Below are 144,179 nucleotides of genomic sequence, written 5' to 3' on the forward strand. Positions count from 1 at the left end.
TAGACAATGTTGAGGTCAGTTTAACCCATTTCACTCTTTGCTAATTTTTATTCTTTTATCATTGTATTTTTATTCTATAAAATATTAAGACCAGACTATTCCTGTTTTTAATGTCATTTGCCGTTCTCCTTCCCCTTTCGGGGGTCTCAAATAAGCAATAAGTAAGAAAGAAAAGAGCAAAGGGGGAATATTAAGAAGGCGTCCATTTTTCCTATACCTATGTAAAAAAATGGGTATATAAGCAGTTCAAAGATTGAAATGCGAATCATTCATATACTTTCAAGGGCCAAGAGCCCAGTGTAGAATAAACCCTCTCTCTCGAAGTATATATTTTCAATATGAAGGTAAGAATATATCGAAAAAGATTCGACATTCCTTTCAACATAGTACTAATATATTATTCTCAATTTTCAGTCAGTCCAATTATTTGTTGCTCTAGTGAGTGTTGCCTTAACCGGATCAGTATTCGGAAGGTCTCAGGTAAATCCTTCGCTAATTTATAAGTCTAATTTGATTAACATCCCTTATATTATATTATTGCAGCCTGTTGCAATCCCAGAAAAGTGTGTTTTTTTAACAAATACCATAAATACGAATGGAGGAGAATACTCTTACATTGACCCTTTAGGATCCCTCGTTACCATTTCTTATGAAATTGGAGCCAATGGGCAATACACTGAAACACGTAAAGTAGTAAATGACTATGCCTCTGGTCATGGAGGATCCGGTTCTGCCTCCACTGATGTAAACGTTGTTATTAATCAAGTTATTCAAGAAATTGAAGTTCAAATTACAACCACCATTGAACAGGTCTTGATATCCACAAATGTCAATGCTCCTAACTTCCGTCCAAATAATCTTGTTGAAATTATTCTTAAGAAGCTTAGACCCATCATTACCACAACTGTTCGTAGAATCATCTCCAGCTCTGGATTGAATTTGAATATCAATGAAGTTGTTGAAAATGTTATTGCCCAAATCCAACCCTCTATCCTCCAGGGTGTTGAGTCTGCCATTAAAGGAAATTCTGATTTCAATAATGGAAAGAACAAGCCAGGAAAGAAACCAACCGGCAGTTTGTCTGGACAAGGAGAAAATTCTGCTTTATTAATTGATCAAATCATTGCTCAACTCAGACCATTCATCGTTCAAACAGTCAATCAACAAACCAAAATTCAATGCCAAAATCACGGAGGATCCTCAAGTGGTTTTGTTTCATCCACTGGAAGTTCTTTTGGATCCAGTCGACCCAGCAGACCTTCATCTGGCTCCAGCCGCCCATCCTCCGGATCAGCTAGACCAAGTTCAAGTGGTTCTGCTTCATCTTCTGGATTTGAATCTCGTCCATCTTCCGGCTCAAACAGGCCCTCATCTGGCTCCAGCCGTCCATCCTCTGGATCAAGCAGACCCTCATCTGGATCTAGCCGTCCATCCTCCGGATCAAGTAGACCCTCATCTGGCTCCAGCCGTCCATCCTCTGGATCAACTAGACCAAGCGTTCCCTTATCTAGTTCTAACCGTCCATCCTCAGGATCAAGCCGACCCTCATCTGGATCAAGCCGTCCATCCTCAGGATCAAGCAGACCCTCATCTGGATCAAGCCGTCCATCCTCAGGATCAAGTAGGCCCTCATCTGGCTCCAGCCGTCCATCCTCTGGATCAAGCAGACCCTCATCTGGATCAACTAGACCAAGCAGACCCTCATCTGGATCAACTAGACCAAGCAGACCCTCATATGGTTCCAACCGTCCATCATCTGGATCGAGCAGACCATCATCTGGATCCAGCCGTCCGTCTTCTGGATCAAGCAGACCTAATATACCATCTATTGGATCTACAAGGCCAAGCCGTCCTTCTTCTGGCTCTAGTCGTCCATCAAGTGTGCCCACAGGAAATATCAACAAGTTAACTGATGAATTGGTTGAAATTATTGTTGAAATGTTGAAGAGTGATATTCAATCTGCAGTTCTTTCTGAAATCAGCGCTCATTCTCAAAATGATGAAAATGTTTTAGCAGATGCTATTTTAACAACTCTAAGACCATCAATCGTTAAAGTCATCACAAATACTGTCAACAGCAACTCTAAATTTGCAGGGTTCAAATCTGATATTGAATCTCTTACCACCAAAATCTTGGCCAAACTTAGACCTATTATTATTGCTTCTATCAAATCTGGATTACAAAAAGTGAGAGAAGAACAAGCTAAACAAGCAGCTGTAGCTGAGGGTCAACTTATTCAAGCTGTTGTTTCACAAGTGGAAGGAAAAATTGAAGGAGAAGTCAATGCTGAACTTCAGGGATACTCTGGATCTTTGGCCAATGCAAACAAACAATCTTTGGTCAATGCAATCATTAACCGGATTAGACCCATCATTCTCTCAGCTTTGAAGAATTTACAAAGGTCTGACTCTCGTTTCTCGTCCCTTTCCTCATCCCGATTCGATGCATTGGTTGAGCAAATTGTATCTCGTCTTCGGCCACTCATTCTTCAGTTTATTGAAAATGCATTGAATAGCGTAATTCTAGAAGGTAAACTTATTGATGCTGTTGTTTCACAAGTAGAAGGACAAATTGAAGGAGAAGTTAATGCTGAACTTCAGGGATACTCTGGATCTTTGGCCAATGCAAACAAACAATCTTTGGTCAATGCAATCATTAAACGAATTAGACCCATCATTCTCTCAGCTTTGAAGAATTTACAAAGGTCTGACTCTCGTTTCTCGTCCCTTTCCTCATCCCGATTCGATGCATTGGTTGAGCAAATTGTATCTCGTCTTCGGCCACTCATTCTTCAGTTTATTGAAAATGCATTGAATAGCGTAGTTCTAGAAGGAAAACTTATTGATGCTGTTGTTTCACAAGTAGAAGGACAAATTGAAGGAGAAGTCAATGCTGAACTTCAGGGATACTCTGGATCTTTGGCCAATGCAAACAAACAATCTTTGGTCAATGCAATCATTAACCGGATTAGACCCATCATTCTCTCAGCTTTGAAGAATTTACAAAGGTCTGACTCTCGTTTCTCGTCTCTTTCCTCATCCCGATTCGATAAATTGGTTGAGCAAATTGTATCTCGTCTTCGGCCACTCATTCTTCAGTTTATTGAAAATGCATTGAATAGCATAGTTCTAGAAGGAAAACTTATTGATGCTGTTGTTTCACAAGTAGAAGGACAAATTGAAGGAGAAGTTAGTGCTGAACTTCAGGGATACTCTGGATCTTTGGCCAATGCAAACAAACAATCTTTGGTCAATGCAATCATTACCCGGATTAGACCCATCATTCTTTCAGCTTTGAAGAATTTACAAAGGTCTGACTCTCGTTTCTCGTCCCTTTCCTCATCCCGATTCGATGAATTGGTTGAGCAAATTGTATCTCGTCTTCGGCCACTCATTCTTCAGTTTATTGAAAATGCATTGAATAGCGTAATTCTAGAAGGTAAACTTATTGATGCTGTTGTTTCACAAGTAGAAGGACAAATTGAAGGAGAAGTTAATGCTGAACTTCAGGGATACTCTGGATCTTTGGCCAATGCAAACAAACAATCTTTGGTCAATGCAATCATCCAACGACTTAAACCTATTATTCTTTCTGCATTAAAAAACTTGCAAAGATCTGATTCACGTTATTCCTCAATTTCCTCATCTAAATTTAACTCCCTTTCTGATCAAATTGTTGATCGTTTGAGACCCATCATCCTTCAATTAATTGAAAATGCTATTCAACAATTTTCTTTCCAAGAATCTCTTATTGAAGAACTGATCTCTCTTGTTCTCGGACAATTGGATGGAGAAATTCAAAATTTTGTTACTATTGAATTAAATGGTCTCAGCAACTTGAACAACGTAAATGAACAAAGCATTTTCAGAGCAGTTATTAATAAAATGACTCCTCTCATTCGTCAAACTGTTCAAACAGTTATCCGGTCTCAATCTAGTTTTTCTAATCTCTCTGGTCGAATTGACTTCATCGTTGAAAGAATCATTGAGGCTCTCCAACCCATTATCCTTGATGCTATTCAATTCAACTTGGATGTACTTAGAGAGGAAGCTGCCGCTGCAGCTGCTGCTGCCGCACAAAAGCCAGCTCCACCCAAACAAGACAAAATCACCAGTCTTTTTGGAATTTCTGGTGAAAATAATGTTAAGGTTGAAACACCTTCATTCAACTATCAATACGCAATTGATTTTGCTAAAAGAAGATAATTTATCTGACTCATAGTTGTAACTATAAATAATTGGTTTTAAGAAAAAAGTAAAGAATATAATGTTTACTGTTATTTTGATGATTTAGTAAATTTTGATATTTTACATTTTATAAATCTTAACCAATTTTGATAAAATATAATTATATTTAGAGGGTAAAAAGTATTTTATTTGAAGTTTTTAATTTAAAGATACATTCTTTTTTATATTTAGTGTTACCATCAAAAAATAGAATTTAATATTTATTTATTTTTATTAACATGAATTCAGGGAGCTCTTTGCAACAAATGAATTGTTGTTGAACAAACCCTTTTTCTTGCATAGTGAAAACTTATAACCACAAAGTTAACAATATAATTGAATTACATGATTCAAATGATTGAGGGAAAATCAACCACTTTTGTCAAATTTTTAATGTTTGATACTTTTTGGATCAAGTAATAAAAATATATTGATTGGTTATTTAAAAAAAAGCTCCTATGGCTATCAAATTTAAAGAGATTCTAGTATAGAGATAGATGTACCATTGAGTGGAAAAATAACCAATTGGTGTTTTCTTTTAACGATTAGAAGGAGCTTACAATGTTAGATCAGGGGCTATGCAACAAGGAAAAGGAAGGGATAGCCCTCCACTTTTTGCTAATTGATAATTATACCATAGTAGCAAAAAGTGCCTCCTATTCCAAAGACACAGGGTCACACAAATTCTTAAAAAAAGGGTTTGTTCCAAGATTCTTACGAATAATATTCATGGTAGTTCTATAATCGTAAGTGGGAGTCGGTTTCCAAAGAACCCTTTGTGTTGCAGTAAGCAAAGGGGCAAACTCTTTCATATATACATTTATTAGATCTGTTCCAAGTCCATAATATATTCATATTATGTCTATATTCTTACCCTGCTTGACTATTCAAATCAATCCATATAAATTGCTTTAAACAAAATAGTGATTTCGGAGGTTACATTTACACAGAGTTCTTACAATGGAGCACTTAAGATTTAACTACAAGTCGCGTTGTGTTATTCCATATGTATGCGGTCTAGTCTAGTCCAGTCTTAGGACCGGTCCTTACACTGTCGGACTGTCAGTACTAGAACTGATAAAAGAAAGAATAAATAAAGTTGAGTGACGTCATCAAGGACCGAACTTTATAAATTTTAGTACTAAACTGGACTGGATTGAAGCTGAACTAGAAGGGGCTGCAGTCTTCAGTCCTAAATAAGAACTGACGCAACGATAATTTAATTACATGGCAGTTTTTGACACAATTTAAACTGTGTAATTAAATATAGCTATAATTCAAAAATATTTATTATTGCTACTTGCTACAATATAAAGAACTATGACAACTAGGGTTGTGTTGTGTTGGTCCTTATTTAAGACTGAAGGCTACAGTCAGGTCCAATTCAGTCCTTCATATCAATCCTAAAACTTATAAATTTCTTGCCTTGATGATATCACTCACCTTCTTTTTTCTTTCTTTTTTAATCAGTTCTAGTACTGACAGTACCAAGAACCAACTGTTTTAAGGACCAGTCCAAAGACTGGAATAGGCCAAATAAATCAAGACTGACACAAACTACTTACAACTATAACTTCAATGACAAAAAGTTTCCTTTTAAGCCTTCTGCATAAGGTAGGCTAATTGAGATTGGTAATATCGTAAGAACCTATTATATGCTCAAGTATTTCAATTCCCCCAAAAAATATTTAAAACATTTTTTTTTTAAATTAACCCAAAACTGAGGAGTATATATGAATTTGCCAAGGTCGACCTCCTTGGCAAACTCATATCTACTCCTCAGTCTTCAAATTAAAAAAAAACTAAAATATATATTGTGTTCAAATTGAGATTTTTAATTACAAATTTTACAAAATTTAAAATCAACCTGTTGGTTTCTAAATATACACAATAGACTCATATTACCAAACAATTCATAAATATTATTTATCCTTTATGGGTAATTAAAATAGTGTTTTTTTACATTCTCATTCATTGTTAAATTAAGATTTCAAGTTAATGTACTTTATTGACTTGTTCCAGGTACAAGTTTCCACGTGTACCTACATGAACTTAATTAGTACTTAAATTTGAGGTAATCCCCAAAAGGGAGAAATAACATAAAAATCTTAATATCTTACAACAATGTAGAGGGAAAATAGTAATTGACAAAAATAAAGAACCCTTCTCAGTCCAAAACATCAGTAAAATGGTGTTATTTTATGGAGAATAAAAAAGCAAAATAAAATAACATATTATGAGTAATGTATCATTGTGATGGGGATGTTAAACTACAGGCTAGTAAGTAGATATGTAACTTGGATATGGGTATAGTCAATCTATTAGATTGATTACATTTAATAGTGTAATTCATGTTTTAAAAAAAAATTATTTTATTACTTTAACTTTCATACAAAACAGTCACCTAGATTGCACTCAAACCCACGTCAGAAAGTGAGTTTTCAATTATGAATGTACATCCAATATAAATTCAAAATTTTAGTCCTTTGTTTTTTTAATATATTAAAAAACCGTCAATTTGTTATTTCTTAAAATAATAATATACAATAATCCTTAGATTCAAAATGGAATCCACTTCTCGCTTTAATACCATCAATTTTGTGAAGGGCTTGATTTGTGTAAATGTTTTTTGCCTTTTAACTTGTATTATAATTGGCACATATATGGTTTTACTTGGGCACCACAATGCATCTATATGGGCACTAGGAGAAGCTGCAAAAGATCCGAATATAGAATATCCAGCGCTCTCAAAATCCGTATTTTTTGCTGCTACATTGAAGACTTACTTCACCATCCCAGGATCTATACTCTTCATAGCCTCATTTATCCTTCTCTACAATGTGATCATGCTAACAAAAGCAATGAGGATAAAATATGATTACTAAAAAAGTAGTCTAGTTTGGTTTTAACGTGATTCTTTAGACAATTATATTTTTGTACGCTGAAAAAGTATTCATTAACTTTTTGTATTTTTGTACGCTTTATGATCTAAATGAAATATATCCTAATTCGTATTAAATTGTTTATTAGAGACTTTATTAGAAGGTTATTCTTTGAAGAACATAGAAATAAGACTGTTGAAAAGGTCAAAATAATTAATTTATCTTTACCAAAGCAAGTGAAACCAAAAAATAACTATACATAACCTTTAAAAATACGATGTTAGATTAAAACTATATTTAAAAGAGCTCAATATGCGAAATAGTTCCCTATAGAAGCAAGAAGAAGGATTCTTCCACATAAAGCACCGCCCAATAATATGGGACAAAGTAATTAAACACTTATATTTTTAACTATACGCTACAAAACTTGCTTTATTGCTTCTATTACATGATATCAATGACTACTTTTTATATATAAGACGACAACGTTCAATACATATTAATGAGAAAATACAAATATATGTGGGGGTACACAAAAGAGAAGAGCATAATAAATAATAGACTCGGCTTACTACAAAATGATGTTGGGCCTATTTTCTGTTTGTTTTTGGAGAAAAGCTTGCGTGATACAGCAAAAGTAACAACGTGAGGGTTTTAATTGGAAGATGGGATAAGTCCCAGTCTCCGGGTACGTGATTCATATCGTCATCCCAAGTAAAATTCTTCTTTTTTACATAGGTTATTTCATGGAAATTATTTATTTACAAGACCCACTTAGCGAGGTTGCGTGTTCAGTGTATATCCAGACGTTAAGTAATCTATGATCTAAGTTAGGTCTCATAGACAAATTTGTAATTCTTTTTCAAGAATCTGTTGAACAATTTTAAAAAAATAGTTCAATCCGAGCTATAGTCACAAAAACGAAATTCGATATGGTAAGTTTGGAGTTGTTCCTGTTCGTGTAATTAAAATACTTTTTTTACATTCTCATAGTCTATTGATTTGGTTAAAAAAACTTAATTAAATATGTATAAAAACTATCAATTTGTTATTTCTTAAAATAATAATAAACAATAATCCTTAGATTCAAAATGGAATCCACTTCTCGCTTTAATACCATCAATTTTGTGAAGGGCTTGATTTGTGTAAATGTTTTTTGCCTTTTAACTTGTATTATAATTGGCACATATATGGTTTTACTTGGGCACCACAATGCATCTATATGGGCACTAGGAGAAGCTGCAAAAGATCCGAATATAGAATATCCAGCGCTCTCAAAATCCGTATTTTTTGCTGCTACATTGAAGACTTACTTCACCATCCCAGGATCTATACTCTTCATAGCCTCACTTATCCTTCTCTACAATGTGATCATGCTAACAAAAGCGTTGAAAATAAAACAAGATTACTAGGATTATCTTTTTTGTTTTATTCTACTTTAATTTTAATGTGATTCTTTAGATAATTCTATTGATGTATGCTGAAAAGTAATCTGTAATTCTTTGTACTTATGTATGCTTTTATGAACTAAAAAAATATATCCCTAAATTTTATTTGAGACCTTATGAAAAAGTTATTATTTAAAAAAATAATAAAAGTTGTGGATTTCTGAATTTTTCTTCCAAAAAAATGTAATACTTGAAATTTTTACTCGATCAATCTATGTAGAGTCATTCACCTATAAAGACACATGTTAGAATAAACTTATAGTTTTTTGTTCAGTTCTATTATTATTTGAAATTCCTATCATGTATTGCTCAGAAATAAATGATATTTTGTTATTTGAAATTATTTGAGCTAGATTGGTAAAGAGTTTGATTGAAGTTTTTATTCTAATAATTGCATGTTGTTAGGTAACGTCTTCATACTTAGTATTCAAACAACTAGGTAAATTTAAAACTTCGCTACATGTATTTATTTGCTCTGCAACCACCACATGAATTATTTCATTGATTAAAATCTTATTAGTAATATTCCACATTTGACATTTTAAGTCTCCAAACACTAAATTTAATAACTGAACACCATAAAATGAATTAATATTAGTTGTCAATGATTAATTAAGAATATTGTTATTAAATAAAAATTAATTATTTTCTCAAAAGAGAGTTTTTGATTTCACTAATTTTGTGTATTGTACAAAATATCTGAATGGGATTTTGTTATGTGCAGAAATTGAACTTCATCTTTGATCCAATCTATTCTTATTTTTGTAGGTTCACAATTGAAATCTTATTTTTGTTTGAGCTCCGACAAATTTGAAATATCCTCTTCTCTGAAAAATTTTAACGCCCTTAATTATATTTCTTCACTTTTCCGTTTACGCCTCACCTCAGCCATTGATATCATACTAGTACTTTGTTTAATTGAACACTTTTCTTTAATCCTAAAGATGGTATAACACTTTTTCTTAAGATACGTCTTTTCAGTACTCCATTTATCCATTACGTTTCTGTTTCAAAAATTTCATACTAAAAATGAAGAGAGCAAACAACTTTTTTAGAGCTATCAACGATTTACCATTTATATAAACAATAATAATTCTATATAAACACACATCAGATATCACTAAGATAAATATATAGTATTTTTTACCAGGTAATTTATTGGTATAGCTGATTTCTATTTATAAAGAATTTCCATGTTAGATGTAGGGAATTTATGCAGAGACGTTCTTATTTTATTATCATTGAGCTTACGACAAGTTGTTTTGCCAGTGTGGTAACAAGGGACCCCACAATTTTAAGACATATTTCACGTCTAAGAAGAATAATCCCTTTCTATGTAAAATAATATTTATATATATCTAATTGATGATAAAAGAATATATTTATATAACTTATTGAATCTAAACAATAGTAGTTATAATAAAGAGGTTATGTGATTTTAAAAGTGAATAGTTTATCCTATGTTCAATAATTCATGATTTAAGTAGGGAGGAATCATATCCTAAAGTTGCACTAATAACCAAGGTTGTGCCCTTATCAGTCCAGCAGTACAGTTGTATCTGCGTTCCAAATAGCTAAGAGCTTCTTATGGATATGGAAAAGTGGTTTTAGGCACCAGACGGTGTAAATAAAAGAGGGAAGGGTTGGGGTAGATTATTAATCCAGCTCCACTACTAAGCTTGTTGGTCCCCTATAATATTTCTTAAGCTAGGGTTTCCCAAACTTTACTATGCCATAACCCCCTTCACGAATACATTTTCAGCTGGGGCCCCCTTTATACGAAACATGGGTAACAAAGACTGGAAACGAGGCCGAAACCATTGAAATGAAGGAACCGATACCGGAACGACAGAACCACTGATCTTGAACCGGCCAGAACCTTGCTAATAACTGTTTCAAATTATTTTAAAATCAATTTTTGAATCGGTAAAAAATATAACTTAATAAGTATAGTTGCTATCCACAAATATTTACTTCTCTCATTCAAAATCTTTAATTATAAACTTTATACTTGACTTAAGAAATTGTAATTTAAATCAATATAAAATATCAAATTTCCAACTCTCTTACTTAATAAATAACACAGGGAAACATTTTTTTTTTTGGTGTGTGGGTATTTTGTATAAATGAATTGAAGACAATAATCGAGTTTATCTTTGAGTGTAGAATCTAAAACAGATCTCTGTTTTTTCTCTCAGTCAATTGAATTTTGAAATATATGGAATTATAGTAATTCGGGACTGTTATCGTTCAGTCATTTTTTAACCTTCTTTTTGTTTCACTCACAACATCTTTAAATTTGTATGTGTGGTCTTACCAGGAGATGTTGTTCCTAATAGTCGATGTGGCCACTTTGAAACAATCCCCAAATTATAATTAAGATTAATATAACTTATGTAAAAGTGTTTTGAAGTGTTTTTATTGATTCTGTGTCTTGTTCTCGACTCGATATATTTCCATTTTTAGGCTGAAAAATGATGAAAAACGACACTCTTCTTTAGACCCTTATAATTAATTTTCTTTAGTTTTCTCAAGTTATTTAGAAAAACATCAAAGATTCCAAAGTTATTAAAAGGATGGGGTAACAGTCCCCTTTATAAACTAAAATATAAAATATGTGCTGTTTAAAAGTCCATTGTTTCAATATATCTTGCGATTGTTTTGTTTAGACCATTCGAAAGACTTTAAAATCATTCTTTCCTCTCAATTTAAGTGCAATGAGCCAGTCTGACGCCTTTAGAGTTATGTTCAACCTATCGATAATTCTACTCTCCACCATCAACAATAGAGGTCTCACTCTATCACAGAAATAAAATAGGTGAAACAAGGATTCTACTGCTTCTTTACAGAAAAAAACATCCACGTTCCGTTTTATTTGACTTGCTGGTGTATATCGAGGATGTCACCAGCCTGTACCGAACCCACTTCTGTGGCCATGTAGTAACGGGGCTTTAGTGTATTATTTTTGGGATTGCTTGCTTCTTCTTCCATATTAAGTGTCTTCCAGCGTTTTAACCACTAACTAGCATTGTTGGGATTTATTTTTAATTCGGTCAGGATTTTTTTTCCTTTCCACTGAACCAATTCCTATAAAGAAGGGGATTGACGAACCTTGTAAGAAATTAGCATCACGAGTCATGTAACTGTGGCCTGCATGAAGAATTCAGTTTGCAGTATTCAAATATCAAATCATCTTCCTAATTGGAAACCTACTGACCATTATGTATGTGAAAATCATTTTGAATCATAATTTCCTTCCCATAGCACTGGCCAACACACCTTGCCCTATACATATTATATCCATAGAGGAAAACCTTATGTGCACAATTTTTTGTGCAAGTAATATTATTATTTCCATTTATGTCATAAAAGTCTATTTATTTTACATATTTAACGCCATATAATTAATAGTGTCATAATTAGTGCGACAAATAGTAAATTTTTTGGATTATACAATTGTATATGTTATGTGTTAATTTCACTATTTTAAGAAATGTATAACTACACTTCAATTTAAATTATAATCTCTAAGAAAAATATATTCATTCAGTTTTAATTATTAAGGTTTAAAAAAAGTCAATAATTAACTTGAAACTCTTTCTCACATGAAGAATAGTAGAACTACAAAATAGAGAAATGATATTTTTAGAAACTCTTTATTTGATTATATTTTATAATTAAACAGTTTTTAAAAGTCATGCTATAAAAAAAATATATATTTATATTATGGAATGGGTTCTATTCCATATTTATCCCATAAAAAAGTCGCCCGTTACTTCGTCTGAAAAATAAAATAATATTGATAGAATTAAAAGAATTTAATTAATAATATTGATTCTAATTAAATCTATTCATACGGAAATTAAATATATATGATTGATTTAAAAACTCAAATAGCTAATAAATAGCTATAGGAGTCTGCTGTCTGTACATACATGTTAGGACTAGTGGTACACAAAAAAAATATGTTCGGCACTGAGAGTTAACAGTACGATACGGTATAAATTCAATGGTGCTTTTGTAATTGGTGATATCAAAAAATAAAGTGATTTTATTTTCTGTAAAAAAAATTAGTAGGCAAATGGTATCAATGGGGAATGAGCATTATTTACTTATATACAGCATTTTCACTGACGTCATAGATGACGACATAATTGAAGGAGACCCAAAGATGATATTTTTACTAGATGAAATGGACCAAGTTCCAATAAATCTTCATAAAGTTCATCAAATGACTTTAAAATTAAAAAAGACTTAATATTTGCGTTGAATACTACTTGATACCAGTGATAAATTGTAATATTTGAATATAATTAAAGTAATATGTACTTAAAATGGCTAGATTTACAGATTTTTTTACTTTTTTTTTTTGATAAATTATCCTACGAGAAAAGTAGGATAATTAGAGAAAAATATCTTATTTTTTCCATTCTAATAATTAATTTTTATCGACACTATGGAAAAAAGATTGTTTAATAAAAAATACTCACATAGAGAGCGTTTTAAAAATTATTATCAGTAAGTGACCTTTTTTTTTTTACACAACAGACTATATAAATAAATATACATTTTATACATAATTTGCTCATGCTCTATTAAAAATTAACTAATAACTCTTTTGACTGAAACGTGATAGTCGTATCTTATCAGATCACAGTTCGATATTATACTTTCTCATCCCCAGTACATGTATGTAATCATTATTTTAATAGACAATATATGTATTTAATATAATGATCAAGGATCTTTGTATTAGTAGATCAAACTTACTACTTCCTACTACGACTTTGTTCCCTTTCGAAGATCCAACAAATTCTACAAGAGCGAGAATGATTTTAAACAGTCAAGTTATTTATGCATAGATACAGGACTTACTATATTTCAACTTCAAGGAAGGCTTTGGCATTTTCCCTCCCAAGTGGATACCTTTGACAAATAAAATTAATGACTAATCAACTTATCAATAAATGTAGTTATGAGTCAAGTTAAGTTAACACATTGATGAAACCAGCGGTTCTCAAACTATTTACCGTGACTGAGAAAATATCAAGATATAATATTATGATCAAACGGAGTATACAATAGACGAGATATAACTTATTTATGACTAAAGATGGGATTTGTGTAAGAGTGTGAGGAGAAAACGTTATATGTTACATGAGCTTAGGGGAGGGGGAGAAAATAAATTATTGCTATAAAGAAGATAACCTTCTACATTTAAAATAGTAGTATTAGTGCAGTTAAAATGTTCTGATCATATTTAAATTCATATATGTGTATAAATTTTATTATACATTTTTAAATCTATTAACACCAAAGATGGGCGATAATTCTTCTTATAGAAGGAGATGTTAACACCAAGACGGCCTATTAAATAATGAACAAAAAAGAAGAAAGACACACCAACCGTTTTTCCTTTTCTAATTTACTACACTTGGTTTTTTCGCTACACGGATCCTTTCTTTATTTATGACGTTCTACCATGCAGAGCAGCCACTAAGATTTTTCTTTGGGAGCGGGTTACTTTTTGATAAAATTCGTATTTTTTCCCTCTGTCTTGCTCTGCTGCTGAGCCCCAGCCTTCATATGTTGTTTTAGCTACACTCTCGTCCTGTACTCAGTCTCTACTACTGATGAAAATCGGGTTTATTTTTTGCTTGCACATTTTTTTAGAGTTGGTAAACTGAGGAATTAATTTTCTTTTCCTAGGGTGTTGTCATTATTATTTAATTCCTGAGGAGTGAACATCCTTTTCTACTATATTAAATTATATTCAAACCCTAATTGAACATTTGTGTTTGCCCATAAAAAATATTAAGTAACATTGAGGATTTGTTGTGGAGTTATAATTATAAGTCCTTGGGACTTGGAGTAGACTTGAGGATTGAAATTGGAGTAATTCGTGGCTTTGCCCTTGTTTATTTCTTTTGCCACCTCCCCCTCTTCACAGCTGCTTGTAGATGATCTAATAAACCGTCATAACATTATCCTTCTCTCTTCTAAAAGATTAGCATTTTGATTATCGGGTTTTTAACATGCCCAAAATGATCTCAGTTATTATCTCTAGTCTATACGTACCACTAAAAGGGCTCGTATACAACAGTTTGAGAACCATTGGATTAAATCCTATATGCAAGTTTAAATGATTTAATCTTTAAAATACTCTACCGAAAGACATTTTTCCTAATGGCGTATCCAACTGTCCTGACATGATATTTGGACCCTCTGAGAAATATTTTTTTTTTATATTAGAGATTACATAATACAATAAGAACACATAATTTACTTGGCTTTCCGTTCTGAGAACTTGGCCCTAGTAAATTAAAATAAGAAAGTTATATGAGCTTGATCATGGCTAGATAAGCTTCTTTAGTCATTGGCTTACATGAACCCGTTTTTGTAAAAAGTTTGAGTAGGTCTACTTCTAAATCCACATTCTTCACCGAAGCTAATGATTATAAAACATAGTTAACGTACATCAAAAATAAAAAAAATCACTTTTTAGCCCATATTTATAATTTGATTCAGATTTGAGTCTGAATATACATTTATAAGAACTCACCTCCATTGCTTCCCTCGAGTTTGCCCATCCAATCTGGAGACCCAGAGATACTAGGGCGGCTAGTTAGAAGTCCAAAACCTTGAGTCATATTAATTGATAATGTTAATTAAATCATGGATATGCATTTATTTCAAGTGAAAAGCAGTCAGTCGCAAGAACTGACTATGTACTAAGGATGTCATTTCTGTAAAGAAAAAAATGAGTGCGGGGAGAGAGCAGGAGTGAGGCATATGGTATTCCTGAATAAAGACACTTGTTACAATCAGCAGTCTGTTATATAATTTTGGAAGGAGAAAATGAATTACTTCCCATAAAGAAGACCCTTCTACATTTAAATTAAATATAGTCGAGGGAAAATATTGTAGTTATATTTTGTAATGCATTTTTTTTAAGTACACAAAAGATACTCGTAAATACTTACTTCAGAGGGAGAAGGTAAGACTATGAAGATCGATTAGATTATTTAAAAAAAGAAAAAGAAGGAAGAGCACTCGCAACAACCGGTTTTTTTTTTCTTTTTTAATGTTTAAATAAATTTTTTCATTACAAAAATGGCATCCTTACTTATACCCAGGGTCAGTTTCATGGGAGGCCTAGGGAACACATTGTATTATTTTTTTTTAATAAACCTTTTTTTTAAAAGAAAGCTCATCTAAAAATGAATAGTCTTATCAAATAACTAAATTATGTTATTTATACATTCTATATGTAAGTAGGTTTACTGATTACTGTTTGACCAAATTATATAATTTAGTTATTTTAAAAAAGTTCAAATATTATGTAATTGACTTACCTTTCGGGGTTTTGCCTTTGAATAAGGACACTGAAAAGATAAGAAATATATTTAAAAAATATCAGATAGATTGAATGTCCATAGTAAACATTTTAAAGCATTAATGTTGTTTGATAAAAATGGCAGTTTATAGTCTAGAGCAATGATTCTCAAATATATATTCTTTATCCATAAGATATTAGTCCAGTGCACCAGAAATTATATATAGTATTGTAAAAGTTTGAGAACCATTGGTCTTGAGGCTTCACGTTTAGTTAGAATGATTCATAAGACAAAAACTTGACAAGATATTTATAAAAACAACGTTCCATTGAAATTCATCATTGACATTTAATGTCGTAAAAAACAAGGTCAATAGGTTGTAGAGATGTAAAATAATTGAAAATAAAATACACAGAACCAGTGGCATTTTTCAATCAACAACCATCATAAAAGAAGGATATTCAAAAATATTTATCTATTATTCAATACTATAAATATTTATATATTCCCAATAAAAAGGACAATCGAAATGAAACCTTTTCCTCATAGGCCATATGATAATCCAAAGAGTCTCTAAGACATTGATTCTTCCCTTTGTTGGTGAACATCCTTTTGACGTAGATAGTGAACTGGAGTTAAAAATTACTCCAAATCTTAAGTGAATTTTATTAATTAAAACACAGTTGACATAGACTCAAAATTAAGTTATTTAATTTTGTAATTTGAGATACCAAAAATGCACTTAATAGTTTTGATGAGGTTGAGTGTGATCTATTACATTAGTAGCAACACGTATACTTTTAATTGAATAAATGAAAACAGGAAAAGAATGACTTAAAAGTGAAAATATTAATCTAATTCACCAAACCTTTATTAAAAATTACAAAATGTAGTAATGATTCCATGAAAAAACATTTTTAATAAAATGAAAAGTTGAATATATTTCCGAAGCATACTAAAATTTCCCCACTTAAAATCTTTTATAAAGAGATTTGAAGTAATATATTAAACTTTAGGATACAGAAAATTCCAGTTAACTAACGAAGGGCTCGCCAAGGGAGATTCCCCATAGTATGCGTCTGGGGAGAGGGGGATATAAGTCTTGTCTAAATATAAAAAAATTGCAGTAATATCGAATTTTATAAAATAAAGTTTCACTCCTGAGAATTTATAATACATCAGGAATCAATTTAAAAGGATGTCCCATTAAGTATTTGAGTATTGAGTGAGTTGGTAATATTTAACTGACTTGAGTTAAATATCTTTACTTCCACAAACAAAAAATATATTCTTAATGGTCGCGAAAAAGTATTTAAAAAGTAACATAGATTCAACTGAAGAACCATCTAGCAAGTAAAAAATAATGTATGTTTAAATGAAAATATATCATATTCATGTATACCAAGGTTAATAGAAATACAAGGTTAGACCATCATATAACCGGACTTGCTAGAATTTTCAATTTGAGGATCGTACTGACTGCTAGGGAAGTCAGGCAGATTTTGATAAAACACGCTACAAATCATAGTTATGACGTCATATTGCTCGAATTTTCAATTTGACATATTGTACCGACTGCTGGGTAAGAAAGACAGATTTTGACTAAACACGCAACCACTCATAAACTATGCCATCAATATTAAAAAGCGTGATGGAAGTCAAGCATCAGTAGTACACGCGTTATGGTATAATCTTTTATTTCTATTAAAAGTATGTATATTTCAAGAAATATACATACTTTTCATCTTAGACATAACAATGTAGGCATATTAATGAAATCTCGCAGGCGTAAAGCAACGAGCGTGTGTACCTTAGGCTAATCCGGGTATCGATATAGAGACTAAAACACTCCATGGCATCACGTTATATTAATTCAAAAATTCAAGTTGATCCTCTTTTACCCAACTGATATACTTGTCGCCTCTTTTGTTCTTAGAGTTTCAACTGTGTATTATTTTTAAATAGTAGTAGACTTACTTTTTATATTACTGCCATCTTTTGTAGTTTTTTGTAGGTATTTAGTAAAGCCTATCTTACTTGGTCCTTTTGTGAAAATAAATCCTGAGCCAATATTCTTCTTGGTAGTTTTTACTAGAAAAATAATAATATTGAAATCAGAGTTTGATTACATTACAGAATTGCTCCATGTTTGACTTACATAATTGTGATTATAGTTATAAGAATAAAAAAATGATGGATACGCTTCACAATTTGGCTTCTATCTCATATTTCCTCTTTTCATCTCGAAATTGGAGAGAGCCAAAGTGGAAAGTTGAAACTTTATCATTTCAGCCTTTTAATAATAAGGAAAAACATTCTCTATGCAAAGCGAATTATATAGTATTGGATTACCACTTGGTAAGATCTTGAAAGTAGTTGGAAGGTATCATAATATGGAGAAAGTTAATTTTGTCTATTATAGAGTATCGTTGAGGAGGAGATTTGTACCCAGAGTGGAACTGTGGACTGTAGAATAAGGCAAGAGGAGATTACATCTTCGGTTTTTTCTTGTATCTACCGTGAAATACCTCATGTTGTTTTTTTCGGCCTCCTTGTTCTCAACTCATTTCCCAGTCCACGGTTCGACACCGTTCACAAACCCTTTCCTACCGATACTTCACATGAGAGGAACTTGCAACATAATGAGCCCTTCCAATTACAATTAAAATTCTCCAAAGTGCTACTTGTACGAATTAATCGAAAGAGTCGAGATCCCTCTCCTCCTACTCAAATCGTAATAAATAATTCGCTTCGCTTTCCTGATTATTAAAAGACTGGGATAATTGAATTTCAACTTCTTGCTTACAATGTCAACAATTTCGAGATAAAAAGAGAAAATATAACGAGCAGGCAAACTTCTACTTGTCTCTCATAATATCTGAGACCGAAAAAAAATCGGTCCATAAGGGGAGATCAAAAAATGTTGGTCCACGGTCTGGACCTAAAAATCAGTCTAGAAAAATTCCTTAAGACCTAACCCAAAATGATATAGGTACTGGACTGAGTCTCAACACATATTGGATGTGGAAGTTTTTCAAAAACTTGAACTCGACGGAACTCAAAAATTGGTATATTGTCCCAACACGAACTCCATTCTGTCGAACTCAATATTTTTTACTCAAATCACACACTACCCTATATCAAAAGTCGAATGACTACAAATACTAAATAATTAATTACTTAAAGGCAATCACATGTGCGAGGGCTTTTAATAGATACAAATATGAATTCAGACTTACTGGGAAATGGTGTCTTGCCTTTGCTATCCCAACCAATCACTGATCAAATAATACAATAATATCTCAATCAATTTTTATATATAAATCAATATATTTTTAACTTACAAGACCAAAGTCTGGACTGATACATGTCGTTTTCAGTTGGTACTTCAGCATCCACTATAAGTTAAGTCAGAAATATTGTTAATGAACATTAAATATTAAGCGTATATTTTTAAACCTCACAATTTAAAAAGAATATTAAAACTTAAGACAACAAACAAAATATGCTTAAAGTTCCATATATTTAATTCTAGTAGTAATTGACATGCTGATTATGAATCTCAAATTATGATTTGATTTTTTTTTTTGTATCAAATATGGTTTTTCTTTTTTAATGGTTTTGAGCAATTTTTTGACTAATATGATATACAAAAATCAGTCTTCTGCACAAAAATGAAACTTATCCTATCAAAAATGTTATTTAAATTTGACACATGTACTTTTATTTTATTTTCAATCCTGAGTAAATGCAATTTAAACCCCTTTTTTAATAGTTGGTTTTTTATGGAAAGATGAAACACCTTGGTTTTCATGTTGCTTTTTGCAAAAGGAGTTTATTTGAAGTGTAAATAATTAGGATTTTGTTTACAAAAGAGTATTTGGATCCATGAGGTCTGGTTCAGTTGCAATATTCATTTGATTTTTTTTTTTTTTTTTCATGCCAAAATTAGTTGAGCTTGAGTGATTATTTTTTTAATATTCCGTGATAATTAATAATCTTATATGTATTTATAGGTCTTTTTTTTTTTGGGGTTTATCACACATGGAATCCAAAACGGTCAACAAAATATGTCTTAAATTTAGAAAGTAGACGTATAAAATAACCGAGCATGTTCCTATGATATATTTTTCGCCTACAAGGTTAAATATATATCTCTCTATCTTCCCCTCTTATCATCTTTCTTTGCCTCTTTTTATATCCCTCTCTCTGTCTCTTTGTTTCTACATCTATTCTTTGTTTCTATTCCCTCTCTTCAAGCCTGCAATGCGGGCACCCTCTGGTAGTTTTCTATAAATAAATAAATCCAAATTGCTAAATAATGGAGTTTTGATATATTGCCATCAGTGGGTGCACACGTGTAAGCGCTAAATAGAGAGGAACAGAAACAAAGAATGAAGGAGTAAGAAAAGAGAAAGAGAGGGGGATTCAAAAAGAGACAGCGGGAGAAGGAGAGAAATATATGTAGAAAGAGGTCTTATTTTGCTAAAAACAACCTCTTAATGACCTCGGAGGCAAAAAAAAAGCATAAGAACATGTTTGGTTATAGGTCAACTTTCTGAATTTAACACATATCTGTTCTACTGGTTTGGATTCCATGTGTAATGAAAGAGAATACATATTAGATATACATACGATTATATCAACCTCTTATTGACGTTACCACCAATCATATTAATTACAAATCAATATGGCAGCTAAACTAGAACCTTTAGAAACTAAAAGTAACATTTTCTTGACTTTAGTTATGAATACTAAACTTACCTTGATCATTGAGATCGGCCATTCCTCTGTAAAACAAATTGATTAGTAGATCACGTATAAAAATGTTGTTGTTTTTTTTTGTTTTTTTTTTTAATATCTTACTCTTGAAAGTATTGTCCCATGAAGAACAAGGCTAATGTCCAATAAATAGTATTCCTCATTGTAATGTATTAAATTAAATAGATAAATAATAATTAATTATCAAGATATAACACCCTTGAGTCTATGAAATGAGAATCTCGAATGATGAAATTAAATTTTTTAAGGTATAGAAGTAAACTTTAAATTGCTAATTAGAATTAATCAAGTTAAAGGTGTTTCATTTGTTTTTAATGGAATGTATGACTCAATCTATATAACAAGTTCTTCCTGTCTATTGATTAATTCATTATAAATTGATGGCTGAAGGAGTGATGGGTTGACATATTTATATACGTGAAATATACCTATACTTTTAAAGCCATGAGTCATTTCGCAAATTATATTCGGATATCTTGAAAGAAACTTTGGAAATTATATAGATCTATCATTTTTTTCCAAGACTTAATTTCAACTTTCAGGAATGAATTTATTTATTGCCTACTTACATATAGTAAATTGTCAAAAAAAAAAAAAAAAAAAGTATATTTCATAAATTAAGAATGTTTGCAACATTTTGAGGGGGTTAGCCAAAATGAGATGAAGAGGTCATCTAACGGGTCATACTAAATAAACATTTGCATTAATTTTAATTGGATATTAAATAATACAAACATAGCAAAAGTTATTGACATGTGAATATTTCTATTTATTTATTATATTACTAGCAGAAAGAGAAAAAAACATTAAAAAAAAAACAAAAATGCCATAATCTTTCCCTGAAAATAAAAAAGTTGGGAGAAAGACTAGTAAAAAAATTATCAATGTTAATACAAATGCCTTAAAAATTGATGGCAAAGTTGGAGACAACTGTAGAGATATGACGTGTCTTGGACCATGATCCAAAGTACCCAGGTACGGTATAAGTAAACTTGTATTATCCGAAAAGATCCAAGACTTAATTTTGCTTCGAAACCCGAACTTTTTACGGGTTATAAAAAAGATTTGAGGTATTTTATGGAACTGAAAAAGCTTATACAAGTGCATATTGCTTATTACTTTATTCTAGTTATGAAAAAAAAATATATATCCATATCGAACATACAATCTATTGATTAAACCGCTTTGCAATCTCCTTAGTACAAGTCCCAGTGCCTAGAAGGCTGCAAAGGCCGTTGGGATCTCCATCTGGACAGCCTAAAATCCCAAGAAGTCCATTACAGCCCCATAAGCCAAAGAAGAGCCAAAACCTCTGAAGCAACAAAATTTTGTACTTCTGGCCTGGTTTCAACAGCCTGTACTTTCCAGTAGTATTTAAAGATATCACGAATTAGTTTTAAGTTGTTTTTATTAATTACCTCTGTGTAAATATCACGTTTTTTATAATTTAGTCAAGCTAGTTTAAGTTTCAGGTCCCCACTCAGTATTATTATCATCATAACTTCTTCATTGAAAATTTACTTCTCAGAATAATCTCCCATACCCATAAATGAGTTGTTTGTGATATTTGCACAACTCTTTCTGTGATGAGGAGAGTAAAAAACCTTTTCAGAACAACCAAATAGATTCCAAGACATGACATGAAGTTGCTCTTTGATCATATGCGTTAAATTATATTTACATTTAGATCCTATTTTCATTGATTTCTACTCAAGTTGTTCAAAAATCCCTAGTATTTCATGTATGCAACGTTTTAAAAGCTTTGGGTTTTAAACAGACCTTTAAGGTATATTCAGAGATATTTATAATTGTTTTTTTTAATCTAGTACGTTTATCTTGCCAAGCTCTAACTTCATCTGAAAGTACTCTTCATTGATAATAACTTTTATTTTTATGCTTAATCTGTTCAATTTCCCATGAAGCAACAAAAGAACAAACGTAAAGTCATTCCATAACTTTTTGATGATTATTTTTTATGGTAAGAAAATCATAACAGTCACAAAATATACCATCAGCACCGTCTATGACGTCTGCAAGCGACTGATGGCGAGTAAGGGCTTTCCCATTCCTTGTGTGGTTCACACAAACCCAAAAAGCAGACTGGCTACTTCTTGGGTGGGGTCAAGAGGTCCATCAAAGAAATTCCTACGATCTCGATGGCTGCTCATACTCAGAGGAGGTCTATTAGTAGGAGGAAGGTAGGCACAGCTATGAAGGTAGACCTGAGCTTGAAGAAAACCATGTTTCCATGCATGATAATTGGGTTTGGTTTGATTACCAAGGCGGCTCACATTTTTGACAACGATCTCCAGTTGACCTCCTCAGTGTGCATGGCCCTTCTTGGGAATGTTGTGATACCACGGCTGAAACCCACATACCCTCCAGATACAAGGTTAATGTGGATTTCAGACTCAAGCCCTTGTCACGTTGCCAAAACTGTCATCCATTATATTGACTGCCAGTTCCACGTCGATATCAAAGCTGATAAGTTGCCTTCAAACAGATCTGACCTTAACCCATGTCATTTGTATTTAAGATCAGAGCTGAGAAGGAAGGTAAACGAACATCTCCATAGCTCCTTGAAATTCCTAAAGCTCTCTGTTAAGAAGAACATGTCCAACTTGCTCAAGGAAGATGTAATAAAGGCCTACTCAGTTTTTATGACCCGTTTACAGTTGGTAATCAATGCTGAGGGTGATCATATTGAATTATTAAACAGCTAATTGTTCAATTTAAAATTCATATGGTATAAATTTGTCTTAAAATGCAATCTATTATTATTTAAACCTAATTGAAAGCATTGTCCGGATACTTCTAACCCACACCTATATATATGTTAATATATTTATTTTGGAGTTACATCATAAGAAACAGATTACTTAAGTAGCCAAATGATTAAATTTCAATAAATTATTGTTTCCATGAACTGAAAGGTCAAATAACTATAATTAAGACGCATAAATGTATGGTATAAAGTTGACATTCTTCTAAAAGTTGCCGTTGTATTAGGAACTTCTAAGGAATGCCGTCCATTTTGCTGACTTGAGATATTATTTACAAAGTGAGTAACCTTTAGCGTGATTATGGGGCAGACGGAGAGTAATAATAGGAATTCCGTTTCTTTTTCTACCCAATATACAACACAAAAATATACAAATATCATTTTACAATAAACCTATAAAAGCAAAGAGTCACCAACTTGAATCATCAGTTTGTATCAACTCTAGAAACAATAACAATGAAGGTAAATCCACCATGGATTTAAATTTAAAAAAAAACCACATTGAATCCCATTTATTTTTCAGTTCTTTCTCGCCCTTTGCCTCCTCGCCACCACAGTCCTAGCCAGACCCCAAGGAGTGGATGAGGATTACTTTGATGTAAGACGGATTTTGATATTATGTAAAATATTATTTTAAACTCAACCCAACCTTTCCTTTACCTCTCTTACCCTGACATACTTACTACATTTAGCCCAATCCTCAATACAAATTTGAATACAAAGTCGCTAGTGATGAAACTCAAACCTACATGACGCAACAAGAGACCCGTGATGGTGACTTTGTAACAGGTCAATACACCTATGTTGATGCTAATGGTGCTCTTGTGACTGTGACCTATGAGGCTGGACCTGAGGGATACTCTGAGTCACGGGATGTTCAAGAAGGATTCATCGTCATCAACGAACCCTTCTCCAGAAAATAATACAACCTTCAACTCAACCTTATATTAAATAATAATCAAAAAATACAATGAAATAAATATATTCTTACACACTCGAAAAATTGATGAAAATTCCTATAAAACTATTTAAAAAAATATCATACGAGAGTATGATTTAAAAAAAAAACAATTTGAGATCAATTATAATATTGATAAGATACAAAGTTTGAGCTTTCCATAGTACAGGATCGTGCACAACAAAAGGAACAAATCTTTTTCGGTTTTATTTAATAGCATAGATGGTAATAGCATAAGACCTTATTGACCTCAATTCTCTGAGGAAATGCTTCGCAGTCTTTGATGATGTTTAAAGTCGGAACTTTGCAGCCACGCTTTTCTCTCGAACGTATTTTTGTAATTTTTTACAACAAATTTTATTTTAGTTTTATAATTGACATTTAATCATTTCTACCTGACCTTGATCTTAGTCCTGAAAATAACACAAACTCATATTTAGAATCTACCTTATTTTCAATAGTTTTTAGAGATGATCGAAGTTTTTGGCAATAGTTATAATAAGAAAATGAATACATAAGGCAGTGTTGCTCTAACTTTTTGACTATTGTTCCACTTCAAAAGTATTTGAGCATCTGTTGAAAAGTGGTGAACGGTTATCCGAAAAAATGAATTGTCTTTTCCTAAGCTGGTATCATTATTATTTAACTCCTGCTGATTAGTGAACATCCTTTGCTACTACATTCAATAATATTCGAAACCTGATTGAACATTCGTGTGTGCTCATAAAATACGGAGAGTAACCCTGAAGATTTGTTACGGGGTTGTTGTTGGGCTCTGAGTAGAATTGAGGATTGTAGCTGTATAATTAATAGTGGTTTGTGCGTGGTTTCATTCTAGAGTCAAGATTATAAAGTTTTTAGGAAGTACGGTAAGTCGCTATCATGCGTTGGAGTAATGAGGAACGTGCAACAACTTCCAAAAAATGCTTTGACATAATATTTAATGTGTTTAAGTGTTTATTGGTGCGATTTGTGAAAATCAGTTTATTGCTTCAATTTCTAATATACAAAAAAAAACGATGTTTTCAATGCATTTTCAAAATTTAAATTTTCAAAATTATTTGAACGCAAATAACTCCACATATAGTTTAAATATAGAGCCTAAATTGGTTTTTACTAAATATGATACTACGCAAGAGTTTTAAATTGGTAAATTTGATTCCAATCGGGTAAATTGGTACCGGGTATATTCCGAAAAAAAAAACACTTTTAAGATTTTTGTAAAATTGCCTTCTCTAATTACTTAATTAACTAATTATTTACAAATAGACAATAGAATATTTTTCCAAATTAATTTAATAAATTAATAGAGAAACAAAAAAAAATGAAAAAATCACTGATTATTCAACACCAAAGTTCCGTATATTCAACAATGGGGGACATCAGCTATTTAATATGATTTTTAAAACCGTGTAAAACAAAACTTTAAATATGAACTATTATTACGAAACAAAAATAAAACTTTTCTTAATTTTTAAACTTGTTTAATAGCATTTTGGAAAAAGGATATAATGTTGGCGTACTCTGTATTATTTAATATATATGTATATATACTCATATAGGGGGCGCTGTAAAAAAATCAAAGCATTCACCATTTTTTAAACAACTTCATTAAACAAAAGCTACAGACTGCCACACCACCATGCGGATAATATAATTTTTTATTTTTTTTCATTCCTTATTGAAGTTCTACAAAGAGAAACAAATGTATCAAAAATCATGCATCTAAAAGCTATTTTTAAGTATTTAATTGTTGGAATATCCCTACAAATCTATTTGAAAATGGATTAAAGAAGAAGTACGCATTAATTATTGATTCTTATCATTATTAAATCCTAATCTCAAATCCATAGAAAATGGTTTATATAAATGGATTGCATTATATAACGACTCATGTTATTTATTCGTCAACTTTACATTGAAGTGAAGGGATTTAAGCATCTTAGAAAATACTTGCTAATATTGAATTGTTTCTCATTAAATGTATCAGCGAAGGGGAAAAGTAATTCACTAATTTTAACGAAAAGTTAACATGTGGTTTCATATGAATATCATTTAAAATTATTTAATTATATCTTTATTTATTTTATTTTATTGAACCTATTTATTTATGTTACCCTCTTGAGAAAAATTAATTATTATTGCTTAAATAAAAGAAATGCGTATTATAGACCGTTAGTGTTGTATCGGTCCTTATTTATTCTGTCTAGTCCAGTCTTTTGAACAATTCATAAGAGTGCCAGTTCCAAGGATTACTACAAAAAGAACAAACAAAGTTGAGTTTTGTCATCATAGGTTTATAGGACTGACCTGGACCTGACCGAGAGGGGACTGTTGTCTTCAGTTCTAAATAAGTACTGACACAACACAGTTGACCTTAGTTAATCATCGGAGTTCGGTGAGTTAATCTCTGAAGATTTCCCTTATGCATTTTCCATCAGTCACATAGATCGTTAATTTAGAGCCGTTAGGAAAAAAGACTGACTAGAACGGATGCTCGATAGAGCGTAAAACCTACGTCTAAAATCAAATTGAGTTGTGTATCTCAATTTGTTCCAAAGTTATGGTCGATTATGCATTTTCAATTTTTTTTGTTACCTTGGCATTTGACCTTGACCTCTCAGAACTTAATACCCTCAAACTGTGGCCATATATAATCTTCCTACCAAGTTTAATCAAAATCAATCTGTAATTTTTGCCGTAATCCTGGTGACAATCAAACAAACTGGGGCAAAAACATAGCCTAAAATCAACTTCATTACAGGTGTAATTACAAATTCAGTTCTACGACCAATTCAAAATTATATACTGTATTTCCTTTATTTGGAAATGGAAAGTTTCTTGTCTGTACGAAGAATAAATCTCCTCCTCTTAACTTGTACTATTTTCTTATACAAGTTACAGCTTTGTACAAGTTATTTTATCTGAGAAATGGCATATTCCAGATTCTTTCACTCTAGACCCCATTTTAAAAAATCAATTGAGGTTCAACAAAACGCCGGCCTCTTGTGAATGCCAGCCCTAAACAGATAAATATTTTGCACTTTCCTCAGAAAACGTTTTTGTACGGATAGGACCTTGGAGGGACCCTATTTTAGTTTCCAAAAAGATGAATTAATAAGATTTATGAATAAAATATCCATAAATTTGGATTTTTATTTTGTTTAATGGGGCTTGGTCTTTTTCATTTCTGATTTCCCTTTTGTTTCAAACAAATCATCAAACAACGATTAACAATTAACGAATAAATTATTAGTTACCTTGAACAAAATCTTAATCATCGTTTGAAATATCTTGGAATCGATGTCGACATCAAGTATATCTGATAAAATATAATATGTTTGGAAGGATTTTTTCGTACGCCGAAATTTCATCGGGAGGAAGGTTCATCCTGGTGAATTTTTTCATCAATATGTATGGAAAATCAAAGTAGAATTATTTCCTCCTTTTTTTTTTTTTTTTTTTTAATAAGACAAAGCTGTGTTTTGAAGATCATATACATTTATATTATGAATAATTATTAATAGTAGAAATGTGAATTCAAATAATTATTAAGGAAATGATGGTTGACTGCCTGTGAGACTCCGCGCATCGTTTTTAAAAGTGGCAATAATAATTATACATCACTGGTTATAAGCAATAAATACAAATAAAGAACTAAAAATTAGCATTTTAATCCTGACAATTTGAAGAATGTTTAAGAAAAGAACAGAATAGCTGTCATGACGTTGTATTAAATCATCTACAAGCAGCCGTAAAAGGAAGGAAACGAACACAAATCCAAATCCGTAAAAAGCAAGGACATTACTCCAACTCATAGGCCAACAAGAATTTACTCTTACACCTCCCGAGTAAACCTCTCCGTCATTCATGAGTAATCCCACTAGTTTGCTACTTTATACTTGGATGTTTTGTCTTCAAAAATTATATAATTCTATTTATAAAAGCTTTAAAAAATAAAAAAGTCTGTTTTGATTGCCAACTTAAAAGGTGCTCCTGCATTCTAAGACATATTTTATTCGCCACTGATAGTAACTGTAATACAAAAATAGGTTTTTTTGTTTTGTTTTTTTGTAGCTGTATGATAACGGTAAATTCTCAACAAGTGAAGGGGGCATGCCCTCCCCAGGATCGTACCCAGGTATGAGGTAAGCTAGGTCTAGAAATCAATCATTTTTCCTGAGCTTTTTTAACGAAAAATATTCGGTTCACAGTAACATGATTGTGGTGAAAAGGTTGCGGACAAAAACGTTGGGGTAATATCGTTGTGTACATTATAATTGAGAGACAAAAATGATGTGAGAAATTTCATTGTGAAGCAATATCATTGTAAGCAATATAATTTGAGTAATTTGATTGCAAGACAATATTATTATGTGCAATTTCGTTGCAATTTATATTCTATTCGGGTGAATGATGAATAAACATGCCAGAATAGAGCCCTACTAAAATGCTATAATATATTCTGGCCCACGGGCTATATAGGTGAACTGCTGGGGCCCGAGGCATGTTAAATTTATCCACCACTACTTCCCTGAGCATCAATGAACCCTTGTAATATCCCCAAATACACCCAAGCTCTCATGTTGTGTTGGTGAACTACTGGGCCCCGAGGCAAGTTAAATTTATCCGCTGCTACTTCAATGAGCTTCAAGGAACCCTTGTAATATCCCTAAAAACACTAATAGAAAAAGGGAGAACGTATATTAAATACGAATTAAAAAAGGGAATTAGTTAAATGGAGGAAGAGGAGGATTAGCAAATTAATTTGAGTATGTATCTTTACTCTTATTTATGGTTGAAGAAAGAACATAGCAGGCTTGCAATGGCAATGACAATAAATAAATCACAAGGTCAAATGTTTAAAAAAATTGCTATATATTTTTTAAAAATCAGTAATTTCGCATAATTATATATTGGATTTTCAACACGGCGTTACCTCACGTACACAAAAGTACCCTGTTTTTTGTTGTTAGCTGTCGATTCCTTCTTCTCCTTTCATACGTCATGGCTATTTCATAATTTATTCTTTTCGATAAATAAATAAAGTAATAAAGTATTACATACTTATGCTCCGTTTTTAAAAGGACAGGAATACAATTTTTTGTTCATCCCTCGTCGTTAATATAATATAGGATATTGGCCATTTTATTATTTTTATGAAGAAATTTGGACTATCATACACTAATACAAATGTATAACTACTCTTTTAATAAAACATTAAAAAGCAATATTATAAAACAGTGTCGAATAAAATACTATCTAGATTTTAATAATATATAATTCATTTTAAAATTTGTTAAAGAAATAATATGACAGTGATAGTCTGGGAGTACATAAGAGTTACATGACAGTTGGTATGATTGACTTATTTGGCTAACCAGATGATTTTAGGGTATTTTTCTGTCTCTTTTTGGAGGAAAGGTTGCGTCATGCACTAAAGGTAACGAAGTGTCAGGAGTGTCAAAAGGGGGTGCAGGTTTGATTATATATACATTAAATGGAAAGAAAACTACAAAAAATATTCCACATACGGAGGTTTTACAATAGAAATTTACCTATTATATAATTATAGTTTATAGCAGATCGTTTTAGTTAAGAATTTTTACATTATCAAACTAAATATAAATAAAGTCTTTATAGTTGGCTATCTTTAAGGTAGCGTGTCCGTATTATAGAAAAATATTCAATAAGTAATTTAAAACAAAGATCCATAGTGAAAATATGTAACTCCAAGGAATTTTGTTCCATTTTGTAGTTCCCATTTTTTATAGGGATGTACTAGCAAATAGTCAACATTATCATCATATTTCTTCAAATTGTCGCCTTGTAAAAGGAAGATCGTGGCAATCGAAGGAAGATACTTCTAACTTGACCATCCATCTCAAGCAATGTTCAAATTCGGATTCCGAATTCCACTAGGGACAACGGTCGGAAAATTCGTTCAAGTAAAACTACTATACCTCATTAGGGAGTAGAGTGAACTCTTTCCTGGGAAACGAGATACCAGGATCGAAACAGTAAAGCGATCCATTCACGATGAGTAGAGAATTTTAATACTTCCAAGTGGGATCACTTTATAAAACAAAATACAACAAAAATCATATATATCGAGTTCAGAACAAGATACAGAATCAATAATAACACTTTTTAATCATCAAAAACACTTTTAAATAAGTTTTATTAATCATATTTTTAATTTGGGGGTGGTTTTAAGGGGGGGGATGACTCTGAACAATAATACCTGAATTACCATAATCCCAAATATTTCAGAATAGACAATGTGGATTTGTTTATCACCCTCGTGGTGAAAAATTGCAATATTTGTTTATTGTTGTGAACTGAATAAAGAATATTCAATTACTTATTATTGCTAATAACATCACTAATAACAGTCAACCGGCTCATATGAGTGTTCAAAATCGTAAAAAGAAGACCTATTGTTACTGTTCCGACAATAATGCTTATGGAAAAGGGCTTGAAAACTTAAAAATATTTATTTCCCCACTTCATAATATGGAACAAAGAGAACTCTGGATATCAAGGCTATTAAAAGGGTCAATGAGGATGGGACCATGTGGAAGCCTCATTATTGGAGTTGCATATATTCCAAATATTTGTATTACCAGAAAATACAATTCCACTCGCGGGGACTGACTACTTTCCGACATTAATTCCAACGTCCCATGTCCATCCCAGAACCTGAGATAAAGAACGTCACGGCCGTTTCTTGAAACGAAGATATATGCAGAAGAGACTGGAAGTACAAACGAACAAAGTTGATTCAAGTGTACGTATATTTGACACAGTGATAAATTTAAAGAGTATTTAACACTGGTATGTTTGATATTTTAGAAGTAGTTATTTCGTGTCTCAATAATGTGTATTTTTATAATTTCAGAGACTACGCAAAGCGATAGCGAATTTCAATCTATTTCTCATTTACCCATTTTTTTCTCACACTTTGATGGTAAAAATTTATTGTGCGAGTTTAACGCCCAGCCCAGCAATTCCAAAATGGCAACCACTATATCCAAGGTTAACCACATAAATAGGGAACTTCGGTTGATATTACAAGAAGAATTTAAAAATCTTTTCTCAATGAAGAATTTAGTGACAAACGAAGACTTTAAAGCATGTTGTAGAGTAGAAAAGTGATTTTTCGATTGTTTTACTGTTTCAATTTAAGTCAAAATTCAAAAAAATGCTAGGCTTGCCATTAGTTGATCGTCTCCTTTTCTTCCTTGTCAAACTTAAGCATACCATGTCATTTACATTCTGGCTATTATATCACAGCAATTTATAATAAATTATCCAAATATTACCGTAATTATTGACAATAGTGAAATCGAGTAGAGATTGAAACATATGTTTTAATCTGGTTTCAATTTTTCGCCCACGAGAGATTTGATGAGCCCTAGACGACATGTTCCTCATGCCATCCAATGTTTCTAAAGCAATTTTTAAGGATTGTTTAAGAGTCTATAAAAAAAATTTTAACATTAAATTATTTCATCTAAGTTAATACTTATAACAATTTTATAAAATTAACTTTATATTAGATTTTAAGCTCTTTCTCTCACTTTGCTTTTTGTTCTTACATTTAATAAAGAATATGTTTAGTCAAGCAATTGGGTACATGTATATTAAATTGCTTATTAAAAGACTTAATTATGATTAGACCTTAACTTATTACATAATTTTTAATTATTAATAAAGGTTGAAGATGAAATTAGAAATTTAATATTCCAGCTTTAACATTAGATTATATTAATTTCTAAAAAATTCCTGAAATTTTAACTTTAGTCCCAAAAAAAAAATTATCCGTCCCAGAGAGTTGACTTTCGAGACTCTTAAAGATGATTCTGCCATTTGACATCAAAGTTTTAAATAAAATCTGAATGGACTTTTCCGTTCTAAAAATACATCAATAATACCTTTTGATAACTCAGATTGTGTTGAATTTTCGTATAGCTCGGGAACAGCCTTCAACATGTGAAAAACTATTGAATTTTCCCCATCAAATTCTTCCAGCTGACGAGTATAGTTGGTAATTTCTTCCTTATTAGTTGGTTGAAATCATGGCATTAGTGCTGGATTTTGAATGTCTAGTTACTGATCAACTTGTGTGTCCTTCGAATAAAGCAATTCCCCTCGGGTAGATGGAGCTGACCAGACACAAGCTTCGTCTGTTCGACCTTCATCTCTCTCTTGATTTACAAAGAAAATAAGCCCACAAGTATGCTTGTAATGTACATAAAGCACGTTCAGTTGAAAATAAGTTCTAGGTGATAGGGGTCCTTATGGACAGACATCTCCGGAACACAACGTCTAGAAATTCTACAAGGGGTTTCACAGTTTCGGATTTCATTCACATTAAGTATATGATTTGCAAGAGCCAACTTTTCCTCTTTGAATAATGTTGATTGACGCCATACAAACGTACAATAAATACTCGAGAAACCTGTTTTTATTCTCATTTTTTCACTCATCCTTAATAAATAGCAAGTACACAAATATTTGCAAAAAATAGTACACCTTTTGAAAAAAAACACTACGACAATCAGTTTAGTAATAACTAATTGTCAACAAATATTGCTATTTTTCACCACTTGGGTGATAAACAAACTCATATTGAGAGTTCTGACATTGTCTATTCAGTTGATTGAGAGAAAAACTGAGATCTGTTTTGGATTATGGTCTCAAAGATAAATTCCTTTTTTTTTTGGTTGAATTCATTTGTACAAAAGGAGTGTTTCCCTGTGTAATGTATCTTTCGAATGCTGGAACGTTTTTATCAACAACTATTACCTTTAATTTTCATCTATACAATAATTTTATTTTCAAACATGACTCTGAATATATTATACTCTAAAAACGTGATTTGAAAAAAGTCTTGAAAGCCCAAAACTAATGCAGTTGAAAATTTTAATGGACATTTTCGTGTTCATGCCTTAAATAATAACAATAAAGGTGGCCTTTAGACGGCGGCCGTTTCAAGACCTGAATAATAGACTATAGTGAAATCAATTATGATTGCCCTTTTTGGGGGTACAAAGCCTATATTGGCCGACGGAATATGGAAGAGGAAAAAATTGATACCGCTCACATTAGAGCAATTATGATATCTGCTGCAGCAAGGTATACTGCATTTAAATTGAAGATACCGAACCTAACCAACGATGCATCGTGGAGGTACACATTTGGATTAATAAAATAGTTCCCATCGACATCTGCTAGGCATTAGAAAACGTTAAAACGTATCATCAACTATTACAAGAAGCATGTCGTGAAGTCCGAGGTCCTGGAATAGTTTATTTTATTTTATTATAAACTTGAGTATTTTAATAATTTTAATTTTTTTTTGTTTGGAATTTATATATATATATGAAATATGATTTAATGATTTGTAAATGATAGTCAATGACAAGAAATTTAGATCTTTAAATAGGAAATTAATTTTAAACTATAATGGTTATTTAAGTATGCATATATTACGCAAATTTCCTGTTTGTATTTAAATAAAGACCTTCCTGGGGAGAAAAAAAAAATTCCTTGCTAAGCAGTTTGATCATTAAAGATTTTATTATGATACAATTTCATTGAATGGAATTTGATACTCTAGTTTATTTTCATTGAAATTATATTCACAGAATCAACCTATTGTATGATAAGAAATTGTCACGAGAGACTCAATTCTATTTTGTAAAATTTACTTGGGCCAACAGGTTGTGCAGGTGAACAACTGGTCCCTAAAAGGAATCAAAAACTATCGCGACCACTATCCTGAGTATCAAGAATCCCTTCTAATATATTATAATACACCCGGCCCACGGATTACGCAAGTGAACTGCTTCTCCACAAGGGGAACACAATCTATTGCCACTGCTATAGAACACTGAGGAATGATTCCTTGCAAGGCTCAAACTGCTTTCTTACATTGAGCTGTTTTAAGACATTATTTTTTGTCCCTAATCTACCGGGTGGGGGTGATAAGTAAATGCACGACTTTGGCGTGCTATAACTTTGTAATTAATTGTCGCAGAAAGTTAAAAAAATTCTAGAGGTTGTATGAAACCTTAATTAATGTTGTGTAGAAAATAAGTTTGCTTTGACGCCGCCTCCTTATTGAGATATTTGACCATAAAACAGTTGTGTAAAAAAAAAATGCAGAGCAGATCTTGGCTGGAGAAGAAAACAAGAGCATAGTAAGGACATTTGGAGTCCACAGAAACAATGTTTGGAGGATCAATAAGAGGCTGGACGAAAGGGGCCCTAATTTTAAGGACCTCCCACAACCTGGACATTCTTGTGCAGTAAGAAAACCTTCAAAAATTGCTGAAGTGAAAGCCTCAATTGAAGCCAACCCTTCTTCAAGTCCACGCAAGCATGCTCGAGACCATGGGATGTCACTTCAGACAATGATGAACCTTTTGGCCAAGGATTTGAGCTTGAAGTCTCTTACAAAGACAAGAGTTAAATTGTTAACCTCAGAAGAGGCTATACCTGTGCTTGAAGATGCAGAACAAATTCAAGAAGAAATCTACGGGCCTTATTTTTGTCTTTTCCGACGAAAAAAACGTTTTTGGTTTAAAAATACCATAATTGAAGGAATGACAGGTACATAGCACCTTCAGTTAGCTCTGTCAATCCTTCTGATAGACTTGTGAGCAAGCCAAAGAATCTTGCCAGCTAAATGAGGCTTGGTTTTGTTAGGATTTATCGGAAAGCTTTTTCTCCCATATGGTTAAACGGAAGTGTCAATTCAAAGAGCTAGAAGCAAGTACTTCAGAGTCAAGTTATTCTACGTCCTGAGACAACTTAAAGTTGTGGGGGCTTTATGGATGCAAGATGGAGCCCCTGCCTATACATTCAGTAGTATCTTTCCAAGAAGCTGGGCTCGGAGTGGTTTTGGGCGAAAGAGGTTTGGCCCCCATCTTCACCAAACCTGAACCCCCTTGATTTCAGCATTTGGGGGTTGCCTGTGTTAAATCTCCTACAAATTTGGAGTCTCTTAACGCCACGGTTAATAAAGCCTAGGCCAATATGTCTACCAGCTTTGTCAAGAAGGCCTGTGCTACTTTCAGAACAAGAATTTACATGTACATACCTTGAAGCTAAAAGCTCAGTTTTTGATAAATAAATCTTCCTTTAGGTGTCTTGTAACCACCAAAAAGATTTTAGTTGTACAAATTAATTTGTGACCTTGGCAGCACTTTTAATGTTGTATGTCTGGCGTGCACCAGCTACTCGTCCACATCCGATATATCATATTTTTTCTTCTACAGATGATATATCGGGTGGGGACGAGTAGCTGGTATTTCATCTACTCGTCCCCACCCAATATATCATAAATGGATCAGTCTTCTTAAACTGCCTCGAGGATAATTGCATCATCCTGTTTGCTTGTTATTCTTGCTTTTGATTAGCTCATCTCTGTTGCACTTGGCCGTCTTGAGTAGATTGCCAATGTGAGTACTTTAGATATATGCAATAATCTTCCTTTTTTTCCCCTCGAAACGCTGGAAGGTTCCGAAGCTTGACATTTAAGACTGAAAATGGAACGTTTTTGTTCTTCGGATAGAGATTGTTAACAGAATACCCATTTCTTGTCCTCAATCGGTGTTCTCTCCATGCCCTCCACTTCGGGCCTTTTCTGGTCTATATTACCACACATTTCTTATAGATGCTACTCCGTGTTTATAATTGGATAAATATAATACCTCATGGCTTACCTTAATTATATAGCCATACATTACTTGGTATGACGTTCGCCCCATACCAGAATGAAAGCGGTGATTCTTGGCAGACTGAAAAAACCACTCTCTATCAGCCAACTTACTTGTCTTGTTGTCACATTGCCACATCATAAGAATATCTCCATTTGATCTCTCATATGATTCCTGAGATGATGACTGATGAAATTTTCCAAGCACAAGTTCACATACACAACATGGGGGACGAGGTATATTATAGACTATTATAAGGGGTCGTTAATAGTCAATGAAGTGATGGTGGTTGCTTTTTGACCAGCGGTTCACTTGCACAACCCATGATATTATAAACCGTGTATTATGGGATATTGAAAGGGGTATTTTATGCTCAGGGAAGCAGTGGGTAATAATCCCCCTGTCGGACCAGTAGGTCACTTGAGCAACCCATGGGCTGGGGTGTATCATACGATATTAGAAGGGATCCTTGATAATCAGGATAGCGGTTGCAACAGATTTTGATCTTCCTTATAGACAAGTGGTTCAATGGCGTAACCCGTGGGCTGGGATGTATTATAATTTATTACTCAAGATACTTGTGGCGATAGATTTCGATCCACCCTAGGGCCCATCTGTCCATCTACACAACCTATTGGCCAAGATATATTTTGCAAAATAAAATGTAATCTGGAGAGACAATTTCTTATTATACTATAGTTTGATTGTCTAAATAGAATATAAATTTCAATGAAAATAAACTAGATCAGGGATGTCTAACCTTTTGATATAATAGGCTGTATTGGACCTTAAATATTTTAATGTGCCAAAGAATCTATAAAGTTAAATTTCTTGAAAAATGGTCACATAAAACAAAACTATTAAATAAAAATTATTTCAATTTTAGACCAAATATAAAAAAGACCAAATCTAATTTTTCAAGGCCAAACGACTTAAAAAAGCCAAAAGGTATCCAGCGATCTACAGGTCGGGCATCCTCGCACTAAATTATCAAATTGCTTGCAATGAAATTGTATAATAATCAAATTCTTAATGATCAAATTGCTTAGCAATGAATTATTTAATAATCAAATTCTTAATGATCAAATTGCTTAGCAATGAATTGTTTAATAATCAAATTACCCACAATCAATTCCCTTGACAACGTAAATTAAGTTGAAATGACCATTTACCCCTCTATTGAAAATTTTATAGATTGCCCGCTCTGACGGGAATTTTGCACATTACCCGCTCTAACGCCCGATTTTTCACATTGCCCGTATTATATATGTATATACATATATATTAGCGGTAGTACTCGGCATTGCATTGAGTATTAGGCGTCGACGATTATAACTAAAAATCATTGAATCAATTCATATGAATTTGAACAGAATTTAATATCTACGTTTACCCTAGTGCCATGATTATGTACCTTTATCTTTATATTCGATCATTTTACTCAAAATATGGGCGTGGCACAAAAAGTTTTGCTTGCATTACCATTTGAAGGAGTCGATTTTGTCTAAATTTATCTAAATAGTGGCATGTATTGGTAGGCTTTTATTATTTAATCATCTTTCCTACTGTCCAAAAATGTTTTAACCAATAAATTAATACTTAAAATGAAGGAAGTATATTAAGATTTGAAAAAAATAAATCCTTGAGATATCCTAGATATTTGCCTGCTAGCTTTTCAATTAAGTCAGACAGAATTGTAAAATTAATTGCTCTTCTAAAACTAACCAAAGGATTCAATCGACAGAGGAAAGATTTCTTAGAATTTGGAAATTTTGATGTGATCAAAAGATTGATCGCATCTAATTCAAAAAAGTTCACAAATTTATTAAATGTTTTTTTTAGACAAAGCAATCAGAGCATCATTAAAAACAGTTACGAAGGTGATCGTCATACGAAGTTAACACTATAATGAAATTCCAACTCTTGTTTGATACTATCATCTTTCAACTGAACATTGATATTTACATGGAAGTTTGATTACATTCAGCAATTTGAATCATATTTCTACATAATTTATTTTTGATTTATTTTCTTATTTCATAATCGTCAAATCCCTTATGATCGGTTGTCCAACTATGTGTACATTTGATTTTAATAGTTCACATACCAGTAATTTCTATTATTTAAATCACAATCAATAAAATTTAAAAATTAGCTCTGATACTTACTTCATTGGATTTGGAGGTGAGTGTTTTTGATCGTTTGAATATCGAAAGTAGTTCTAAATAAAAAATCATTATTATATTATGTTGTATGACTTGAGATAAGGAAATTCTGTAGCATAATTTTAAAATTGCTCTTAATTATTTTACAAATAGAAAATGTCATAGAAGAAGGTCATTTTCAAATGCCTATAGATGTCATAAAATCGGGTTTTGAAGACGGGAAATAACAACTTTTTCGTCAAAATATAACAGAAGATTGAATTAACAGATCACTCTCAAAAATGGGGCACCCTATTACACACGGAATTTTTTTTGAAGAAGCTGACCTTTTCTGTGACCCTTAACCTTTAATATGACCTTAAAATATTTTAAAACTACTGCTTGAAGTATATAAGGGATTTAATTATAACAATATTCGTGAGTTTTTTCTTATTGCTTTGATAATAGACTATAAAAAAAACTCTTTCAGTGTTGAAAAAGTAATTTTCGGGGTAGGGGGAGTGTGTTTGGCTGCTGATTTTAATTTGCTCATTTTTATAAATTAACACCCCCCCCCCTAATTGTATGGTGCCAAATACTAATCTGGATAGGGATGGCCAGAAATTTAATTTTGAATCTTTAAAAAAACATGTGATGCCTTTTTTAGAGAAACCATTTCGAATGACATTTTTTTAATAAAGAAAATTCTAATTTCTGTTAAATACCTTTATTTTTTTCTCGGGGTAGATTAGATTTAGCCTTCATTTAGTTTAATAATATTTAGTAAAATTACTTCTTTGATAACTGTAATACCGTTAGACCATTAAATGGATACTTTTATCGCCTTTTACTGACACATAAACTGTGCTTATTGATATTTATGTATTATAAACTCGAGATCTAAGACTCTTAAATGTATAAAATGATCAATATCGAATATATGAATCAATGCAAAGGTAAAGTCAAGGAAGAATTATGAAATGAGAATAAAATCTGTAATGCTGTATAATTAAATGGGAACAAATTATCTAAGAATTGATTTTTATATTAGAAAGACTTAGGGACAACGATTTTTGCTCTTTTTGTTCGACTAATTTTTGTGTTTAATGTAATCAGTCATCAGAGATAGAGAGAAAGAGAGAGGTTCAATTTTTATTAGAATCATAGCATCCAAGGAATTCACATCACAATGGGTAATGCAGGTGTTAAAGAAAAATCAAACATCCTGGGTGGTCGAGGCCCTGTTGTGGAAACAATTGCACAGCTTCAAACTCATCAAGCAATGTCGTCGCAGCCTAAATCATCTGTTGACACAACCAACTATTTGAGCAAGAAGCAGAAGGATCTCCTTAAAAGAGCCTGGGTGGCTCTTCATAATAACTTGAGTTCCGTAGGAATGACAACCTTTATTAAGATGTTTGAAACTCATCCAGAGGCTCTTAAATTCATGATCCCAAAATTGACCCAAGAAGAAGAAAAAAAAACTCAATCAAACTATTCCTTGGACTCTCGATTGGGTAGGACAGGCTAACTCTTAATATAATTAATACATTTATTAAGGAAACAATATATAAATATCCACATACTATATAGATCCATGGCACTCTGAGAAGCTTCGGGAGCATGCACATCGTATCATGAAGACTGTGTCTGATGTTATTTCTCTTCTCAACAAAGATGAAGAAAAGATTGAGGAAATGCTTGTGGCTTTAGGAGGAAAGCATCACGGGTTTGGTGTCCATATAGAAATTCTGGAGCTTATGGGACCACATTTTATTTCGGCAATTTATCCCACATTGAAAGAGACATGGACTGAGGAACTCCAGGAAGCTTGGCAGTGTCTTTTCAATTATATCATTGCTCTCATGCATATTGGTTTTGATCAAGCTCTCCTGGCCAAAGTCAAGCCAACATGGATTAATTATTTCGATTGATTTGTGAAGATGAGGAAGGGCCAAGAGTCCTGTATATTTATGAAGTATTTATAATTGCTGTTTATTTATTTTTTCTTTAGAAATGAAAGTACATATTATATTATTTCCTTGATTAATTATATTACTTAGCGACATCAAAGTTTATGTACCTCCAGCTCTTTATTTTTATACAAAAATGGTCAATTTATTTGTAAAATCCTATATTTAATGAATACATGATTTCCTTAAGTCCCTACAGATATCCTTATTTAAAAATAAAATCTTCTTAAAAGGATTGGGAATCACTTGAATGCTTAATGACAGCTTGGCGTTTCGATCACTATTGGGATAAGAAAAAGTATCACCATATTAATTAACAATAAATTTTATTTGTACGATGTATATATTCAAGTAAGTATGTATATATATTTATATATGTATAAGAGCGCTAAGTCTGACAATACCAATACGAGTTTGTAGATAACAATCATAGATTCAAATGTTGTAATGATCTTACAACCTATGAGTTAAATAAAAAATAGATTAATTCATAATTAGAATAACGAAAATAAAAATGTTCAAAAATGACATTTATGTGATAAAAAATAATGTGTAGAAAGATATTTAGTTGTGCCTTGAGCTTAGTGGAATAACCCCGACTCCAACACCTCCCTCATGTGATTCCATTGAAGCAACGAATTCCCAATTATCAGTCTCTGAGTCATATACCTCTACTGTGGAGAGATTTCTCATTCCATCATAGCCTCCAATAGCCCACAGTTTATTCATATTAGCAACCAGAGCAACTCGACTTCGTATAGCGTTCATGGGTGCGATATAGGACCATCTAGTGAAAGAGAAGTACGGAATGAGGTACATATTTGTACTAATAAAATGTGAAACTTACTTGTTTGTGACAGGATCAAAACACTCCACTGAACTAAGGAATGAGCTCCCATCATACCCTCCGCATGCATAAATTTTTCCATTCAGCGTAGCCACACCTAAGCGACATCTTTTTCTAAGCATAGGAACAACTTCCATCCATAAACCTGATTTGGGATCAAATGCCTCAACAGAATTAAAGATTGACAACCCGTTGTGACCTCCTAATGCGTAAATTTGACCAAATAGCTTAGTTACACCAGCTGCAGAACGATTTTTGGTCATGCTGCTAACGAGAGTCCATGAATTTGAGACGGAGTCATAGCGTTCCACAGTATTTAGGGACGAAATCCCATCAAATCCCCCACATACATAAAGATAACTATCTAAAGCTATTGCACCAACAGCACTGAAACACAAAAAGAATAATGTATTACTAATTAAAGGATCATAATACTTCATTTTACGAAAGACGTCATAGAAATCAGCGATCAAAGTGAAAAGATCATATCTCATTTAATTTTTAGTTTACTCTTTTTAAGGAAGACATCTAAATAGTTGAGTCCTCAACCTAAATTAAAACTAAAATTTAACCGAGATCCCCCATCGCATTTACATCATTTATAAACGAAAATAAACGAAATTATGAAGAATATTTACCTTCTTTTGAAATTCATATCCGCAACTTTGCTCCACCTCTTGCTAGCGGCATCAAATACTTCAACAGTGTTTAATCTATCACTACCATTATATCCTCCTACAGCATATAAGCTGTTATTCATGACCGATACACCAACGCGACTTCTCAACATAGACATGGCCTCAGCGTTTCTCCAGTGCCCGATAGAAGGATCAAATACTTCAACAGTACTAAGGGGGTTTCCAGACCTTGTTTGACCCCCGACAGCATAGATTAGACCAGCCATATCCTTACATCTTCGAGGTCGAGTACGAAATGATCTTAAAAGCATACGTCTTTCAGGCATTAGATGAAAGTCCTTTGCTTCATCTACTAAATCCCTACATTTGTGACAATTTCGGATGAGCTCATCTGAGCAAACAATATCTGATAAAAAATGTGGAGTGAGTAATGGAAGACGGCATTTGGAAAGAAGTGAGGGTAGAAATCTTTTACGGTCCTCTTTCTCATGTTTAGTCCAATTCATGATGGAGTAAAAAAACTGCGGATTCATCTTGGATATGAAGCTCATCATAGTTAACAATTTCATCTACCTAAGAAAGTATAAAACAAAGATTGAATGGACATGAGTGAAATTATGTTAATAAATGTAGAAAACCATACTTGACTAAAAGACAGGGCCAAAAACTCTGGATTTTTGACAACAGTCTCAAAGAATTTTTGTATATATTTTTGACAAGCCTTGACAAGAGAGATACAGGTACCTAGATTATCAGCAAATTGCCTCACTCCTAGTACATTGGAGGGAGAGAGGCGCGTCATGAGGAATTCTTCGCAGGCATCCTTCACTTTAGTGAGTTGGAAAAAGGAGGCCCCAATGATGAGATTTTGAACATTTGAACCGGAAATGGAGATTTTGCCAGTGTAAGCAAAGTTGATGAGAGTTTCTAAAGCGCTTGGGTCCACCACATCTCCTCGGATACGGATTTCTTTGCACTTGGACTCTACAAGAATAGAAAGAAGGAAATAGACTGGGAGACAGAGATACCCCTGGAAACCCATACCTTGGAATGCGTCGGAAGAGGTGAACATGGCGTGAAAGTAGGGAATGGCTGAAGCCAGGACAACTCGATGAGCGGGAAATACGGAGTCTCCGACAAAGAGATCAACGTCGCAAAGCTTTCCCTCCCTCCTGATGGACTCCATCAGAGAAAAGGCGAGATGGGGAAGATCGGGCTGAGTGAAGAGAATGCAGTCCTCCCCGTCACTCAGATGGATCTCGTTCAGGGAAGGCTCATCCATCTCGTCCAACGTCACACGGAACAAGGATGGAGTCGTTGACATCCTCTTGCAAGTCGGGAGTCTTTTCAACAACAATCACTACCTACACTTACAGATCAATTAGTAATCACTAATCAGGAACTAAAAAGGAACTCAATTAAAACTCAGTCCTGAGTCCCTCGCTTTCAAGCTTCATAAATAATATCAATATTTCAATGTTAATTAGTAGTATCCACAACCTACAACCATGAGCGTTCATCCCCTTCTTCTGTAGCCATCACTCTGTTCCTCTAACAAACAAACACCCAGATAGTAGTAACTACTTTCACATCCATGTTTAGTGTTGGAAATATGTAGCATTAGTGCCTTAATTAAATAACTATCTATATAATTATTAATATTATAATAAAAGCTACTATTCTAAATAGCATACATAAATTTAAGAATATACATAGACTGTGCACCATGAACATTTCGAGGTTTGAGAGCCAAATTGTCGTAACTCAAAAATTACAAATATTAGTGACCCCCTAGAAGTCTAATATTTAATATGTGTACTTGAAAAAAAAAAAAAAGAAGATATTCAGAGTATCCAATCAATTTCTAAACTAGTTCCATTTTATTGGAAAAAATTGGAAAACACCATTATTCAATATTCATAATGAAGGGATGAAGTTTCCAAAATAAATATTTGATTTGCGACAATTTGCCTCTCATCCCACAATATAAATTAACTCTTCATCATTTTCAACTGATGGAAATCCAGTGTATGTATACATACAGATAAACTTGGCATTATTAATATGGATTTGAGATAACATAGTAGCCCAAATATCCCCAGTTCCTGAGACATTTTTGAAAATTCATTTCTGATTAAATAATAAACAGACTAAAGCGCATTATTGCAGTGTATTGACTGAGTATTATTTATATTCCACATATATACTTTCATAATCTTTTAAATACAAAATATAGCTTCTTATAAAATAAAATTAAGTTATTATATACAAAAATATAAACATTATTTGCAGGAAAAACGGATTGTTTATTAATGCTAAAAATACATATCATGGAGGGACATGACAGTGTACAAAAAGAAGACTGCATACATGGGATCTTAAATTTATAACGTGTTACACTAATTGCACCAATTAATAATTTCTCCCTAATAAAGCATTTTCACTGATGTCATAAATGCATTATAATTAAAGGTCATGCTAATTTGGGAACTCAAAGTGGATATTTTTACAACATAAAATAGATACATTTTCTATCAATCTTGATGAAACTTCCTTGAATGGCTTCAAGAATAAAGAAAGACAACATTTGCATTGAACACTTCTTGATGCAAATGGTAAACAGTTATATTTGAATATATGTACTAAAAATGGCTATACTAGTACTATTATCCTTATTTTTTGATCGATTAGGGATAAGAAAAGTAGGATAATTAGAGAAAAATAAATTATTCCTTCCATTGTAATTGTTCATTTTTTATCAACAATATGGGAATAAGACTATATGACGATGTAATACCATAATTTTAATAGATATTAGGGACATATATGTAATAAATCTATACAATATAGACTTATAGGGATATATTTTTAGGTGGTAGGTACTTTTGCCTTAAACCATTATCCTTAAAGCATTTTGCATGAGGCAAGAGCAGGGATTTTCACTTCTTTATGACCCATGGGCGATGATGTATTAGAAGACGTAGTGGTTGGTTGTGGTGAGGCAAACCCCAAAAAATATTCGAAGAGGCACTCAAAGGTGCGTCATAGAAGAGCATGAGGAAATGGGAGACGTAAGCGAAAGAACTCTAAAGCTCTGTACATTTGGACCAATTTAGAATTAAAATAGAAGATGTTAACTATTATCTTCGTCTCTTCATGAACTTTATTTCTTGTCCAATTTGTAGGAAACAGGCTGCATTACGTAGTCACTCGAATACCTCGAAGTTGAATATCTAGGATTGGGAATTCATACCTCCAATCGAACTCAAGCCAAATTATGATAACCATAATAAGCAAATCATTGGCTCTTACAAAGAATTTTAAGTGTATTTGTCTAATATGCTACAATAACATGTAAATATGTAAGGATTTGTTGAAGGAGCCTGTCATTGACTTCTTATGGTTTTTCATTGTTATAAAACTTGGTTGTTTAGACCCAAAAATGGCCACATCACGTGAAAATGCTTTATAAGTATAATAGTTAGTCGCAAGACAATTTTGTAATCTCTATATTGTAGAGTATACCCGAGAAAAGAGACACAGACCCCATCTAGTAGAGGAATAATGGTCGGAGAATGATATTAAAATTATAGATAGTGTTTAATTTATTTACTATAATAAGGTTATTAGAGTAGCATGGAAAAGATGCCCATATAAATTAATTATCCACTCAGTAATTTAGAACACATATATCAATTTAAAATTCCAAATGAGTGTACAGATAAATGACACAGATAAACAATACTGATATTTAAATAATACAAGATTAAATTCACGTTCAACAATTTTTTTCTAAATCATTATTATTCTGGGTTTAAAAAAAAAAAAAAAAAAAAGATAGATTAAAAGAAAATTTATAATTTATGTAGAGTTGGAAATGAAAAAATGCGTTTTATTTTTTTATACTGTAAAAAAATAAGGTTTTAAAAGTCAGTAGCTAGTAAGATCATACATAAAAATACGAGGAGAATGAGGTGAAATTGTACTTTTAGAAGCGCGAAGATAAGGAGTTATAATTCGATGGATTAATCGCTGTCATCAAAATTGTAACTAATTGCCTTCTTCTTATTTCTACCGGGCCTACTCTTAGGAGGAGGAGCGATATCAGATGAATCCAGGTCCATAACTTCATCGTCGGAATCATGATGTGCTTTTTGCTGTTTTTTAGAGCCTTTGGAAGGCCCTCCTTTCTTCTTGCCTTTGGATTGAATAAAGTCATCTTCCCCATCAGAATCAATAGCTTTTTTAGATTTAGTAGAATTGCTATTTGCAGACTTTTTAGGAGCTGCTTTCTTAGCAACTTTCCTAATGGGTTGGTCACTATCAGAATCATCAGAGACGTGAGCCACTTTCTTGGTTTGAGCTCCAGTTTTCCTTGAGTCAGAGTTGTTAATCATAGCATCAAATTCATCTTCTGAATTGTCATTACCATTACCATTGCCATTGCCATTCTTAGAATGATCAATAGCATCATCAAAATCATCGTCAGTATCACTAACATCTAAAGTTTCCTGATTTGAAGATGCCTGATGATTGTTCTCGATGACAGCATCGTTGTCAAATAATTCAATATCCTCCTCCTCCTCCGAGTTTTCGGCCTCAACATCCGAAAAACTATATTTCGTTACCTTCACGTTACGTTTGGACCTTTCTTTGACAGGTGTGATTTCACCCATAGAGTCCTCTTCGCCTCCAGAACCAGAGTCTGATTCCCATGGATTCTCTCTCTTTTTACCCTTTTTCGGTGAGGACAGGCTATCTGACTTCCTTGAACTACTTTTCACCACTCCTTTTTTAGAAATCTTATCCACTAGTTTCTCATTCCCATCTTTTCCAGTAACCATGTCATCAAACTCGTCTGGTACTTCGTCTTTAACGACCGGGTTTTTATCTTTTTTGGCTTTTCTATCTTTGGCAGCAGCTGCTTTAGCTACCTTAGTTCTTAACTCATCATCAATCCTGGGCACGATCCGAATTCCGTGAGGTGAAGCTTGAGTTGATATTTTTGATTTTGCGCCTCCCTTTCTTACGCCTTTTTCAACAGCGTATAGTTTCGCTAAATCTTCCTTTTCCTTCTTCATTAATTCGTCGTACTTGTTTTCGAATTCTTTCAAGTCCTTCTTCCACATGTCTTTTTCAAGGGTAGCCTTCACTGCATCCAGCTCATCCTGTTTTTCTTGAGCCTTTCGGAGAAGTTCATCCTTTCTTTCTTTAGTGAGACTCCACATAGCCATACTCATCAAATAATCATAGTCCTTCTTCTCATCATCGGATTGCTCAACATTGATTGTATCATCACCTTCTTCTGTTTGCTCTTCAGTATCACAGTCAATTTCTTGCACTTTTTTCCAACACTTGACAGGATCAGAGTCAAAGCCTTTGTTAGTCAAATCCAAAATGATATCTTTTCGCTTTTTATTTTCCACAACGAGACTGCCCTCACATTTCATTTTGATGAAACGAGCCTGATTCTTAAGCTTAAGATTATCTGCCTCCAACATTCCAACTAAATACTTCTTCCGTTTTTCATAAAAGCGGATGCGCACATCATAGAATTCGCTAATTATCTCCAATGGATTATTATATTTTTTTAAACACCCATAAGCATCAAATAAAACCATTGATGAGGTACTTATTGTAGTTTGTAATTTAAAAAATTGATGAAGACCTGCAAAATAAAAATAATTAAATCATTGTTTGCAGAAAAAAATGAAACGTTGGAGCCGTAACTTGATGAAATGGAAATGAATTCATACCTTTACGCTCAGCTTCACGAAGTTTGTCCGAAGCCATCGTCACAACAAATTTAACGGTGACGTCAGTATGGTACTCCTTATAGTCCGAAATTATGGATGACGGATTTTTCTCACTACCATTTAACATTTGTTCCATAACAGATTCTTTGTAGGTTTGAGTCCAAGTTTTCACAGGAAGCTCAGATATTTCGATTTTTGTGTCAGAAAGGTTTGCTACTTCACCATTGACAACATACTTTTGCTCACCAATATATTCAATCGATCCTTTAAAGTGCTTAAACCAAGGAACCATCTCTTTCATTTCTCCTCCATTAATTAAAGACTTAATATTTTTAATTATGTCTTTTGGATTGTAGTTAGGAACCTTTGTCATCCATCCAGTCCCAATACCATCGGCACCATTAATAAGAACCATTGGTAAAATAGGAACGTAATATTCGGGTTCCACTCTAAGATTATCATCCCGTAAATATTTAAGAACATAGTCATCGTGAATATGAAACAGGTAGCGTGTCATAGGATTTAATTGAGTAAAAATATAACGTGCAGATGCATGATCCTTACCACCCGCAAGACGAGTACCAAATTGACCAATTGGTAATAACAGGTTGACGTTATTGGACCCTACAAAGTTTTGTGCCAAATTTATAATCGTACCCATCAATGAGGCTTCTCCATGATGATATGCAGACATTTCACCAACAGATCCAGCAAGTTGAGCCACTTTTATCTCTCTTTTATCGTTACGCTTTAAGCAGGTGAAAACGACTTTTCTTTGACCAGGTTTCAGACCATCGACAAGAGATGGAATGGATCGTTCGTTATCCAAGTTTGAAAATAAAACCAATTCTTTGTTGACAAACTCGGAATATGTAACTGAGCGAGTATTCTTCTCATACAAATATACCTCTGCCATTCCAAGTTCTTTTCGTCTTTTACAGTCTTCCATCCAATTAGTTAACCACTCCTTTCGCTCCTCAACAGCCTTTTTACTAAAAGCCATCTGTATACTATGGTCATCTTGTTGGCCATCGTAAGAAAATAGAATACGATGACGCCTCATATCGGAAAAGTATTCCTTAGCCTCCTTAGAAGTGGAGGTTCCCAAACCTTTGTAGTACTTTATCTTGAAAGATGGCCAATTAGGAGTCGAATTTTTCCATTCTTCAAATTCAGGTAGGGAATAAAAAGGAAATGAGGATTGTCCTTTTGAGGCTTTTACGATGGGCGTAATGAATTCCTCTAAAAAGGGCCTTTTGAGCAATGTAGGCCAGTTATGATGAATAAAATTGATAAGTAATCCTTTAATATGGGAGCCGTCCTGATCTTGATCAGTCATAATCATTATTTTACCGTAACGAAGACTCTTCATATCGTCATCCGTTTCATATTTCTTTTTATAGGTTAAACCCATAATTTTTACTAATTCATTGATTTCTTTGTTTTCAAGGAGTTGCTTATGTGTCGCCTCACGTACATTGAGCAATTTACCTCTTAGCGGATAAACACCAAACTTATCTCTTCCCACAACAGAGAGTCCAGCTACAGCCAAAGTTTTGGCTGAGTCTCCTTCAGTGAGAATTAAGGTACAATCAATGGAATTCCTTGTACCAGCATCGTTTGCATCCTCCAATTTAGGTATACCCTTGAGTTTACTTGTTTTTTTACCGGAAGTATTTTTCTTCAACATTTGATCCTGTTTGAATTTAGACCAGGCTAAAACAGCTTCCACAATACCGGACTTATTAATAAGATTGTTGAACTTATCGCTCAACACGCATTTTGAACCAAAAGATTTAACTTGGAGAGTCATGTTTTCTTTGGTCTGAGAATCAAAAGTAGGATTGACTATCAAGGCGTTGACAAAAATCCAAAGATGATTCTTAATTTGAAAGGGCTTAATACTGATGCCTCCTTTATTTTTCTTTTTAATAGTTTCCCCCAAAGCTTTTGTGATAAGATCCGTAACGTGATCCACATGTCTACCTCCTTTAGTTGTTGCAATACTATTGACAAAAGACATTTGTTTGAACCCGTTTTCACTCACTGCAACAGCCACTTCCCATCTAGGTCCACATGCTTCAAAAACAGGCTTAATTTCAGAGGCTCCGGGGTTTTCCTCCTCATAGCACTTAATAAAAAAATCCACATAGTCTTTAAATCCTTTGATTGGTATTCGTTTTCCATTCAAAAAGACTTTGACTCCTTTGGAAGAAGCGGCCACATCGTATGCTCGACGAGAGAGAAGAGCCACGGTATTGGGATCAAGAGAACTCATGTGGAACTTTTCCAAGTCGGGAGAAAAAGTGACACGTGTGTAGTCTTCACCGGAATAGGGCGTAATTTTGGGCTCCGAGGCTTTGCTCATGTTAGCGCCCCAAACTTGCTTAAAGGATTTCTTGTACTCTTTGGAAGCGGTTTCCACAGTGAATTTGCTTGAGAAGACGTTGCACAACTTGGCGCCAAAGCCGTTTCTTCCACCAGTGACTTTTTCTTCTTCGTCATTGAAGTTGGATGATGTGAGAAGGTGTCCAAAGATCATGGTCGGCACAAACATCTTCTCATCCTTGTGTTGTACGACGGGGATCCCCCGCCCATTGTTGAACACTTTGATTTCGTTTTTCTCGGCGTCAATGTCCACTTTGATGGTGTCCATCTTGGGATCCCGCTGCTTGTTGTCCGCGGCATTCACCAGGATTTCGTCAAATATCTTATACAAACCCGGCACAAAGGTAATGTCCTTGTTCACTACTTTACCCTCTTCAATCACGTACATAGACTCCGTCAAAGGCTGCACGGATCCGATATAAGAATCCGGGCGGAGTAGAATGTGCTCCAATTGCGTCTTTTTTTGGTAGATACGCTCCACTGAGAGCCTCTTCTTCTGGCCCCCCTTGGCTACAGCCTCATGTTCGCTCTCATCCGAAGACATCCTTCTTATGCTGGATCTCCTCTTCTAAAATTATATAGAAAAGTTAAAAGTAGTAACACAATAAGAACCCGGTAAAAAGACGCCTCCTCTCTTATTGGTCCAATTCTTCTCATGAACCACTTTTTATCAGCCTCTCATTGGCTACACTGAGTCCACACACTGCTAGCTACTATGTTGTAAAAGGTTGTTAATTAGGATATTTTAGAAAAAAGAAAAGGAAAGAAAAGAAGAAAACAAAAATGACATTACCATTGCTATTCCCTCTTAGCTTCTTCTCTGATGCAGCCTCAGATGTTGTGTACAAGTTGCAACTTGTATAAGCAAATTGTACAACTTGCTACCAAAGAATGAAAATCATTTTAAATCATAAATTTTAATTTAGAGTACTTATGATAATGAATGAGGATTTTCGTGTGACATCGGCATTGTTGATGTCGGCCAATTTAGGGCCTAAACAACTATGTTTTACAACAACGAAAATCCTTTTTTCATTAATATTAAAGAAGACGGGAACTATTGGATGCCAAAATGGAACCAACAAATAAAAAGACTTCAACCTTACAGTCTTATGAAAAATAAATCCCTTTATTGCATAGTTTTATTATATATCGGACCCTAATATCCGTTAAGAATATATTATTACATCACAATACTATCTCATTTCTATATTATTGATAAAAATTAACGATAACAAAGGAAATAAGATATTTTTCTCTGAGTATCATACTTTTTTCGTCCCTAATCGATCAAAAAAAATTACAAATCTAGCAATTTTAAGGAGTTTCATGAAGATTTATTGGAAAAATTTGTCCATTCTAGGCATTTTTAGTAGATATTACTTTGATTTCATTCAAAAATCGGTGTTTATCATTTGTATTAAGTAGTATTCGATACAAACTTAAGTCTTAATTTAAATTTTGTAAAGTCATTTTAAGTAGTTTCGTCAAGATTAATTGGAAATGTATCTATTTTATGTAGTAAAAATATCAACTTCGGGATTCCCAACCCATTATCCTTGTGTAGCCACTGGACGGATTTTTTTTTTTTTTTTTTTTGAGGAGGTCAACTTATTTTGTCCAAATATTTGGATGTAAGATCTTTTGAATAACATTTTATGAAGACCTTCATAACTTTAGGGCGTCCTTAGTGGAAATCACTGCCTTAGATGGTCGCTATTATAATGGTGTAATTTTTGTCTGTTTTGAGGATAATTAATGAAAAATGATGATCATTCTGTGGCCCATTGACCATCAGATAGTCTTAACGTTTCACAGATTAACCAAATCATCCCAATTGCAACCACAAAAATGAGATGAAGCATTCTAAATGAAGAATTTTGAGTATTTGTGGTTAGGATAATGCAATAATTGAATATTCATTTTATGGTGGATATATTAATGATGTAATTTTTTACTTTACTTCTTAACAAATATTATGTGGCACATTATTAAGTTCAAATATAGAATACAGTTATATCACTCGAAAATACATAGCAATAATATATATTTTTAATGGATCAAAATTAAATGAGACCATTAATTAATAGTTACTAATTAAAAATGACAGATATTGCAAATAAAAAAGGCGTTTAATGCAGGCTCTGTGCATAGTTTTTGAAGGGGGGCAATAACTATTTAAAAGAAATCACATTTTTTTTGCAGCTCTATGAGGTCTCTAGAAGTGGAAAAATATATTAGAGTATTTTTGAGCCTTCCTAGTTTAGTTTAGTTCTTTTTTTAGGGGGAGGGGGCGATGGATAAATTTGCTTTTGATTTTGTAATGCCTCTAAATTAGTTTAATAAACTTAACTAATATTGATTCGTTAGAGAACGTACAGGCATCGTTCAAGGTGCTCAATCTTGGCCTTTGAAGAAAGAGTGTAGTAATTTTGTTTTAAAAAAAGTGTTATTTGTTCAAATTTATTCCCTTCAAAAAAAAATTCATTTAGTTTCTTCCCAAAAATCTAACTTTAAAATTAAGAAAAAAAGTTTATTGCCCCTTCTTAAAGAAAAGTTCATAATCAAATTTGGCATTTATATAAAAAACAAAAACATTTTGTCGAAACCATTCAACGGCCCTGTTTCCTTAAAATAATAATTATTTCCTCGCCCCTCATGATGTCACCATTAAATAATTTAAATTTGGAATTGAGTGCCAAATTGTAGAGATTCAAAAATTACACATAGTAGTACAGACAAATCCGGATATAATAAAACTAAGCTCAACGTTTTCTCAGATACAATTTTTTAATAACTAAAATATTTTGAATATACCAAGCTTAATAGAAATACAAGGTTATACCATATCGCGTGTACGACAGATGTATGACTTTAGGAGTTTCCTTTATCCAAATTTGACTGTATTAGTGTTATTGCCTATATGTTATCCCAGAAGTCTAATATTTAAAAACAGAGAAAATCAGACTGTTAAAATGAATTCCTCAGTTCCATTTTATTATGAAGACACGATTATTTATAATGAAAGAATGGTTTTTCAAGATTAATTCTCTAAAGTAAAAATTTGAGTTACGACAATTTAGCATTCACCCCACGAAGTAATTGTCGATAGGTGTATACGACTTACGTCAAGCAAGTAATGGATACCAGAAATTGATTCTCTGGAGCCCAAACGTAAGCATATATAAACTAGTAATAAGGATCTAAAGGGCATGAAACAGCTTGAGATATAATAATTTTGACGGGAATCTGCTCAAGTCTCACCTAATAGGTTTTGATCACGTGTTTCAATCAACAGAATAATATTTAAGCAAAGTATTTGCAATACCCCTTGAAACCTATTTTTATGTGAAATGAGTCCGTTAAAATAAGCCAAAAATTAATTGAATGGTACTTTCATTCTTCATAAAACCATTGTTGGCCACCATTGGAACCTAATAAATAATAACGAGGGATAAGCAGCTAAAAATTAAAATGTAGTGGAGGTAACGGATTGCAAAGTATATATATATGCGGAGAGAAAAAAGGGAGATAAAAAAACAGCTGATATATAATTTATTTTTCCTTTTTTTCAAATAGAAATAGGGTCTACTAAAAAGGCGCCATTTAGTGGAAGTGATTAAAAGTGAGACAAAAATGAAGTTAGACAAAGAAATTGAGCTCCTGGAAAGGTAAGAGAGACTCGTATTTTTAGTTATTTTCTTACCATCAACAGTGTAGGAATTGTTCTGTTATGTAGCCGGAGCATTAGTTTCTTTAGACTGAGGAAAGAAACGGATTTAACAAATCATGATTTGGGCATTCAAATAAGTGAAATACTTTTTCTAACATTCTCTATTTCTTTTTCATTACATCACGCAATCTCTGTTTGTTTTTATTTTTTAAGAGAAAATTGACAAGTTTTGATTAGGCTTTTATTCTGCATGTTCAGGCACGTCATCTGTTAAACTGAATTCAGTCTCAATGATGTCGAGGAATTACAATCTTTGATGGATGGCATTTGGCCTTATAATAGGTAGTTTTAGTTTTTTTATGTTAATAGGGAGTAAATACAAAGAGTAGGGACCTGGATTTTGAAGTACAATCGTGTATATTGGAAACAAACAAAACAAAATCATATCAAGTTTTTTAAGATAATCAAATTAAATTAACAAAATATAATATATATAAATAAACAAATCGATGAATATGCATAAAATATAAAGTTTTTTGATGGTTTAACAAAACAACAGAAGTTTAAAAGACAGACATTTACAGGTATTTAATTAGTATGGACATCAATTGACAAAATATCTTTACTTGATAAATATCTATGTTAACAAAAACAAGGAGTATGAATATATTGAATATATATATTTATTTTGTGTACAAGTTGTAACTTCTATAAGCAAATTGTACAAGTTGCAACTAAAAAATGAATTGACTAACTTTAAATAATTAACAGTACTTGGGATGAGGACCATGCAATGACTGAATGTTCCACGGGTGATCGATATATTATTAGTCTAATTTTTACTATTTTAAATCAAATGACTAAAATAAAATATGATGTAGCACATAAAACATTGAAGTTCAAATGCGCACACTTACATTACTCATAAATACATAATAACCATGTAAATTAAACCTATCAATATGAAATGATAAGGGAAATGTATAGTTGGTAATAAGAATGACGAATGTTATAATTAAATAATCCATTTTTAAAGGATGAAATTTCAACTTGAACAATTTGCTTACATAAGTTGTAATTTGTACAGATATCGCAAGTAGTACCCAATAAATGGGCTATTTAAAATAATGGAATACATATTTGCATATGTATTTCAAAATATCACTCAACTTTGGATAATTAATTCAAAAGGTAGTAAATTATCTAAGTCATTTTTGAGCGTAGGTCTTATTTTAAAAACGAGATTGACACCTTTAAAGTTCTGTCAAATTTCCCCGTTGATTCCAAAAATATCTTTGTAATTTGACTCTATTGGGAGCGTTGTCTTTTATCATACTCGTCGTTTTTTGCATTTTTCGATGAGGGAGAAGATAAGTAAGTTTTTCCCAAAACAAGGGATCATCTTCTTTGAGATAAGTAAATGTTTCTACATAATGATTAATGGAGGGAAATAATTCCAAGCGATCACTGAGTTGAGATTCACTACCCCTTAGAACCATTATAACTTTTCGCTTAATATAAGCTTCATCAAATTCAATTTGAGCCCATGAACTCTCTAGAAAATGTTTAGAAAGTATAATTATTGTCCGACTTGATGTTTTTACTGAGTCGATAATGTTATTTATTATCTCTTCACCGACCATCCAGTCTCGATAATGATCGCAGCATTTGTAGGTCCTCTGTAACTTAATTACTTTACCATTACGTTGACCTTCTTCAAGTCCTACAAAGAATAAATAATTATTAGCACTATTAATTTTATTTATATTCAAATTGAGTCATTTTGTATGACCTGGTAAAATGACTTGACGGACATATTCCCAATCTTCTTCGGCATAAGAAATAAAAGCATCGTATTGAATGTTTTCATCAATTTCATTTTGAAAGAAGACACTCCAGAATTGAATATTATAAAGCCGAATACGTATGCATTGGTTCGTAAGAATGAGTGAGATTAAAATAAGTAAAATCAGAATCAGAGCGAATCCGACTCCGATAAATATATATAAATGACTAGGAATATGTATAATATGTAGACCTGAAGAGCCAACTTGTGAGCAATTATTATAAATCCAAGCATCATGGGGTGTACTCAGATTAGCTATATCATGAGAATTAAAGCATATGGCCCTGTTTATATTTTTTAAAGCCAGATAAGTACCCAGGGTTTCGCAGTCTGAACAGTTCAAAGGATTGTTCTCTAAATGAATGTCCACATCTCTTGAGAGCATGAGTTCATTTGTTAGGGAAGTTATATTATTTTTATATAAAACGAGTCTCGTTAAGTTCTTCATTTGAGAAATATTGAAATTTAGGAGATCTCTGGATGTCATGCCTGCTTCGGTAATATGAAGGGTTCTGAGTTCACTGCATCTAGAAAATATATCCTTATGAAAGATGACTTTCATTTTTGAACTAGAGGATGAATAATAAAAGCTCGTTAGTGATGAACATGCTCCAAACATATTCTTTGGAAATTTTCTTACACACGGGAGAGACTCATTGTGACAGTCTATATTATAGTCTCGATACCATATTACTTCCTTCAATGCTAAATTATGTGCAAAAAAGTTTGAAGGAATATTGTTTATTAGATTGTTGGAAAATTTACAAGTTACTAAATTGGAGAGGGGCCTTAAAAGACCATTGGGTAAATGTATTAAGTTATCTGACGTGAGAGAAAGTAAAGTGAGATTTCGTAGTCCAACCAAGGATTTTCTCTCAACCTTTAAAAATGGTACCTGATGCAATTTTAGGGTATTGAGATTCTGGAGATTTCTAAAATTAGGAAATTGTGGTAAGTTAATGCTAAATCCTTCGAAATTTATGAGATTCCTTAAATGTATAAATGCATCGGGCGAATTAAAGGTGAATCCTGGATTGCGGAGTATTAAGGACTTTAAATTTTCCATGAGGTAACATTTAGGTAGAATAGATGGACTTAATACGACTGGATTTAAAATAGTTGATTCGATTGCAAGGACGTCGAGTTTAGTAATTTTGAGTATATTGAAGAAATGAGAGTAGGATGTTGGATTTGGACAATCCACAATTTCGAGGGTGTGGATTTCTCCCAGATTTAATTGAAATTTTTTTACGTGCTCCGTCAATTGAATTGTTTTTCTCGCATGATCAGAGTTTTTGAAATCCTCTTCTTCCTCATTATCAATGGAGTAAAAGGATTCACATATTAGAGAAAAGTGCCTATTATTTTCGATAACTCTGACTTCAATGTTTGAACTAGAGCACAAATACTCCTTGTCATCATAATTGTTATGCACTTGCTTACATTCGCAGTCTCGAATACACCAATATCCATGAACCCCCTCAGGAATATTATGTAATATCAACAAGGCGTTTAAATAGGAGATCAATGCACTTTTTTTCAATGAATCCATCTTATTTTGATAACATCTTTTGATGGATTAAAATAAGTCTGAAACAAAACAAAAATAAAAATAAACTTATTAATTTTTAATTAACATTTGATTAACATATATATAAAAGAAAAATTTAAAAATATGTGTATAATATAGTCAATTTCATATAAAAATATAGATATATGTAAAAAATATATTGAGTACTACGCGCGTATGTATTGTATAAAGCTATAACTCTTCATAGTCAGTTTGTATCACAAATTGGTGCACTATCAATTTAAGTAAATTCCATGCTAGGTTTAAACCGGAAGACATGACGTGTTGTGCTTTAAATTGTCCGTATTGCGATAAGTATTTTCTATTTTATCGTTAAATGGAGGTACTGGAGTGGAGTTCGGAGTTTCCATCAAGTGTAGTTGATTCACCATTTTTCTAGGTTTTAGCCATGTTGGTCGCCAAGACTTTGAGTTGCCTTTATGAGGAAGAGCATATCTTATGTTCCTCCAAAAGTTAGGATGATCATGATCCAAGTATGTGTTTTGAGAAATATAGTTCATAATGGAGGGGCCGATATCCTCCTTAGAAGGAAGGTCCCCAATTTTGAGCAAAATGACTTTTCTCCGAGAGTGAGCTATTTCAAACTCATATTGAGCCCAGTCGGATCGGAGAAAGGCCTCTGAGAGTACTATGATTGTGCGTGAAGATTTATCAACAGCTTGAACTATTTGTTCGGATATCACTTCTCCAGGGACAAAGTCTCTTATGGCAAGAAGGCACTTATATTTTAATAGAGGATCATCCTGGGGGACTCTAGACCATCCACAAGTTTTCCTTCAACATAATCACTGTCTTCGTGGGAATAACTTATAAATACGTCATATGTATTTTTGGATTCATCGTTTCTTATGAAATATTGTCGGAAAACTGGATACTGATATAGGAAGATGTGGATTTTTTCTTTATAGATAAGGCTAAGAATAACAAATCCCAAAATAAATACGAGAACCAAAATAGCAGGGAGTACGTAAATAATAACGAGGGAATTCAGTTCTAAACAAAATTCCTCTTCATCAGCGAATTGAGAAATGAGGATATCTTTTTCTTTACCCTGAATATTACAATCTCTTAGTACAACTTGACTCGCATCTATTATTTCCAGATTGGGGTTGTCATTCGTTTTTAACAATCTGTAAAGAGATTCTGAGTGACAGTTGCAGGGAAAACTGTTATTGGACAGAGATACTTCAACGAGCTCTGGAGCGTTGATTAAAGCAGAAACTTCCTCGTTTGTGATTTCTAATCTATTGTTGTCTAAATGTAGTAGTCGCATATTCGCGGGGAGTTGAGGGGAAATGGATGTGATTTGGTTGTGGGATAAGTAAAGTTCCGTGAGGTTTTGTACATAAAATAATGATTCTAGTGTTTGTAGAGTTCCAATTAAATGATTGTTAGACATATCGAGAGATATCCAAAGGGTTTCTTTTATTGGAGAAGGAACTCTCTCTGGAAACTGTGTGAGCTCAGAGTTGGAACAGTTTAAATGAATAGTTTTTGTGAAGGGAATATATTGACATTGCATACAGGGGCAAAATACATTGGGTATATGAACAGAAGGAAACGGGCATGTCAATTGATTGCTTGGAACATCTAGAAAGACACGATCCTTTAAATTCAATGGGGATGCACACATTAAACGATCAATATCTGGAATATGTACGGTTCTCTCAGAAAATGAGCGTTTAGTCCATTGATGGAATTCTAGAGATTTACAATTACAGTCAATTGGATTTCCGCTCAAATATATATTAATATTCTGATTTTCATGGAGAGGAAAGGGCTCCATCTCTTTGATCTGATTGTCTCTTAAATTTATAGTAATATTGTTCTGATGAAATTTTAAATATTCTTTACTTAACGTAGGACCAATCAAATTATTTGATAAGTTGATTTCCTCAAGGCTAAGTAGAACTAATCTCATTTGAATATTGAAGTTAGTGGACTGGATTTTGTTGTAGGATAAATCAATTCTTTTTAATTGGGATAGAGATTCCCAATTTGGTTCAGATTCCTTAAACTCTAAGACGTTGTTTCTCAAGTTCAGCTTTTGGAGACGTGACATAAAATGGAAGGCAAAGTCCTGGATATTGTTGATTTGATTATTAGAAAGGTCTAAGGATATAAGGGATCGCTGATCAGAAAACAATTTATTCGTAACCTTGGTCAGTTTATTAGTGTGTAAGCTTAGTTTCTGTAGATTTGTTAGCCCAATAAATAGTAGTTCAGAGGTGTCCTCCATTGCATTACCACTTAAATCTAAGAACTTGAGTTTTCTGGCATTACGAAATATGTTTTGGGGAAGGGCTCTAAGGCCCGTTTTGTGAATGCTGATCTTTTCTAAACCCTTGCAACCCTCGAGGAAGTCATCTTGAACAATCATATCGTACTTTCTGTTCCACTGAATATCCAACTCTTTGAGGGATAAAGATCCTTTAGCAAAACTTGGCACCTCTACTTTATATCCATTGTTACAGCCTCTGCAAGGAAAATAGTTATTCCAATGTATAGTCCTCAGCTTAGTATTAGAGCTAAACATATAAGGTGAACCTCTTTGAAGGAAGTTACCCTTAACTTTCAGTGTCTCCAATTCAAGAAGATTTTCAAAGAGTGACTTAGTTACTCGTGACGTTAAGTTGGATATTCCAAATTCAATGTGCTGAAGGGCTTTGTTTTTCATTAAGAGCTCTGGTGGTACTTCATTCAAGACTCTTGAGTTGAAATAGAATCTTTTGAGACTTAATAGGTCATTCAGGAGATTAGGAGATAGTTCTTTAAGCATATGTTCACCAATACTAAGAATTTCCAAGGCAGACATAGATCTAAATAATTCCTCTGGGATAACTTCGGCAGCGTTCGTTAATATAGCTATAAACTTAAGCTGACCCCGTACTCCATCAAACATGTTTGGAGAAATAACATTTCTGTTTGAACCCTTAAAACTCGGTGTTTTGATCTCAATTCTTTCCAGATCCGAGGATACCCCACTAAACTGCCCCTCAATAAACATTTGTCCTTCTTCAAAGGTATTATAAAGCAAATGCATTTCTTTGACAGATGATATGCTGAGTGCGGATGTGATGGCAGAGAAGCTGAAGTTAGGAATGGTACAATGTTGAAAGTAGAGTTCATCAATAGGCCCTAGAGAGCTCAAGTTCAGTTTCTTGAGTTCGTTTAAAAATGCGTCTGAACTAAGCTCCTTGTTTGCATTGCAGCTAATTCCCAATATCCGGGGTTTGATAGTGATTTGAAAATTATGGTTAACTGTGCTAGGGCACCAAATCACGAAGCTCGCCTCATTGGGCATACAATTGCAATGTGCTGAGTCAATTGGACAGTTTGTAGATTGAAGAGACTCCTCTAGGAGTATGCTTAGTATGAGGAGAAGGCGTAGTAGTGCAGAAGGAACGACTTTGGATAATTTCATGTTGAGGGCAAGAGTGTCCATAATTAATAACGAATTAGTTAGTTAATTAATCCAGTATTATTCCTTCATTCAACTGGAATAATAAATGAGACTGAGTGAATATAGAAAGGTCTTGTTAAGTTATTTTTCTATGGAACTTAGTTTTAAACGTTATCAAAATTATTTTGCAAACATGAAATTTATTATTATTATTATTGAAGAAGCACATGCAAAAATGTGATACTGTTCAGTTCATCATCATATGTATCAATTATCAGCATTAGTAAATGATTATTCATGTAAATACGTTGTTTGACTATATATATGATTATGTATAAAAATATCTTCTCATATTTTAAGCTAGTGAGTTGGATGTGCGAGGCAGGAATTACTTTTAAGTCAAGCATCAAGTGACTCTTGCTCAAAATATAAATAAAAACCGGAATTTAGGTTTTTTGTTAACTAAAAAAATATTCCCCCCCAAGATCATTTCTTGAGGCACGCATATGCATTTTTTATTAAATAGTAAATATTAAACAATACTAACATTACGCACTTTTGACAGCATCCAGAGCCTCTATTGGATTGGCTCCCATCTTTTCTTCCAATGTAGAATGGGTTTTTCTTGTTATTATTGTACTTAGTTTGTTCGATTATATGTAAGGGGAGGTACGCTGTTGGTAGTACACCTACCTACCTACGCTATTCATCTATCACAAGGGCAAGAGAGCGACTAAGACGTTTGTTCAACGCTCTTTATATATTTTTGATAATATTATTGTCTAAAAAAAGCGTGCACAAATGCCTTTTCGAAGACGTACGTAGCCGTAGATAGTATGCTACTTATTAGTAACAAGGTACACTTGCAGCAGCATTTAGTAGTAGTTTACTGTTTACCATACACGCCCTCAGACACGGGGCCTTGTTTCCTTCTTCTCTGTCCTTCCTTTTTTTTTCTCTGTTTTCATAGAAATAATTTTGTTCTGTACAAGTTGTTGGGATATAAGGATTATTTTATGAAGATTTATCAACATTTGTAACTAATATAAAACAATAGTTGAATATTTAATTTGATGGTTGATATTTTTATTGACTTTACTACTGAATAAAAGTACTGTTATGTTTGCAGAGTTTAAAGTTCAAATGGCTATAGGACTGAAGATCGTAATCCAGTTCAATCTCGGTCTGGTCCAGTTCAGTCCTGTACATCTGTACTAAATCTAATAAATTTCGATCATTGATGACGACGCTCAAATTTATTTATTCTTTTTTAATCAGTTCTAGGACTGATAATCCGACGGTTGTAAGGACCAGACTGGACCTCATAAAAAGGACTGCCATAACACTACTTATAGCCAGTTCTCAAGGGGGATGGGGAGGGGATGCCATCCCTCTTCAATGAAAATGCTCAAAATCTTACTCCCCTCATTGAAAATGTTCTAAAGAATTCCCCTTTCAAATAGTCATTTTGGCTATATCGCAGTAAAATCAATTGTATTTTCAAAATTTTATCGAGAAAGAAACTTCCAATAATCAGAATCCATGGCTGACCATCCCCCTGGTTTGATTTTACCGCTCGACCACAGCCTATAACTTGTAAATATAAGCTGTGTACAAGTTGCAACTCAAAAATGAGATGAAATATTTTAAATGAAGGATTCACTGTACCTGTGATGAGGATATTGCTCTAATTGAATATTTCATGGATTATCCATATATTAATGGTGTAATTACTGTCTATTTGGATACAAATGACTAAAATATAACTTTTCTGTGGTACATTAAAGTTTAAATGCCGAATTAAAAAAAATATGTATTGCAACTTGTACACAAGATGAATTGAATACTATGTACAGCTTCTCTCTATTCACTTACTCAGTTTCCTAGATATTTATAGAATTAATTGTACTAATACAGCTAATACGGAGTTCTTGCTACAACGTATATATTAACAACTATTAATATCTGCGAAAAACACGTGCTTCATAATATTGACACTGACTTCTAATGAGGGAATGAATACATTGGCCTTCTTGGCCTGAGGTTTTAGGGAGGTACTAAACATTAGTGCAAATAACTCTTGTCCTTTGAAACCTATGAAAAATATAATTCGAAATATTATGTACAGAATAGAATATATTATATGCCTAAATATATGATTGTAAAAATGGATATTATGTTTTATGAGTTATATATTTTACACGCTAGATGGCAGATATATCGTTTTTTGACTTTTACGGATGGAAGTGAAGCACGTGTACGTCTAAATAAGATATATGTTAGACTCCAGAGTGTAGTCAGATTTGTCTTTAGTATTGTATTAGTCGGGTACGTACATAATGTGATACAAATTTACACCTAGCGTTATTTATTTCATATTATCTGTGTATCTATATTCAAAGTTGAAGTGGACGCTGTTAGACAATAAGTAATTTTGAGATCCTAACTAAGTTGATTCTTCTAGGTCAATTGGAAATGATGAGTCGGTATTCAGATTATATTCTGTCGCTTGCGTCGCCAATCTTGTTACGATTTTGCAAGTAATACTTTTCTGATCCTTAGATTTATGGAGAATTCACGTATATATAGAGTTATTAGTGACTGACCAATAATCTTATATTCTGAGCAGTACTTCACTGTTAATGTAATTACATTGTAATATTTTTATATGGAATTTGTCATGGTCAACCAATTATAAAATCAAGGAAATATTACTCCGGATCTAGAAATTAATAATGCTGACACTAATCAACTGTAAATCTGGATATTTTTTTTTTGAATTGTTTCCATTTAATAACTGTTAGACTTTGATACATGCTTATAAACTAAAATATTAATTTCTAGCGTTATTCAAGGAATACTAGAGTTAGATGGAAGGTGCATTTCTTTCTGAGCGCGCTTTTTTCTTTCAAATGTTGGGCTAACTAAAAAAATAGGGTATTTAAAGAATATCCCAAAATTTAAAAAATATTCTCTCCAAGGAGAATTGAATGAATATTTTTAGGAGCTAGCATAAATTTTAATCGCTCTGAATGTAAATATGAAAAATTAATTTTATTTATTGCATATATATTAGTCGTTACTTTTAATGTTTAAATTTTATAGTGTTATATGAATAAATTATATAATTACCTAATATTAAAATGTGTCGGTGTCTAATTGTTTTTCACTATAAATTAGAGTAAAATATTTCATTATTTCTAAAAAGAATAGATATTTTATTAGACCGTTTCATGAAGCCATTAACACCATCAGTGGCTATAAATATTCCACCTACAATCTTGCCTTAATGAAATGCTGTCTAGTGTCAACATCTCTGAATACTATGAAAAGGAGAAATTCTTTAAGTGAGGAAAGTAATGAGCTGATGACAAATTTAAAATTTTCTTATAGAACATTTTTTGCTTATTTAAAAAAGTAGTTAGCGTATAGCGGTTGAAACAAAAGGGTCATGAATGAATTATTATAGAGAAACATGTAATTACCAACGATCGTATACTCTATAGGAAAAGCCTATATTGTGCAAAAAAAAAAAAAAGTGTCCAAATTGTATAATATTAATATTATTAAACCCTTTATATTCTATTGAATTTTCGCCAATTTATAATAATATATATACAAATAATAATATGATATTAGAAAGTAGTATTAAATAAATACTATTTCAATATTTTATGGAAAATTAGAAGAGTACTGACAAAAGACAATCTCAAGGACCGACAGCTTAAGGAACCATCCCAAGGGCAATAAATTGGGACCGACACAACAGTACTTCAGAGTGACATTTCTTTTAGAGACATGAGTGGAAGTAGAGCAGACATTTACACAGTTCCAAAATCTTTTTAATATTCTCATCACATTCTCGGCTGTAGTTTTGTAGCACTCATTTGAAGGATTTTGGGAAGCATAACGATCAAGAGGATTTATTGTCGATTCATGAAACAGGTTTACACATAAATCAACGTTAGATCCTTCTTTTGGCTGAAGAGAAATAACTTTTTAATTTAGCTTATGGGCAAATTTGAGACCATGTCCAAGTTCGGCTTCAAATCTTTCCTTTGTATGCCGGAACTCAGCATAACGGCATTTTCTTCTGTAAATGATGGACCTATGAATCTACTTTGTGTTAAGAAGTTCTTAAAAATAACACAGGATCAAAAAGAAGATACATTTTTTGTTCTGTTTTGGCGAATGGATTTAATATATATGTACAGTTCGTTCCGTGACATAACTCTTCCCTATAAGACTTCCTGTTCGGAGAATGGGCGGCAACTATAGTTGCAATCGTCACAAAGCCAACATCAGTTACTGCCTCAAGAACTTTGAGGTAATGGTCCTTGATAGTGGAACTATTGATTTTGGTAATTGGGACCATACAAAAACCATCTCAAGCCATCTCATTGTATCGCCCAATAAAACTTACTTTTTATCATAAGCATGAATGAGTTTTTGTAAATTCATTTTTTTCACATCCATAAAAACTTCCTCTAACAAATTCTACTCTTTTATTATGATCGATATAAATTTATCTTTCGATGGTAATTATTTTAGTCTTGCAGAAAGATAATCTATAGTAGAGTTATTTACCTGGCCATTAACAGAAAAAACACTCATTCACTTTTTGATGTGTTTTACGGTGGGTAAAGAAATCCGTCCAGATTCTTTAATTTGACGATAAAGAGCTGGGCATGTATTTGGCCATAAAGTAGACATTCATAGAAGTTTAGGAGAGTATCTTCTTCTTTTCGTACTTCTTAAATGTAAGTCGAGTTGCTCGATAATAAATTGAAGATTCTCGTTTGATCTGACTCTTCGTTCTCTAAATAAAACTTTAACAAATTATTTGTCCTCAATAAGTCAGTTGGTTTTCTTGCTCAGCTCCTAAAATTTAAACAATAAATTAATTTCAATATAAAAACAAGGAAAATATTTAATACCTCTTTTCTACAGTAGTTTATTGTTGTGTATCTCGGACGACGAGGTAAACCAGATAAGTAAGTTGGAACACCAGCAAATATGGTCACCACTGCATTTGGATTTAATTTAGCTAGTCTCATTCCTTTAAATGTATTGTTTTTTAATCGAGTAACAATCTTGTCATTCCTCTCCAACTCATAGTAAGACTCATAGAAATGACAACTACAAATACGAGAATGCTTGGTAGGAACAAAACCTTCCCTATGTATGGCCCTTATCCACTTTTACCTGAGGTTTTTCATTCCTAGGAAATGAGTGAAAATAAGCCTTAGGCATGGGAACAAAAGTTCATTTTGACTACTTTTTAACTTACGGTAACCACTTCTACAGCCAAGGCAGCAACAGGGTAACATATTATCTGTAAGTATTGAACAATGATTATTGGGAGCTTGGAAGTACTCCGATAGTTAATCAGGCATAGCTTCAATATGAGGAGGAAAATAGATAGCCTCATTAACTCTAATTAATTATTGGAACCGTAGAATTAACACTTACCCACTCTTTGTTGTAACTAATTCAATTAGTTAACACAGATAGGGAACTTATAACTAAATACTTACTCCTTCGCAAATAAAAAATAAGCAAGACTAAAGGAAATATTAGCCCGTAGTATGTAAATGATTCAAAACTAAACACCTTCCATGTACTCTGGTATTCCTTGCGTTATTCAACAATAAATTAATTATTATTTTTTACATACTATACTTATGAATTCCAGCACGGCGTTATCTTGCTAACAACAAAATACCCTTTGTATTTTGTTCCCTCGTCTCACTTGATAAGATCCCCGTTTCGTAATGTATTCCTTTTAATAAATTAACGAAGTAATAAGTTATTCTATTCTTATGGTCTGTTTCCAAAAGGACTGGAATACAGTTTCTTGTTGATCCTTCGTTGTATAATTTTTCCTCTTAATTTTTATTTATTTAATTACAATATTGGTCGTTCTAATTACCAACTATACAGTGATACTATCATTTGATATGGATCTATTTAAAGTACCTGGTTATAATATATTTATGAGTAATAAAATTTTGGGCCTTTGAACTTAATAATGAGGAGGGTCTGCAGGATTATAAATATATATATATATATATTAGGGGGAAGGGGCTTGATTTTGAAATTATTTAGAAAAAAAGTAAAAAACTCTTGGAAAACATTTTACATTTTTTGGAGAAAAAGAAATCCATAGCTATTTTTAGTGTCTACAGAAATATGTATATCTCGTTCAATTATTGATTGTTTATATTTCAACGTTGCACGAGCTCCTTATATATGATAGCCAAAAAAAATCATAGAAATAATAAGATGGCAAATATATATATGGTGTGAACAAGTTGCGATTTTGTATAAGTTGCGAACAATAAATGAGACGATAATATTTGGAAACCAGCTGTAACACTATATTGTCTCCTATAATCTTCGATGTACTCTCCTATAGGGTCCTCAATTACCTCAATTTGCCTCTTTAAGGCTTAATACATCTTTCTTATGTGTGTCGAGACAGCAGAAAAAGATCCTGAAATTTAAAAGAGAAAAACGATCAAACTCAATTTTTTCTTTTTTAGCAATTTTAACTTAATAAGAAATTATCATGATAACTTTTATAGATAAAAATTACACTTAAGCCCGGATTTTTTTAGTTCAGTAAAAAAAAATAATATTTTAAAATGCGTAAATTTCTTGATAAAGTATCTTTTCTATCAATTTTATTTATATAAAGCCGCACGATTTGATGTTTAAGTCATCATCACATTAAATACTTGATAACAAATTGAATTGGGTGACTCAATTTAAAGAAGGAAATCTGATGAGGATTTTCCTTCCTCATTTATTTTATAAGCAGTGACGAAAATCCGTTGTTTTTTTTTTTAATTGGCAGCCTGGAAGAATGAATTATCTTTTCCTTAACAGTTGTCATTATTTTCTAATTCCTGAGTAGCGAAGATCTTCTTCTAAAAAGATTCAATTATATTTCAAGCCTGATAGAACATTCGTATGTGCTCATAAAAATTAAACCTGAGTATTTGTTGCAGAGTTCTAATTTTAATTCCTATTTGGATTAACATTAACGAGTTTTTTTTAACAGCGAAACCTGTTGACAAAGCCTTGGCGAACTATCAGCTGTAATCACAGCTCCCACATGGCACTGCAAAGCCTTGTATGCATTAATCAAAAACTCCTTGGACATGTTGTCTATATAGCCCCGATAGAAGCCTTCAGCGAGACCAAGCTTGAGTGGGGGAGTGCTCTTGGATCTCCTTCTCCAAGGCACACTTAAATTTAAATTGGATTCAAATGTCCTTGCACAAAATTCCACCTTTTCTCCAAATAAATTTTGGCATTTGGCTGATGTGTGTGACGGTGTGCCGTTCTGTGTCCATCCATAATTTTTCTCCAGGTAGTTTGCCTTCGACCATGGCAAGATGGTGTACTGAAGCACCTTGACGTGGACTTTCTAGCCCATTTCCTCCACGGGCTTGAAGATGAAAGGAGGTATATTTTTGCCATCGGCTGCTACAAGCTCAAAGACCGTTTTTTGAGCTCAAATTTGGTTCGGTATACCCCCTAAACCTCTTCTTATGCTTTTGCAATCTAGCGGTAATTGTGCCGGTTGTACACTTATTCCATTGTAAAAATCCTCTTCTCTCAGAAAATTTTCAACTATTACATATTATTTCTGTATCCACTTGAGGACTTTCTGGCACCTGTCAAGCCTTCTATCCCACCAAGATTCTGTTTGAAGGTTGCGAGAGATCCTTTTGTATGATTCAGATCCCAAGTTGTCCTTTACGGCCCTCTTGATGGTCTCCTTAGCCATAGATAAGTCGTTGGAGAGACGATTCATTGATTTCGTGGTGTCTTCCATTATCCTCTTCTTCGGACTGGCTATTAACTTAGAATCCCTCTTCAAATTGTGTTCTCCACTTTCCTTGAGAGGTCTTATCCATTTTTGTCATTTTGGCAATCTCAAAAACTATAATATAAGGTCCATAGTGTTAAGGCTTTTCTTGAGATCAGAATATACTAGCTTCGGAGTCCAAGTGGAGTTGCAAGACCTAGTTATGGAGTCTGAGTCAAGTCTCGAGTCTTTGATTGTCTTCAAAATATGGACTCCACTCCAAGTCGGGTCGCAAGCCTTGAGTCTAAGTTCCCACCTCGGCAATAATTGACCATTGTCTAATAAATTATATATTTATTATTATACTATTAATTTTTATAATAACAAATCATAAATAAATCTATGGTTAATTGAAAACTCCTCTTTAACTTTGAGAGGTGACAGACAATTGATCAGGTCAAGAGAAGTCCGATATATCATTTATACTTACTTCATTAAGTTAAATTAATAATGAAGTTTGTATGGTTGTTAAAAGATTGAATATTTGGTCGTATAGTTGCTATTTATTGTATAAGGAGTAAAATGCTGGGGGTGAAATGGCTAGGGGATGAATTACTAGAGGGTAAAAGGAGTTAATTGGTGGGGGGGTAACGTTATCATGGCAAGAGAATTAGAATTATCAGGAGGCCAAGTTTGATTTTTCGCAAATAAGTAGATTTTTTTCATAAAACAAGATCGATTCCCCGTGTCTCAATTTTTTTTTTGTAAAGTATGGGTTGTCGATTCGGATATGCACCAAAAAAATTTAAAATAAAAAAAAAAACGAATGATTGTACCAACAAATCGTATATTAAATACGAATTAGGAAGTGGATGAGCGAGTTAATATATTATGGTTGAAGAAAGAACATGGCAAGGACAATAAATAATCACAGGATCAAACATTTGAAAAAAATGATTAATATTTACCAAAATCAGTATTTTCAAATGGTATATGTTACATTTTCAAGAGTGTCACAAGAATGTGGAGGCTTGATTATATTTACATCAAATGGACAGAAACAACAAATAATCTAGTATACAAGGTGGTTTTACAATAGATATTTACCTATTATATAATTAACTTTATAGTAAATCCTTTTAGTTTAAAATTTTATGATAAATATGAATAAAATCTTTTTTAGATAGCGTACTCGTGCTGGTAATTATTAGTTTAATACAATAATTCTGTATATATAATTGTTTTGATCATTGTCCATGTGATGTCTCACTCCCTCCTTAGCCGAGCAACGCCGGGTAACCCTTTGCTAGTTGTATATAATAAAAGAAAATATAACTTTTTTGGGAAATGGAAAAATGTCGACTTTATTCTAAGTATTTAGAGAGTTCCATACCCCAGTCATGACTAGAGATGTGAATATTAGCTAAATTACGTTGAGGGTAAAATATCTGAGATATTGTCGTAAAAATATGTTTTATTCTTGGAGGGGGGCTCAAACTCATCCTCCTACCATCTGCGGACGCCCTTGCTTTGAGAATACGACTATTAACTATAGATATAATGATGAAAATGGTTTGTATTTTGATTTTTGTTTGTAGTTTGTATTTTTCCCATACTTAAATCCCTAGTCATGACGCAATTTAAAGGAAATTCTTGTTTAAATTCTCTCCACCTTTTCATTACAATTTGAGAGAAGAGCCACGTTTATTGGACATCACATTCAGGAAGAAAATATAGAGTGAACCTTGTGAAGTCAAGTGAAAATCCTCTTTTCCATACAATTGAAGATCTATTTGCACTACACACACAGTGTCTCATCAATCAATGTATACATGCCTTTAATTATAGGAAATTGAATTTTAATCGTGTACATATGTTGTATATTATTTTGTTAGCAGTGAAATTCTTCTAAAAATAATATGTGCAACCATTAATAGTCGTTAAAATTAGCCACTAGCTAACAGGGGTAGGGAAATTTGTATATTTGAAATTCTTGAAAGTCACATGATCTTTTCCTTTCTTTCTAATATACATTTTACATGAAAGGCTTTCATTAATAGTGTCTCACTGTTGTGTTGTGTTTCCGAAATTGAGCAGTGCTGCTTACACTAAACTTGGAATGGGAAGCAGTACTTTATTGCATAAATTCTTGAGATCAATCATGTTAATATGAAAATGCATTGGAACGTGTATTTGTTTTTAATACAATTCGTTTTGTTTTGGCTGAATCTAATATCATGAATCCTGCGCAAGTTATTCGCGAATGTGCTGTTAGCCTTTTCTAGGCAGGGAGTATGGTTTTTATTACCAGCAGGTAATCGGGCGGCTTGCTAGAATTTTTAATTCTACGGATCGTACCGACTGCTGGGCAAGACAAACAGATTTTGACAAAACACGCAACCACTCATCTACTATGACGTCACTATAAAAAGCGTGGTGGAAGTCAAACATCTGTCGTACACGTGTTTTCGTATAACCTTGGAGATATCCAGGTTTCTTGATGGTGGGACCGTCATAAACAAGGGCAGAACCTTAAGAAGAAGCCTCGACTAGAACATCCTGAAAAATTTAGTAGAGTGGTAAAAATTGTAATTGTAAAGTCTGAGGAAAATCGCATCAATCCTTGCGTAAACTTTCGAAACGGTTGATAGTCCATGTGTGTCCAGTTAGCAAAAATACGGTTATTATTAGGCTTTCAATTGTCTTCAAATACCACAGGGTGATGATGCCTGGCTCAGTAGGCGAATCTTTTTTACTGATCTATCAATGCGTTTAAATGAATTAAATGTAAAGGCACAAGGCTATGATAAAATTATTGATATTATGTTTGGGATTATGATTGCTTTTGAAAGTCAGCTTCATATTTGCCAACGTAATTTAGAAACTAAAAGTTACAAATACTTTCCAAGAATGAAAAAGAACCTTGAGGAATTGATCTATCAGGATATTGGGATTGCTGAAGAAGCCTATTTTTATGTAAGTTTTAATTTCCACTTATCATAAAATATCCGGAGAAGGCAAATTTTACTTAACTGAAAATAGATTTGTTTCAATGGCTAAATATAGATAATTTGGAAATTGAGTTAGGGGAATTCCGATCCATTTCCATTTGGAATCAAACGTTTCTCAGTATTAGGAGCAAATTTAGAAGAACGTGAGCTATACAAGTTACATGGCTCTGGTTCTTATGATCCGAATGAAGAATTATTGTTTGTTTGGAATATTATTCCTGAAACGTTTAGTGCTCTGCAAGATTCATTATAGACCATTTTCTCTGCAATATAGGCATGTGAAACATTGCTTTCTTCACTAAACTCTATCAAGAACGAAAAGAGGAATAGGCTAACGCATGATGCCAGCTCAGCCTGTAATTTAATAAAAACACACATTATAAACCTTATATTAAATAATTGGCAGTGGGGGAGTACAACATCACAAAATAAATTAATAATTTAGTACATTTTCTCTTTTTTTTAATATGTATTTAGTTTTTTTATAGACTTGATAATTATGCTTTATATACTGATAGTATTAGTTTGGTCTATGTAGTAATTTAAAAATATATATGAGCTCAATACAAAATAAATTCGTTTTATGAAATATAATTATATAATTATGCCATATTCATTGATGATGCCACCCTAGGTTGTGTAATAATATAAAATATTTTTTTTAACATACGTACTGAAGAGTCTTGCCATTCCAGATTTAGGACATACTTCGAATGGATATCAAACCAAATTATGAGAACTATAGCAAGTAGGCTCCTTAAACGAATTTTCATGTATGATACAATGACATTTTAATTTGTCACTACGTGTGTAATAAATAATAATGGTCTTCAGAGATATTTATCAAAGAATAGGAATATTATAACTCTATATATTAATTCATTTCAATTTACAGGGTGACCCATAAGTCCGGGGACATCAACTTCAGTGTGATGTTTCTCCTAGACTGGTGTATATTTTTTAGTTAGGTTTGTTGCATAAGATTCATGCAATCTCCGCCTTTTTTTCTTTTTTAAAAACTTATTTTTGCATCTATAACGACGACATCATCAACCCGAAGTGAGCCATAATTCCGCTTCATTTGGAAGAGAAGAGATGGAGGGCCATTACCAAGGCCCAAAAAGACCTCAATGTGTCCAAATCATCGGTATACTACACGATCAAGCCATAGAAGGAGACGGGGAGTTTCGATGACAGAACAGAAGTAGTCGCCCTAGGTCCATGAGGAAACTCAGGTTGATTGGGGCAACGATCTCGAAGATCAACCGCAAAAAGAAGTTGCTAGGGAGAACCTGAGGATGAAGCTGTATCGTTTACAAAACGGGAGCTTCTCAGCGAGGCCACAATGGGCAAGAGGTAGACCCGGGCGAAGTTGCTTCTGAAATTCCTCAATTCTTGTACACACGTGTTAATCCTTTAGACTGACTAGAAGATCTTCACCGTGGAGTTGACTTACGTGACGACCGGGTGAGGGGTTGGAGCATCGATGATATTCCCATGATCAAGTACAGTGTGTTCAGAGGCAAAGTCTGACCTTGGTGAAGGTCTGGGTGGACGTAACTTCCTACGGGATGAAGACACCCTTGATCTTCATTTCCGAGGGTGTGAAGCTCAATCAACATGTCTATCTGAACAGTCCCAAGTACTTCTCTTTATCCATCTTTATTGCAGTGTTTAACTGCTTCCAGCAGGACGGAGCACCTTTTCATACTGCAAAGTCTGTGCAAGAGAGGTGCCAAACCACTTTGAAGCACTTTTGGTGGTTATACATGTGGCCCCCTTTTCCCCCAGATCTCAACGTAATACACTGGAGAATGAGGTTAGTTTGACTTCCTACCGCAGCGTCGATGACTTTAAGGGCACCATAGTGTCTGCATTGGACAACTTGTCGGAGGAAACCATCCGTACAGCGTGTAAAGAAGTTCTGAAGCGTCTAAGTGCTGTAGTTGCTGGAAATTCTAGCCACGTTGAGTGAACAACACTCATTTTGAAGTAAATTTCAGGTTTATTGCAAAAAATATTTCAAGAAATAAATATTTGTGTACTTTCTTGGCTGTTGAAGTTGTCCTCGTCCATATAGGTCACCCTGTAGAATGATAATCCGGTTCCAACCTCATGAACTTGTTAAGCAAATATTTATGTAAATTCATTTCTAAATCTTTAATTCAATCAATTAATATATTTATTAAATAAATGACGACAGAAATGGCTAAACAAATTTCTATTCGACACTCATGTTTGGTTAATTGTGATACGTATGGTTGGGCTAACTCTATGGGAAGGTTTCAGGAACTCAAAAATTTCAAGTCCCTTATATTTCCCAATATACCATTGACTAATGCTTGTTCGTCAATACACTAGTCTTGTCCAATATGAATGTCTAATGATATTAATATTGATAACGGAGAAATATGTAAGTGATTATTAATTCTTCCATTTGAAACGCTGTCGTGTTTGTTTATTTTTCGTTTATCTTAATGTATAATATATTGGCGATAGGTAGTATATCAGTTTAAAGAATCTGACCATTATTTACACTAGGTCACTTTTCCTTTTTTCCCTTGCCATTTTTTTTTTGACACCGGAAACATAAATGCATTTGGCTTTATGGATGACCGATTTTGTGCCACATCTTGGATTTTATATAAGTTCAAAATTTTTGAAAGCGATGAATGATCAAATGATTTTCATCTGCTGCTTCTAGAGTTACTTATATGGACTTTTATATACAACTCAATATTTTAGTTCATAAAACTTTAAAACTGTACGCTATGTAAGTTTGCCCGCGCGTCATATTTTCTCTTTTTATCTTGAAATTGGAGACAGCGAGAGCGGATAGTTGAAATTCAATTATCAAAAACATTTTAAAAATAAGGAATTTAATATATGAGTAGGATGAGAGGGATTTCGATTTTTCGAGATATTTAGGACAATTAGGACTTTGGGCAGTGGTAGAAACTCTTCCAAGATGGCCGGGAAGATGCCATTGATTAGACTCGCTCTAGACGGCCAAGCACGCCAACAACAGATGAGCACGTTGACGCAGTGAAGAAAATTCTTTTTGGAAACCGTCAAATCACTATCAGAGAAGTTGTTGAGGATATTTACATAACGTTTGGGTCGTCCCATAACTTTTTTTCTCAAATGTTTTGGGCATTAGACGAGTGTCATGGAAGTTAGTTCCGAATCTGCTTAATGTTGATATTTGCCTATGAGATATTTTTTGGCCAAAACAACAACACAATCATGCCTCAGCCATCATGTTAATAGGATTTACCCCCTTGTGACTTATCTTGTTCCCAAAACTGAAGAGACTTATGAAAGGACGTAGATTTGCAACGATTGAGGAGATAAAGACTGCATCACTGGAAGAGCTCAAGGCTATACTGAAAATTGATTTCCGGATTGGAAAGAGCGTTGGCAAAAGTGTATTGTATCTGATGGGGGATATCTTTGAAGGAGACAACATAAATATTGATGCATAAATTAATATTTTTTTCTAAAAGTACAAATTTACCTTACTTTTGAGCATACCTCGTACAATATACACAATTTCAAAAGTACTTTAAAATGATGTGACATCCTATCAATTACATTGATTGATGTGACATTATTTTTAATCATATTAGTGCAAGAACTTCTAGAAAGATGACAATGCAGTTTCTCCTTTTTCCATTATATTTCTACGAACTCCGTTCTTAATTAAACTATTGTCTATAGTTTTTATTGTTTCTTTTTTAATTATAATGTGATACTACTTATATTAATACTTAATAGATATGTATTGTCTATTGAGTGCCTTGGGACGTGTGTTGCAAGATTAAAATCCAAATCCCTGCTGGAAGTTCAAAAGATCAAGAAATAATTCCAACCCATTATCGTAGTTAAATTGAAAAGTGAAAATCTTTGAAATCCTAAAAATCCATTGATATTTTTAAGATCCATAAAAAATCGAGTACCTAAAGCCTGTTCGAATCTCAGTAATACAAATTTACCTATATCTTAGGCAAGTACTTCGGATCCAATACCCATCCTATCTCTATTAAGAAATACCATACACTTTTTAAGATCCGGAAAATCTCTCGAATCTTTTTTAAGATCCGTAAAAATTCGAGTACCCGAAACCTGTTCGGAGCTAAGATAATAAAAAATTAACTATACAGTACCTGTGTACTTCAGATCCGGATTCTAACGCGTCCTATCTTTATTTTGGAATACTATAAGGTTTTTAAGATCCACCAGTTCGGATCTCGTATATTTTTGGATAATACAAGTTTATTTATACAGCACTCGCGTTCTTCGGATCCAAGACCCTTGTATCCTATCTTTTTATAGAACTGCTTTTGAGTTCTGTAGCTTTTTTTAAATTCTGGTTTATACTCCTTATAGAATTTTTCAAATGCTTTAAAAATCCAGGAGGGAATAAATCTCAAAAATACACCCCGTAACTTTATTGATAAGAGAAAATAAGAAAATTGTCTTCTGCTTTCCACTTTGGCAATGACATGTTATCAAAGTTTGACTTTTACACTCTATGTAATTGCTATTTTGAGCATTTGAAAAAAGGCTTTCCTTTTGAATGATATATTTTCTCGTCTTATATTTTGAAACTTACTCTTCATACATCATTTTTAAATAGATGATACCTACAATTGTGCTACGAAAGGGTATATAATCTATTTAAATTTTACATTATATGTACGTTGAACATTAGAGTAATTAATTTTAATTAACTTTTATTACTTCTAATGTTCATAACTATTATATATTAGTATTACATAAAAGACGTATTTACCTTTATTACTTCTCACAACTTTTCTTCCAAAAAGAAAGAGGAATAATCCCCACAATCATATTGTACTGGTTGGGCAATTCTTCCGTACTATGGAATTATTATACAGCTAGAGGTAGTACTCAGGTATTACTGGAGTTATTATGCATCAGCTAGCACAGTGGTTTTCAAACTTTTTTTCTCGCGACCTTCTGGAGGAAAAACACTTAGCCACACAACCCTCACATAAACTAACAGTGTTGCAGTGCTCTCGTCAAGTTGGATAACAAGGATCACCGCCTGACTGTAATCAAATAATAAGCTTGCCTTACAAATGCTTTGCAATGTCACATATTCGCCGAGACATTGTGTTGCTACTGAGAGGAATACTTCTCAATTGCTCTGCAGACTTGTGATCGAAAATAGTACACAGCATATCCAGAGATGCTGGAAGAATACATTTTTCAGCAACTCTATAAGACATTTTCTCTTTAGCCACACGGTATGCAACCAAATATGAAGCCAGTTGTGCCTTGTCATTCAAGGCAGTTGAGCGATTAAGAACTTGAGCGGATAATTTTAACTCACGTTGCTTCCGTTGAAAATACTCGATAGGCTTATCCACGAGTTCCCCGTGTTTCGTTTCTAAATGTCTCACGGTTTCGATGGTTCCAAAACTTTCGTTAGTAATCACCTCGCTGCACATAACACACTCGGGCTTATGATCCTGATTTGTGTTAGTGCAATTTATGAAACCAAATTTCAAAAAGGAATCATTCGCGTTCATGATTTATTGTTCTTTTTACTTGGTGGTTCAGACGTCGATTTGGCGGTAATACAAGTACTACTAGTAGAATTAGAACTTCCTGTTTCGGACCGTGTACTTACACTTACTTGTATTTGACGAAGATGGATTTGATTCCGAACTTCTTTTTCTGATAACAAAACGATCCATTCACAGTCAGTTACCCAACAGCAGCAAACAGAAAGTGTTTGGATTCAAAATGCAGTAACGTTACATTACATGCTTAGGTTTGATTAGCTACATTCGAAATTGCTACCCTGTGATCCCCTGTAGTGAGTCGTGTATAATGTAAAACTCTGCAAACAAATAAGTCTTACCGGAAATAAGTATTTCGTCAGACTCTAATATTATGGTGTAATATTATTTTAAAACTAACGAAAAACATTTTTATATATTAGATTTGCAAGCGACCCAGTATTGGGTCGTGACCCGTACTTTGAAAACCACCACTGGACTAATAGACACACTTTGATTAAATAATATATAAGATAACTACTCCAGAAGTTCTCGGTATTACTCTATGTTATTCATTTGCGCAATCACACGTAGCTACTCAATACTAAGATATTCTCTCCTCAATAATCAAAGAATAATAATAACAGCGTGAGAAAATATGATGTGATGAGCCAAGGAGTACTGAAGTCTCTAGAGCACTACATGAATGAGCCTATAGTCTCATTCATTATTTTGTACTATTAAATAACTAGTTGTAGTGTCCGGTATTGTCCAGAGTAATTATGCGTCGGCTAAAAGACAAATTTTGTTTTAATAATATAAGAAATAACTCCCTGAGAAATCCTTTGTGTTACTCTCTGTTTTATAGGAGTAAACTCACACATAGTTACTCAATCAATACCTTGACTTATTTCTACAAGAATATTAGTAATAATAAATAATATCTTCAGAAAAAAATATAATCTGGCGAGATGAAACAGGGAGTTTCTAACACTGATCTAAAGTCAAATTCATTTTATTTACATTTTATATAAAGTACTTCTTTTAAAAAAAAATATGAACTGAACTAATCACATGCAAGATTTAAATCATTTATAGAGTGCTCCCTGTATATTATACTCCTTTTTTTATTTATATGTATTGGTAAATGATGTACAACTAGGAGCACTACATACAGTGCACCCTATGACCTGTTTTATACATACATTATTATTTTTTGGGAGTATCATGTACAAGTTTGCCCGCACGTTGTTATACTTTCTTTTTCTGTCTCGAAATGAGTGGATAGTTGAAATTCAATTCTCGTAACCTTTTAATAAGTAAATAACTTTGGCACGTCAAGTGTAGGGACAAGAAATGAAGAATACATTCAATTGACTGAGGAAGTAGAGAAGGATCTCGACTATTTCGAGTTATTCAGATAATTAACACTTCCAGGTGTCACAAAAATAGATGGAAAGTCTCATTGTTTGGAAGGGCATACTTAAATAAAGAAAAGAAGATTTCTAAAATAAATTAAAGCAGTCCAAATTTCCAATTCGTTTAATTCTCAATCCTTCCAAAAGAAAATGTTTTGATCCAAAGACATCGAGCAAGTCCTATATACTTCTTCTTGGATATAAGTAAGGGCCATCATTGTGAAGAATATATATGCCATCAAAGTCAGGAAACCGAAAAAAAAAAATTGGAGTATAAATGAACTTTTAAAAATATATGAAAGAACGTCATATCGGATATTGGGTCATAATGTCTTGAATAATTCTATAAAAAGGACATATATCCTTGAGACACTTTCCCCACATAAACTCGTTCAAATATGTTTGAAAAAGCTCTATAGAGGTATTCATTACTCCTAACCTTCTGAGCATACCCTTGAAAAGACTCTACAAATACTCTGACTATGAGCTCAGTTACTGGATCCACAAAGTTATACTTATACACAATAGTAAAGTGTGAAATATCTAATTCATTCCCAGGATTACGATAGGCTGCCCAATCGTCAGAAATGAGAGGGATTTCGGGTAAAACGTAAAAACTTATTTGAACAATTGGAATGGATAAAATTATAACTCAATTCAGTTTATTATTTATTTATTATTTTACATGTTTAATTATTGCTTATTTACTATTCTTGTATAGTTGTTAGGTATATAAATATACAGTAAAAGCTTCTATGGTTGTATAATCCTAACTGTAAACTTATTCCAAGAATTATGATCGATAAAACATCGTAAAATCAAAATGATAATTTATGTAATATAATATTAAGATTTATTGTTAGGTAACAAATAATTAAGTTTGAATAAGTACCATGATTATTCATTAATAAATAATTCAATTATGCCTTGAATTCACTCCTATCCGAGTTCATCGATGTCCAAGAAGAAAAACGCCAGTTCTAATTTTTCACCTTACGACTCCCGTGCAAAGTATTCCTAAATTAATTCTACTATCATGATCATGGTAGATATCAGAAAAAGTCGTGATGCCTTACATAATTAGATATGATATCCTACGTCCTCATCACTCAGTCAACGGATTGACTCCGAGAGAACTCATCCCTATACCTCCTCCAAATATTCCATAAGAGCCAAATTCACAACTTCTTCCACAGAATGAGACCTTCCATCTACTTTTGAAACCCTTCTAAGTGCTAATTAAACGAATAACTCGAAAAAGCGAAACCCTTCTCCTCTTCATCCGTCAATATATTCTTTGCTTCACTTCGCGTCCCTACGCCTGACGTACCAAAGTTATTTCCTTATTAGTAAAAGATTGCAAGGATTGAATTTCAACATTCCTCTCTCCCTATATCTAATTTCGAGATAGAAAGAAGAATTATGACGTTCAGGCGAACTTGTACAGGATACCTATTTTTTACTCGTTTATTTGTTTACACTTGTTTATTATGATACATATATAAAATTGATTATCTGATAACAGAGGCTGCAGGATGATTTGTGGTACTACAAACTGTAATTATGGCAGTCCTCTGAACATAGCGCACAAATAGCATGCTAAATTTGTTAAATTTGCTAAATTTGTTTTTGTAAACATTGTAAAACAATTGATAAAAATGTGCAGTATCCATTACCTATGTGTCTTAGTCAAAAAAAAAGACAACTCATTAAAGGGGTATTAAATGATAGACTCCTAAATAGTGCATAAAAAGCGCGACAATTCCATCAATTTCATTCGTGCAAATTTATAGTACTATCCACAAATATGGTATTTAAATTAACTGTAATATTCCATGACTGGTAAATGAATTGAGGCTGATTTGTTCAATTTGAGATAAAATGAAATTTTGAGTTATGTGGCATTAGTAGGGAATTTAGTTCAATTTATGTATGGGAATTTTCAGTTTTTAAACTGAATTCAGTCTTTTTATCAAAAATATGAACAGTTTTATTTATTTTAGCCATTTATTGGGGGGAATTTTGCACACTTTTTTTTAGTTTATAAGACATTTTCTGGTTTTTTTAATAATTTCTAATTTCTGAAAATTGCCATTAAAGATGTCTGCAAGAATAACTGACGAATTAACATGCATGTGCAAACCTGATGGCATCTGTTCTTGGCTGCTTTTATATTATTTGCTATAAGCCTATTATTAAAATGAGAGGTTGAATTATCCTCTTATGTGTTGAAAAGAGCCCTGTCCTGCCTAAAATCTTTACTTAAAGCATTGGTCAGTGTGACTCACATAATTATAATTGCAATGAACTATTCAGTGATATTAATGTACTATAAATCAATGGAATATATAAACTTACCATGAAAAGTGTAAATTTGTCTCACTCTTGTGTGTTTGTTTGTATTAAACTATACGGGACATGTTATCCTCAGCTTTTAAATCCACACTATCAATGGCAAATGTCTAAGTAATTTTCATTTAACTATCTATATATTAGAATGGACGGTCCGTTATCTTTAGGACTCGTTCCATTTAATTTCTTAGTTAACTCTTATAATAAAACAAACATTAATTTTGCTATTTTTCTTTTATAGGTAACATCACATATATATTAATAAATCCCCCATTTTTATTATTTTTACAATAACATCACTTTGAATATTTCATTTGAGTTCTTATTACTGATTTTGTAACGTCTTGCGAGACTCGTCACTAGATTAACATTCAATTAAATGTCAGAAATCTAAAGTACAAACCTATTTCCAGTTTTTTTTTATGGAAAATATAACTTTGTGCTAGACCATGTAGGTGGAGAAAATTTAGAGGGCATCTGTCAAGATTGATTATAAAAAAAGTAACTCACTATTACGTAACCTGTAAGTAACTTAGATTAGGTGAAGTTTTTATAATGAATCCCCAATTCAGTTCTCGACTCGGCTGCATCGCATTACTTACAAACTCTGAGTAATACATCAGTTTTCAACAACCATGCATGACATTTCCAGGTATTAGGCAATGGTTACAATGCTCAACTTCCTCTTTAAAAGTTTATGTTCACTTTTGTTGTCTGCCTGAGTATTATAATATTTGCCTGCACTCTCCTTTTTAGAGCAGTAATTCATTTCATTCCCCCAAAATCATGTATCAGGCAGCTGATATTAACAAGGGTACCATTGCTCACGCACTCACTTTCCCCTTGTGCTCTTTTTTTTACATTACAAACCACTCAACTCTACCTATTAATGCCGACGGTGTGTTTAAACAACCAAACTAGCTTTAACATTACATTTCTTCATGAATATTTTTTTTTTTTGCAAACAACGCTCATGATTTCATGTGACAAACACTAAAAACAGATTTTGATTCTAAAACACATGACGAATTCTGGATTTCTCTAATGAATGAGTACCACTGCTGAGTACTTACTTTTATCCAAAATAAATACAGATCGCGGCTACTTGTGAAGGATGAACTTCGAGTTGCCGTGTCCAAAATTAAACCTAGAGTAGATCTGCTTTGCTTAATATACATCCGTCAAATTAAGACCTTGATTCGTTTATAAATCATATCCACATCCACCGTCAGTAATGCTATTTATTTGTGAGTATCTATTTTGACTTTATTTACTGCATAAAAAGTTGAGAATTGATATTATAGAAATGATTCCAAGTAGTAGATATATACTTGATTTTATATTTAGAATATATTTGATTTTTTCTTCATTGTATTTCTTATATTTTTAAATATAAGAATAATTAAAATATTTATTTTTTCTTGAATATAGTCAAAAATCTTATATGATTTGCACTTGGGTTGCACTTTATAGAGTTGATAAATGATAAATGGTCTTTCAGTCATCCATATGCTTAAAATGAACTCCAAATTTTATATTAATGTCTCAATGTGAGGCCTAAGGGTCGCACATTGTCCAGCCATATATTTTAAGCCTCGAACTCAAAAAGTTTGGGAACCAACCACTGATCCAGATGATATCTAATTTTATTCTTATTTTTAAATGAAGTATTTTAAAAATTGATATTTGAAGCTTTATTCATGGGGTTTAATTAAAAAAATATGGTGCGCCTCAACGCGTAATATAGATTTTTTTTTTAAATTAAATTTTATATTAGAGAAGTATAGAAATACATGTACAAAATTTGAGATTGTAGATGCATTTTTTTATTTAAAATTTTTAATTTCAATAGAAAGAATATCAAATATTTTAACTAACTTTGACCAAAAAGAAAATAAATATATGGGTATCAAATGGATTTATCAAAGTAAAAACCTGATTTACGTAATTTATGAAAATAATGAAATCATACACAGGGTATACATTTCATGATTATGCAGAAATGATATTCGGTTACTGGATTAATTATTGTCACTCCATAGGTATGGGAAAAACCCTGATAACAAGTTTTAATACTTTTAGATAACAGAAATATACATCGGGACTTTCCTAAGGGGAAGGCTAGAGGGGATGCAGCCCCTCCCAAATTAAAGATTTTTTACATTTTACTAGAAAATTTAATTGAAAAAAAAAAATCCAAAAAAATAAATATTTGAAATTTAATTTCTTTTTCAATTTTTTTTCCAGAAAATTACATTTTCTGGAATAACTTTGGATTTTTTAAATTATTTTCCGAAAAATATAATATTTCAAATTGGATTCCAAAAAAATTTATTTATTTATTTTGAAAACCTGTAGATTTTTGAAATTTTTGCGAATAGTTATAGATTTTTGAAATTTTTTGAGAATAACTATGGGTTTTTCGAATTTTTCTCCAAAAAAAAATGAATATTTGAATTTTTTTTCAAAAAATTAAATATTTGAAATTTGTTTACAAAAGGTTTAATATTTGTGAACAGCTGTGGATTTTGGAATGTTTTGAGAATCACTATGGGTTTTTTAAATGTCTTGAGAATCACTATGAATTTAGGAGTTTTTTTTCCACAAAATTTATTATTTGATATTTTTTTCCAAAAAATTTAATTTCTTGTGAGCAGCTGTGGATTTTTGAATTTTTTCCCAAAAAATTAAAATATTTAAAACTTTTTTCAAAAGATGAAATTTTATGTGAATAGCTGTGGCTTTTTGAAAAATACCAAAAGTGGATCCTTTTGGCCTCTACAACTAGGTCTTTGAAGAGACGCATACCCTTTTGGAGATTTAGTTTGAGATACATGATCTTTCTTATAGGAATTGCGACATAGTCCGCTTGAAAGACTATTAATTGATAATTCAGATAAGTTATAAATCAACAAAATATTCAATCGTAATTTTTCGAGTAATTATTGTTTGAGTATTTATATGACATTTTTGTTACCTTAAGTTAATTATTTAAAAAAACGTGAATTCAATTTTTTTTTAATATTCCTTTTATTGATGAGATGGAGTTGCACTGATATGCGGTATTTTTGGAAAAAAAAAATCCACGTTTTATTAAATCTGCATTGTATAGGGACTTATTTAATACTAAAACCCGTGAAATACGAGTAATTATTTATAAAGTGCACTTTTTACTATTTTTCTTTTTTTTATAGTATGGTTAGGATAATTAAAACATTTCCCGAGTAGTCTGTACGATAAATTAAATTGAAAATTCTAGCAATAGTGATGTCATAGACTATGAGTGGTTGCGTTTGTTGTCAAAATCTGCCTATGTTGCCCAACAGTCTGTGCAATACATCAGATTGAAAATTCTAGCATGCCCGATTACATGATGGTCTAACCTTGTATTTCTATTAACATTGATTTTATCGATAATAAATTATTTAAAATTATGTATACTGAACAAGATACTTCTAAATAGTTTTAACATTAACCTCAATATTTAGTTTTTTTTTACTATTTATTATCATAATACTAAAAAAACGCAATATGAGGGGAATATACGGCACTATACGTTAAGTTAAAATAATTTCCAATATTGTATTATGGGAAATCCTCGCTGTTTGAAACGGCGTTATGCGGGGACCTCCTCTATCACCATTATTCCATGAGACCTAGGAATTGTCTTTGAAAACCATATTCATTAATTACCGAGGTGCAAACTTACGTTTATTGAGTTTAAGAGAATAATTTCTCCCGAGCATGTTCTTCATTGAACATCGCCACTCTATTTAAAATTTGTCTATTAATCAATTCAAAACTTTTAGAAACTAAATGAGTTCTGTTGCCCCTAATGAAACGTTGTAAAAATGCGATATTACACGTCATATGGCTTTTTGTACTACCCATGTAATGAAAAGTCCCTATCTTAACAAAGAAAACGCAGTTTTTTTGAGCAAAATTTTTAATTTTTAAAAATTATTATTTTTATTTTTTTATTCACTTTATGGAGTAGATAGCTGGAACGTTATTTTTCTCAATCAATCAACAGTGTAAAATTAATACAAGAAAAGGTTTTTGATTGTTTTGGAAATAACAAAAGTAGCGTCAGATTTAACACAATAACTCACAAACTAAAGAACAGATTGTCATGAAATTTTGACAGCTGTCTTTTGAAGGCTGGTACCAACTGAAAATGATGTAAATTTAAGAAATAATAGTCCCATCTATACATATATAGATATATATTCATATATCTTTTTATAGTTTATATAGGTATTTCATGGTGGTTTTACACTCCTACGCATTTCGACCATTTTCACGCCCCTAATAATAAACCATCTTTTCTACCTTTATTCAACCAGTATCAATTTTTGTTCACTCAATTACTGACATGTAATGCCATTTGTCTTTTTTTTTTAGTTTATGTGATGGCTATCACATTGAAAGGGATCATGTTCCATCCGCTTTGAAAAATCTATTGGATTCATCGTTTGAATCTTACCCAACACATTGGATCATCTCGAAGGATAAAATCTCTGGATCTAACGTGAGTTGACTTTCTTTTTCTCTCTCTCTCTCTATGATGTACTATCAATTTAAATATGTTCTGGATGTTACTGTGTGACTGATGGTATCATGACTCTTTAATGTACAGGGTTCGGAAGCAAAACGTAGAGTGAATGACTGATTCTAAAAAAATGTCTTTAATTTTGAAATTTTTTTACAAAACTTTGAGACACTACCTTTGTGAACATGTTCACTCAATATGGCTGCCCTCAGCAGGAATCATAGCCTCCACACCGTGGTGGAAAACCTTGCAGGAGTTGATGATGAACTTCTCGGACAAGTTGTTCCCCTCCTTGACAATGGCGGCCTTCAGGGATTCCACGTTCGGGTAAGATGTCTGGTTAGTCTCCCTCTCTAAAGTCACCACACAGCAAAGTCCAACAGGATCAAATCCGGCGAAGATGATGGCCTCATGTCCTTGGGCCAAAAATCAGCTATGTTGGCGCAGAACTTCTGGCATTTGGCCGATTTGTGTGAGGGTGCACCATCTCGGGTTCACACATAGTTGTCCTCTGGGTAGGTGGCCTTGAGCCATGGCAGTATGGTGAACCTCAGCACCTTTTAGTAGGCCTCCTGGCCGAGTTTCTTCTCAGTCTTAAAAAAGAAGGGAGTCATCTTCTTGCCGTCGGATGCCACGATCCCCAGGACCATTGTTTGGGCCGGATGTTTTGTACGGACCCCCCCCCCCTTGCCCTCCTCTGGTGATACCCCAAGTCAAGGGTCGTTCCGAAGGTTGTAGGCCTGGTCCACGGTGAAAATCTTCTCGTCAGAGAAAATTTTTACTGTGGATACATTTGTATTGATCCCTGCACGAACTTTCTTACACCCCTGCAGTCTCCTTTCCTTCAGAGTGTCCGTCATCTGGTGGCGTGGGGTCCTTGTGTAAGAGGACAACCTTACTTTATTTTATTTTAATGTTGTTGTTATTTTGAAGTGTGCATCCAATTTTATTTTTCATTACATTATAAATTTCATGGTTCAATGCTATAAATGAGGTAATTAAATTAAGGTTTAATTACAATGTAATTTTACAAAAAGCACTTGAAAAACACTTTCAAAACAGTTAAACCTTATACGCGTATTGAACAAGTCTTACTTTACCCCTTTAACTGTACTTTTGTGAGGTGTAGAGAGTTTTTATCATAAAGTAGGGGACATGTATGAAAAACTATTGTTGTTATCCTTCAAACGAGAAATTGCAAATAAATATATTTCACTTTTGGACGAAAATGGTGCTTATGGAAGATGCACTCTTCCGGGTTAGAAACTTTTATTGAGGCGGTGATTGAGGCTGAAGGCGCCTACATTTAATGGATGTTAGCTCCACTACATAATCAAGGATCTTGAATTTATTTATTCAATTCAAGCTAAAAATAAAACTGTAGTGTTTTTCTCTTTGGGACGACAATTTTATCGTTACACACTGTATTATTGTAGAATACCTACTTTAGTTGACCGATTGAATAAATTTAGTAAATTTATAAGCATCTTTTATGCACTATAATAGTTAGGCTTTATTATGTATTTAGAGCTAACCAAAGTATTTATTATTCTTATAAACATTGCATCCTTGATGTATGATACCGTCACCGTCTCGTATCTATGATGACTTCATTTAGCTAAGTGAATTTATATTTTAGGGCATTTTGGGTTCGATTTCGATGCTTAAGATTTAGAACTATGTCCGAAGGGATTTTAAACGTATTTAAGACCCATATATTATTCTGAAATAATAAATATGATCGAAATTCCCTACAAATCTCATTTTTTTACCTCAGCCAATGAAGTTGAAAGGGGGTTATGTGTTTGCCTCCGTTTGATTTTGTGTTTGTCACCAGGATTGCGGCAAAAGTTAGATATCGATTTTGATCTAACTTAGTACAAAGATTACATATTGTCACAGTATGAGGGTATTAAGTTCTGAGAGGTCAAGGTAACACAAAAAGTTAAGAACTTAATCGACCATAACTTTGTAAAGATATTGAGGTACAGAGCTACAATGAATGCCCCTTTGCTTCATTATAGCAAAAAATCCAAATTAGGAAAAAGGATCATAGGTGCTCTACCGAGTGCCCATTCTAGTTTGTATGCACTTTGCTTTTAATGCAATTAATTAATCATAACTTTGATTAATTAATTTTCTCATCTGGATAGTCTCATTACATAAACAATCCTCTTTTGTTCTTACAAAACTGTTTATTATAATTCTATACTTATAGTGGAGTAAAATAAGTATTTCATTCATGCTGATTTTAAGTTTGCCAATGACAATGACTTTTAATGGTACGTATTTATAAGTATAAGTTAGAGACATTATACGAAGAAAAAAAAAGTGTTTGGCGGAAGAAAATTGTTGAGTATACCCCCATGAACACCATCTCCACCCTCAAAGGGCATGGAAATATTATGTTTTGGAGGGGTGAGTAAGGGAAAGGACGACTTCACTGCATCGGAGGTAGGATGGAACCATGTACCGATAAATGTTCGGCAGTCTTGGTTGATTGCTCACCAGGGACTTATGAGTGAGACAGCAGAAATACCTTGTAAATTGCAGTACTGGTCAATGATTTAGAAACATCTAGACCCATTTTGCCACCGAGAAAATTAGATTCCAAGACCTACGTGCTGGATCGGTTTTAGGGGAAGCACTGGCGTCATATGCCTTGGTCCTACATTTTATTATAAAAAAACTATGCGTTTGCAAAGATTTGGTTCGTCATCTTTTTTAATAAAACAAAGTAGCACTCCTGGTTATTTATAGTAACATCAACTCATGCTTCCTTCAGTGTAAAAGGATGCTCAATTAAAGACATTTCATTATGTGACCATGATATATAATTAGAGTAAACAATGAGTTGATATAGTCTGACTAAATTGAATTGTTTTTTTTGAAAAACTTACTAATTGTCGTTAAAAAATAACATTGATTCAACTTAAGTCTCATCTAGCGAGTAAAAAATAATTGATGTATCTATGAAAAGACGTCAGCAGGTGAACTGTATAGTGTATATAGTGCCCCCTGATTTATATACAAATACTGTATAAAGGAGAAAAAAGGATTATAATTTACAGATAGCACTGTATAACATGAATGAAATCTGGGAGGGATTTATTTCAACTGATATTAAAAAAGAAAAAAGTGAAAACTTGAAAAATGAATGTGACTTTAGATGAGATTTAGCAACGAGCTAAAGTACTCCCTCGCTAATCAAATCATATTAATTATTAATATGATTGAGGAAAAAAGTATTGAGGGAGTAGCTATGTGTAAGTGGGCTCATGAAAAACGGAGGGTGACACCAAGATTTTTTGGGGGGTTGTTATCTTCTATATTGTATTTATTCTAGCCGTGGACAAACATACAAATTTTATATGTTCGTCCATTTAACAACTCCAGGTTAATCTGGGTAATACCGCTAGTAAATTTATAAGTAATTTTCTTAAATAAAGTTTAAAAAGTTTTAATTTCCTTAAAAAAATTTCATAATTTATTTTCTAAGAAAACAAAATTCGAAATTAAATTATTTAAATTTTTTAAAGGGCACCGTAATCCTATGTTTGTCCTGGGGGTGGTAAAACCAGCTCTGTTTATATGGCTAAAGTAGAAAAAACAACTATTTTTAGAGATTTGATGGGTATCCTGTATTACCACGAGAGATGATGATCCAAAACAACAGTTATGATATCCCTAATTGTTTAAAATAAAAATATTTTAACAATGTCAATTTTTTTAAAATAATAAACAAGTGCTTCTAAAATTTTCTCGTATAAATAAGTTTTGTAGAAATATTTTAGAGATGTATAAAAATGATCTTTCCTAATGATCCGACGACTAACCGGAATGATGTACTTTTTGCTGGAATCGGAATTGACATCATGAAAATTGGTCTAATTTCCGGTTTGCATGTATTACCTATATTCAACTATTTATTACTTTTCTAAGTTACAAAGCAAAAATTATTAAATCTTTCCCTTAAGATACAGACAAATACCATATGAATTTATAAAAATTTCATCATATAATTTTATTAGATATTGTTATAAAATAATGTATGATGAAGAATGGTCAGAAACTAAGAAAAAAACGAATTGATCAGGTAAGCAATTGTTAATCTAGTGGAATACGTTTTGTAATTTATTCCATTCCTTTGCAAAGTGGAGTTTGTTGCACGGATAAAAAACTCGAGATTTGTGTTCCCAGCTCATGAGGGAGGTTTCTCTTTTTAATTTATTTTTCTATTATTATAACATAACGGGAGGAGGGATGGGATGATTGATATATGGATGTTCAAGAGGGGGTTGTCAAGCTACAATGAAGTAAACAAAGTTCATGCCTTTTTGGCTACTCCCTATCAAAAACTTAAAGGGTAGAGACTTTGACTTGATAATATTGTTTACAGACTTATGAGCTTGGATTACATACGCATGTTTTATTACTTATGTATTTGATCTTTGTATTAAATATAGTATTTGTTTACATAATATGTGCAAATGATGAAGGTATAATCTGTTATCACATTAAGCCCTACATTTTCTTGGAAGTACTTAAGTAAGCCAATTTACTTCATATGATAAATGAAAGCATTTTACTTTCCCTCAACGTCATTTCCAATATCATGATTTATAAATAATTTAAATAATTGAAAGATACTTTGTAAATGTTTTGCCATTTTAAATCTTCAATATAACCTCTATTGACTTTGATAATGGTCTCGATGCTCCGCCAAAAGTTATGACAATTGATAATTATGTTTATAGAGTTCCAATACTCATGTAAGGGAGCCTTGAGGTTCAGTGCCCATGTCTGGTAGGTCCTGACCTTGTTATGCGGCCAGGAGGTGATTATGCAACCAGCATTTGTGCTCTTTAGGTTATTGAAAGTCTTTGACAACGCTGGAAATGGTCTTGACGAACTTTTTGCCTCAATAGCGGAGGCTCCAACATTGTCAAACTCCTTCCCCTGCCTTCTTGACGGCATTCCAGATGGTACCTCCAGTAACGTTTGTCATGAGCTTGCATGATTTTTTTTGGGCTGTTCTGAGCAGGCTCCTACATACAATACCCAGAACTTGCTTACTAATGGGAAGAATTATTTCTCACTTTTATAAGTGTCCAGATTTCAACTACGCACCCGATATATACAATTGGGTTCAGGGTAAAGTATAAGGCAATAACTCCATTTTAAACATGCCTAGAATTGAAGTACTTCCCATACACTAATAGACTATATTTTCTCTTGTTACAATTATTCACTCTTCACTGTTGAAAATGAAGTTATGATATATCCAATAGCTTTTAAGGTAATTTGACTTTACGTCATTTTCTATACTTATCATGACCGTGTCTGCTTTTCAGTTCGACCAAGGTAACTAGAGCAGTTACAAGAAGCTTCCAGGAACTATTAGATGGTTCTAGAACCATATCTGTTGATAATCAAGCCCTATTTGAGATTTTTTTTATTTTTTTTTTCACACTACAAATAAAAAATTCTTATTTTCAACACTAATATCAGAATTATAACATCCTTTTAATCACTCTGTTGAAGTCAAGGATAACTTTTGATGTTTTAAAAGGATGGCAACTCTTTGGGAAAGATCGCCAAGAAACTTTTGTTGTTCAAAGCCACCATGCAAACATTAGTAACCAAATGCAACACATTTGTAAATGAATAATCATTCAAAGCTAAAATGAAAGAGCAATATTTCCCATGTTGGAAATAGCCTTATGCAGAAAGATCACCGTCAACTGAAGGGTGAAACAAAAGGATATAATTTACGATTTGGAGATGGTAAAGACCATTTTTCAAAGCCAATTGTAAGTAAATACTTGGATCTATGGTAAACGTGCTAGTAAGACACATTTTTACAAGAAAAACCCTCTCTACAATCGTTTGGAGTTTAGGAGAGAACAATTCAATAAAGAACACTCTTTTTGGGTCTTCATTTTGTCGTCTGATGGTACAAAAATCGAACGCTTTAGTACTAATGACTAGGCTTGGCTAGTTTTGTAATGAAAAAACTACCTTTAAAATTGTGTTGTGTTCCTTCTTCCCTTTTTGTTCATTATTTAATAGGTTGTAGTGTTAACTTCTCCCATTGAAATAAGCATTATCGCCTTTTTTTGATGTAAATTGTTTTAAAAGTGCATAATAAAATAAATATGTATGATTATAAATATAGTTACAATATTTTTCCTGCACTAATGCTAACTTAAATGTAGAGGGCAAAAGTAATAGCCAGTATTATGTTGGACCTAATTACTTTGGTCCAGTCCAGTCGTAGGACCAATCCTAACGGGGACTGTCTATCCTCAGAATTTTACCTAAAAATATGCATGGTTTATTTAGCCAAATAAAACATCTTTTATACGAAGTGTGTTCTAAAGGTAAAATGACTTTTCAAATTTTGTGAGCAAGGTTAATTTGGTTTGTTAGATTTTGCTATGTTGGTACATTCTCCATGAACATATATTTTTGTTTTTTTGTGAAAAGAATAATGGTTGGCTGTTTTTTTTTTGTGTTCAGCGATTCTTTTCTATTGAAAAACATGGATGGAAGAATTTACATGAAATTTTGTGCAAAAATGAAATTAAGTGCTTCAAAACACTTGAAATGTTGAGAGTGGCATATGGTAAAACTGCTAGGGATAAGAAAAAAAAGTTTATAAGTGGTACAAACTTTTCTAAGATGGCGATGAAGATGTCAATGATGAGCCTCACTCTTTACGCCCATGCAAGGCAACAATGGAAGAAAACTTTGATGCAGTGGAGAAAATTGTTTTTGAATGAGGGTTGTACATTTTTCTTGTACCTAACCTAAATATAAAGGTGGAGCTTATTTTTTTAAATTTTTGAAATGTTGGGTCTTTATTTATTGTTCAATCCTTTGTTACCTTGGCCTCAAATGACTTTGACGATCATTCCTTTATGAAAGTGTCTTAATTTTCTTTCTAGTTTTTTATTTCATTTTACATACTTTTTTAGGGTTGTTTTATAAAATTTGGTTATACAGGTTTTCTTCCAATAAGTTCAAAACAAAGATCACTAAAACCTAGACCTTAAAATTTGGCACTTTTAGTTACCTGATTAAAAAAATATATACGTCTTTGCATTTTGGTGTATATCAATTGAATTGTTTGACTGTGATACACTAACGAGCAAAAGGCAACGATTAATTTAACTCCAACTGGAATGAACGCTCGGTAGAGTGCAAAACCTATGCCTAAAATCAAATTAAGTTTCGTATCTTAATTTGTTCCAAATTTGTGGTCAATTATGAATTTTACAATTTTTAGTAGATCAAATAATTTTTATATATCAGAAAATTTATAATTGGTGAATGAACCAAACTTCAGTATTTTGATAGCCGGTATTTTTTTGTTTCCATTTAAATAATTTTTCATGGAGAGGTTTTAGAGGGATAGTTAGTTAGCTTTTACAAAAATATGCTTTAATTAATTGCCAACATATCTTATTTCTATATCTGCGGATGATTAGTTGATAAAATAATAGGTAATTGGTGATTCTGCAAAGGTCTTAAAATTGTTGATTTTTCAGAATAAATCCGATTCTAATCACCCTATTTTGGATAAACACATCAATTTGGAATTCTTGTATGAATTCAAATCTGATAGCTCTAATTTTTACTCTCTGCTATCCATTAAGTTATTTGATTTCAAAGTATTGTGCAAATTTCAAATTATCAAAATGAATTGAAAAAATCGTTTTTTGTGGACTGTTAATAAATGTTATTATGTTATTAAAATAGAGAAGTTTTGTGATTTTTCCCTGCATATTCCGAATCTCCTGTCCTTTTTGCATAAGTAAACAATAATAAATATTTCTCAAATCTTTCATCATGAGTGATCAAGAAGCAAAAAGGCAGAGGATCTCAGACATTTTGGATGCCAAAATTGAGGTGGCAAAGATTATGGACATAGTGAAGTGCTCCAGGAGCCTCATTTTCAAGGTGGCCAATATAAAAAAGGATGGAAATACCTCTAAAGGAAAGAACCACGTTTTGCTTCCAAAACCTGTATATTATAATTAGAAGTAATTAACTGATTTTCATAAATAAAACTGAGGCGCTTAATTGCAATTACCTTAATTTTATAAAATATTATGTCAAATCTTTGTCTTGCAATATTTACTTTCGACAGGAAACCCACGTTGCTTACTACTCCAATACATGATAGCGACTGATTGTACTTCCAAGAAAACTTTAGAATCTTGCTTCCAGATTTAAACAACGCCCACAATTTAATACTACTTCTACAGACTGATTGCCACGCGTTATAAAAAAAGGAAGTTATGTTGCTGCAGCCTGTATGTAGATTATATTAAAACAAAGATAATACTTCTTTGGAACAAAAGAAACATTTTGAAACCCCAAAGACCCAACATTTCGAAAAATTAAAAATAAGCTTTGGAGATTCTTTTATTGCTCTCCATTTTTTAAGAAGTGATACATACAAAAAAAAAAAAAAAAAAAAAAATCTTGCTCTCCAAACTTAACTGTAATTTAAACAACATCATTTACTGGCTTATGTGTTCATATACAGGGTGTGGACTCAAAGATTAGAATCCTCTTCTAGACAAGAAGTTCTTAATAGTGGACGCTATTCTGAAAAGGAGAAATGATCGCTTCTTGACTGAATCAAGAGCTGAAGTCGAGGGAACCTTGAGGACCAACCATCCAGCTCAGGTCATGGTCCTCGGCTTTGTGACGTCCGACGGCAGCAAGCTCCCTCTCTACTTCTTGAAGGTTCAAGATAAATTACTTAAGTACCACGTATTGCTATGGTTGAAGGCACATAACCCAATGATTACTATGTGTTTACCCAAAAAGGAGCCCCGACACGCACGGCCAAGAAGTTCCAACATTTTTGCAAGGAAAGCATGGCTGCTTTCTGGACATCGTTCTGGACTTTGCTGTTTAGTGTGTCTTTGAGGGCAAGATAAACATGACTTCTCACCCGAATTTCGATTCCCTGAAGGCCGTGATCACGGAGGAGTAAAACAGCTTGTCCTCGAACTTAATCAAGACCAGCTGTGTTTCTGTTCTTCCCCGTATTGAAGCCATCATTCAGAATGGAGGGGAACATATTGAATAAAAAATATAGAAAATTGTTGAATTACCAACTTTTGCTTCAAAAGTTTCTCATAAAAATGACAAAAAATAAAAATATGTAGAAGTGAAAACGGCTTTTAAAATGTTCTAATTTTTGAGTCCTCACCCTGTATATCTACAGGATTGTTGATAAGTTTTTAAGTTATTATTTTACACAATTATTAATTAGACAAAATTATATTTAGGAAGCAGTAAAAATAAGTTCTAGACAATAGTTATGTATTATTCGGACATGAAAAATACTCGAGATAAGTAAAGACAATTTTTTTTTGTAAATTACTTGAACTCGTCCAAAATATATTTTGAAAAACTTGACTTAGTTTGAACTCGAACCACAGAAACGCAAATATTTTTATGAGTCTCGAGTAATCAAGTATCTAGTTATTTATTTTGAAATCCAGGAATATCTAACTATTACTGGACATATAAATTTATAAATAACTATTCAATTCCGGTTTTTCTTTGGACATAGACCATATTATTAGGGACTCTTCCCACCGCTGGATACGCAAATCTCTCTTTATCTTAATATAGTAGTGAAAATGTCATGATAGACAAAACTAAGGAAATACTAAGACAAAACCAAAATGCCTAAGGACATAGGAAGGTTTTCTTTCCTCCTCCCTTTACTTAGTGGTCACGTTGATCTAGAAAATGTGCATTAAAAAGCGTTCTGCTTTTTCCCTCCCCCCGTTTTTTACCTGAAAGTAACTTATATACACTCACTACCATATCCACCTGTTATATTAGTGATAGGTGTTGGATTGGATTCGTATCTCACGGACCAACCCCAGATGACAAACAAGCCAATAATGTCAACAGCAAGATGTTGTATGCCAAGGCGCTAGCTAAGAGTCAAAGAAACATCAATGATACTTTTAAGAAAATAAAAATTGAATAACAACATTCAAATGGGATACTTTCGTCTTCACTTTGACGGAAAATAATACTAAAAGAGTCTTTAATAGCATCAACATGAAGCACATCACTGTGTATCACGTAGGTATACACTTGGTTTTTTCGGAAGAGGAAATTGCTGGTGCACAAGCACGGCATGGGTATGGATATGTCTCCTTGTATACAAGTGAGCCTGTCAATATTCAAACACGGGTGTCAAATTTGAAAAAGGAATACACCACTGAATTGGAAGGACCAAGTGACGAACATAAAGCTATAACAAGGAGAATTAAAGGGATAAAGAACTTTGAACTCGATCGCAGGAGCATGATGAAAATAAAAGATGTTAAAAGAGTAGAATAGGATAAACTGAAAAAAATGGATAATTAACTTTGTCGAAGTTCTGAACTCCTATCCAGAACTAAATGCTGAGGATCCTGACTGATGCTGAGAAAAATTTTACAAAATATAAGTAAATTTGGAGAACTTCGAATTATATACTCGAGGTTAGCACTGACCCTCACATTATCTCACAAATAATACCAGTTAATGGAAATTTAGTGAGCTTAAGGTTCCCAGAGATACGACTCCAATGCAAAAACTGTAACAGAAAACGTTTACAAATCAAGAAATACGAATCTGTATTGGCTCTGAAAATTGATGAAATCAAGAATAATAAAACTGGTGGGGAAAGCGGGGAGGAATGGATATGATGAAGGAAGGAATAGATAAATAAAAAAATTGCAGGGAGAGTGCCACTACTGAAGAAGACACCAACGACTGCGGTAGCATTACAGCCTGCTATGGTAAAGAAGTAGAAAATCTCAATGATGAATCCACTCTTGGAGTTTACGCCAACATCCTCGCCAGGACTACAACTTCTGATAATAAAGAAGTAGAAAAAGGTGGACGACACTTCCACTATAGATTTCAAAAGTCACAAAACTAGATACATCAAAACTGGCATAGGGAGAGCAAGCAATGGCCACCTCCTGTGACCACTTCAGATTTTGCCAAATCTATTCACACGCAATATCAGAAGTTTATCATTCATACGCTATATCAGAAAGGAATTGGCATTCCATAATTAGAATGGTTTGAGTTGTCTTAGCGGGTTCCCGTACCATTTTGTGGTATGGGAATCAAGAGTTATTTTTTTTAGAATAGAAGAGGAGTAAGGTGGGGGGCCCTATGTCTACATTGCTGTTCAACGTAGGGATTGACAGATTTCTTAAGAATATTCAGCAAGATGACCAAATTATTGGATGTTCGGCAATCCCACATCCAAATGCCTTTGCTATGCTGACGACTTAACTTTGGTCTTGGGTGGGAACCCTTTCAAAACAATGATGTCAATTTGGAATAATTATGAGCTTACTCAGAAAGTTCTCTTTAACTTCCGGATTAAATACTAATACAGTAAAAACAGAGATATTGAGCGCGTATGGAAGACTGATAGAAAAAGGATGGACAAGCTTCCATACCACTAGAAACATCATACTCCTTGGAGTCTGAGTGGGAAATGAGTGTTGTCAAAAGAATAACGAGGAAATCGTCAGGAGATTTAATCAAGCTATCTCTTTCTTCACAAATTTCAACCTGAATATGTGGGATAAAATATCTGCGTGGAACCGTTGTCCCAAAAGTGTCCCTAAGAGTAACGTCATACAAGGAGGACACTCTTAAAAATATATCAGCTATAGAGAGCTTATTTCTCCAAGATAAAGTGGGGAATAACTTCTCTCATTATAGGCTTCACGGTTCACTGAATAATTGGAGACTGTCTATGATGATCGTCTCAGAAATATGGAAGGTTCTGAACTTTTATTGGGTTAGAAAAATGTGGAATAGCAAGGAACCCTGGTATTTTATTTTCAGTGACTTCCTCAAAGAGAGAGCATTCTTCCTTATGGGTAAACCGTTTGCTAGTTTTAAAAATGTTCTTAATAACAATTTAACAAAAAAATCGATTTTGAACGTATAAACCACATTTTTCTTTGTTGAGCCTGGGACTTTTCAGCCCATGTGTTATCTCTTAATAAGTAATCAAACTTATCTTATTTATGTTATTTCATCATAACAAACTTAAAACCTATTGTAGAAACTCGAAGTAAATGTGAGTATTATCGTTTTATCGAACTCGACCTGTCTTCAATCATCGAAAATCTTGAACTCGGGGATTTTTAATCGAATCCAACTCTATTAATTACCAAATATCTGTTCATAATTTTTTTTTTTTTTTTGGCCGGCAACTTTGTAAATCTTTTCTATCTTAAAAAAAAAAAAAAAAAAATTGGAGACTGAATTTTTATATTGAGTCCTTGAATTTATACCACTTATTATACATATATTAAATATTTTAGGGTCATGGAGGAGAAAAGGCGACTACACCGATTCGTATTATCAAACGACCCAAGGCTAATCCAAAAGAGGACTTGGATCTCACTGGATCTCCACTTGAGTGTTCTTTTGAATTGGATGAGGATCTAAACGATGATGACAATGATGAATTTATTTTTGGGGGAAGGAATGGATCAAGTAGCGAGGACTTGTATGTTCCTATGACTCCTCAAGAAGCAAGGTATGTATGTTAATCAATAGGTACCTATATTTATTTAGTAAAGTAGTGAAGGTGTCGTTGAAAGTTTATTGTTTATTCATGTATACTTCAAAGTACATAGACTGACCCCTTTTTGGGTCAATATCTCTCCCCCATGCTCAAATACCTTTTCTGCTGAGGACAAGAATAATAATAAAAAATGACTTTGCCAATGTTAATTCACTTTCAGCCTAATTTATAATATAGAAGTTAACTTCTCAAGAAAATCCTTAGTGTTAATCTCCATTTTTCATCAACACACTCACACGTAACTACTCAATACAATAATACCTTTATCAATTGACGTGACGCGTTGAGAAATTGTTTTTAAATATGTTGGGATGACTTATGAGTACTTTAGTCTTAATAGCGCTCACTAATAAAAACAAATAAAATTGATTTTAACATAGTAGTGTTTATATTTTATTTAGATCTTTACATAAACCCACATGAATCATGAATATTTATATATATATAAGAGACCAACAACTAAAAAAAGCTGAAACAGTGCTCTTGTTATACATGTACAAGCCTGCAATATTTCATTAACAGGACTACATTATTATCTGTTATACCAAAAATATTTATATGATTTACATCAACGAGAACTATATGCAGCGAACCCTCTATGCACGTTCGACTACATTGGTACTTGTTAATCAAAATATGTTTATTATAGTCACTATAGATACTATACACTATTCACAGTGCACTCGGTGACTCGTTTTCATATTTTCAAACAGACTTACAAACTTTGCTGTATTAATATAGACGATAATATATTTTATGATGATTCATGCTCCAATACTCCGTAATTATGATTAGCATTCATATTATTCCAACTTTCAAAGTTAAAATGTTTAATTATTCGCACAAATTGAAATGAATAAGTGTTCATTCATTACTTATCGTCTCATACTCCATAATTCTCAAGATGGGTTCGTCATTGGATGATAGATAAATTGAAACTACTACACAAGGAGCATGAAACATATTTACGCAAGGAATCCAAACTTTGATAGCGGACAACAAAATAAATGGTATATTTTTGTTGTTGGCGAATTTATAGCGCGATTTATCGGTGGGGTTGTCATGATTTTTGTTCCAACGGTTCTAATAGCCGTTCGAGCCAATTGTTAAAGAATTTTCATAATGAAATGAATCGGTTAATTATTAATTAATGAACACTGAATGGTTGCAATCCGTAATCATTAAACATTGTACCTTTAAAATTTAGAGTAACATGAATGGGAATTATATTTATTATTTTTTTCTTACAACTCAACTATACAACAAAAATTCAGGGATAAACAACATATCTAATTGTTTTAAAGAGTCAATCATTGTTGATTCTTAAATTGAATAAATTTTGTGAGTAGGCTCCGAACTTTGGTCCCTTAAATCCTCTCATTTTTAAGTTTTCCCAAACGTTGTAATTTTATGCCTGCATAAAATTTAGATAAAGATTTAATTAGTGTGAATATAGGGGTTGATTCCAGAAACATATCAAAGACAGGATCATGAATAGTTTGAAATGCCTAATTATTTTTCTTAAAACTGACATTTTTCGAAAGTTGCCGCTTTGGAGGTAAAACTGTAGGCACACAAGTTGACATGTTTAACGTGGGACTATATATATCTTATTTAAATAATATACACGGGCAATAATTATGGACAGGTCGATGTGATTTAATGGACAAGGAATACAAATGATGCCTTTCATTTGATAAAATTGTTAAAGCTTATAGCGGAAAATACTATGTGTTGTTGATTGTTTTAGTCAACTATCTTTTTTCTCTCGTCTGTTATCGTATGAATTTCCCTTGTTATTGCACAGTATCATCACTCACTCAATGTATTTTATTTCTATGGTATAATTATATAATTTTTTTTTCTATCCTATAAATACTTATACTAATACTAAGGAATGTATTTTCCATATTTTATTCATAAGCTCTGCTGCATTTTGGAAGTTAGTAATAGTTTTTTTTTTTTTGATTGTTTAGCACAGGTCATTTTTGTATACTAAATTTTTATTGCATTATTTTTAAAAACATTTTCTAATATATTTGATAAAATTTAGTTGTGTAGATATGATTTCTCAAATAGAGGCAAATAAAAAGGTTCATCAAAATATGCACTTTTTTGTTTATCTAAGTAATTAATATTAATAAAAATATTAAAAACTCTAGGGAGTGATCACAAGGATATTTGGCCTCCTAGTTCCTCAGATTGGAATCTGATCTATTATTTTGAATGAAGTTACCTTCACCAAAAGTCCTTGATCAACTCCAACGTCCTGGAATGCAAGAATTTAGATCTGGTTCTAGTTTCCAGGGCATGAGTGCGATTCTAGAACGGAATTGAGGCTTTTATTGAAGCCAACAGAGACTAAATTGAGTTAGATATATTCTCAATGATTGTATCTACTCCTCAGTTGTTGTTTTTTTTGTGTAAAATTTAATTTTTTTATGTTGATTTTGAGTAGATAGATCGGTTCTAGGATACTTTCCCGAAAAACTTATTTCTGAATGTCATTTTTCCAAAATAACACTTTGCCATATGGACACTTTTCAGAGAAAAATAATGAATATATTTGAGGATGATTCATGCTGCAATACTATGTAATTATCTACTAGACTACTCCAATGAAAAACTCATCTGGATAATTATAGAGTCAGATACACTCTTGGAATTGAGAAGTGTCTATCATGGGTTGACAAGGTACATCCAAACGCTTGATTCATTCGTATTATCCATTGAATCTCAATCATTGATTTATTTCTTTACTCATTCTATTCTTTGAACATATTTTATCTTTCTAATTTATTTATTTATTGGACGGTTGTCATGATTTCTGTTACAACGGTTCTTATAGAGGTTTAAACCAAAGTCCGTTCAGCAAAGTGTTCGAGTATGGATAGACCAGAAGCGCCGGATTTTTTCGTTACATATTCTCTGAACAAATTGAAGCGGTTACTATTCTTTTTATGATTTACTGCTCGGCAAATCATAAGTTATTAATAATTTTTTCTCATTGTGAAAATGTATTTAGTTAATTCATAATGATGTGCAATAAATAACAGTAGATAAGTAAGATTTCCCCCTCTCCTAAATGATTGTACTTTGATATTTCAACGTCCTTAAAAAGCACATAATAATATGCTGTATATTATACATCGTGGAGAATACATCTTTTCATTTAAAAAACAGATTCAAGCACTTAGTATACAATGTACATAGACCTATCTATATATGTATTTGCAAATTTGATTTATTGCTTTGACTACTGAATCACTATATATACACTTTATGATGTTTTCTTTCTCTTTTTAAATCCCCACTATTACTTTCAGGAAAATTTTAAGCAAAATCAATCTTCAAACCCAAAATACGACTCTCAACCTCCCACTTATTTGTTGTATAACAAACGGGGAATCCATTTATGCGTTGGGAGTTTATAGAAAGGACAACTCAACATCCTCCATGTTTCAAATCACTTATGAGGAAAACAAAGTGAGGAATGATTTGATAACCTTTGATAAATTAATGTATAATCATCGGTCTATTTCTTCATCATCTACAAAAGTAAGCTTCATTATAATAATAATATCAAATGTACCTATGTTGTTCACATGAAACAGTCAACAACACCTGTGACAATTCTATTACTTCGATTCCATCATCGCTAATTTTAGACATATACATTTATTTTCTCTATATCTAGGTAGAGAGCAATGCCACATCTGAATATAATGTCGTAGGTGATCATGATGATTTTAGCGACATTACACTAATTTTTAAATGGAATAAACCCAAGTCTATTCTAGAGAATCCTTCACTGACAGCCAATGTGAGTCTTCATATGTCTGTTAAACCCGGGGATGATAAATTAACAACTCATGATAGCTGGAAGGAATTGTTTCTTTTGAGAGGTTTTATTGCTGGAGTCAATAATGAAGGTGATGTTGATATTTTCAACTTGTCTATTTATAAATTATAACGATTCCATTGTATTTTAATACTTAGGGATTACTTGGAGAGAAAGATCTGACGGAGAAAATGATTTAAATAATGATTTAATAGTTTTGCTTGATAGAGTGCGGAATCTAACACCACGCTCAAACCAAGAATTTACTGACGTCTCTGCTATTGTTGACTCAGGAGGTAATTACGAGTTATTTGCAAAAACTTAAAGAAAAGTTTTATATACTCTATACAATATTGATTTCACAAAAATATAACATTCCATAGACTTAGTATTATATTAAAATTACATACCTACTAAAATATACTTAAATGCGTTATATTATTCTAACTTTTAAGGGGATGTCGAGGAAAGGATCGGTGTCATAACAGATAGTACACGACAGGATGTGGATTTTACAGATTTATTATGGTCAACTCTTTACAAAGTCGAGTCATATCAGGAGTTGTCTTATAGTTTGACCATGATTCTTAAAACTCTTCAACGGGATGAAATCAGACCTTTTGTAAATTATCTTTTGATATTATTAGATTTCACATGGAATTTTAATCGGTTTTGTTTATAGATATATACAAGAAATGAGACAAAGATTGCACAGATTGTTCAAAAGATTGTCCGAGGATCTGATGATCCAATACCGGAAATGACTGGCAAATTACCCCTGGATATTTTGATCGAAATTGGATTAGAAAAAATCAGAAGAGATTATATTCATATATTGATGAGTATGTTATTTAGTTGGTTCGTTTAGATTGCTAGTAGTCTTAGATTTTTTTGTTTGGATATTTCTAGACCGATCTGAGACTGTTGTAGTTTTTATTGGACTGAACTAATTAGGTATTTTATAGAAGTCTGGTCTGGACTGATCGTCCAAAAAAAAAAAAAAAAAAAAAAAATATATATATATATAATCCTGCAGACGCTCCTGAACTCTTGGAGAACACATACGTCCACTTAATCTGTTCTCAATGAATTAAAAATGATTATAGCCCTAGGAATGTTCAAATTCGAAGCATATCTAAATTTCAAGTTGTTATATACTAATTTTATGGTTATAATTTAATATTGTAATATATAAATGGATAGATTATGAATTATTCTGATTGTTATATGTATACAGTATTTGAACATATAGTTTACTTTTTAAATTTCAAGGTCATTTATATAATCTCTTGTAAGATTTTTGTTTAATATAAAGAAAAAACATCAATTTGGGTTCATCTAGTAAAAAGAAAATAGATATGTTCTTACAATATATAGACCGAAAAAAATCGATCCATAAGTTGAGACGGAAAATGAAATCAGTCCATAAAGTGAGACCTCTAAATGTCGTCAGTCTTATGTCTGGATAAAAAAATTGGTCTAAATCGGTATAGAAACCGAAAAAAAATTATTTGGTGCTGGATTGAGTCTCAACAATAGTTCTTAACAAAATGTTGATCGTTCTCATTTAAAGTTCGATATATACCAATTTTATAAAGGAATTGTTGATGACGTCGTTTGTGCTTCCAATTTCTGAACATTGGTACACGATATATCTTTGATCCACGGTCTGAGATTCCATTTTCGATCGAAATATAGGTTCAATTTGGTATGGAAATAATCCCTTAAGATCGAACCGAATAAAATAAATCAGTATGTGACTTATTTTCAGCACTTATTATTAAAATGCTAAAGACTTATCATTATATACATATTATCGAGAGTCTTTTATTATTTTTTTACGTACACTTGTACTAAAAAGTTGCATTAATATCGTACGGGATTTCCAGAAGAACTTGACTTCATATTTGTTACAAGTCACAAGCGTGACTTGTAACAAATATGTTTATGGAAATCTAATTATTTTTCTAGTTTTCATCTATAATTACGCATGATGAAGGAATATGATTAATCAAAAATAAATAGAAAACATATTTATTAGAATTAATATTTATTATTATCTATCATTACAGCTAATGATCTAGCAGCAAAAGATGATATTAAGTCTCTTATGCTCAAAAATGAAGATAAGACTATCGAGTGTCACAATCTTCTTAGACTTCATTATCTTCTTGAGCTCGTCGTTTTAGCACAGACATTTTTATCTTTAAATCATGATGACCTTCGAACCATCGTTAGCCAAGCATTAAAGTTCCTTAATAGTAATTCTACCGTCTCTTGGAAAGAGGAACATTTTTCCATGGATTTGCAAAGTTCACACTTTCGCAATCAATTATTACAGTAATGAATGATTATCAAATAAAATTGTAGCTTTTCTAAACACTTTGATTTACATATTTTATTATAGAATGAATCCATATGCCTGGCAGTGTGAATTTAAATCATCTGATGGAAAACAAACGACGTCTCGCTTCTCAATTGATCCACCTATGCCATTTATTTCAACTTCTGGGATTTCCAATTGTAAAGGTAATTAATTGATTTCAAATTTTAAGGCTATCAAAAGTGCGAAAGAGAGGTTGCTCATTTTACAATAAAAATGTTCCGTAGTTTTTTAATACTAACAATCTACTTAAATACATATTTTATGTATGGAACAATTGATTGGAAATTACTTTTATTTTAAGTTACTTATACATGAATTGAATAAATTGTATTTTATAAATTTATTTCCCTAGATCTTTCGGATTCGGAATTTTCTTACTTTACTTCAATATTGTCAGTCATCACTCGAGTTAGTTGAAGAACTTGTTTCTTCTTCTTAACAACTACGTTTAACTCACTATTCTACTCATCTGTGAATTTCCTCAAGTTTCTATTCTGATATTTTTTAAATGCACAATTAGTGAAAACACTTTTGACAGTATTATCAATAAAAAAATAATTTAATTGAAATATAAAATTAAGGAACATGCAAAGAAATGATTTATTGAACATATGCATATCATTTTATATAGTTATTTATTGGATAAATGAGCCAATTTCGGGATTCTATTCCAAGTCAACAAATGTTTGTAAAATAAAATCTTAAATGTGCCAAATTTGTATCATTTTAATTGAACGGTGTTTTTGACATTTAGGCTAAAGACCATGTACAACGTATGAGCGTTTTTTATCCTTTTTTGTCTCTCCAGTTGGCCAAGAAATAAGTTACAGTTAACCTTACTTCAAGCATGAAGAAAAAGTATTTCCGTACTGTTTCATTTAAAGGTCAAAGGAGTTATATAAATTCTTTAACTCAGAAAGCAGACTTGGAATGTTTTAAAATGCCTATGGGGAATCAAGATCAATTGTGGTCACCTCACAAAATCTGTAATTCTTCTACACAAGTTTTAAGTCAATAGACCATGGAAAACGTAATAAGACGCAGTTTGTTGAGAACTAAAAGAGCATTTCTCTGAATATAAAATAAATATATTTATGATTTTAATAAATAACATTTTTAATCAGACGAACTTACTTTGGGATATATATTTAATATAGAAAGATCAATAAAATACCCAAATACGTATCTTATTTTCTAGAAAATTAAAGGTTTGTAATTGTAAAACATCTATTCATAAATTGGTACAACATTAAACAGAATTGGTTTCAATTGAAACAGTCGAAACAAGTATATGAAATAAATTAACTGAATAAATGAGATGTCAAACGCCATCTGCTTCTAAATTTAGAGTGGAGATTTTGTTTAGTGCATAAGTAAACGAGATCAAAACATTTTTATCTTAACCTCTCGATCATCAAATGCTATACGATCCACAAACAACTAATATACATTATTTAATCTTCACAGAACTCCCAATCGTATGAGGGTTCATCTGTAAGAAACGACAATTAATATCATCTAAATATACCCATATTCAATGATAGTATGGGTATATTACCACCTTCTCAACTTTTATCCTACGGATTGTTCAATGGCGACCTCCTTTAAAGTTACTTATTTAGAACAAGAATTTATTGTTAAATATAGATAAAGGGTTGCCCTCAATGATCAATGACATTATTTACCGCAATATACTACTACAATGTCTGTCGGTCTGCTGCACTCAAATAGCCTCGTTTTGAGGAATTTCATATTTTTGCTAAGGGACAAAACATTGTCCCGATCCTAAAAACGGATAAAAAGCGTTCTGGTCCAACATATCTGGCATATATTATACTCTAAACTGTTTCTAATAAATTAATAAGAAAACCCTTTTCTTACGAACAACCTTGCTGTGAAACACCCTTCCGCTCTTGTTCAGAGATGAATGAAGAGACTGGACCTAGAAAGAGATATGAAAGGAGTAGAGCCACTAGTAATTTTGAAGAATCCCATCAGAGATTCTCACTTGAAGTGGTTTAGGTACAGGCTGGAAACATCCTCACTTTTTACCAATAAATTGAGATCGAGTCCAGAGGATAGAAAGTGTTCATTCTGTAAGAAGGAGACAGATATATCATATCATATTTTTTACTTTTGCCAAATGGTTTAAAATATGTTGAGAGTGGTGGAGGACATAGTTTGGCCCCACTATGGAGTGAGACACAAACGTGCTGGATTTGGTTTGTTGTCACGACTCCATCATATGAAGAGTGTCTCAAAATAGATAACATTGTTTCTAAGGTCAAGGAACTATTCTCCGCGACGAAGCTTACGAATGAAATTATTCCGCTCGGAATTCGAAGCTGCATGCCCACCTTAATTATTATCATGGACTCCTTCTAAGATGGAGGCACACCACTAGCCACTTAATATCAAGGTGACTATACAAACTTATAATCTAGCAATAATACATAAAACTTTTGGTTACTATTCAAACTTGCAATTAAAATAGTTGCTGAAACAAACAATATTGGTTAAGTTCCGATTATTTAAATTTTAAAGTATTGAAAATTATTTTAGCAATTTTAGATTACAGCAACCTAATTAAAATATATCACTGTCCCTTTTTTATAATAAAAACTCAAGAAATGCCGTCGGAAAGCTTAAGAGTCGTTAGTACTAATTCCTGTTGTTTAAGTATAGAACGCTGATTTCAGAGGAAAACAATCTATGGTACATTGTCATTAAATCATTTTATGCAGTGTACTAGACGCAATTCTAAAAGGGTTTTTTATTCAAAAAAACATATTAAAAATTTAATAGTTTAAAGAAAGTTTTAATTTATCCAAACATAACTCCACCCTCTTAATAATAGTTAATAATAAAAAGTATTTGAACTTGAGAAATTGATAACAAGTATTATGGAAAAATGTCATTTGAATTTTGTTCCTGATATTTTTGTAATTCTAAACGAAAAAAAAGTAAAAATTTGTATTTGTATGTGCAAACATCTTTAATTTAAAAAATAAAAGAGTAATCCAAATCGCCTTACTTTTTAAGTTGTGGAGTTCTTGAAAATAGTTTTGTATACTATCGATAATGTAGAGGTTTTGTAGGCATCAAATTTTAAAATACTCCGAGGATAAATGAAATTGATATGTATAATGTAGAGTACACGTTGCAACCCAAAAATGAGATAAATACATTTAAATGAAGAATTTACAGTACTGATGTGAGGATAATCCAATACTCCATGGATTATCCATTTATTGATGCGGTAGTTACTGACTATATGAATACAAATAACTAAAATAAATGTAATATGTAGAACATTATAAAGTTTAAATGCACAAAGTCAAATTTCTCATAAACAAATAATAACCCTGTAATTGAATATATCAAAATATAATAATAGTATCCAAAAATTGATGGTAATTAGAGTGAACAATGTAGTAATTAAAAAATAGAATATAAGACTAAGAAATTGCAACTTGTACAAGTTCCACTCTAAAAAATAAGATGAAACATTTTAAATGAAAGATTTACAGTCCTTGGGGAATGGATAACGCATTAATTGAATATAAATTGGATGATCGATGTATTAATGGTGTAATTTTAGCTATAATAATACAAATTATTAAAATTTTTCGTTGGCAAATTATAAAGTTCAAATGCCCACAGTTATATTACTAATAAATACATAATGACCATTTAATTTTAAACGATCAAAATGACATGATAGAATCAATTAATGGTCTGTAATTAGAATGACCAAATTCGTAATTAAATAATGCATTTTAAGACGAAGAAATTACAACTTGTACAATGTGCTTTTGCAAGTTGCAACTTTTTTTGAACTTTTTCATTGTTAATTTTGGAAAACGGCAAGAACTGTTTTAATATTGCTTAAATTGAAGTACATAAGGTCCAAATAAAGATTTAATGTATTAATAAAATTAATTGGTTTAAGTAAAATCTTTCTTTGTTTAAAATATATATTATTTTGAGATGTTTGCATTTAACTTTATCTTCAATACTTTGCATGGCTTAACAGTAAATCCTATGACTAATCCTGGTCTAGATTTAATTTAAAACAGAGTAGTTATGGTTGAAAGCGTGTTACTAGAAGCTTCGATGAATTAGTAGAGGGTTGAAAAACTCGATTTCACAAATAGTCATGTCATATTTTACAAATTTATCCCACACTTTAAAAGATATTAATTTTCAACATTGATATTAGTATTGCAACATCATTTCACGATGTTTTACCACTTTACTATAGTCAGGGACAACTTTTAAAGTTTTAGAAGGGTTACCAGTCATTAAAAAGATCGCCAAGAAACTTGTATTGTCCAAAGTCAACGCATAAATAATAGTTTCCAAAGACAACGATTTGTAATAAAGGAATTTCCAATAAGAGGTGTTATTTTGATATTCAAAGAAAAATGGCATTTTTTGAGATTTATGATCGGATGTATATTTAAATGTAAAGAAAAAGATATACCATTAATAATGTAAAACAATACCACCCAAATGCCCGCCACAGCTACGCTTACAGGATCGTATCCTTTTTATGAAACTTTCCATCACTAAATGGCTAAGTGGTTGTTGTATACCCTCAATAGCTTCACGAATCCCATCTTGGAGATCTTGAATTGACACTGGTCTGTTGATATAGACCTTGTCTTTCACATGCTCCCAAAGGAAACAGTTGCAAGGTGTTAAATCACAAGATCTCGGTAGCCAATAGCGATCACCTCTTTTAGAGATAACACGGTTCAGAAACTTTTACCGTAAAAGAACGATGGTTTAGTTGCTTGTGTGGCACGTAGTGTCATCTTATTGAAAGTGAACGTTATTTAGGTCAATACCATTCAATTACAGGCATAAAAATGATTGATCATCTCTCGATAGCGCAATCCATTCACCGTAACTGTCCAATGACCCGCTGCAAATAGTTCCAGATAATTTTTCAACCAACTTCGGTATTACGGTACGACAAGGTGATTCACGACGACCCAAAAATGCTTTAGTTTTATGAACTGTCTCTACCAGGTTTTCCCCATTTTTATGGTGAATTTTAATAATTTCAATGCCTTGTTGAAGCGTCAATTTTTATTAATGGCATAGTTTGTTCAAAATAACACCTCTTATTGGAAACCCTGTATTAGAAAACTGATGGACTTCTTCCTTTTCTCTCTTTCAATATATTTAAAAATGTGGTTAATCAAGATTAGTTTCTTGAAATAAACAAAGATCCTATGTATTTTATTTATTATCTTCGAGTGCCCATTCTAGTTTGTAATATTTTTGCTTTGTTTTATTGTCATTAAAGATTGATTTAGTATAAAAGTTTCAATTTCATATATGATTCAATTGTTTAGTACGTTAAACTAAATAAATCGTCATAAGGAGTGAATCACATTCTGTTTTTCAGTCGGAGTTTGAAATTCATTGGGTGACATGATGATGGGAATTTCGACATAATATAGGGTTTTCCAATTTTTATAAATCAGAAAAGGTTTATTTTTGTTTCATAATGATAGATCACATTTAAAGTTTTGTTTTACACAGTTTTGCAAATCAAATCAGTAGGTGACGTCCTCCATGTTCCATGCATCAAACTTCTGTATTTTAAAACCATGAGATTTTTTAATTTTTTTTTCGTTTCTCTTAAAATAACATTTAATTTAGAAGTTTTAGAGGGATGGCTATTTTATAGAAGAGCATGTAAACTTTAAAAGTGTTATAGTTGTGGATAATTATATGATTATATAATTAGTTACTGGAAATATCGTAAAGGTCTTAAAAATGTTGTTTTCCCCCGAATAAATCAAATTTGAACACACCGATCTAATTTAGAATCCTTAAATGACATTAAGTCTCATAACAACAGTTTTAGCTCTCTATCATTATCATCCGTGGAGTTATTTTATTACAAAGAGTTTTACAAAATTCTAATTATGAAGAAGAATTAAAAAAATCTTTTTTTCGTATATTAGAAATTAAAGTAATTAACTGATTTTCATAAACAACATTATTAAACACTCAAGAGCTAAATTGCAATTAGTTTAATTATATAAAATATTCTGTCGAACTATTCTTGGGCAATGTTTAATTTCGACTGCAAAAGCACTTTCCCCACTACTCTAATGCCTAGTGTATTTCCAAGAAAAATGTAGGGGTTCGCTTCTAGAATGTAACCACGCCCCCTGCCGTTGCTACTATAATTCCTGATTGCCAGGCATTATAAAAAGGAAGTTATGTATTAGGATTTTTTTTTTTTAATCCTATATTGTATTCCATATTTTAGCTTAGCAACAGTTTGATTGTATTCATTGTATCTTATTTATAATATATTTTGTTAGTTGAATATTTATTGGATTTATTAAAATGTGTTAATTGTTTTGTTTGGCAACCCTTCAGCAATTTAATTTACACTAATATCTCTTTCCCATTCACTTGCATTTAAGTGATATCTATTTTTGACATTTTTCTCAATTTGCTGAATTTCCCCTAGTTACTAACATTCATAGACGAGGTCTTGGAGCGGTTCATTGCACTAGATAGATAGTGAAGTCCATATATATGCTATATGCTGTTCCGTCATCAAAAATTTGTCTGACTTACAAACAAGGGGGAAGTCCATATCGAAAGATTTCTACATTTTGACAAACTTCTATACTTAAAAGCATGGATGTTAAAGCTCCAATTATTTGGAAAGGACCAATAGATTGATCCATAAATAAGTACGGCAGCAAGCAATATGCTTTGAGAACCATTTGTGGTATCTTTCTGATGAACTTTTGCCCTTGCATTTTTTCGTTGAGAATTCAAATGCCGTTCTCACAGTACTCAAAGATAAAAAAATATGAGTGGGATGACTCGAGAAGCGGGAGAACGTAAAGTCAGAGCACCATCATCAGTCATGTTCAAGAAACAGCGAGTAAGCTTAGGGATTTTGCCACAATAACAACCTCACCGCTATTTTCTAGCTTTGAGCTGGATGACTCTTTTCTGAAAATGCCATGAGAATAATGGCTTGAGAATGAACACTATCGCCAAGTGCAGGACGGGTCAAAATATTTACCACATTTGACAAAAATTAAGTGAAAAAAATATTTATGACTGATCAATAATAAAAAAAACTAAAAAAAAAGAACAACGCTACAGCAGAATTTTCATCAAATAAATAATTTTTAATATTTCCAAATCTTATTTACCTTTGTTATACCTTTTTAGGGACTTTGCATATTTGGATATCAACATTTCTTTCTGAGACTGATTAATTTATAGCTTTTCCAAACAATTTATAATAGACATTTTTTTATGCTGAACTTCAAAGTAAAGAAATAAATCCTATGTACACTTGTTCTCATATAATAAATACCCTTGATAATTTTACTTAATTAATTTTTTTGTAAAGAAACTAATGCAGAATAATCAGACTGCAGGATTGTGCTGGGCCTTGTTTCAGATAACATCTAGCAAAGGACAGCCCAGCGTAAACAAAATTTCCCCAAGCAGTAGCGTGTTCCGAAACAGATGCTCAAGAATACCTCCGCTGTGAAGACTCGCTCGATGCTGGACCATGACACCTTCGTCTCTGCCTGGTCAAGCGTTTTCATTAGAGCCTTATTTGTCTCCGGGGATATTGTTGACCTTTCAGCATAGTTGCCTTGCAAGTTTGGGGACACCTTAGGATTCATGCCACGCCCAGTAAGGTTTTCAAGAGTTCTGAGCCTCCTGTGCTTGTTTATTATGCTCTGGGCGGTTGCATAAGGGACATTACACTACTTTGGAATGCCCTTATATCCCTTTCATTTACTGTGGATATGCACAAGACCCTGACGCTTGTCCTCACTGAGCTCTTTCCTCATAAAAAAAATATTTCTCAAACCTTTAAACTATATCCCCTTAAATAGCCCTAGACAGGGACGTCCTAAAATTTTTGTATGTGTGCGTGAACAAAACTTTACTATGTTGAGATTTGAAATTTATAAGATTACGTATGGCAACCAATAATAGTGCGTATGAAATTCATAAATTTTAAAACAATTTCTTATCAATAACCCAACATCAATCTGTAACCACCTCCCCTTCTGTCAACTGGATGTCATAAATGTTTTTTATAAAAGACCTTTTTATTATATCTTTTCATTTCTTCTGTTATATACTATTTTACATTTTACATTACAATAATTGAAAAAAATAAATTATTCCACTTGTCTAAAAATGGATCCCTATGACCTCAGGCATCGGAATGTGTGTGTGGGGGGGGAAGGGGGCAAATGATATAAAAGTAACGTTATCAAGGGCGTACACATAATTTTTTTCAGGTGTGGGGGGCTAGACCATTGGGCTTTTTTCACAATTTTGACAGATTTTTTTTTGTTTTTGTTTACATTATTATTATTTAAAATTTTATAGATTTGACGACGATTATTTTTGTGAGAAATCTAAAAATTCCGTTAAAGTAGGGGGTGAGGGGTCGGCAATGTTCCCTTGGCTTCTTATAGTTCTGCCGCCACTGTCTACTGCTCTAAGATTGAATTTAAGTACACCCAATATCACTTGTTTCAAATAAAAGGATTAATCTTTTTTTGTCCTTTCCCCTTTGGCGTTTGAGAAGCACTATTATAAGGGGATATGGGTTGTTGATTCCAAAAAACTATCACTTGTTATTCACATTGGGCATGAACATTCTTTAATTGAATTAGTTTTTAATCAAAGCGGCAGAGAGGGATGCCGTCTTGCGGCAAAATAATACAACTCCCTGAATGATAATATTATTTGATATAAATTGCGTGTAAGCAAATCGTTCAGTCTTTGGTAGTACTAATTAAATCAAGTTAATCAAGAACAACATGTATATATTATCAGGAGTATTTAAAAAAAATTAAAGTTATACCTGATAATATCAGAAATTATGTCTCAAAATGTCCTCCTTCTATGGGCACCATGACCTCCAGTCTATATTGGACATATCAGCCCACTCCTTCTCAATTGAGGTCTTCAGGGAATCAACATTGCGGTGGTGGGGGACTTAGTATGACTTGCTCCAGGGAGTCAATGATCCAGTGGCAAGTAGTCCGCGGGCGGGGGGCAGAAGTTTCGAAGCTAGAAATTGGTTTTCCTTACACCAAGCTTGAGTTGTTATTACCTTATGGCCAGGTGCTGAGTCTTGTTGCCTACAATAAACGGGGTAGTTGCCATACAACCAGGTCTATACCTTCTCCTTTACAGAATGATGGGTGAGGAGAAGATCTGCAATCTGTTGTTTTTTGCCTCTATTGTTGTTGGCTGTTGACGTAGGGTAACTATAATACAGCGTATGAAATTCATAAATTTCAAAACAATTTCTTATCAATAACCCCACATCGATTGCAAGTAATAATGCCTTTAAGGAGCTCTAATTGCTGCAGTAAAATTTGCTAACGTACAATGTATGTTACTCACATACATAGAGGGCGCTGTGAATAACTTATGTTACGACCCCAAACAACATACTGTCATGCCACCTTTTAATTTGTTCATACCCTATTGAAAATGATCACTGAGCAATGTTCAAAGAACCAAAAAACACCAAATATCCTGAGAATCAGAGTAGCTTCATTGTTTTATTTTCTCATAAATGATACAAATCTTTTATTTTCGTAAATTAATCTTTTTTAAAACTGTTAATTAGTGAAAACATTTATTTATTTATTTGAAAAATGATTTTTTTGGTCGAACATTACTATTCTTATTTTTCATTTTGTAATCCTAACCATTTACGGGAATAAAAACTGGCGGTCTTCTTCATTTTTTATCTCTTTTTAAATAATGTTATCAAATTACAACCTTTGAGTTTGAGAGATCAGGTTCCCTCTCTTTTCTTCAACTTTTATTTGAGCGTGTGTGGTAAAAGAGTCATCTACATATCAACAAACTTGAGAAATGACCCCTCCTCAAAAATCATGGATGTTCTTCAATTCTGTGGTCAAGAAATACAGGGAGGGGCTGAATTGCTCTGAGAATAGACTCGTGGGAAGATGCACGGAATTGATGGATTGAAGATTCCTCCCCCTCCTCTCTCTCTCTTGAGCAAGAGATAATGAAAGACAAATCATTAGTTAATGTCAGAGACGTTACAGGCATGATTGAATCTAACGTGAGAGGAATGGGGGCAAAAAATGATGAAAAGAACGTCACAAATTAGAATTAAAATCATTAATAAGATCCCATATAAAAAGGACCAGTCTACTGTTGGTACTAAAACCCATAAGGAGATGATAAACGAAGAGGAATGAATCATGGATGAGGAATGAGGTTTTAAAATTGATGATGAATCTTTGCCTCTTTTCTCATACCATAAATGAACAACTATCAAGACCTGGATTGACTTTCAGTAGGGCATGAATAAACTTTCTGAAGCTGTGGCTAATTTAAGTACGGATTGCTTGGGGGCGCTGGCGTCTCCTCTGCTTGATAACGATAATTATCTATCAGGGATTTGTATTATTTTGTCCCTATATGGCGCCACTCTCTGTTGCCATATTTACAAAGTAATTTAGATAAACAACACTCATCTCCTTTTTGTGATAAATATTTCTTTTCACAGGTGAAACTCTTCTTTACGAATCATGCTGCATCCATATTGTGCATTCATGTCAAATTTATTAGTGTAGCAACAGCGACTAGACACCTTTTTTTTAGGGAATTTTGAGCCCTTTCAAAATTTTCATGGGTGTTGCTAGCTTTCATAATTTAGGGGGGCTTAGCACCAAAAATTAGAAACACCGTCATATAAATAGGTTTATTTCATACATATACAGTGTGAAGATGTTGTTTAACAACATTTTTTAAATTACTCAGTTATTTAATAGAATAAACAATATAACTAAGTAGAAATAATGTATCTTCGTATAATATTAAAAATATCAATATTTTTTTCGAGATTTGTGCAATGCATCTTATGTAGCTTAATAACAATCAACATTTTTTTAAAATAAATTCCACGGATCCAGGGTCTTAATGACCTTCCCCAAGGACCAATATGACCAGTCGCAAGACTGGACTTGACCGAATAAATACAGACCGGCAAAACAATCATTATAAGATTAAGTTTTGTTAGACTCGAAGTAGAGTTGAGGGTCGAAATCGGAGTTATACCAGCCTATATGTCCTTTATATATATGGTGTGAGATTTGTGTTTATTTCCTTCCTCTCAGGTCCAATTGCAGTTGATCAAATAAAGTTTCATGACAGCTAAGCTGTACTCTTCCCAAACATTCTTCAAATTGTGAGGATTACTCCTTTCATTTTCGATTTCTTTTATTTGTCCATATCGACGGGATATCCCTGTTAATACCGATACACCAATATTAATACCCAAGCATATTATTTATAATATTAGCCCAATTTTAACCATTTTTTTTTTACATTTCTCATTAAGCTTTGCAAATCCAATCATAGGGTATGATTACTTTTAATAGGAATATTAATAACTAATTCTCTAATTTGTTGGACTAAGATGTTTTAATTACATTTTTTTTAAATACATTTCTTTGATTATTTTTATTAATTTAAAAATAGTTTTTTATTGTTTAAACAATTTTTTTTTAATTAATTGCACGAATATGTAAGATAAATTTTCTTAATTTGGGAGGCGACCTGCCTTCCTCATCCATCTTCTACGCGTATGCCCACTATACCTATATAGTTTGCTTCAAAGGTTTTTATCGTCTACTCAAGAGCAAAAATAGTCTGATTTGCCACTTTATCCAAATTATAGCGCCCATAAGAATAACTGCAACGGGTATGCGTGTCATCATTTCCCCTTATGGAGTATTGGAGTGACGAAAATCGGGATATTACAAGGATTATTTATGCAATGACCTACCAATATTTGCAAAAAAAAAAAATTGGATGCCCCTCGGAAAAAAATCATTTCACAATTTTTTTAACTATGGATAATAATGAAAATATTATTTTCCTAATAATAAATAACACTTCATTCTATTAAAAAAGAACCAAATTTTATAACAAATGGATTTATAATATTTTTAAATGAATAGGCCCATACTTTTATTTTCCAAAAAAAAAAAAAAAAAAAAAAAAAAAAATGTCAGTCGGTAAGTTTGAAAAAAATATCCCCTTCCCCTCCCAAAAAAAAATAAAAAAATCATGGCTTTAACCTTGGCGGCGATTATCATCTTTTTATTTAAATAAATATCCTCCTAAATGTATTTTTTGGTGACTTTTTATTATTTCATAAAAGGTATTTCTTGGATCATTTTTATGATGTAGAAATATATCTTTTTATAATAATTAGTTGGCCAAATGAAGTAAATTAATTTATATAATTTGTGAAAAACAATTGTCATTCCTGCTCCATTTTCTTTTATTCCTATTTCCCTATATATACAGAATGTGCCCCAAAACTAGCAATAGTATGATTTAATTACAAAGAACGTAATTTTTATGGAATCAAGAAAAGATAACTCAAAACCAATTTTTTTATGTTTAAATATTGTATTGAGCTAATTTTGTAATTTAATATCTTCTCTTTCACAAGCAATAACAGCAAATACACACCGCCGAACAGATTAGTCGCTCTTGACAATAAAGACTGTGTCCATGTCATGGTGACACCTTGGAGCGAATTCAAATTAGGATGAGAGGTGCACCAGACCTTCTTCTCTAAGATACTTCAAAATATAAAGTCCAAGGAAGGAGTTAAGATCATGATGAAGAAGTTTTGCTTCTCTTTGGTTGTATGGAGTTATAATTGACTTTTTGAGGTTGTAGGCAGCCTGGATGGAGATGCTAACAGATTTTGCAGCCTTCTCGACACCGGCACACGTGATGCCTTTTTTGTTCTTGCTCTGACATTTTACACCTAAAGATATGGAATGAATAAAAAACAACCTTGTTTATTTGTGTTTCAGCTGTCGTTTGGTTGCGTAATGAAACGCTATTATTAAAAATAATATTTTTTCGTCATTAAATGCTACTGTAAACTACGCTGTATTTTTCTTCAAATCATCTAATCAAGAGCCAAAAAAATATGTTTTCAGACTTAAGCCATCTTATTATCATCTTTTTATTAATAAAATATCCCCTAAAAAGTTATTTTTCAATTAAAATATATATTCAATAATTAGAAAAATACAAGTAACAGAAATTTTAAAATATTAGTTTTCATAAAGAACTTCCAATTTTTTTTATATGTATTAACAATTTTGGTTTAAGATAAGTTAGGTATCCATATCAAGTCGTTAATTAAGCTTTACGTTACACGGGAGCATCTGCACGTATATAATAGATATCGATAGAGAAGCTATAAGGCTCATAATAATACAAGTATAGATTCATATCTGTCAAGAAAAAACACAAAATAAGTTTTAAAAATAAACACAAAGATCCAAATGGAAAAGACACAACAATTTTTTTATCTCTAAAGATTCTTATCAAATGATCATCCAGACATTTGATTTAAGTAAAAACCATTCAGTCTTTATAAATAAAAAATACGTTTTTAGACCTTTAAGACGTCAATTAAGGGATCTCGACTTGCTCTTACCTTTTAATCCCTAACAAAAAAGGAAGAAAAAAACCATAATTTTTTCTCTTAAAACATGGTTGAGTTCAAAAATTTGTATTAATCGAATATGTAGGTTATTGTAAATAATGCTCATTTTTCTTTCAAATAATGTTTTATTTATGTATTGGTTTAATCCGGGGGTATCCGCAGGGGGACTGGAGGGGTTGTAGCCCCACAAGGAATTTTTGCATTTTTAGTAAAAGAGTTAATATTGAAAAAAATAATAATAATATTTCTCTGTGAATAGCTATGTTTTTATAAATTTTTTTGTGAAAAGCCGTTAATTTTTAGTTTTTTTTCAAAAAATTTAATTTAATGTGAATAACTATGGATTTTTGAAATTTTTCTCCAAAAAATTAATTTTTTGTAAACAATTGATGACTTTTTTCCATATTTATTTGAAACTTAATTTTTCCAAAACAAAAAACAAATAAAAAACAATCTAATTGTGTATTGTACTCCCTGATGTATATCATATACCAAAAGAGAATAAGGAAACAAAATGGATTATTATATACATGAAGCACTTTATTAAATGAAGAAAATCCCGCAGACGCTCTTATTAGTTCTGCTCTTATTAAAAGAGGAAAAAAAAAAGGAATTCTTTAATTGCTATTAAATAAATGTTACTGAATATGTGGTTTAGCAACGAGCTAAAGTATTTTAAGTAATTCTCAAGCTGGTAATATAATTACTTTATTCTTGAGGAGAGAACGTTTAAGTGTTGGTATGCTCATAAAAACCGGAAAGTTGTATCAAGGATTTGTTGGGTTATTATCTTCTATATTATTAAAGTCACACTTTTATGGTCGTCTACAGCTAATCACTTCAGGCATTGACGAGGGTTACTATCTCTAGTAATATACAAAATAGAAAATAATGAATATTAATTTAGATAAAATTTATCAACGAGGGTGTGTAGGTAAATCACAGCCAGTGAGCTCTATAGAGGAGACTAAAGTACTCACTGACTCATCACGTTATATTGAAGAAAAAAAACTATAAATCTTCTGTTATTATTACTTTATTATCGAGGAGAAAACATCTAATTAGTCTAGCTAAGTATGTGAGTGTACATAAAAAACGTAGAGTAACACTGATGATTTCTTGGGGAAGTTATTTTTTATTATGTTGCATATAAGTTTGACTATTTCTCGACGCCTAATAATTCTGGCTCATGCCGGAACTAATGATGGCTTTTAATATTTTTTAACTAGAATAATTATTGAGTGGTAGGTACGGGGCTAAGAGTGAAGAAGAATATTTTTTACACATTATCCGACTGACATCTCATTTTATCTGACTCTGACATGCAGGGACTTTTTTTGATAAATAAGATTTGAGCTTTTCAATTTTCCCCAAGAATAATAAGGAACCTTTTTTATATATAATTTGGTTATTTTTTAATCGAATGATGTTTTTTAGATAGTAAGGTTTTTTTATTAATGTTTTTGAATCCCTTTTGTCAGGCTAAAGGTCCTTTTTCTGGAGTTTTTTTTTTCAACCGGTCTTCATTTCTATTTTTAGTCATTTCAAAAATAATCATAAATTCTGGGTGACATGATATTTTTTCCTACTCTTATATCTCATTGGGTTCACCATCTCCCTCCCCCTTTTTGCAATGATCTTGTTACTGGTTATTCTTTCAAATATGTTTTAGTTTCTTATTGAAGAAAAATGACCTTATTTATATATGCTGTGGATTGGTATTTACGGGAAAAAATATTGTTCTCTTTCTAGACTTTTTCTTTCCTGTAGGTTAGAGAAAGGGTCTCAAATGAGTCGGAGGAGAAGCCACATAATCCCCCTAATTCTCTTCTTATATCTTAGAAATTGCATCTTATTTAGAACCATATTTAGGGATAATTTTTACTATCATATTCCGGGTACAATCGCTTTTGACACCGGTTTTTAATATTTTATATATCTCTACATCGTTATATAATTATATGTGGAAGATACATTTATGCTATAATATATGTATGAGGGCGAAACTTCCCGGGGGGTAACATCCTAGAACCACGCTACATATCTCCGGCAAAAATAATGATAGACACTTGACATTTTCCGTAGATATTTATTAATAATTACTGTTAAGATTTAAAGAATGTAATGGCTGTCAGTAATCATGATCTACTCCAGGTGGGACTGGACATGGGTGTTGGTGTTCACGAGTGAACGCGTCCATGATAGAGGCGATGGAAGACTCCTTCTTGCTACGAGGGGACCAATTAGCGTCATTTACAGCCTCACTCCAAAAAAAGGCTATGGGATTTACAACGGGGGAGCTGGGGGGAGGGTATAATTCCTAGTTCCAGGAGTAGGGGAGATTCTGGAGAGCCACTACTGGGTCTTTTTGAGGTGGTATCGTCTAGCTGGAAGATGTAAAGCTCTCCACCATCCAGAGGTTCCTCACCAAAAAATCAAAGAGCCCAATCTCCCGAGTTATTACCCTCATAGAAAGTCCAGGGTTATTGTTCATTATATCCTAGATTTGATTGATGATATTGTTGCCAAACGTGTCACTACGTCGTTTCCCCTTCGGCCTCTTCACATCAAACATATCAGGATGTAGAGTCGGCTAATACCAAAGTATCAGCAACTTTAGCCTTTGGAAACAGCAGCACGAATCTCAAACATTTGATGAGGTTTATTGACAAAATTCCGATAATTATATAAAGTAGACTCATGTGTTTTCGATCTTTGAAACTGGGTAGATAACTATTGGAGTGGAAATAACCCCAATGGAGGGAATGTTCCATTTTTGAGATAAATTACATACGGTGCAAACATAAAAAACAAGATAAAATATTTATTTTTGTAGACTGAAAGAAGACTAGATTCCTCTAATTCAATTATATGTAAATCATAATTTTAGGTACATTCTCGAAGGTACATAGACTCTCTCACTCACTCATGAATAATACATAATTATAATATAATTATTTCTTGACTAAGAGATAAGCATAAGTGTAATGAGGGAGTATAAAGAATGGATGAAAATGATATTCTATGCACGTTATTCATGGAAGAATGGAGAGGACATAAATCATGAAAAATAAATTGGATTTAAATTAGTCTACACACATACGAGTACATAAGGATAAGCAAATAAGAGCATGTGCGCTTGAGAGGCCTCTATAATTATACATGGTTGTTATACGTATTCATAATTTCTGATCCATATCGACCTTATAAATTTCCCCTCTGATTTTACCCATATTCAAGCTATTATTATCAATATTATGTAACAGGGCTTATCAGTATCTCTTTACTTAGAAATTAGTACTATCCTCCATTTTCAACTCTCATAAATTAGTTTACTCAACCATACCACTCATATATGTATAGATAGAGGTTTGTATATCCACGGAATTCCAACCTAGAATTCGATATTGATATAACAAACCTATAGAGGAAAATTGATTATGTTCCATAAGACGGTGTTTCACTATGTCTTACTGTATTTTGTTGTCAACTGTCGATTTCCTCGTCTCACTTGATACGTCATTACTATTTCATAATTTATTCTTGTGATTAATAAACAAAGTAATATGTTATATTTGATTTTGTAAGAGGGCGAGGAGAAGGCAGAAGCCAGACATATGGTACTATTTAGTTAATACCATTTCAATATCAGCAGCCTATTATATAATTTTAGGGGAAGACACTTAATTACTGATATAAAGAGAAGATCCTTCTACATTAAAATAACATCAGTGCAGGGAAAATATCAAAATTTTACTTAAATACATATATATATCTAAATATTATCGTTTATTGTTAAACACATTTACACCAAGATAGGCAAGCATTCTGCTTGTAGAGGGAGATGTCATCACTCCCACGGCCTGTTACATAATGAACAAAAAAGAACAAAGAGGATTCAACCGTTTTTCCTTTTCTTACTAGTATATTTAGTTTTTTTCTTTGCCCAGATCCCATCTATAGTTATATTATACTTATGATCCGTTTCAAAAAGAACAGGAATACAATTTCTTGTTGGTCCACCGTCGTATATATCTACATTTATATATCGGGCATTTTATTATTTCTATGAAGAAATTGTGGCTATCATATACAAATACAAGTGAGTATCTACGCTTCCAATAAAATATTACTAAGCAATATCAAATAAAATACTTTGTAGGATAGCAATACTAACAAATATATATATATATATATAATTGATTTTAAAAATTGCAGAAAAATAATATTACAATGATGGTCTGCCAGTACTTATAAGATAAATAGTATTCCATCAACATAATGTTGAGTAGTCAAGAGTTGCAAAAATACCTTAAAGCAGTGATACCCAACGCCCAGTCCGTGGATCAATCAGTACTTGGCGGCACAATAATTAATCAGTTATTTTTTTGTTTTATTTATTATCTAAGTCTAGGACGAGATTATAAAGGGGGACTTTCTTTTTCATCTACAATTGATAGGAGAAGAAGTAAATATTAAGTATAAATGCAAATTACAAAAGATAATTAATTGTACTATCTAATAGTTAATTATTTTTAGCTTGATAATTTTTAATTGACTCATCGGATTTCAGGGGCAACAAGCTAAAATGACTACTACATGTTCTTCGCGCTCTTTTGCTATTTGCATTCATTTTATATATTTCTTCTTCTTCTACCAACTGTAGCTGAAACTGTAATAAGTTCCTATTATTATCATCATAGTTTTAGTCGAGCTGTCTTTATTTTGAAATGATCGTAGTCTCCTCACTTGTGCGCCAAGATTTAACCCACCTAGCAAAAGGAGTAAGAAATAAGCTCAGAGTTACCATTAATTTAGCATTAAAGATAGTTTTTGATGTATTAATAGCGTTTTATTGTTGGAGCTATATGCTAATAAAGTTCCATATGAGTACACTGTGGATTCACGTAATTATTATTATCCCCGCCTCCCCCTTGTCTGCACTAGTATTGTCAGGTTTTGACTGGTTTCTAAGGACATTTTTTACCGAAGGACTAAGTGATCAAACGATGTCTCAATGATGAATTTTTGTCTAAATATAATTGGCTACAAGAATACAATTTTTTTTGGCAGCGAGAAGACGATAAGTGTATCATAATTATTTTTTAATGAGGATAAATAATTGTGTAACGTCGTCTATGGAACAAAAATTGATCACGTCATTTCCTTCAAAAAAATAAACAAATAAACGCAAATTATTAAAAAATGAACGTCTGAACGGAAAAAGGATTAACGGGCCCAAGCCAATGACAATGTTGAGTTTCACTTTGCATGAATAATAATTAAACGAACCAAAAAAAAAAAATTATGACATGGCTCCCTTTGTTTCGATTTCTATGACCATAGTTGAAAATTGGTATGTATCAGATAGTATGTATTAGTGTAGAATTATGCTGTTATCCCTAAGGTACCTATAGCTAGCAAAATAATTGGTTTATACTAATTGATAGCTCTTTATTATATTAAGTAGGGTATCCCAGCCAAACATGGTAAAGGTCTTAGGGTCTTATCGTCTTCGGGGTTCATATTAGCGTTTTTACTAATAGTTAAGGGTCAACTTATAAAAATAAACATTATTAACCAATGCTAGCTTCATACAGATTTACAATTAATAAACTAATTATTACGCTACTTTAAGGCCATAAAAAATTGTTCATTGGGCAGATACATAGAATTAAATTCTACTATGTCTTTGTTAAACAGTTTGGAGAATCTCAAGTTATTTATTTTGTATTAAATGTAAAATAAATAAAATCTATTTTAAATAGAGGTGTAAAAGTATATTTACTAGTATAAACAGGTTATAAAGCTTAAAGTTATAATCCCAAATAAAAAGAGAAGCTTAATAAATAGGGTAGGCCAATACTAATTTATTATAATAGGGGATATTATCATCCCTAAAATATTTTTTAAGAAGTTGCTTGTGTAGGGTTTTAACATCGTCATCTTTTTGTAATTGCTACCCGTAAATAATTTTTTATTTACGAAAGCTGTCTTTAAATAAAGAGAGAACATATAAGCATTAAGTAATAACTAAATTATGAGGATTTGTTGTGGAGTTACAAGTGTAAGTCTTTGTTGAACTCGGAGTAGAACTGAGGATCGATATCCTAGTCAATCTAGCCCATTTAAGATGCTAGATAAGCTCCATAAAGCAAATAAAATGAAAATAATTTAAATGAGCCAATTTTGAACAAAAAAACTTATTTTCTTTATTAAGACCGGGACTTTTCAGCCCATATGTTATATTTAAAAAAATCAAAAATTAACGTGTTCACCTGACAGTTTGAAGAATATTTGAGAGAAGAGCAGTGCAGCTATCATGACGGATCATTAGATTAGCTGCGAGCAGCAAGAAGATGAAGGAAATAAACACAAACCACACTCCGGAGATCTAGCAATGATATAAGCAGGAATTGCAGCAATGTTGATCCACAATTCTACTCCGACTTCTACAAGGACTCACACTTATAATTGTCGGCAAAATACTTAGAATGGTGTACCGGGGACATTTAAAAGTATAGGTGGACATCTAGGCTGTTAAGGAGCAATAAGCTGCATGACTTACACAAGTCCCTCGTACGCCTAATGTCGTTTGTAATTTCTGGCTAAAACACACAAGATGACGTATAATATATCATTGCTGAGGTGCCCTGATGAGCCACATGCAATATCTTTAACACTTCCTTGGCCTGCTACATAATCACGCCACGCATTTGATACAAAGACTTCCAAATTGGTTTGTATTCCACTATCTCCTTAGGCAGATCGTCTTTCAGAACTCCATACTCCATCATTTTCAGCGGTGTCTGAGAAACGGTGTTCTGTCTCGTTAGATCTGCAATGGTTCTCCAGGTGATTCTTCCCAGCTCAGGCTCATACCTTATCAAGCGCATATTTGGAATTTCATCCAGAGTTCGATCCTTTAATAGTTTAAAAAGCGGCATATGGTTTGTCAAAACCACCAATTTGTCACATCCTTGAGTATAATACTTTGATTGTTCCAAAGCCCACGTTGCTCCCTATATTTCTCCCTCTACCATTGCATATCGTTTGTCAGTATCAAATAGAAATCTGGACCCACAAATGCAATCTTCCATCCATCAGAGCATCATTCTGGTATTGGAAATTGACAATGTTTTTGACTCAGATAGTATCCTAGTCCTCCATTGGACCAGTCTGTTTGTAGATATATTGCTTTTTGGGTCAAAAATCCGCACTCTATATTCTATTTTCTTGATGATGAGATCTTTTGCACTCAAACAAGTGTCTCCATGAAAATACTCTTTTAGGACTAAGTAATGGTTCAAATGGTTCCATTATATCTTTCACGCCACCTGGTTAATTAACCTGAACCATGAACAAATATCCGTAATCGACTTATTAGTTGGGAATGAACGAATTGATTCAACAAATTTAAGTAAGGGGTCTACTCGGTTATCATATATTCTGAACCCTGCAAAGTTAACAATCTAATTACAAAGTTGGAATTTCTTTTCGTTAAGTAGAACACCTGATTTCCCCATGTGCTCCAGAAAATCAATTGTCCTCCACCAATGATCCTCCAGTTGTGTATCATACATTAGATTATCATCAACTCAACGAATTCTTCTATTAAAGTCAGCCATGACCTTATCAAGACATCAATTATATCCACTCCCATTCGACAAAAAACCCTGAGGTGCTCCCTTGTATCGGAATCTTCATATATATGATCATTTTTACAGAGTTAAAATAAAGATATTTAAATCTTAACATTATAAATGTTGTCATGTGCCGGGTTTGATCTCGAATTGGAACACTGTGGAAGCCATTCCGTGCAAAATTTACTGTTTTGTATTTATCTGCAGTTATGGATCTTGCCATGTGAAAAGGAGACTAAATGGCATGGGGTTACCTCTTACAATACTTATTGAGTGCAGAAAAATCAACTGTGCGTCTAGGATTTCCATCATTTTTCCTAGTTATTACCATTCTGTGGCACCATTCACTTGATTCTCCCATTGGTACGTGATCTATGATACCCATCCTCTCGTCATGGCTTAAATCTTCTTCTACTTTATCTTTCTATTGAATGGGCACTGCTGAAGGAGTATGTACAGCTCGTCTAGGGATATAATTAGGTTCCAATAGTATTTTAATTGGTGTACCCTCAACATTGGGTAAAGGTTGATTGCGGACATGTATTAAAGGTAGATGTTGTATATCTGTCAACTATCAATTTTCTCATTAGATGAATAATCGATTCAACAGCTTCAAAAGGCAATTACCTCGGTTTCTTTAGGCACTTTGCACCTCAAACAGCTACATTTGGCCCATTTTGTATGATTTTCCTTCACCATCATAGCATTTACTGCACTTGTAAATTACCTTTCAATTACCTTCATCTGCTTTGATACATCCATTGATAAGTATAGACTCCTACTTCGTGGACTTACGTAGACCATTGCTCTACTGTTTCTACTGTTATCTTTACTCTCGATTGATATGCAAAGTAAAACAGCACCATCGATATTAAACTGCTATAGCTTGATATGGATCATCACTGGACCCATTTTAGGATATTTGTGTGATATATTTTTGTAGTCCATTTTATGGGTACATACATTTATTTTTACTCTCGGTTGCGCCATGGATTTTTCATTTATCCATATTTCGTTCGTGAATACGAGGTGATCTTTTGATGTCTGAGAAGTAGAAATCTCCCATATAGGAATATATTTTAATAAAAATATAGGATATACTTTATTATTACATATAATCCTGAATAAAAATCATCTTGACCAAACAATATATTTCTAGATGATTACATGCTAAAAGAGATTTATCATTAAACCTGTCATTAATTAAATAATCCATATACTTACTAATAATAAATGATATATATTTATGTGAATAAAGCCTACACATGGAGTCTCTTTTAAAACAGAACTCAACTGATCCTTTCAGGATTTACGGTCAATTAAATAACCTGTAAGGCTCCAAGTTAACGTTATATAATTCTTCACTATAAAATTTCCAATTTAAAATGAGAATAGTCAAATTTAAAAGGGAAACCGTCCAGTTCGAAATGGGAATAGTACAATTCAAAATGAGAATAGTCCAATTTCAAAATGTTCTAGTTTCTCTTCTATTATCATATTATTTTCATCCATGTCCATAACTATATAAGAGTATGTATATCGTACAAGATGTATACAAATTAAATGGGCCATGTCACTCATCTGTAAAAATACGGATAGACAGTTTTCTCTGTCGTCATTTTTTGGAGCAGTAGTGAGCAGGGGATGCTAATCTATATCATTTTATGAATATTTAGGTACTCAAATTTATATAGATCTGGTTTTAGAGCATAATTTAATGGATTACTAAAAGGGCTTAAAAAAACATAAAGTTATGTAAATCTTCTCTAAGAATCTTTTTCTTAACATCGTAATTTATTCTTAAGCTACACATTTTGTTTCTATATTTAAAGGTATTTTTTACTAATGATAATCTTAGTTTTTATGTTAATCGATTCAAGTTTTTGTATTTCTAATGAACTAACACTACTAATTCCGTAAATAAACAGTTAGTTAGTTAGTAGAGATGAGATCAAGGACTATGCAAATATATTTATACAGGGTCCAGCAGTTATGCATGAAAAGAAATAAGTAATAATTACCTAAAATTATTGCTCTGCAAACGAAATATATGTTAATAACATCTTTTAATATATTAACAAAGAGCAAAAATTTAATTCACAGCTATTCTATAAATCCACAATGCTTATCAATTTCAACCTGGAGATGCTTTGTCAAATCTTTGCATGATTCACGGATTGATTTATTTGACTCCAACCATTTTTGAGTCTTTTTCCCTGTATGTCAAGGAGCTTCATCTGGTTAGAATACGTGTTTTCGGTTTCTAAATTTATTTTTCTAAAATATTGGAGATATTACAATCTTTGTTCAAGTTGAGGGTTTTTTTGAGGAAAATTAGTGGCAGTTTTTGTCTGGAGATTCCTCCGCAGACCATTACTGATGCAGCAAATTTCATAACTTTATCTTCAAGTGGGACATCCTTACCGATTGTTCTATCATTTTGACGGTTAAATTTAACGTTGAGATCGAGTTTTTTCTTATCTGAGAAGATAGCAATTGTACATTGCATGATTTTTTAATCAAAATTTTACATTGTAATTGCAGAGGGTATGTGTTCTCTCATTTGGAAAAGGACGAAATTGTAACTCAAAAAACAACATTTTAAAGTTCTCCTGAATTTTTTGGCAAACTATCCTATCCTATATCTCTATCTCAAGTGCAGTTTTAGAAGTGAATTGTTTCAGGTTCCTTGCAGTTTGCGTACGGGTCTTTCGAACATTTCAGGAGTTCTTGCATGTGGAGGTTTCCAGGTTTTTTTTGGTCGATCATAATTAGACCCAATATCCTTGAACCTCCCAGTATATTTGTAGATGAATCCTAGGGAAATAGCTTCTCCAAAAGACTTTTTAATAATATGTAGGTTTATGATGAAGCTTCACCACCTTCTGCCTTAGTTCCTTCATTCGGACTAATATTAATTCATATATAAAGTATAATTAAAATGTTAGATGAGAGGAGTTCATCTTCATTCAATCAGTCAAAATTCTTGTAAGAATATTTTTGTAGGATTTTAATTTAGATTCCAGAAATATAGAGCTATTATCCAAATAAATGATGTATGTTCACTGTACACTTACAGTGAACAAGGTAAAATTGTGGACCTGACTTTAAATCAATCTGGATTACTTTTGGGTTAATATTTTAAAATACTAGGTTGTGTTATTAAAATTAGGAACTAGTCTGGTTTATAAAAACAAACAAAAAACTTTCCGAAATCAACAGTTGTAGTATGAAGTCAAAAAGTCAAAGAGTGTTTGATTTGCTCCACGCCCAAGAGTTGTTGATATCATGAAAGTAGGTACTCTGGGAGTATTATTTACAAGATTAAATACTTTGTGGCTTCAGATCAGAGCCTTAAGAGGCACTTGATAGCGGTGAACTCCGGAAAAAGGGGAACTTGGAGGATGTGGACACTGTGATCACCAGTAGTCCTGCCAAGTCGATGAGGCAGTATGCTATTGCCATTGATGGGACTCTGAGGAGGTATGTGAAGGATTTGGGAAATGCTTCTTATGTACGACAACTGCTTTCAACATCAATCAAGGCCAACCAGGGTTAAGAGATACCAAAATTATTTACTTGGTTAAAGAATAAGCATTGGCTTGGGCACCTTCCATCCCAGACTGTTTGTCCCTCGACTATGCCATTTGTCGTGTAATCGAGAAGAGAGCCTGTGCTACCCCTTACCGAAAGGGACCAGCAGTGGACAAACATGTCCCAGGCCTTCTTCAAGAAGTGCTGCCACACATTTAGGCACAGGTTGGAGGCCATGGTAGTAGCCAATGGAAATATTTTTGAAAAATAGACAGATTTATCAATAAATAAGTCTTTTATATATTTTCAATGCTGTACTCCTTTTCATTCTGTTAAATGTTTAACCTATTTGTTCGTTATCCAAAAGTCCACGATTTTACCTCGCACACTATACAAAAGGACTTCATCTCCCTGTGTTTTAACTTCATATAAAATATGATTACATACAGGGGATATATCATCTGCATGTGTACTACACATATTTATGTCTCAAATCTCGGAAGCTTCCGTTGTAGATTATTTTAAAAAAACCACCCAAGGAATAATAGGGAAAACTAATCGCTATTTTTTATATTAATCTTTTCTTTTTTGCTAGGAATAATGAATTTATATCTCATGCAACCGGAAATCCCATGAGTTCCTGGGAGATACATAGTATTAAATACAATTTACATCTACCCAGACCCACTCCTGAAACATGAAAATCAAGTTCAAATGAACCTTAGTAACTTGTATCAGCAGTAATGAAAATCGTGTGCTTTTATTGGAATTGGCAACCTGAAGAGTGAACGTTATTCTTACCTCCACCAATGAAGTTGAACATAGTTCTATGTTTTTGCCTCTGTATGTTTGTTATATACCAGGATGAAACTAAAAGTTACATGGTATTTTAATCAAACTTGGTACGATTATCATATATGGTCAGATAACACAAAACTTAAAAATTTATAATCGACCATAAATTTGGAACCAATTGAGATGCATAGCTGAATTTGATTGAGGCCGAGGTTTGCGCTCTACGAAATCCTCATTCCAGTTCTAAGCTGTTGTCATGATTATTTAATTCCTGAGGAGGAAACTTCCTTTTCTACTATTTTCAAATTATCCTTGATAAAAATGAAACCAGATTGAGCATTTGTGTGTGACGGAGAGTAACCCTGATGATTTATTAAAGAGTTAAATTTGTGAGTGATAGTTGAACTTAGAGTAGAATTAGGATCGACATCGGATTAATTCTTGCTTATTAACCCTTAGTACTAATTTCTACGTTATATCAGTCCTTAATAAGGACTCAAAATCGGCCACGTCCAGTGTAGTCTTTGTAATTGGTACTTGAAAAATGTCCCAAATTTTAGAATGCCTTCTATAAGGAATTATTTTCACTAATATTATAGTAAATTGCCTACATCCGTTTACTAATTGAGTTATTTTTGTAGAACTCTAAGTATTTTTCAATTGTGAGAATATTTTGTCATTATTCTTTATTTAGGTCTAATTCAGACGCGTTCTAAAGATTTAGAATGGGATCGGAGAGGACGTCAACATTTTGGAACTGAAACACCCCTAGTACCTTATTATGACTTATGATTTAAATTTCGCTCTACTCTTCAAATGGAATAGCCGATGTCACTGCACTATAAATCATTTTCTTGTTCTGGTGTACGAGTTACGTTATGTATAAAACAAACCCTAGAGTAAAGCTCTACCTTTAACACGAAATGAGTTATTCCGCCCACAGCATCAGCCCAAAACATCAGATAAACTTTACTTTCAACACAAATATGGTTTTCTCATAAATATACATCAAATAATGTTTAAAGCATTATACACATTATAATTTATTTCTCTGTCGTAGAACGTGAGGTATCCGCCGACTGCAGAGTCATGTCTCTTCCATTGTTTTTACATTTATGGAGATGTCATAAGAACCTTTTCATTGATATATACATAGATTAAAATAGATAATTGTCTTAATTTTTCCTACTTGTTGTTATATCAATATAAATAATACGTAATATTCCAAGGTTTTCATAGAAAGAAAAGTGTATTAGGTCAAGAGATCAAGCGGATATGGAACAGTCTTTTCCTCTAAGCTCCGTTTTATACATTGAGGCGGCTATTAATTGTAAGAAAAACATTATCTTCATTACTCATAACATAAGTCGAGTTATGAATAGAGTTGCCATTTTTGTAAAGAAAAAACTACCTTTATAAATTAAAAAAGAAAAACAGCTGTAATGTGTACTCTTTCTCCTTTTTTCTCATTATTTAATTGGTCTTCGTGGTTTAAGCTCCTCCGCCTGATGTATGTAGTCTTTGATCTAGATTCTTTTAAAAATCCATAATATATAAGAATTAAATGTGGAAAGTACTCCTCTTTATAGCAGTAATTCGTTTTCTCCCACCAAAATTATATATCAGGCAGCTGTTATTAATGAGGGTCTTAATTCAGTATACCATAAGTATTGCTCTGACGTTCTCATCACACAAAATGTCAAACTCTAGTCATGAGTAATGAATGGACGGATCCACATTTTTTCGGATCCAGTTCGGTACGGATCAATACGTAAATGTTCGAGTAAGTTACAGTTACATTAACTTTTAGATCCAAAACCACAAATAAACAGAGTCTTGTCTCGAATTTGCTTTATATTTTACTCAAAGCTCGGACATACATAAAATTGGATCATAATTAAAATTTTATTTTGACTAATTACTGACGCCAAAACTATAAATAATCCAATGTTAATACTATTTGAAGATAATTATTTGTTAGAATTATAATTATTGTGATAATAACATTGTATAAGTCGTTACAGTTATTCTATTTCGTAACTTTTTATACGAAAAGAAACAGAAAAAAAGTTGGTTGTTAGTCAATTCTTCCATCCATGGAATTATTATTCAATAATAGTTTATATCTGTTCAGAGCTTAATAAAAAACTAATTTGTATCCAACCAGTCAATGTTAAGAACACGGATTAGAGGGAAAAAAGAAGAAGTTTTGACAGCTGACTACATAATACAATGTTCTTTTGTATATTTCTGAGCACGGTGTTACTTTGCTAACACGAAAATATACATAGATATATATAAATACAATTCTCCATGAGAATTGAAAAGTAATTATGATATCTAAAAAAAAGTCAGGCCATCAAATTTTGTCTCTTCCTGGGGAAAAAAAAATCAGTTAAATTTTTATGTCCTTTCAAAAAAAACAAAAATCTCAAATTTGGTCTTATGTAACTATTGTATTCAAAAATTCATAATAAATTAAATAAATTTAAATGATTATGAAATTTTCCCTGCACTTATTTTATTTAAATGTCAAAGGTTCTCTTTCTTATAGTAGTAATTCATTTTCCCCATCCAAAATCAAATATAAACAAGAGTATTAATTGAGTAATACCATATGTATGTCTTGCTCCTGCCTTCTCCTCGCGCTCTTACAAAAATCCCTTTGGATAATACATGTAGGCTCTGCAAGAAAATAAAAGAAACAGAAAATTAGTTTTGTTACCCTCACATTTTGAAGAATGTTAGAGGATAACAGATTAGCTGTCATGATGATTTATTAGATCAGCTGCAAACAGTCACGAGAGAATGAAAATGAACAAAAATCCCACTCCGTATATAGTAAAGTAATACAGACTGGAATTACTTCCCTGTCGATACTCAATTCTACTCCAACTCCATAAAGGACTTCCACTTATAACTCCCGAGGAGCAAACCCTCATTGTTACTCTTCATAATCACAGGCACTTGTAACTACTTTATACTTTGATTTTCTGTAAACTGTGAACTTATGATATACTATAAACTACTCACTTTTTTAAAATCTGTTAACTTCTAATCAATAATATGAATTGTTGTAGTTCACTTTTATTTTTTTAGTCTGTATAAATCATAAATAAGTTTAAGAAATAAAAATATAGGTAAAATTGACCAAATTTTCGGAGAAAAGTAACCTAAATTTGAGATCCTACTCTGGGAGCTATGATCAAAATGCCAACACAATTTTGCCATAGTTTCATATTAATAAGAGATGGGCAATTTTTTTTCTTGCTGATCAAGTACTTGCTAGTGTATGTAAGCTTTTTATAAAAAAAAACCAAATTAAGTTAATAAGAAATTTAAATATTTTAATTTTGACTTCATTTTTAGAATCCTCATACTTCAAAATTGTTAAATACCTAATTTGAAGAGATTAGGTCTTTTGGATAAAAAATATACAAGCAAAAGAAGCGTCCAGTAAAAAGACATTAACGTGAAGTTGAAAATGTTGGTCTGAGACGAGTATCTGTATCTCAGAAACGGCTCAGAATTATGTGATGAAATTCGGCACACTTACTTTAATCATGTATTTGAGCTTGTGTGCCAAAAGTCATCTAAATCTGAGTGGGTTGGGTGACATCTTTTTATTTATTTTCGTTGATTTGACATGGAATGAGCCTTAAGGGAAACCTTTTTTTTGTGTGTGTATATACAGATTGACTCAATTATCAATTTACTTCATAGTCATCGTTCTTGGCTGAGGTGGAAGGTTATAGCTAATTTTTATGTATGATTAACAACTATATAAGTTTTCATATACACCGGCAAGAAAAAATTCGGAAAAAAATGGAATTTCACTTATTTTTCTAACTATCTATATCTGTATCATAAAGTAGCAAAGTAATTAGGCTATTAAAATGAAGAAAAATTAAGGTTAAATATGGGTATACACATTTATTTGTAAAAATCCAAGTATTTTGTCTAAATTTTAGCTTCATCAAAAAATCCTCCCTTTGCAGCTTTAACTGCTTTCAGACTTTTGGCATTCTTGCTGCTAGTTTTTCAAGGTAGACAGGTGTTGTATAATTCCAAGCATTTTTCAAAATATTCCACTTACTTGTGAAGCACTTTTACCGAACTTTTCTGTCTAAATGTTCCCACAATAGCTCCATTGGGTTCAAATCAGGAGATTGAGCTGGCCATTGGTTAATAGATAAGATGAGAGAGGTTTATTTCTTTTCCAAAAAGTTTTTGCGGAGCTTTGATGTATATTTTGGGTCGTTGTCTTGTTGAAAAACAAACTTCATACCAATTAGTCTCTGTCCAGAAGGAATGGCTTGCATCATCATAATAGAATGATAAACATTCTGAAGGAACTAACTATCAATCTCTCATACTTGCCAGACAGAATCATTGAATATGAAATTAAGCCTATCCAAAACAGCTAGATTTTTACAGAACAAATAATTAAAAAATAGTTTATGGTTTTTTTTTTTTTGTTAATAATTTTCATTAGGTGAAAGTAAAAAATATTGATAAAGTCATAAACATTGAAGAAAATAACGAAAAATATTTTTTTTTTCAAACTATTTCTTGCCAGTGTATATAGTGTAGTTTTTTTTAAAGAAACGATGCTCAATCGTTTGTTTTTAAGGATGTTGTTCGTTATGTTTACATGTATGCCTTTTTAGAACTCATGAAATAAATAATTATTGATTAGAGAAAAACAAAGCGTACATAATTATATAAGGAAATATACTTATATGTTTGTTTCTCTGTCGAAAACTCATTTTTAACCACTAGAGTGTGTAACTATAGCTGAGCGCGTCATATTAAAAAAAGCAAAAAAAAAAAAAAAAAAAGAAGCAAAACATATACAAAACAAAAAAATGATGGAAGTGACTTTGGATAAGGTTTAGCAAGGTGTGTTTTTAGCTAAAGCTCAGCAAATCATATAAGTATATATTTATATTATATCAATCTTCCTCCTGCTAGTTATTCTATTATTCAAATTTAATATTTAATGAATTAAAGTGAAAACGTATGGATTACATACATACAGTGAGACAGACTTTGCTTTATAATATATGTAGGTATCAGGAATCCCTAATTGCAACCTAGTTTAAAATCTTTTTTTTTTTTTTTTGTAAGATATTCATGAATATTTTTAAACTCCAATAATGGCTTTTTTTTTTGACAGAAAGATATACATAATACTCATGTCAGTAAATAACTAATAATTATTTTCAGCATTGAATAGAAAATCTATAATTGGATATGTATTTAAAATAAGTAAATACTTTCAATAACTGAAAGACAAGCCAGGCTTATAAATACATACAAGTCCTATAGGTCTTCAAAAATTGATTTATCAATTAAATAGAACAATGATAGAATACTTATTTATTTAAAGATTCTAATTACCGAGTGGTGCATTAAAATCTGAACACTTTGAATTTTAAACTTCCACAATATATAAGATATTAATTAACAATAGAATTTGAACAAAATTAACACTATAAATAGATGTGTGTCTGGGCCCTCTTAATAATTAATGTAGCAGTCCTTAGTGGCAATGATGCCTTCCAGGGAGCGTCGGAAGGCCTGGCACCCACTTAGGATATATATCCCTCTGTCATGAAGTCTCAGTGCTGGCTGACAGTGGCTTTGAGGCCCTCAGTGTTTGGATGACGGACAATGGAGGCCTTCCCCTCAATATGCACCCAAAAAGGTGTAGTTGAGGGGTTTGGTATTAGGGATGTTGGGGGCCAAAAACGTAGAAAAAAGAGTTCAAAAGAACTCAAAGTATCATTCAAAAGAGTCTTGCAAACGGAGGAGATTGGCTTTTTTCATGGGTGGTGTCAAAGGTAGCCTCTTTCCCCTCACATGGCTCTTTCTATCCACTTCTTTTTATCGCTCTCTGGACAGTCTAGTCGTGACACTTGAGAGGATTGGTCTGGAACTCTTCCGGGTCTAGTTGGACCTTCTTGATAGAGTCCTTCTTCTTCTCCAAGTTTTCGGACTTACTTACGGTGTAGAAAGTGTTCTGGAGACGCCCAACTGCTTGAAGTGCACGAATGGAAGTTCATCAATGACGTTCACGTATTATTTTCTCCACCAGCCAAGCAATGCCGGCCACCCTCTTTAATGAACGCATCCAGATTGCAGATTGTACATATTTCAAATACTTTATTATTCCGGTCAAGTCATGACTTTTTATATGAATGTATACATATTGTATATGTATGTATATATATATGAAATGATGATCCTAAGCTGAGCATTAATATTTTTTTCTTGTGTGTTCCTTCAAAAATCCCCTCAAAATATAAAGAAATCAAAAAAATAAATAAAAATGAAGATTCATATAGGGTACATATGGAAAGGAAGGAAGGAGGAATGGAGAGATTCCATGATCAAGGAGTCAGGACACGTTCCACTAACTGACACACTAACTTCTTCTTTCCCTTTCTCTCTCTCTCCCTATCTTTTCAACATAAATACAATTTATGAACAGAGAAAAACAATCTTTATTTAGGTAGGATATTATTATATTCCTATTGTCAGACGAATTGAATACAAAAACACAATAGAAGGGTGACCTAGTAATAATTGGAAAGGAGGGATGACAAAGGGGAAGAAAAAAGGGATTTTCACAAAACCTCATCACATTTCAACATTAATCACTTTTTGAATGATGACACTTGACCAATTCCTTGGCATAATATAAAGATTCATACTTAACTACTATGATCTATGGTCTAGATCAATTGGGAGAATCTTTAAAGGGTTATAACGAACGAACTAGATGGGATAGAATCATTATTTTTTTATTATTTGAAAGCTACATTTATGGAAATGTAATTATTTATCCACCTTTCTTGATAATCTAGGCTACACGGCGCCTGTAGCTTTGGCAGGTAAGGGTAATCCAGGTTTGCCGTTACACGGGTAATGCACTTCTTCAAGGCCTCCACAGACAAATTATACGTGCAGGCCTCATGCTCGACAATCCCCTAGAGATAAAAATCGCATGGGTTCAGGTCCAGGATGTTTGCAAGCCAAAAATAGGGCTATATTAGTGAAGTCATTCTGTGGTATAGACATCTTGAACTTTTTTGGCCTTGTGGGCCGGTGCACTGTTTTGTTGGAAGGTTTAGTTTCTTCTTTGGTTTAGTCCATCCATCCAGGGAATGTAGTGCAAAACCAGAACCAGTTTGCTGGATCCCACGAGGTTGCTCGGGAGTGCCAAAGCTTCCGGTGCCGTGTGGACGAGGTTATCGTATGAGATCAAGAGCCTAATTCACCCATAAAATAAGACCGAAAAATAGGTCCCCTATCTGTAATTCATTAAATTTTGATCTTTGGTTTGTGATCATGGCCTCGACCGAAACATTTTTTCAAATCGGTCTAGAAAAAATCAGTATTGGAACGTGGAGCTTCCTGCATTCTACGGCCAACAATATTTATGTTTATTCGTTTGATATATTTGAAACCAAACGAAAACAATGATGCCATTATAGTATAAGGAAAAGCAAAACAAAGAAATTATTTGCTTATTTGCAATTATATTGCAATACATGTGTCTATAGGGAAGGTGAATCTTTAGCCTCGTTACAATATGGTTGATTTCTTATAGGTAATTTGTGGCTTTATGGGTTCAAGGTCTTCCATACTACATATAAAAGAAAGATATAATTAATTATTAATTCACAGAAAAAAGAAAACAATTGAGAACTCAAATTATGCATATATTTATGACTTAAGAAATGAAAATGACCTTAAGGGAAGAGCAACTATGTGGCAAATAGAAAGGACATATATGTTAATGAAGGGTCTCTAGATTCCTGGAGAAAAGACGACAAAAAAAAAGAATTTTTTTTCTTAGATTATATATCTTAAGGGAAAAAAAAATATATATGTATGTCAGTATGAATATATGAAAACGAGTCACTGTGTGCATTGTATATAGTGCTCCATGAATTATATCATCAATATATTTTGACCTTAAAGCAATAATGTAGTCTTATTAATGAAATATTTCGGGCATGATAATATAGATCAAACGTGTAGTCAGGAGTATTGTATATACTCTCTGATATAAATCATTTTTTTTTAACAGTTTTTAATTTACCAGTATTTTGAAAATATTTTTGGAATACAAAATAATAATGTAGTCGTATTAATGAACTATTGAGGCGTGTGCGTGTTTACCAAGACCACTGTTTCTGTATATGTTAAGATTTGAATTTAACACAATTTAGCAGAGCTATTTCAAAATATTTTTTGGGTGAGCGCTAAAAAGACAAAAGTAATCATCAGTCATCCTAACATAATATTTTTTTTTTTTCTCAAACTCATCCTATGAGTTTTCTTGAATCCAGAACATATATGAATTGAGTAGTTAAGTGAAAGCGTGCTCATTAAAGCACAACTTGTCATTTAGCCTACCATAATTACTCTGGGACATTTTGGGTAGTACCGCTAGCTTATAATAATATATCAGAGGGAAATAAGACTTGAATTCATTGTGTTTAACATTTTTAAAATCTCAATCTACAAATTTCAACAAAGATTGATCTGCCACATATTTTTTTGATTAAACCCTACTTTTGGACAAAAACTTCAAATAAAAAAGTAATTACATACCAGGGACATCGTTAAACATCTTTATTTCCCGAATAAGATATCAATAAATCCTTATATTATATCATAATTAAGAGCTAAAGGCAATTGAAATAGTACTGTGTCGGTCCTTATTTAGGATCACGGTTTAGTCCAATCAAACTTTTCGGTACTTAAATAAGACAAAATGATCTTTCATGACGTCATTGAGGGTGTCTTTCCTTCCTTCTAATTCTAATTCTGTTATAATAGGTCTGGGGTAAAAGTTATTTTGCTATATTTTAATGCTTTATAAGAAATGTTATAATCATTCGGTTTAATTCAAGAATGCCCGTTCTGTTTGATAACTTGTTGTTAATGAGAATTCAACTTCATAATGCTTTTCTCGTAGAAGTCCCTGCCTCTATAGGCAAAAAAACTGGGACAACCAATATTCACAGGGCTCTATTGAGGCCAAATTTGTACACCCTAGTGCGTTTGTCATATACAAGAAAATGTGATAGTTACTTGGTGTCAGGTGCAGACTGTCAAGGGGGATGTATAAGAACTTCCCATCCGAGCTCCCGGAGCTTCTGGTGCGTCATTAAAGATGTTTGCAGGCGAGCGTTGTCTCGATCAAACCCAATTTATCTCCTATTCACCAATACTTGTCGGTTGTGTGCGATTGCGAGCCTCTTACGCTCAAATTGTTCACAGTAGAGGCTATAATTGAGCGTTTGGTCATAGAGGAGTAGCTCAATGTAAACTATTCCCCACCTTTTTTTACCAAAATCACAGTATCGACTTCCTGGGAGTCAATCCTGGCTTGGACACGGTGTTTTGCTTGAAATTGACGTATGCGATCCATTTTCCATGGCCAGTCAAAATCTGCTTCAGAAATGGATCGATTTTGTTTTGATTCAGCAGCGATTCGTAGATGGAAATATGTGCCATGATATTTTTTAAAATATGGGGAATGTCTTCCTTTGAGACCTCCATTGACGACGCGCGAAAATTTACTAATGATCTGACCAAGCGTAATATTGTCAAAAAAAAGATTGTCGTATAAACTCCCATTTTTATAACGCCGTATTGTATGCTCCGATGTGACGAACGATGAACAAGATATATGTACTTAGTTCAAAAAACGGCCAGGAAATAAAAATTTACTTTTTACCCCAACACATAATATAGCTAAGTACGTATTCGTTTTATATTGCATTATAATGAAACCATAAATAGTTTTGCAAGATACGCGTATTACTCTTAACATATCTTATTTGGCTTACCAAACCATCGATATTGGTAGGGAAAATTCAAAGGACGACAGTGAAGGATCGATTCCAAGGATTGAAAGTCCCATGGATCGGTCTTAAAGTTAGTTCCCAATGACGGACAGTCATAAAGACCGATAGGACCGGTCTTCAAACTATACTGAACTCTGTCAAATAAATAAGGACCGATACACCACTTAATGGAATAGCCTACTGTTTCCATTGTTTTTTCTTTCTCCATGTCTACTAAGAATAATAAAAAAACAACACGCATGCACCAACTGATTTTCCTTTTCTAATCACTAAACTATGTTTTGTAATAATTCCTTCCTTTTTCAAAATATCAAATATTATCAAATTCATGACATAAAATGTACATACATATTCATGATGTAACGCACAAAGAAATAAAGGAAAAAGTTAAAGAAAAAACAAAAACAATATGGCGTCTCCATGTAACATTGTTGAAGTACACAAAATATAAAAGCAAAATGTTCTTTAATCTCCTTTCTGTGTTACATCAGAAGAGGCTCCTTAACCAAAGTATACACGTACATAACATATTATGTACATGGGAATAAATGAAATTATTTTGAGAGGAGTAGGTGACATAATTCCTGAATACACCCAAGCCATAATCATCCTTTTCAAAAGAGGCCAACGGCTTGACATTTAAAGTGATGAAAATCGTTAGCATTTTAGGAATGTTAAAAAAAGTAAACAAAAACCAACATTGGTAACATTTGAAGGAAATCAGCTTAGCTGTCATGACGTTTCATTAGATCAACCTTCCAGCAGCTGTAAATATGAGGGAGGGGGAATAGGAAATAAACAAGGATATAAGCAAGAATTACTCCGATCTTCATCCTCAATTCTACTCTGAGTCAAACAAGGACATACAATTATATCTCCACAATAAATCTTCAGGGTTACTCTCAATCTTTTATGACCATACGCAAATATTCAATCCGTCCTGTATTAAATGATGATTATAGATGTCATTTTTGTAAAGAAAAAATACTTTTAAGAAATTAAAACTGGAAAACGGTTGTTACTGGTGCTCTTTCTTCATTTTTGACCTTATTAAGGCGTCATGATGTCAACTTACCATCTTATAATAGGTATTATTTAAATATAATAATATTATTTTTCCTGTAAATCATATACCAGGCAGACAAAAATTATCAATTATTATTCAGTAGTACCATAAGTCTCGTTTCCACATATTTTGTAATGAAAATTGGGTGCATTTTTTTAGCTCCCTGTTTTTTTGGAGTTCCAAACTCAAGAGGGAATTTTCTTTTTCTGTCATTATTATTTAATTCCTGAGGATTGAACTTCCTTTTCTACTACATACAAGATAACTTTGAAATATATGTGAAACCGGATTGTATATTTGCATATTCTAGGTTTGCAATTTCATTTTTAAGTTTCTCAATAGTAGGTGATTTGTCATACCAAATTTCATTCAAATCGGTCTAGAAAAAACAATGGAGTGTAAATTTTCCATAGAATGACCTATGGACCTATATAAAACCTATAATACAATGTAGTTTATATCCAACATCATTTTTGGAGGCAAATATACAAAATTATAAATACTCACAGAGAAATCATGTGAATTTATTCATTTGTTGTTGTGTTTTACGTTCGGCAATATGGTTGGATCATGTTCCCCTAATACCCCACAAAAAATTCATTTTCTTCCGCTCACCAGATGACTTTCATCTCCCATTTATACTCAAGTATTTGTTTTGCTGCTCTGACATAGATAATTTTGTAGATATTTTCCATGTCATGAGAATAGGTGTTTCTCCATGGACCAGACTTAGTCACTCTTTGTGGTATGTAACTTAATTATATACCTGGAAATGTACTCAGAGAGACACACAAATACGTGTATAAAATGGGTTCCCGTTTATTAAATGATATTTCTCGTTAGTGTGTCAAGTTATTCTATTTTTTTGTATGTCTTTTGTCTTTCAAATGACAAAAGAGGAGATGGACAACAAAAAAGTAAATCTAGTGTCTGTTTATAATACAGTAAACCCTCAGATTGGGATACACATGATTAGATGATGATTGAGTTTATGCATGGAATTCTAGACCCACTTGGAATAATAATGAATGCAGCTTAGCTTGTAATTCTTTATTTCCCTCATGAAGGAATGGAGTAAAAAAATTACGTTGACTCTGTTTTCACTTTTTTTAACCTATAACTTCTTTTATATTCCCCTCATTTGAGAATAAATATTATTCTCGATTATTTCAGCTCTCTAAAATTTGATGGTTCAGGTTTCGAAATACTTTGGATTGGTATTATTGCAGTCCCAAATGGAAAACGGATGCCACAGTGTCAAAATATCAATTTAGGTAAGGATAGAAATGAGGTCAAGGCTGATTTTATCATGAGCGGGAAAAGTATGAATATTCAGTGTACTTTCCTTTTTTTCCTTTTTGGAAATTAGAATTTCATTGTTTTGTTTTTTTAGCAAACAAATCCTATTCATTGTAAGACTTTTTTTTTCGATGTCCAGTTATAATATTCATGGACATACCAAACAATTTACCGAGTTTCCCCCTTAATATCAACTCGTAAAACATTTAAAACAATCCATTCTTGTGAAACAAATTTCTTAATTAGACCAAGGACAAAAGAAATCGTGTCTCAGCGCTTCTTGACGCAGGAATGAGTTATGACAAGATCTCTAGCATCGTCTCTCCAAGGGTCTATTACCAATGCTAAATAGCTGAAGGACGACAACAAGAGCCTAGGGAGGCCAAAAAAACTCAAATGTGTTGTGAAGACAACTTGGCGATTTTTTGGGCCTGGTCAATGTGGCATCCGTCATCAACAGGCTACGACTCTCTTGACTATGGGATCTGTAGCAACATAGAGAGGAAAGCCCTTACCACATCCATTCGAATGTCTTAAAGACTACCGTGGAGAAGAAGTGGGTTGACATGTCAGAGGAATACGCAAAGAAGACATGCAAGGTCATTAGGCCTAGGATCGAGGCCATGGTTGAGGCCACATTGAAATTTAAATGTTTATACAGAGTAAAATAAAGTTTTATGGCTTAATTACTTCTACTTTTTGAGAGTCTTGATGAAGTTGAATTCGTTCACAATTCGCACAACTTGCAGAGACAGACTGTACACTGTAACTCAATGAAAAAAGATCTTAAACTAGGACATTGATTCAAAAACCTTTCAGCCTGATTTGAATTGATAATATTATTTTGATCCTTTTCATCGAATGATTGTTGCCTTTTTTTTTCTTCTTCAAAAAGCAAGCTACAATTGAGATTAACAACACTTCTTATAAACAGACTTTGTTTGTAGTTCCATAGTATTACTGCACTTAAAATACTATTTGGCATTCGAGTAGTATTTTTTCCATCAGGAATAATTGACTAGTCATAATTCTTCATCAATTGTCATTTATTTTATGATAAAAACTATGTACTATGTTTGTCCGGTACGTAAATAGGTATTGGTATTTCCATACTTATTAAACTAAAATATAAGCAAAAATGTAGTTAAAACATGCGATTATGTTTACAGGGTTGTCAGCAGAATGTTTGATGGTTCATAAAGTTGAGCACTTTTTTTGTAAACATAAAATACAATTTTTATTTTTTGACTACACATAAATTTTGAGAGAAACGTCATACATTTTAATGAGGTAATGAAACTTCAAGAAGCGTTTCCGATTGCAATTAATTATAAAACCGTTTTAAATGCTTCAGTACCCTGTGTTTTAGTGTTAAAATTGTTAGGGGGAGACTACATTTGAAGGAATAACTATTGTATTATTTTGATGCCTATAAAATCCTTTAGAAGTGGAGGGGGCAAGCAATGACCCTATGCCCCCTATGGTTCAGGTGCTACTGAGTACCAGTATTACGACACTACTATATACCGGCCTTTCCAAAAACTTTTTGTGACTTAATAAATCAAGCTCATAATACGGATATTGATGAAGTTTGACAGGTTTATTGCAAATACATACTGAAATTGAACAGCCTGGAGCCCTTCGGAAACCAAACCGGTGGCATCTTGTCCCCAGTTGATGTCATGACTGCTTACATTATCACAGATTCCAGGAGCTTGGTAGTTGAGACCTTTCTGAGGTTATAGTTGTCCTTGTCAAAACAAATTACCTTATCATTCTCCTTATTTAACACAATCGACAGTGAAGGTCTTCTCATCAGAGAATATGAAAATTCGTCCGCCATTGTGTTTCAAGATGACGCTTTCAACACTCCAAGCGATCTTCTTGCAGTTGTTGAGTTAGAAAGGTGTTCCCCATGTCTGAGATACTTAACACCAGTCCCTCACATCCCTTTGGATTGGCATTGAAGGCTTCTTCCACAACATTAAATATTAACTTGACTAGTCTGTTCGTTCATTGAGATCTTTACAATCTCTCAGCTTTTTTTGGACGTTAAATACTGTCCTCCTTTGTCGCTACTTCCATTTTTTTTCTTTTACAGCTTGTTGAATTACTTTATTTTTATTGAAAAAATGCTTAGCATTCTGTAGGAGATATACTGAATTTTCCAAAAATGTGCGAAGCTTTGCAATCGGTTTACTATAACCCTCATAATAACGTATAAAAACCAGTGCAAAGATGTTTGAATAGCCCGGTATCTAAAGTTATCGAAAAATAGGGTAATAATTGTCAATAGGGCTCTTTAATTTGTCTGATAGATGAATAAAAATTAAATAATGTGAGAAACACTTCATCCATTCCATTAAGAAAATTATTTGATTGGATTCTGTAATCCTTTTTTGAATAAATAGAGATGGATTCAAAAATG

General features: G+C 32.6%; 8 protein-coding genes and 4 long non-coding RNA genes across 15 annotated transcripts; 7 read left to right on the top strand and 5 right to left on the bottom strand.

The window, feature by feature from the left end:
• The first annotated feature begins 210 nt into the window (after positions 1-210).
• LOC121119121 (uncharacterized) lies at positions 211-4,368 on the top strand. The gene is made up of 3 exons (XM_040713760.2): positions 211-344; positions 415-480; positions 544-4,368. Exons 1-3 carry the CDS (start codon positions 339-341, stop codon positions 4,204-4,206), a joined length of 3,735 nt encoding a protein of 1,244 aa, XP_040569694.1. The 5' UTR covers positions 211-338; the 3' UTR covers positions 4,207-4,368.
• Positions 4,369-7,432: 3,064 nt separating this feature from the next.
• On the top strand, positions 7,433-8,900 carry LOC121124262 (uncharacterized). The gene is made up of 2 exons (XR_005866270.2): positions 7,433-8,044; positions 8,194-8,900. It is a non-coding gene; the product is annotated as an uncharacterized lncRNA (long non-coding RNA).
• A 3,294-nt stretch (positions 8,901-12,194) lies between these two features.
• LOC121119131 (uncharacterized) lies at positions 12,195-20,919 on the bottom strand. Of its 2 annotated transcripts, none has more exons than XM_040713774.2 (13): positions 20,761-20,919; positions 20,659-20,684; positions 19,239-19,292; positions 19,134-19,172; positions 17,932-17,985; positions 15,913-15,942; positions 15,120-15,197; positions 14,943-15,005; positions 14,844-14,870; positions 14,726-14,782; positions 13,433-13,483; positions 13,328-13,372; positions 12,195-12,338 (listed from the first exon to the last, which is right to left on the bottom strand). In XM_040713774.2, the coding sequence occupies exons 1-13, from the start codon at positions 20,817-20,819 to the stop codon at positions 12,307-12,309; spliced, it is 615 nt and encodes a 204-aa protein (XP_040569708.1). In that variant the 5' UTR covers positions 20,820-20,919; the 3' UTR covers positions 12,195-12,306. The 2 variants fall into 2 exon arrangements, with proteins under 2 accessions (XP_040569708.1, XP_040569704.1); XM_040713770.2 differs by having other exon boundaries at positions 17,872-17,985.
• Positions 20,920-23,841: 2,922 nt separating this feature from the next.
• Positions 23,842-24,461, top strand: LOC121124328 (cuticle protein 7-like). The gene is made up of 3 exons (XM_040719514.2): positions 23,842-23,920; positions 23,982-24,056; positions 24,151-24,461. The coding sequence occupies exons 1-3, from the start codon at positions 23,915-23,917 to the stop codon at positions 24,379-24,381; spliced, it is 312 nt and encodes a 103-aa protein (XP_040575448.1). The 5' UTR covers positions 23,842-23,914; the 3' UTR covers positions 24,382-24,461.
• Positions 24,462-30,742: 6,281 nt separating this feature from the next.
• LOC121119154 (uncharacterized) lies at positions 30,743-33,967 on the top strand. Of its 2 annotated transcripts, XR_005864694.2 has the most exons (4): positions 30,743-31,206; positions 31,318-32,655; positions 32,705-32,858; positions 33,167-33,967. It is a non-coding gene; the product is annotated as an uncharacterized lncRNA (long non-coding RNA). The 2 variants fall into 2 exon arrangements; XR_005864695.2 differs by lacking the exon at positions 32,705-32,858 and having other exon boundaries at positions 30,744-31,206; positions 31,318-31,557; positions 32,922-33,967.
• A 4,241-nt stretch (positions 33,968-38,208) lies between these two features.
• LOC121119186 (neuroglobin) lies at positions 38,209-43,104 on the top strand. 2 transcript variants are annotated; one of them, XM_071888566.1, is made up of 3 exons: positions 38,209-38,329; positions 39,406-39,806; positions 39,883-43,104. In XM_071888566.1, the coding sequence occupies exons 2-3, from the start codon at positions 39,479-39,481 to the stop codon at positions 40,221-40,223; spliced, it is 669 nt and encodes a 222-aa protein (XP_071744667.1). In that variant the 5' UTR covers positions 38,209-38,329; positions 39,406-39,478; the 3' UTR covers positions 40,224-43,104. The 2 variants fall into 2 exon arrangements, with proteins under 2 accessions (XP_071744667.1, XP_040569738.1); XM_040713804.2 differs by lacking the exon at positions 38,209-38,329 and having other exon boundaries at positions 39,051-39,806.
• Positions 40,572-43,287, bottom strand: LOC121119175 (kelch-like protein 18). Its single transcript, XM_040713793.2, is given in 6 exon segments — positions 40,572-41,049; positions 41,110-41,496; positions 41,748-42,265; positions 42,267-42,320; positions 42,391-42,731; positions 42,792-43,287. Coding segments are annotated over 6 exon segments (1,803 nt in total). The 5' UTR covers positions 43,072-43,287; the 3' UTR covers positions 40,572-40,826.
• Positions 43,288-45,328: 2,041 nt separating this feature from the next.
• Positions 45,329-53,816, bottom strand: Top2 (topoisomerase 2). The gene is made up of 3 exons (XM_040713815.2): positions 53,598-53,816; positions 47,504-50,459; positions 45,329-47,415 (listed from the first exon to the last, which is right to left on the bottom strand). The coding sequence occupies exons 1-3, from the start codon at positions 53,637-53,639 to the stop codon at positions 45,773-45,775; spliced, it is 4,641 nt and encodes a 1,546-aa protein (XP_040569749.1). The 5' UTR covers positions 53,640-53,816; the 3' UTR covers positions 45,329-45,772.
• Positions 53,368-104,562, top strand: Zwilch (zwilch kinetochore protein). Its single transcript, XM_040713846.2, has 11 exons — positions 53,368-53,562; positions 84,940-85,066; positions 97,474-97,691; positions 101,066-101,297; positions 101,437-101,671; positions 101,739-101,876; positions 102,036-102,202; positions 102,263-102,422; positions 103,653-103,920; positions 103,988-104,109; positions 104,319-104,562. The coding sequence occupies exons 1-11, from the start codon at positions 53,528-53,530 to the stop codon at positions 104,381-104,383; spliced, it is 1,767 nt and encodes a 588-aa protein (XP_040569780.1). The 5' UTR covers positions 53,368-53,527; the 3' UTR covers positions 104,384-104,562.
• LOC121119213 (uncharacterized) lies at positions 53,963-61,992 on the bottom strand. The gene is given in 5 exon segments (XM_040713836.2): positions 53,963-55,287; positions 55,357-56,986; positions 57,247-57,744; positions 57,747-60,498; positions 60,952-61,992. Coding segments are annotated over 4 exon segments (5,298 nt in total). The 5' UTR covers positions 60,447-60,498; positions 60,952-61,992; the 3' UTR covers positions 53,963-54,817.
• LOC121119238 (uncharacterized) lies at positions 64,156-64,846 on the top strand. Its single transcript, XR_005864716.2, has 2 exons — positions 64,156-64,349; positions 64,413-64,846. It is a non-coding gene; the product is annotated as an uncharacterized lncRNA (long non-coding RNA).
• On the bottom strand, positions 65,035-65,846 carry LOC121119232 (uncharacterized). The gene is made up of 3 exons (XR_005864713.2): positions 65,695-65,846; positions 65,342-65,625; positions 65,035-65,285 (listed from the first exon to the last, which is right to left on the bottom strand). It is a non-coding gene; the product is annotated as an uncharacterized lncRNA (long non-coding RNA).
• Positions 104,563-144,179: the final 39,617 nt, after the last annotated feature.

This window comes from Lepeophtheirus salmonis, chromosome 1 (assembly GCF_016086655.4).
Source record: "Lepeophtheirus salmonis chromosome 1, UVic_Lsal_1.4, whole genome shotgun sequence".
NCBI lineage: Eukaryota > Metazoa > Arthropoda > Copepoda > Siphonostomatoida > Caligidae > Lepeophtheirus > Lepeophtheirus salmonis.

Bases quoted from the DNA above. Each gene is read 5' to 3' on its own strand.
- LOC121119186 (XM_071888566.1), top strand. From the start codon at position 39,479: ATGGGTAATGCAGGTGTTAAAGAAAAATCAAACATCCTGGGTGGTCGA. The intron at 39,807-39,882 runs GTAGGACAGGCT...CATACTATATAG, and splicing joins TTCCTTGGACTCTCGATTGG to ATCCATGGCACTCTGAGAAG.
- LOC121119121 (XM_040713760.2), top strand. The intron at 481-543 runs GTAAATCCTTCG...ATATTATTGCAG, and splicing joins CAGTATTCGGAAGGTCTCAG to CCTGTTGCAATCCCAGAAAA.
- LOC121119131 (XM_040713770.2), bottom strand. From the start codon at position 20,819: ATGAGGAATACTATTTATTGGACATTAGCCTTGTTCTTCATGGGACAA. The intron at 15,943-17,871 runs GTAAGTCTACTA...TTATCTTTTCAG, and splicing joins AGATGGCAGTAATATAAAAA to TGTCCTTATTCAAAGGCAAA. The intron at 14,783-14,843 runs GTAAATTATGTG...AATATTTCTCAG, and splicing joins TTCTCAGAACGGAAAGCCAA to AGGGTCCAAATATCATGTCA.
- Top2 (XM_040713815.2), bottom strand. From the start codon at position 53,639: ATGCTCCGGCTACATAACAGAACAATTCCTACACTGTTGATG. The intron at 50,460-53,597 runs GTAAGAAAATAA...ATATAATTTTAG, and splicing joins CAATTCCTACACTGTTGATG to AAGAGGAGATCCAGCATAAG. The intron at 47,416-47,503 runs GTATGAATTCAT...TTTATTTTGCAG, and splicing joins TCGTGAAGCTGAGCGTAAAG to GTCTTCATCAATTTTTTAAA.
- Zwilch (XM_040713846.2), top strand. From the start codon at position 53,528: ATGAAGTTAGACAAAGAAATTGAGCTCCTGGAAAG. The intron at 85,067-97,473 runs GTGAGTTGACTT...TAAATATTTTAG, and splicing joins ATAAAATCTCTGGATCTAAC to GGTCATGGAGGAGAAAAGGC. The intron at 102,423-103,652 runs GTATGTTATTTA...CTATCATTACAG, and splicing joins TTATATTCATATATTGATGA to CTAATGATCTAGCAGCAAAA.
- LOC121124328 (XM_040719514.2), top strand. The intron at 24,057-24,150 runs GTAAGACGGATT...TACTACATTTAG, and splicing joins TGGATGAGGATTACTTTGAT to CCCAATCCTCAATACAAATT.